At 49.8% G+C, this 140,267-nt stretch overlaps 4 protein-coding genes and 1 pseudogene across 9 annotated transcripts; 3 read left to right on the plus strand and 2 right to left on the minus strand.

Moving 5' to 3' along the window:
* Positions 1 to 4,105: 4,105 nt before the first annotated feature.
* On the plus strand, positions 4,106 to 54,469 carry Bub1b (BUB1 mitotic checkpoint serine/threonine kinase B). Its single transcript, XM_037204442.1, has 24 exons — positions 4,106 to 4,140; positions 5,211 to 5,354; positions 12,185 to 12,244; positions 13,129 to 13,273; positions 17,369 to 17,565; positions 20,096 to 20,265; positions 21,347 to 21,561; positions 21,892 to 21,983; positions 23,964 to 24,193; positions 28,642 to 28,754; positions 29,415 to 29,530; positions 30,498 to 30,547; positions 33,355 to 33,412; positions 34,228 to 34,336; positions 38,323 to 38,597; positions 39,426 to 39,559; positions 40,308 to 40,448; positions 41,964 to 42,064; positions 47,135 to 47,284; positions 48,661 to 48,803; positions 50,583 to 50,754; positions 51,682 to 51,788; positions 53,172 to 53,334; positions 54,035 to 54,469. Exons 1-24 carry the CDS (start codon positions 4,106 to 4,108, stop codon positions 54,077 to 54,079), a joined length of 3,165 nt encoding a protein of 1,054 aa, XP_037060337.1. The 3' UTR covers positions 54,080 to 54,469.
* A 1,943-nt stretch (positions 54,470 to 56,412) lies between these two features.
* On the plus strand, positions 56,413 to 58,538 carry LOC114705925 (annotated as a pseudogene).
* A 13,936-nt stretch (positions 58,539 to 72,474) lies between these two features.
* On the plus strand, positions 72,475 to 106,507 carry Pak6 (p21 (RAC1) activated kinase 6). Of its 6 annotated transcripts, none has more exons than XR_005091377.1 (12): positions 72,475 to 73,348; positions 74,106 to 74,188; positions 86,698 to 86,805; positions 97,293 to 97,501; positions 98,337 to 99,023; positions 102,394 to 102,894; positions 103,056 to 103,189; positions 103,461 to 103,587; positions 103,684 to 103,809; positions 104,396 to 104,530; positions 104,702 to 105,502; positions 105,587 to 105,674. XR_005091377.1 is itself a non-coding variant. In XM_028888076.2 (11 exons), the coding sequence occupies exons 4-11, from the start codon at positions 97,298 to 97,300 to the stop codon at positions 105,752 to 105,754; spliced, it is 2,082 nt and encodes a 693-aa protein (XP_028743909.1). In that variant the 5' UTR covers positions 72,481 to 73,348; positions 74,106 to 74,188; positions 86,698 to 86,805; positions 97,293 to 97,297; the 3' UTR covers positions 105,755 to 106,507. The 6 variants fall into 6 exon arrangements, 1 of the variants encoding a protein (XP_028743909.1); XR_005091381.1 differs by having other exon boundaries at positions 72,478 to 73,348; positions 105,402 to 105,502; XM_028888076.2 differs by lacking the exon at positions 104,702 to 105,502 and having other exon boundaries at positions 72,481 to 73,348; positions 105,587 to 106,507.
* A 1,557-nt stretch (positions 106,508 to 108,064) lies between these two features.
* On the minus strand, positions 108,065 to 113,091 carry Ankrd63 (ankyrin repeat domain 63). Its single transcript, XM_028888085.2, has one exon. It carries the CDS (start codon positions 112,460 to 112,462, stop codon positions 111,290 to 111,292), a length of 1,173 nt encoding a protein of 390 aa, XP_028743918.1. The 5' UTR covers positions 112,463 to 113,091; the 3' UTR covers positions 108,065 to 111,289.
* Positions 113,092 to 117,205: 4,114 nt separating this feature from the next.
* Plcb2 (phospholipase C beta 2) lies at positions 117,206 to 137,672 on the minus strand. The gene is made up of 31 exons (XM_028888082.2): positions 137,276 to 137,672; positions 133,898 to 133,975; positions 133,253 to 133,321; positions 132,490 to 132,630; positions 132,275 to 132,354; positions 132,134 to 132,187; positions 131,956 to 132,031; positions 128,776 to 128,876; positions 128,447 to 128,613; positions 128,193 to 128,339; positions 127,872 to 128,029; positions 127,546 to 127,628; positions 127,184 to 127,268; positions 126,322 to 126,496; positions 126,133 to 126,254; positions 125,924 to 126,020; positions 124,494 to 124,578; positions 124,258 to 124,382; positions 123,617 to 123,771; positions 122,919 to 123,083; positions 122,256 to 122,355; positions 121,483 to 121,587; positions 121,234 to 121,328; positions 121,031 to 121,106; positions 120,423 to 120,633; positions 120,164 to 120,329; positions 120,005 to 120,081; positions 119,821 to 119,916; positions 119,215 to 119,272; positions 118,550 to 118,636; positions 117,206 to 118,198 (listed from the first exon to the last, which is right to left on the minus strand). The coding sequence occupies exons 1-31, from the start codon at positions 137,357 to 137,359 to the stop codon at positions 117,995 to 117,997; spliced, it is 3,522 nt and encodes a 1,173-aa protein (XP_028743915.1). The 5' UTR covers positions 137,360 to 137,672; the 3' UTR covers positions 117,206 to 117,994.
* Positions 137,673 to 140,267: the final 2,595 nt, after the last annotated feature.

Below are 140,267 nucleotides of genomic sequence, written 5' to 3' on the forward strand. Positions count from 1 at the left end.
CAGAAACTCTTAAAGAGCTGTATCCTCTTTTTTTTTTTTTTCCTTTTCAAGCTTTCTCAGGCCTTATGGTAATTTGAGCCTTACATTCATATGCCAAAATGTAGTTGTTGTTGTTGTTGTTGTTTTAATCTTTTGATTTTTTGGGGGGGCCCACCACCCAGCTCCCAAATAAATCATACATTGAGGCTTATTCTTTCTCATGATTGCCCAGTCTTAGCTTAGCTTATTTCTAGCCAGCTTTTCTTACCTTAAATTATCCCATCTTTTGCCTCCGGCCTTTTACCTTTCTCTATTTCTTTTTATTCTGTGTCTGGCTGTGGGGCTGGGTAGCTGACCCCTAGTGTCCTCCTCTCTTCCTTTTCTTGCTCCTTCCTCCTTGATCCTCCTTTTTCTCCTATTTATCCTCTCTGCCTCCCAGCCCGCCCATCCTTTCTCTGCCTCACTGTTGGCTGTTCAGCTCTTTATTAGACTAATCAGGTGTTCTTTTAGACAGGCACAATAACACAGTTTCAAAGAGCTAAACAAACGCAATATAAAAGAATGCAACACATCTTTGCATCATTAAACAAATGTTCCACAGCATAAACAAATGTAACACATCTTACACTATTCCAGAACACCCATCTTTGGACTATCTGCCATGCCAAAGCTGGATTTGGTACAACCCACAAGGCAAGGCAAAACTGGGGCAATCTGCCACTGCACAGTCAAGAACACATACACCCTCACCACACTGCACAAGAGACCATATATAACCACTAAGTCCATCTAGGAGCCCCTCATGCAGGAAGGTAGGACTTTGATGAGAGTAAAGGAAGGAAATGGAGGACCTTGCTAGAACAGTCCCAAACTGCTAAAAGTTGCCATTCTGCCTGAAACCCACCAGTTAAAATTTATTTATTTGAAACAGGGTTTCACTATGCAGCTTGGAACTCTCTGTGTAGACTAGGCTGGTCTCAAACTCACAAACTCTACCTGTCTCTGCTCTCCAGATGCCAGAACTAAAGGCAAACACCATTATGCATGGCCCCATCAGTGAAACGTATTCCTTTATAAATTTTCTTCTCTCAAAACTGTTAGTTAGCCAGGTGGTGGTGGTGTATACCTTTAAGCTCAACACTCAGGAGGCTGAGGCAGGCAGATCTCTGTGAATTAGAGGCAGCCTGGTCTATAGAGCAAGTTCTAGGACAGCCAAGGCTACACAGAGAAACCCTGTCTCAAAACAAACAAACAAACAAAAAACCAAAACAACAACAAAACCTCCCTGTTAAAATATAAAAAGCCCTAAAGAGGGCAGTATATTAAGTAACATATTCCCAAATTTGTCCTGAAAGAAGAGCATGGAAAAGTTTATGATTAAATAATTTTAGAGATACAATGTATTTTTTCAACCAAGGTAGGTAGCATAATGGCCCTTCAAAATGGTTCCTGTGACAATGTCACCTTCTATTGCCAAAGGGACCTGTCAGATGTGCTGATGGCTCAGGATCGGGAGATTCAAAGGACCTCCTGAATTGTCTAGGTGAGCCCCATCTAGTCATGAGCCTTTGAAAACAGAGACTTCCTTGACTATGATCAGAAAAAGGCATATAATGATGAAACCTGGCCAAGGAGAGGCTAGGTCCCTGGCTTTGAGGATGGGAAAAGGGAAGCATAAGCCAGGGGATGCCAGGGAAGCTTCTAGAAAACTGGCACAGAAGAAGCACATTCTCCAACAGCAACTCCAGAAAACAAGACAACTTTGAATGTGGCTGTCAACCCCGAGAACCTCTCATCCATCAGATGGAAGATAACAAGTCTGTGTCGTTTCATGCTGTCGAGTTGTGATGTTCGGTTCAGGAGCAACAGGAATACCAACACCTTAGAGATTCCTGGTGCAATTTGATGGATCAAGGCCTCAAGAGTGCAGTTCACATAACCCAGTATCTCAGAAACAACCGGACACCGAATCTCCAGTTCCCTATAACATTTATTAGTATCTTAAAACACTATCACCGGGCGGCAGTGGTGTGAGTTCGAGGCCAGCCTGGTCTAGTGAGCGAGATCCAGGACAGGCACCAAAACTACACAGAAAAACCCTGTCTGGGGGTTGGGGGGACCTCACTAACTACCAGGAGCATCTCATTACCACTTACCTCCTGCTTTATAGATGATGTTTAGGTAAGAAAATGGAACAAAAGTCAGGCACATTTTGATGAGGCAGCATGAAGGTCCAAAAGGTGAGACCCGAGTGGGAAACCACCTGGACAGCGGCGACTAGGAGAGGAGGTGGGAATCCACCACGGACGCACTTCAGCTGCTACAGAACTTGGTTTGTTCTGATCAGCAGGCTGTACCAACTCATCCTTCCCCTTCAGGTTCACAGGCTTCTGCAGAGAAATTCCCTCAGCTTCTCTCTCTACTCCAGAGCCTCGTTGGAAGCTCCTCTATGCTCCTGTGAGCCCCTGATTTATCTGCTGCTCGCTGGGTACCAATGCACTCACATCGCTCGTTCGTTTGCCCCCCCTAAGGTTCTTAGATAGCAAAACTCTGTCTAGTCCACTGACCTCATCTTCTCTGTCCCAACCATTGCTCGGAACACTGCGACTCTCCAGCTGAGCCTTTGTCCTGGCCTCTTTCCACTAAAAAAGTGTACAATGGTATGGGCTTTTCAAACCTCAAAGCCCACCCCAAGTGACACACCTCCTCCAACAGGGTCACACCTCCTAACCCTTCCCAAACGGTTCCAGTAATTGGGGGCCAGTGTTCAAACATATGAGCCGCTGGGCAGTGGTGGTGCACACCTTTAATTCCAGCACTCAGGAGGCAGAGCCAGGCGGATCTCTGTGAGTTTGAGGCCAGCTTGGTCTACAGAGCAAGTTCCAGGAATGGCGCAAAACTACACAGAGAAGCCCTGTCTCGAAAAACCAAGAAAAAAAAAAAAAAAAACATATGAGCCTATGGGGAGCGTTCTCATTCAAACCACCACGGGTTCTATCCAGCTAGAGTCCCGCCTAACCAGACTTCATGTTCCAAGTAATTCTCACTCCCATCTTCATTCTCTCTCCCTCTTTTCTTCTCTCTCTGTGTGTGTGTGGTCCTGGTACCTCAGGGCCTTGATACAAGACAAGTGCTCTCCACTGAGCTACTCTCTCTCACCCTCCTTAAAAACAAAGGAACAAAAACCCCCAAGTTTTTATTTTGAAATAAGGTCTTCTTTGAACGGTCTTGAACAGTCTCCTGAGTAGCTGAGATACAGGCTTGTCCCACCGAGCCCGACCTTTAGTCCCAGGGAAACAAGGAAGGGACTTAGCCTTGTTGTATTGTTACATCGTAGTTTACAGGACATCTGGCTAGGCTGTATGAAGGAACAAATGGTACACTTCCAAGATGGTTTAAAGGAAGTGGTCGAAGCTGAGAAGATCTAGAGGTGAAAGAGCTTGCTCGGGGACAGGAAGTGCGGGGCTAACCCCGTACTGGTGGAACAGAAAAAATGACAACCATAATCTAACTTTTTAAAAGCCAAGAGTTCGACAGAAAACAGCTCCAGGGCAGACGGCAAGACCTACAGGAGCATAATTACTTGGTCTGAGCAACCTAGAAGAGCCAGGCCAGGCACATGTACTCGAAGACAAGTCATAACACTCAAAACATCAAAGAAACCCTTGTTCTTAAGGTGTCCCTCGCTGGATTCGAATACTTGCCTTAAAACGGAAACTCAGAGCGAACCCGCAGAGAATTCTTGGTGTCTGAACCAGCTGCTGCGCCTGGAAAGCCATTGGTTCCAGTACCTCAACCCCGGAACTACAACTCCCATTATGCACAGCGCAGGCTTAAACCCGGGATAAACTACAATCCCCAGAATGCTTTGGGAGATAGGAGCGGGGGGCGTGGCTACGTCTGCGGCGAGGGACCGTTAAATTTGAAACTTGGCGGCTTAGGCGTGATGGGGCGTGAGGCGGCTGCTTTAGGAAGGCGTTGGGTGCATGCTTTTGTCTAGGAGCACGGGGAGACGGTCTCCGCAACTCCAGGGCCAGCTGCAGGTTGAGGAAGGAAGCTCAGAGACAGTCGGCACCCGGAGGAAAAAGGTCTGCGGACGGGCGAGAGCAAGAATCTGGAATGCAGGATGGCGGCGGCGAGGAAGGAAGGGCTTGCAGCGAGGTGAGGCCGGGGCCAAGCTGCTGCAGCTGGGTGCTGGGTGGGCGAGGGAGCATCGCCGAGGTCGGGAAAGAGCAAGCTCTCCCGAGCCCCCTTCCCGCTGGCATGGAGCCCTGCATCCAGCCGCGGGGCTAAACTGGGAGAGCTTGGAATTTGCCTTGAGATCTGAGCCTGCAACTCACTTCAGCCGGTTTTTCTTTTTCTTTTTTCTTTCTTTTTTTTTTTTTTTTTTTGACCTTGAACGTGCCATACATGGGGGTCATGCAGATAGTAATGCTGCATTATGGAGTTCTGGAAGAATTCAAGTTATTTGTAAAGTAACTGCTTTCAACTAATAGGTGTTTCATTGTGCCATTAGCCAGGGAATCTAAAAATCAGAACATTTGCTGATTTTCCTCATATATAAAAATACAGAACACTTTTTCTAGGTTAGAATTTAATATGCATTTGAATTACGGAATCCATGATAGCTGGGTCATTGCCATGTCATAAGCTTCCATTCATGCGACAGAACTTATTGACCACCACATGAACACTGAAGGTGGACCATAAAAGACACAAAATTCCAACCCTTGTAAAGCTTAAGTTCTGACGTCAACTCACAGAGATTTGCCTGCCTCTGCCTCCCAAGTGCTGGGATTAAGGACGTGACCACCACTGCCCGGCTTATGTCTGTTTGGAATTGAAATGAAAAATGGCATATTAGTCTGACTGAAACTAATTTTGAATTAAATCAGATTGTTCCATGTCCCATGTTAGATATAAAACTGCTATCTTAAAAAAAAAAAAATCTACTTTGCTAAATTTATGATGCTTTTAAAAATTACTTTTTCTGGCTTTAACTTTGTATAATAAATATTGCCAACAACACCCTTGCCAAGTTCTCTTCTGTTGGCATAAACTTGGAAACCAAGCGGTAGGGCTCAGAGGCTTAAGAGAGTAATAATGCTACCAGGGTCCCAACTCTGTATCCCGCCTGGAGTTCGCAAAAGCTCACCTGTCCAAAGACCGTGACACAGTCTGGTACTGTAACCGCGTTGTGTCAGGGTCACCTCTGTTCCTTGTTCACAGTGAAGCCATGTCCTGGAGGGAGATGAGTGGGAGCTGAGTAAAGAGAACGTGCAACCCTTACGGCATGGCCGGATCATGTCCACGCTTCAGGGAGCTCTGGCACAGCAGGAATCAGCCTGTAACACTACCCTTCAGCAACAGAAGCGGTAAGTAGTAGAGCAGTTTGATCCAACTTGTTGGCCCCAGCTGCGGCAGGGAGCATGGGTGTGAAGCAGCAGAAGGCCCTAAGGAATACTGATTGCAAGCTTTTTTTTTTTTTTTTTTAAAAGATTTATTTAGGTTTTCAAGCCCTGGCTGTCTTGGAACTCACTCTGTAGGCCCGGCTGGCCTTGAACTCACAGAGATGCCTGCCTCTGCCTCCGCCTCCCAAGTACTGGGATTAAAGGCATGTGCCATCACCACTGGCAATTGCAAGCTTTTTAATTGTATGAGATAGTGTTTATTTCAGGTTAAAATATGATGTATAACCATACTCATTGCATTAGATCTTTGAAAACGGTGTTTTTATGATTTTTCTGTAGAGACATAGTATTTTGTTCTTGTGGGTTTTTTGTTTTTTTTTGTTTTTGTTTTTGTTTTTGTTTTTTGAGACAGGTTTGGTTACACTGTAGCTGGCCTAGAACTCACTATGTAGTTCCAGGCTGGCTTTGAACTCACAGAGATCTGTCTGCTTTTGCCTCACAAGTCCTGGGATTAGAGCATGTGCCCGGTGATATTTTATTCTCTCTCTCTCTTTTTTAATTTTTGGAGACAAGGTTTCTCTGTGTAGCCTTGGCTGTCCTGGAGCTTACTCTGTAGACCAGGCTGGCCTCAAACTCACAGAAATCTGCCTGCCTCTGCCTCCCAAGTGCTGGAATTAAAGGCGTGCGCCACCACGCCCGGATGGTATTTTTTTTTTTTTTTTTTTTTTTTTTTTTTTTTTTTTTTTTTTTTTTTTTTTTTTTTTTTTTTTTTATTGCGCCCACTGCCCGGATGGTATTTTATTCCTAATGCTCATTCCTGGAACCTGCATCTTGGTCCTGTACTTACTTCTCTCCTTGTCTGAGTTGCGTTGGCTCCCTGATGTGCTTCGCCCCAGGCTCTGCCCTCAGCTGTGCTTTTACAGCTACCGTTGACAACTCTTGCTTCCTCGGTGTCTGTTACCTGTGTACAGCTTGAGAAGATTCAGCTTATGATTTTAGGTGGATGTGGAAATGATACACGACTTGGTAGAAACCATACTTTGAATTTTGATCTTTTCAAGGAAGAGGGATGCATAGTAGGACTGCTTTGAGATGCCTGGCAGTTGTAGAGAAGGGTAGTACCCAGTGATCCTGCATCTCTGAGAGGTTGAGCCATGAGTATGCTGTGTTGCGAAGCTGTGGTGTCTGGCAGGATAGGTGTATTTAATACATTTTTACCTGTGGTATTTTCTTTTTCTTTTCCTTTTGGGTTTTATTTATTTATGTCGGGGACTGCTGCTCCTCAATAATGATACCAAGACTTATTATTAATTATAAAAGATCAGCTATAGCTTAGGCTTGTTACTAACCAGGTCTTTCAACTTTAATCCATTTCTATTAATCTACGTATTGACACATGGCTTGTGGCCGTTGTCTGTCCTCTAGCATGTCTTGTTCCCTCTGCATCTCCTGGTGACTCTGCCTTTCTTCTTCCCAGTGTCCTGTCTGGCTCTCTTGCCTATACTTCCTGCCTAGATAATGACTGTTAAACCAATTTTTTATTAAACCAATAAGAAGGCACCTTGGCAAAGACACATCTTCATAGTGTACAGAAAGATTATTCTACATCTATCTATCTATCTATCTATCTATCTATCTACCTATCTATCTATCTATCTACCTACCTACGTACCTGTCTATTTAGTTTATCTATTTTTAAATAGGATTTCTTTGTGTAGCCCTGGCTGTCCGGGGAACTCACTCTGTAGACCAGGCTGGCCTCAGACTCACAGAGATCCACCTGGCTCTGCCTCCTGAGTTCTGGGATTAAAGGCGTGCACCACCACTACCAGACTACCTAGGTATTTTCAACTATGACAGGTTTATCTGGATGTGATTCTATTGTCTGGATAACAAATCTTCGCTCCCAAATGACCCTCCTTTTTCTACTTCCCCATTTGGCTAATGCTACAGAAACTCTTCTGAAGGATTCTTATTCATTGCTTTCTGATTCCCATTTTGTAAAAAAAAAAAAAAAAAAATATTTTCAATTATGTGTATTTGTGTAAGTATGAGTGTGCGTGCGTGCGTGCGTGCGTGCGTGCGTGCATGTATGTTTGTGCACAAGTTCCCAAGGAGGTCAGAAAGGGCTTTGATCCCTGGGAGCTGGAGTTGTGGGCTGATTTGAGCTGCCCAGCATGGGTGCACTCTGCAAGAACAGTGTGTTCTCTTAACCCCTGAGCCATCTCATCAGCCCTCTCCTCCTTTCTGGGATTGGCTCCAGGGCCTCCTGAGTACCAGGCATACATTTTACCACTGAGCCATTCCCACCGCACTGGAAATCCCTTTTGAGTACAATTTAGAAAAAGTGAATGCTCAGATTTTTAATGTGCTCGTAAAGCAGTGCGGTTCATCATAGTCGCCCCCGACTTTGGGGGAGTTTTCTCTTTCTCCTCCTCTCTCTCTCTTTCTCTCCTCTCCGTGAAGCACCTGCTGATTTGATTTCTATAGAAATAAGCCACTTTGCCTGTTCTGGAGTTTTGTTTGTTTGTGGTAGGGCCTTGCTTTGTAGTCCAGGCTGGCTTTAACTTGTGGTCACCTCCTGCGGTCTCCCTGGTGATGGACTTGCAGGTGTGTGTCAGCCTGCCCAGCTCATTGTAGAATCTTATATAAAAAGAGCTGTAGTTTTTGGTTTTTGTTTCCCCCACTATTTTGGCTCTTTTCTCATTGGGTCAAAATTATCCCGTCTTTAAATTATCCCGTCTATCTTTTGCCTCTGGGCTTTTATCTTTCTCTATTCTCTATACCTTTCTTTACTTCTTACTCCATGACTTGCTGGGTAGCTAGGTGGCTGGCCCCTGATGTCCTCTCTTTATTCTCTCTATTCCTTTATCTTCTCGTCCCAGATTTCTCCTCCTATATATTCTCTCTGCCTGCCAGCCCCACCTATCCTTTCTCCTGCCTCACTATTGGCCGTTCGGCTCTTTGTTAGACCATCAGGTGTTTTAGACAGGCACAGTAACACAGCTTCACAGAGTTAAACAAATGCAACGTAAAAGAATGCAACACATCTTTGCATCATGAAACAAATGTTCCACAGCATAAACACATGTAACACGTCTTCAACTAGTATTCCAAACCATAGACTCATATAGATCTTTAATTTAGTGTAATTTGAGTACTTTTCATGTTGCGTATATCAGTAGGCTGTCCCTTTTGACAGCTGAGTCAGTATTCTGCTTAATATTAATCAGTTGTTGGACATTACATTTCATTCTTTTGTGCTTTGTAAATCAAGCTAGTGTGGATATTTGATATTTTGTGGACCTAATCTTTACCCCAACCCCTTGGAATGGGATTGTTGGATCACAGAGTATTTTAAACTCAGGACCCTAAAGGCAGGTGACCTCCTGGAAAAACTCCTCTTTTCTTTGATATATTATGGTTGCTTTCTAGTTCCTAACCCTATTTTCACTTTTTAAAACCTATACTGGAGCCCAGCCTGGTCGTCTTGAAACAACAAAATCTAACAATTATCCAAATTATTCTAATATTAATAAAAAAATCAGGAGTAGCCCAGCTGACCCTTCTCTCTGCTTTCCAAGATCCAAAAAGGCCCATGAAATTCCTAAGCCCCACCTCCTTCCTCCCTGTGTCTCTCTCTCCCCATCTGAGTCCACTGAAAAACTCTGGTTTATTCTGGTCAGCTTAGCTTGGACTCCGTCCTCTGAATCAAGGTTCAGTTTATTGATAGTGCTGGGGGACAGAAACCAATGTACCACACCTGTTTTGTATTGTTGATTTTTTTCCCACTGGTATACTTTGGCATTTTATTAGGAGTATAGTTATTTTGTGTCAGAAACTGTTTTGTTTGTTCATCTATTGTTTTTAAGCAGGACTTCCCCAAATATCCTAGGCTGTTCTTGAACTCACTATGGTAGCTCAGACTGTCCCTGAACTTGCAGGATTTTGGCCTCAGCCTCTATTGTGCCACAATTACAGACATATGCCACTTTGGCTATTTTATTAGTAGTATTGTTTTGTTTTTGTTTTTGTTTTGTTTTTCAAGATGGCTTCTCTTGTGTAGTTCTGACTGTCTTGGAACTTGCTCTCTAGACCAGGCTGGCCTCAAACTTAGGGATCCTGCCAGCCTCTGCCTCCTAAATACTGGGATTAAAAGCAATGCACCACTTCAAATTTGTGTCTGTGTGGGTATATGCATGTAGTAGTGTAGATGTATCCAACAGTCTTATTAAATAAGAAACACAGAACCAATGTAAAAGAGAAAGCCGAGAGGTCAGAGCTCAGAGCTAAAATCTCACCCTTCCTCCTGCGGTGCTCCTAGCTCCCCGAAAGAGTCCTACTTCCTGTGTGTATGTCTTTAAATAATCTTTCTGTTCTGCCTTCTCATTGGTTGTAAACCCAAACACGTGACTGCCTCGTCACTGTCTGTATGTACAGCCCCCCAGGTCTTAAAGGCATATGTCTCCAATGCTGGCTGTATCCCTGAACACACAGAGATCTATGGGATTAAAGGCATGCGCCACCACTGCCACGCTCTTTCTATGGCTCTAATAGCTCTGACCCCCGGGCAACTTTATTTATTAACATACAATTAAAACCACATTTCAGTACAAATAGAATACCACCATATAGTAGTATAGGTGTCCAAGAAGGAATATGTACGTATCAGCCTTGGTTAGAGAAGCTTGTTTTTCTGGTGGGAGACTCCTAACTGATCCAAGTGCTGAGAACAGTGACTGCTGAGTGCTCAGCCTGCAGAGGATGTCTGCAAGGTGCTCAGTGGGTAAGCGCACTCACTGCTGAGCCCGAGGACGTGAGTTGGGTCTCTAGAACCCACATGGTAGAAGAAAGGAACAGATTCCTGCAGGTTGTTGTCCTCTGACCTCCGACCTCCACACATAATCCTAAAAACACATAAATCCTAAAAAACCAAACCAAACCTAGATGAGGCGCAGTGACATTCAGCCCTGGATGGGGAAGGACTCCTGAGTGTCCGCTCCTCCCTGAGGGGACACTGGCTGGAGAGTCAGTCATTTTCTCAGGGTAGAGTCACCGTTAGGTTACCCACGATCCAGTACCCCACAATTCATCACACACACACACACACACACACACACACACACACACAATTACAACACAACAAAACAAGCAGAGACACAGAAATAGGAACGGTCTTATTGGGAAGAAAAGGGACAGCAAGTCAGAGGGGGGTAAGAGTGTAAAGGGGAAGTGTGAAAAATGACCAAAATATATTCACGTATGATGGCCAATTAATAAAAATATAAACATTAGCCGGGTGGTGGCGCACGCCTTTAATCCCAGCATTCAGGAGGTAGAGGCAGGCGGATTTCTCTGAGTTTGAGGCCAGCCTGGTCTACAGAGTGAGTTCCTGGAAAGGTTCCAAAGTTACATAGAGAAACCCTGTCTCAAGAAACCAAATATATATATTAAACAAACCTAATGGGTAGTATTATGATCCCCATTTTATAAGTGAAGAAGCTGAAAACAGAATTATCCGTTGTCTAAAGAACTATCCATTGTCTAAGGACTGATAGAGCTAGGTTTTGTTTTATTTAATAAGCTCTCGTGTAGCAGCCCTGGATGACCCGGAACTCACTATGTACATCAGGCTAGCCTCAGACTCAAAGAGATCTCCCCGCCTCTGCCTTGAGTGCTGAAACTGGAGGAGGCCCGCAACACCACAGCTGGCTTAGACTATTATTTCTATTCTCCTTATGTGTTTATTTAAGTTTGTTGTTGTTGTTTTGTTTTAACTGAGGTGTATGTGCATGTGCTAAGGCCAGAGGCATCAGATCCCTCTAACCTGGAGTTCAAGATGATTGTGGTACATCCTATTTGGGTGCTCTGCAAGAGCCCTGGGTTTTTTTTTTTTTAAGATTCTATTTTTGGAAGGGTGGGACTGGAGAGGTGGTTCAGTGGTTAAGAGCACTTACTGTTCTTGTAGATTGGGTTCCAGTACTCATGGTGGCTCACAGCCGTCTGTACTTCTCTCCTATTCTCTTCCTGCCTCCTTGGGCACTGCACACATGTAGCACACATATATACATCCAGGCACATACACACTCGACTACATAAAATAAAGCTGTAGACAGTTAAGGGCCACCTGATGTGGGTGCTTGGAAACTTGTGTAGTCTGCAAGAGCAACCAGTACACACTTGGTCTTCAGTTGGTAAAACTGTTTGGGAAGGATTAGGAGGTGTGTCCTTGGAGGAACAGCATCACTGGGGGTGGGCTTTGAGGTTTCAAAAGCCCACACCAGGCCCAGTGTGGTTCTCTCCGCCTGGTGCTGTGGGTCAGCATCATAAGCTCTCAGTTATGCTCTGTGTTAAGCTCTGTGTTATGCCTGCCTGCTGCCATGATGGCTATGGACTCTACTCATCTGAAACTGTTAGCCGCCCAATAAACTCTTTCTTCTGTAAATTTGTTTTGGGGCTTGGTGTTTTCTCACAGCAACAGAAGTAACTGAGCCAGCACTCTTAGCTGCTGAGCCATCCCTCTCCAGCCTCAACAGTGTCCCATAATTGATTTGTGTGATGATGATGATGATGTCTTTTTTTTTTTTTTTAAGCTGGCAACTGAATCTAGGGTCTTGAGCACTCTACCACTGAGCTAAACCCCAGTCTACCCTTTTTCTATTTAACAAATTCTCAAACTCTAGTATAGTTGCTTAGATCAATGACAGACTTGAGGAGGGAATAGAAATTCGTGAGCCCTGCTTCCTGGCTGTTGTCAGAGCTGCGTGTGCTAACATCGTCTGTTTCAATTCCAGGGCATTTGAATCTGAAATTCGCTTTTACTCTGGAAATGACCCTCTGGATGTTTGGGACAGGTGAGTATTTGTCTATGGAAAGAACAACAGAGGCATTCCCTGATGAGTCTCTTGGGCCTCTGTTCTCAAATTGAGGGATATGGAGTGTGAACAGAGCAGAAAGTGTTGTCTTGGTGAAACCGACTTCCGGAACAGTGGTTTTCTGAGGTGTTTGTTTTGCAGGGCTGTGCATAGAGCCCCGGACTTTACACATGCCAAGGAAGGTTTCCCTGAGGTGTTGAAGACTGGAATATGACACAGCTTTGATGTGTGTCTTTCTATCCTTTTCCCAGAGTTTTTGTTGCAAGTGCTTCAAGGAAGTTTGAGAGACAGAGGCTTAGGATATGTCACTGAGGACTTCTAAAGAAACATACTTTGAATATATTAAATATTTTTTTTGTTGAAAAATCAGAATAAAGGGCTAGAAGGATTGATCCTCTGTCGAGAGCACTGGCTGTCCTTCCAGAGGATTAGGTTGGATTCCCAGCTCTGACAGGGCAGCCCACAGCCCTAGGTAACTCTAGTCCCAAGGGATCCGACACCCCCTTCTGGCCTCTGCTGGTACTGCACACATGTGGTATATATATATATATATATATATATACACACACCACACACACACACACACACAGACAAAAACCCATATACATACATAAATAATAAAATAAGTAAATCCATAATGGGTCGCCTTTAATCCCAGCATTCAGGAGGCAGAGGCAGCCGGATCTCTTTGAGTTGAGTGCAGCCTGATCCACATAGTTGAGTACAGGCAGCCAGGGCCTGTCTCAACTAATAAGACTCTGTCTCAAAACAAAAGCAAAACACCCATTCAGAATTAGGCTTAGAACTAGAGCAAAAGTATACATCAGTTCAAAATATATTCTGTCCCTTCTCCTCCTATTCAGGTATATTACCTGGACAGAGCAGAGCTATCCTCAAGGCGGGAAAGAGAGTAACATGTCAACATTACTAGAAAGAGCCGTAGAAGCTCTACAAGGAGAGAAGCGCTACTACAGTGACCCCCGGTTTCTCAGTCTCTGGCTCAAATTGGTAAGTGTCATCTGAATTCAAAATATTAAATTGGCTTTTTCCTGTAGAGGTATTAAGAGTAAACATCTGGAAGCTTCAGTAACCATTTGAGCTGGGCATGGTGATTCTCTGCTTGAGAGGCTGAGGCTGGAGGATCACAGTTTGATGCCATTCTGGGCTACACAGTTAGATCCTGTTTTATAAAATTAAAAGCCTTGAAAAAACAAAGCAGACATTAAGATTGGGAGAACATCTAAATGCACCATCATTTTTTAGTGGCTTCTATGTTTATTTTTTTACAAGATTTTATTTTTATTCTTTGTGTGTGAGTGTTTTCCTGTATGTAAGTGTGTTCTTGGAGGGCATTGGGTCCCCTTGGAACTAGAGTTACAGATGTTTGTGAACCTCCCTGTTGGTACTGGGAACTGAACCTGGGTCCTCTGCAAGAGCAAATCCCCTTAACCACTGAGCCCACTCTCCAGCCCCAATTCTGTGTTCAGTGAATACCCTAAACCCAGACCTGTTAGTATAGGACAGTAATCCAACTACTTGGGAGGCTGAGGCAGGAGGATCACAGAGCAAAGGCCTGCCTGGACAGTATAATAAATGTACTTGAGGCCAGCCCAGGGATGTTAGGAAGACCCTCTCTCAAAATACGGTAAGTAAGCCGGGCGGTGGTGGCTCATGCCTTTAATCCCAGCACTCAGGAGGCAGAGCCAGGGGGATTCCTGTGAGTTCAAGGCCAGCCTGGTCTACAAAGTGAGTTCCAGGAAAGGCACAAAACTACACAGAGAAACCCTGTCTCGGAAAAAAAAAATATATATGGTAAGTAATAGAGGAATGGGGCTCCTTACTGGTGGAGGGCTTTCCTAGTGGTGCAAAGTGCCAGTGTCAAATCCCAGGAGCAGTGAAACACTGTCAGTTCACGGTGAAGTAGAAATCTTCAAACATACACGCACACGCACACTTATGCACACATGCACACAGTTTCCTTCCTCACAGATAATCTGAAGCATTGGTCTAGACAACCACTACACCAGATGCTCAGCTGTCAGATTATCCGCAGTAACTAAACTTTGTAGGTGAGCGACAAAGCACACATGAAACTACTTTGCTTTTTCTCTCTTTGTGAGGGTGGTCAGAAGGTGTAACTGAAGGATCCCTCACACCACACCTTTCTTTTGCATTATGAAAAGATTTTTCTAGTCAGTTATTTTATAAATGATTCCTGTAGTCTATCCAAGGAAAAAATTGTTACTAGAAAATCAATATTTTTAGTTAAAGAGGTAAATTAGTTGAATATTTAGAAGTTGCCATAGAACATTTAACTTTTGAATGTATTTATCTAGCCATATATCTTGTGTTTGTTTTGTGTTTTGGAACTTGCTTGTACACCACACTCCAAGTGAGTTTTCCTAAAGCACCATCATGAGAAAACATTACTGATTTAAAGAAAACATTATTTACTGAATTAAATTATGCAAACTTAAGCTATGCAACAACTGTTTTTGTTAAAAATGTGAACAGAAGCTGGACAGAATAGTGCAAGTCTGTACTTAGACTACTCAAAAGTTTGAGGCTAGAGCGGTCGAATAGGGAGATCCAAGCCAGCCGGGGATACATGGCACAACCCTGTCTCCAAAACCCAAAATAAAATAAGATTAAAAGTTTAGATGTAATGTTTGATTTAGCCCACACTTACAAATAAGAAAATTTTAAGTGGAATATTTCATTTATTCCAGACTAGTCACATAAAACCCTGGCTAGAGACAAGGATCTTTGTAGGTAGCAAAGCTTTCTACCTTTGTGGAGCCTGTTTTATGCAAGTGTTAATATTCTGATCCCGCCCCTTGGCATGACCCTATGCCCTGAAGTAGAAGCCTATTCTTAAGGAAAGCTCCGCCCCTTCCTGTCTCCTCTCCCGCTTTCCTCCCAGGATGTGTGCACCTCTCGACCCTCTCCCTCCCTCTTCCTCTCTCCCTCCTTCCCCCCTCTGCGTCTCTCTCCCTCCCTCCTCTCCCTCTGTCTGTCTTCCCTCTGTCTCCCTCTTTCTGTCCTTTTGCCTCTTCATCTCTTTATTATAATAGACCATTTATTTCCACACGGCTGCAGTGTCTGGGTTGTGAATCTCCACCCACTACCCAGTGGCAATGCCCACATGAACTGGGCCGTCCACCATCCCGCCGCTGCCTCTGGGGGCCCTGCTGGATACAGTTCCTAACACACACCTGTACACCAGCACCCATACAACACCCAGAAAGCAGGGAGACAGACAGACACATGTGGAGGCGCGGTCTCACTCATAGCCCAGGCTGGCCCTGAACTCACTCTTTAGACTAGGCTGGCCTGGAACGAATGGTAATCCTCTTGCTAGCGTTCACAGAGCAGTCACAGAAGCGTGGAAAGTGATGCATGCTTTGTGGCTCCGGGCGCTGTCAGGCTTGTGTGGCAGTCCTTGGCTGTCCCTCTCTACTCGGCCCACTTTTAGCTGTGATAGAACTGGGTGCTGGGCCCAGGGGCTCACCTGACCTTTCAGCACACAGAACCCGCCTCCAGCTGCCTGAAGTGCTGCTGTCTAGGTCCCCGCTGTCGGTGCTCTTTGGGAATTTTCCCCCTTGAAGGGTCCTGACTCCCCCAGGTCATGTCCCCTTCCTGGGGCCTCTAACCTTGGGCTACTTGGTGTGGAGATAGGAAGGCCGGGCCTCCCCGTCTCCCTGGCAAAACCCTTTAGGTCATCCTAGCCGTGAGCTCTCCCGATGGGGTCGTTGCAGCTGCATTAAAGCCTAGTACTTCCTGTCCCCCTGTCCTTCCTAGGTGTTGGTCCCTGTCCCCCTGTCCTTCCTAGGTGTTGGTCCCTGTCCCCCTGTCCTTCCTAGGTGTTGGTCCCTGTCCCCCTGTCCTTCCTAGGTGTTGGTCCCTGTCCCCCTGTCCTTCCTAGGTGTTGGTCCCTGTCCCCCTGTCCTTCCTAGGTGTTGGTCCCTGTCCCCCTGTCCTTCCTAGGTGTTGGTCCCTGTCCCCCTGTCCTTCCTAGGTGTTGGTCCCCACACACCCCTCCTCATCTTCCTGCAGTGCGTTTCAACAGGACGGACTCACAGCAGCATGCTGTAATGCTCTCTAGTGCAGTCTTAAACTCCGATTGGAGTCTTGTCTAGTGGTGGAGTGGCCGGACTGACTGACTGTACTGTGATATCAGTCATGATAATACAAACTGGGGAGGCCTGCTGTTTATTCTGAATGTGAATTAACTATTTGTCCTAACTATTGATTTTATGTGTTAAATGACATTGAATTATTGCTCAATAAAAATCTGAGGCCAGGTGTGGTGACTCGCTCTGTAATGCTAGACTTGAGAGGCAGAAGAGGCAAGAGGATTACCATACGTCCAAGGCCATCCTAGTCTAAATAGTGAGTTCAGGGCCAGCCTGGGCTATGAGTGAGACCCACGCCTACAAAAATAAATACATAGTATATTTATATGAATATATAAAGAGCACAGTGAAATAAAATTTTCTTTTGGCCAGGAAGTATAGAACTATGTCAGAACATTTATAGTGCGGAACTTTTTTCCTCTTTTGCTGTTAAAATTTTCTCCACTATACATGATGACACAGTTCCTTAAGTACAGGCTTGACCAAGTCTTGCCTTTGCTTTGAACTCTCGGCACAGAATGTATTTACCTCAGATAGAAGCAAAATCCATTGTTTGACATGTAAGGCCTGCCAGAGCCTTTTGCTCCAGACTCCCCATCGTGCCCTGCCTGGTAGAGGTTGTCCTGTCTTCCCGTCTCCTGGACATAGGGAACACCTGCTCTTCTTCCCTGTGTATCTGCTGAAGGTCCAGTTCCCGCTCAAGCCCGTCAGTGCGCCTGTGCGAAGCCTTCCCTCCTTCCCTTTCCTTACAAACGATCTCGTACTCTTGTCCCTCTCTTGGGTCCTCTCCCACTATGTGTAATACTGGGCTAAGTACAGAACAGATGTAACGCGATTAGATCGCAGTGTTAGACCCACACTCCTCAAGGCAGGGACGGCAGGTGGTTTCCCGGTGGTTGTTGGCACACAACAGGCTGTTGACGCGTGGGGGGAGACTGGCTGACTGTGTCCCTTTTCTGTGTTACAGGGGCACCTGTGCAACGAGCCCTTGGATTTGTACAGCTATTTACACAGCCAGGGCATTGGCGTCTCTCTTGCCCAGTTCTACATTTCATGGGCAGAAGAATACGAAGCTAGAGAAAACTTCAAGAGAGCAGACGCCGTGTTCCAGGAAGGGATTGAACGCAAGGCTGAGCCCCTGGAGAGACTGCAGTCCCAGCACAGGTAGCTTCCCGGGAGCCTGCCTTAACCCTTGTTTAAATACCCTAAGAAGGCTTTGTGAGTTACAGGTACTTAATTACCGTGGGGCTTTTAAAGACGTCTGTGTTCTACGGTAAAATCCATTGGGTGTGCTTACATGTTTTCACTGTTCTCACGTTTGGAATGATTCCAGACCCTCTGTGAGAATACACTCATGCTGGTCTTTGTAGTTAATACCTGTTCTTTCCCCGACCCTCACAAACACTCCTCTGCCCCTTGGCCCTGTAGTTTCACTTTTCCAGGATGTCACAGAACAGCCACCGTCTGTAACGTTTTGTTTGTTTCGAGACAGAGTTTCTCTGTGTAAGAGCCCTGGCTGTCCTGGAACTCGATTGTTAGACCAGGCTGGCCTTGAACTCACTGAGATCCTCTGCCCCTGGGTGCTTTGATTAAGGGCTAAAATGGCCTTTATTCCAGCCTTTTTTTTTCTTTAATGATTTATTTTTGTAACCTTTTGAGTTTAGTTTCGTTAATTGTGCTTTTAAGAATTCCTTATATGTTCTGCCGGGCGATGGCGGCGCACGCCTTTAATCCCAGCACTCGGGAGGCAGAGCCAGGCGGATCTCTGTGAGTTCGAGGCCAGCCTGGGCTACCAAGTGAGCTCCAGGAAAGGTGCAAAGCTACACAGAGAAACCCTGTCTCGAAAAACCAAAAAAAAAAAGAAAAAAAGAATTCCTTATATGTTCTAAATACAAGGCTTTTGTAATATATGTGATTTGTAAGTAATTTTTCTTAGATTAAGTAGTCCTTTTTTTTTTTTTTTTAATTTATGGCGTTGGGAGATAGAACCCAAGGCCTCACTAATTATTCTTTTAACTATCTTATAGAATAAAAATTTTCTATTTTGAAACGCTCCACCATATGAATTAAGCTTTTTGTGTTCTGTCTGTCTAGTCTGGTTCCTGGTAGCAAGGCAGCTTCTGTTCTCGGGTCGGAGGAACCGACGTCCTCTTCTGGCCTCCACGGGTACCAGGCACATATGTGATGCACAGACAGACACACAGACAAAACACCCCTGCACATAAAATAAAAATTGAATTCAAAAAATTAAATGCTTTTACTTTTATCTCATGGGTCCTAGTTATAATAGTTATTTTAAAATCTGAAAATAATACAGTTTCCTAAAAATAAGTGCTGAAAACATCAACGTTTGGGTAATCTCCATGTCAGCAGTTGCCATTGGTTTTTCCCTTGAGAATTAGTCACCTTTTCCTGTTCGTTCTTTATGTGTCAAGGAATTATGAGTCCCGTGCAGGGCATCCTTCTGATAGTGTGCTGGGTCCTGTTGATCGACAGTCTCTGGAGAGGGAGTGGTCCCAGATGTCACAAATTCCTTCTCAGCTGAGCTCCAAGTCCTCTGTGGTGTTTTGCCGTCTGCTACAGACTGCTGGGCCAGTGTGAGCCTTGGGCAATGGGTTGTGTCATGGTTCGGTTCTCAACGCCTTCTGTTTGTACAGAGCTCAGGAGTGAGCCCAGGGGAGTTAGGAGTTCCCAGTCTTCAGCGCGTTCCTCTCCAGTAGTCTAATCGTTTCCGGCCCTCAGAATCCCATTCCCATTCCTTTGGACAGAAAGGATTTCTCAAGGGGTTGTAGGTTTCCCAAATCACCAGAGAAAACAGGAGAAGCCAAACAGAGAACAGCCTAGTGGAGGATGTCGAAGCGCCATCCCTCCACAGGTCACCTGCTTTTGTTAGCCTCCAGAGCCATGGGCTTCCCTTCTCGTGTGTTCAGAGTTAAACTGGAGCAGTGCGGGAGAGAGAGGCTGCAGCAGTTGTACCGTGCCCTGGTGAGCACCTACAGTCTAGTGACTTGGTTGTTTTTCCAGGATACTTTCAAATTGTAGCAGCAACAGCATACAAGTCATACTTTCAAATTTCTGCCAGCTGTGCTAAAGTAAGATGTCGTGTTGTATGTAAACTCATTTCATATGGGTAAGAGAAAAACTGTGTGTGTGGGGGAGGGGTGTGTCAGGATACTAGTGAAAAAACTGTGGGGGTGTTGGATTTTTTTTGTTTGTTTGTTTGTTTTTGGTTTTTCGAGACGGGGTTTCTCTGTATAGTTTTGTAGCCTGTCCCGGAACTCACTCTGTAGACCAGGCTGGCCTGGAACTCACAGAGATCCTCCTGCCTCTGCCTCCTGAGTGCTGGGATTAAAGTCGTGCGCCGCCGCCGCCGCCACCTGGCCAATTCTGCGGTTTTTATTTTTAATTTTATAATACAAGTTGCTGAGAAACTATGAATTTCATCAATTTTCTAGTCTTAGCTGATGCTCAGATCAACCTGATGATGATTTTTAAAGTGTTTTCAACCGGTCAGAGTTGAACATTTTAACGGATCCTGAGCCATCTCAGCCTGGATGGCCTTATGTCTTGAGCTTGCTCTCCTTATTACTGTGGAACCCTTTCCTGGGGATCGCTGTACGCTGTTTTCTCCGGTCTGTTGGTTGTGTGAGAACTGGTCATTTAATAAAAGCCAATTGTCCCTGTCATGTGTTAGACAATTCCAGGCTCGAGTGTCTCGACAAGCTCTCTTGGCACTTGAGAAGGAGGAGGAGGAGGAGGTCCTGGGCTCTTCTGTACCACAGAGAAGCACGCTTGCTGAGCTGAAGAGCCGAGGGAAGAAGACAGCCAAGGCGCCCATCAGCCGTGTGGGAGGCGCTCTGAAGGGTGAGCTCAGTAAATGCTTTTTGGAGAGCCCGTAGTCTCCTGCGGTGGTAGATTATATAAGTAGACAACACGTGAATACACATGTGGACACTGTCCCAGTTTTCTGAACACTAGGTGGCAAAAAGAAAAGCCAAAAAAAACTAATATCATAGGGTGCAGGAAAGCCAGAAGGGCAGCTCTGTGTCATGACTGAGGAAACCGGAGATATATACGTATGTATGTATGTATGTATGTATGTATGTATGTATATATGTATGTATCTATCTATCTAGATATAGATATAGATATATATTGGTTTTTGGTTTTTCGAGACAGGGTTTCTCTGTGTAGTTTTGGTGCCTGTCCTGGATCTCATTCTGTAGACCAGGCTGGCTTTGAACTCACAGAGATCCACCTGCCTCTGCCTCCCTAGTGCTGGGATTAAAGGCGTGCACCACCACCACCCAGCCTCGAAACCTGATATATGAGATGCCTCATTTTCTAAGCATTGTAGTTGAAAGAATATATGTCGTAATGTATTAGGTATTATGGAAAGCTTAAATGTATTAATGCCTCAGAGAATACTATTAATGTAGTTAAGAATATCATTTTCCGACTAGAGAGATGGCTCAGAGGTTAAGAGCACTGACTGCTCTTCCAGAGGTCCTGAGTTCAATTCCCAGCACCCACAGGGTGGCTCACAACCATCTGATGCCCTCCTCTGGCATAAAGTCATACATGCAGATAGAGCATACATAATACAAAAATAAATAAATCTTTAAAGAAAAAAAAAAGAATCTTACTTTCACCGGGTGGCGGCGGCCAGAGGAGGGTTTCTAGAGTTACAGTTATTACGAGCCATCCCATCTGGGTGCTGGGAACTCAGCTCAGGGCCTCTGCAAGACCAGTATGTGCTCTTAACTGCTGAGATATCTCTTCACCCCAATTTAAGGTTTTATAAGAAAAAAAATCTTATCAGTCTTGTTTTGACTCTGGTAGAGGTAGTATCTATCCCTTAATTTGGAGCAGACTGTGTATGTCTTATATCCGTCTAAGTTGATAATCAAAGCTTTTCCATGACTTGTTCGTATTTTCCTCCTAGCTCCGGGTCAGAGCAGAGGATTCCAAAATATAGTTCCTCAGCAGATGCGCAGTAACCGCAGGATCACTGTTTTTGATGAAAACGCTGATAACACTTCGAGGGCAGAGTTACCTAAGCCTGTCGTCCAACCGTGGATGGCGCCCCCTATCTCTAAGGCCAAAGAGAATGAGCTACAGCCGGGCCCGTGGAACGCAGACAGACCCTTGGATTATAGGGTAAGGGCTCATTTGCCAATCTAATGAAGGTTTCAGATTGGTCTGTCTTGGGTGGTTGTTGTTATTTGTCTGTCTGTCTGTCTGTCTGTTTGACACAGGCACTCTCTTTGTTTAGCTTAGGCTAACCTTGAACTTGCTGTGTAGCCCAGGCTGGCCTTCAGCTTTCTATGCTCCGGCCTCAGTTTTCCGTGTGCTAGCATTACAATCACACCCCATCCTGTGCGGCTGTATTTGAACATACTTCACTTAGTTTCTTGACTATTTAGAGGTTATCTGCGTAAGTTATGACAGAACGTGAACTAGTCATTTCCTTTCTTCCTTCCTTTTCAGCCTCATGGCAGTTCGGCCTCCGTAGTAGCTGCGCCCCCTTCGCTTCCCAGCTTTACGCCCTATGTGGAAGAGAGCGCTCAGCAGACAGTCATGTGAGTGGGTTCAGACGGTCTGCAGGGGGGGTTGCTAAGGCTGGCAGAGGACCTGTTCTCTAGTCCCGATGGCATCTTCTGGAGGGAGTGCAGACCGACCAAGCTCTGTGTCTCCTTTGTGTTCACTGTATGTGCTGGAGCCAAACGACGGAGTGAACTTAATTAGGTTTACAGTTATATTGATGTAACAGCCACAGCCACTGCGGTTCAAGTGAGCCTCGCTGCTTTGATATTGACAATAATTAGAAAGGGGTCTCTTTTCTCCTTTCTAACACTTAACACTTTAAAAAATATCTTCTTTTTTTTAGATTTAAAATTTATTTTAGTGTGTGTGAGTGTTTTGCCTGCATGAATGTATGTGCCCCACATACGTGCCTGGTGTCCACAGAGGTCAGAAGGGGGTTTCCATGTGGGCGCTAGGAATCAAACCTGGGTCCTCTGCAAGAACACGTCTTCTTCACTGCTGAACCAACTCCAGCCCCCTGGTGTTTTTGTTATAAGAAAAATTAGGGTAAATGATAGATAATCAGCTGAAGCTCTGGTCCAACCTTTAAAGATTGTGAGTTCTAATACTGGGTTCAATTCTGTGGTTCAGTGTAAGAGTTTCCTCGTAGCTAATATGTGTATTCATTTTATTTACTTTTTTCTAAAAGACAGTCTCTGTGTAGACCATGCTCACCTTGAACTCATAGAAATCTACCTGTCTGCCTTCTGAGTGCTGAGATTAAAGGCCTACAATACCACGCCTGAGTCTCATGGCTATTTTAGTACTCACACTGTATGATAGGCACCATAGGAATGCAAGACTAATGCGGCTCTGAGCAAAAATTCTTTCCAAGCCAAGCATAAAATAAGGAAAGCCATTGCAACCTTTATAGAATTGATGATATTGAGCTTTATGCCAATTCTATTTTTTAAATTTAATTTGTTTTTTGTTTGTTTGTTTGTTTTTATTTATTTTTGTTTTGTTTTTTGAGACAGGGTTTCTCTGTGTAGCTTTGGCGCCTTTGCCTTTCCTGGAAATCACTCTGTAGCTCAGGCTGGCCTCAAACTCAGAGATAGTCTGGCTCTGCCTCCCAAGTGCTGGGATTAAAGGCGTGTGCCACCACCGTCCCACTCTTCTTCTTCTTCTTCTTTTTTTTTTTTTTAAGACAGATCTCACTATGAACCAAAGCTGTCCTGAAACTTTCTACTTAGATCAGGCTGACCTTGAACTCACAGAGATCCTCCTGCTTCTGCCTCCGCCTCCCTAATGGTAGGATTCTAGGCATGTGTCACTGCTCTGGCTCTTTTTTTAAAATTTATTTTGACTAGGTTGTGTGTGTGTGTGTGTGTGTGTGAGAGAGAGAGAGACAGAGACAGAGACAGAGACAGAGAGACAGACAGGGAGGGAGGGAGGGAGGAGGGAGGAGGAGGGAGCATGCCATCGTGTGCATGTGGAGGTCAGAGGACTACTCAAATGCTGGGATTATACTCCAGCACCCTCAGGCCCAGTCAGGTAGATTTTCTGAATGATTTGTAGTTGCTCTTCCTAAGTTCAGAGAATCATTCTTTGCTGGAATGTCTCCCACCTAACCATGTTAATCAACTTTCTGTCGTTGTTGTAAATACCTGAGATAAGCAGCTTATAGAAAGAAAGGCTTATCTTGCTCATGATGTAAGAGGTTTCAGTGTGTGGTCTCTTGGACTTGATGGCCCAAGTTACTAAGTTTTCTTCAAAGCATAGGTGGTCCTCAGAACTCATACTTCCCCGCCCTAGTGTTGGGCCCAGACTCTGTGCTCTGCCACTGAGCTCTAGAACATAATTACTGGTGATTCTTGAGGGTTATTTTTAGCCCCATTTAAATATCTTACTTGTTTTTGTTTTGGAAATGATCACATATAGTCCCTAGGCTGGCATTGTCTATCTCTTTGGGCAAAATATATAAGAAGTAACTCATTTTGACTTTGGAGTGAATGGTAATTGTTTTGCTTCTTTAGGACACCATGTAAAATTGAACCTAGTATCAACCACGTTCTCAGCACCAGAAAGCCTGGGAAGGAAGAAGGAGACCCTTTGCAAAGGGTTCAGAGTCATCAGCAAGGGTCTGAGGAGAGGAAGGAGAAGATGATGTACTGTAAGGACAAGATTTATGCTGGAGTCGGGGAGTTCTCCTTCGAGGAGATCCGAGCTGAAGTGTTCCGGAAGAAACTGAAGGAGCGAAGGGAAGGTGTGTGTGTGTGTGTGTGTTGTTCTAAGAAATAACTCCTTTCAAGTCCAAGAGAGACTGGCTCCACTCCTTGTACCTTTGTGTGATGTTTCTGTGGGTGGACAGTTGTTCTCTGTGTGCCTATACACACTACACATAGGCTGGACTCTCATTGCCGCCTCCCAGGAAACCTTTGATGGAGAAGACAGTCTGTGCTCCAGAGTAAGAGAGGAGAAGGTGGCCAGACCGCAGGGGCACCCATTTCACAGTGAAGCAGGCGGCTGTGACCCTGGCATGCATATAGGTGCACACCTCCTTTAATACCTTTCTTTTTTTAAAAAATGTATCTTTTTTTATAATTTATTTTTATTTAATGTGTAAATTTATTTATTTTTATTTGCCTAAATGTCTGTCTGTGTGAGGGTGTCAGAAGCCCTGGAACTGGAGTTGCAGACAGGTATGACCTGCCATGTGGGTGCTGGGGATTGAACCTGGGTCCCCTGGATGAGCAGCCAGTGCTCTTAACCACTGAGCCATCTCTCCAGCCCATACCTTACCTTTCTTAATGTTGCCTGAAACACTCAGTCTCAATTTCTTTGGCAGTTTATTTGTATTAACATATTCAGCCACTTATGTAGTTATTTATTTATTTCTTCAAGTCATTATCTCATTCTGAAATTAAGGAGGATTGAAAGTTGAGAGGAACAGAAAGCAGTTCCTGTTCTGGAGCTATCTGTCTGGTTTAGGTGGAGTTCTCGTGTCCCACGGTCACTCTCAAATAAACACTCAGAGGCTCAATAGTAATTACAAACGCTCAGCCGATAGCTCAGGCTTGCTACTAGCTAACTCTTACATTTAAATAACCCATATTTCTTATCTATGCTTTGCCACACGGCTCATGGCTTGTTACCTCATTTTCTACACATCTGCTTCCTCAGTGCCTGGCTGGTGACTCCTGACTCTGCCCCTTCCTCATCCCATCATTCTTACTTTGGCTTTCCTGCCTAACTTTATCCTGTTCAGCTATTGGCCAGTCAGCTTATTTATTAAACTAACCGTAGCATCATGTATTCACACAGTGTACAGAGGGATCACCCCACAGCAGTTTGGGGTGTTGGGAGGGACAGAATGGACTGGTAAATAAGAAAGTGAATACTGGAGACTTTAAGGCTTAGGAACAAAAGGGTAAAATCAATTTCACATGATATATTGAAAAATGGGCCTATGTGCCAACGTGGGAAGGAGCCCTGGCTGCAAAGCGAGGGCCAGGTGAGTGAGGGAGGCTTCTTGTTGTTGTTGTTGTTGTTTTTGAGACAGGTTCTCATCTCACCGTCTAGACCAGGCCGGCCTCAGCCTCCTGGGTGCTGAGATAAAGGTGTGTGCCACTACACCACACCGAGTATGGCCTTTTTGACATCAGAACTGAAGGGCTGGAGTATGCCTCAGCAGCCAAGGGTGTTAGCTGCTCTTACCGAGGCCTGGGATCTCTACCTAGTACAGACAGCAGAACTCACAGCTACCTTAGCTCTAGTGTCTGGGGATCTGATGCCCTCTTCTGGCCTCTGTGGTACCAGGCACACAGGCATACGCAGGCCAAACACCCATACACTTAAAGTGTTAGGGAAAGTAACTAAAAACAGGAACTGGGGTCGGTCCAATGGTGACTGAGTAAAGGAACTTGCTGCACAAGCCTGGTGACCGAGTTTGACCCCTAGGACCTGCATAAAGGTGGAAGGAGGGAACCAGTTCTATAGAGTCTTTCCTGTGGCAGGTGCGTCACACACACCATGCACACACAATAAGAGTACAAAGTTTTTAGAACAGGAATGGAGCTGGAAGCTGAGGCTCAGTGCTGAGTGCTTGTCTCAAGTGTGAAGACCTGGGGTCAGTGACTCGGGCACAGAAAACACCACCAGAACCCCAAAGAGCCTGTCAACAATAAATGAGGAGGAGGTACCTAGATACAAATACTTTTTTTTTTGGTTTTTCGAGACAGGGTTTCTCTGTGTAGCTTTGCACCTCTCCTGGAACTCACTTGGTAGCCCAGGCTGGCCTCGATCTCACAGAGATCCGCCTGGCTCTGCCTCCCAAGTGCTGGATTAAAGGCGTGCGCCGCCGCCGCCGCCGCCGCCGCCGCCGCCGCCGCCGCCGCCGCCGCCGCCGCCCCGGCTACAAATACTTTTCTAAGGAAAATTTGTAGTTTATTCCTACTCTATAGAAGTGTGATGAAATGCACTCTATTCTCAGCTGAAGAAATCCCCGTGCCGAGGTTTAGCGGGATTTGTCTAGATAAATTTAGTCTCCTCTCACATTCTCGAGTCTTAGTCTGCAGCTCTGATCTCCTCCCTGGTTCACTGGGAACTGAAGCGTCTTACCCCTCAGCCCTGTCAAGTCTGCCGTCTGCTTTGCCATCTCTACCCACTCACCCTCCCAGCCGTTCTTCCTGTAAACGCTGTTTACATTTCTCTCTTAGCTTTAGAGTTCATCTTTTGTCATGTCAGGTATTTGGCCCAGACAGTAGTTCTTCCCTCCAGCATTTTCTCTTTCTACTATTTTCATCATGCACATAGATTCCCATTTCTTTTTTTTTTTTTTTTTTTTTTTTTTGGTTTTTCGAGACAGGGTTTCTCTGTGTAGCTTTGCACCTTTCCTGGAACTCACTTGGTAGCCCAGGCTGGCCTCGAACTCACAGAGATCCGCCTGCCTCTGCCTCCCGAGTGCTGGGATTAAAGGCGTGCGCCACCACCGCCCGGCTGATTCCCATTTCTTTTTAAAGTTCTTTATTTCCCTGTGTTCTTCTCAAGCCATTGGCTCATCTTTCTACTTCCCCAAAGCTCAAACTTCTTTCTCTTAAAAAAACAAAACAACAAAAACAAAAACTTGCTCATTATTGAGGCCCTCATGGGGGGCTAGAGAATGACACTCTTCAGTTGTTTCTCTACCTTTAGGTGGGTTCTGGAGACTGAACTCAGGCTGTCAGGATTGCATCTTGGGGTGACAAAGACTTTTACCCGCTGAGCCATCTTCGTGGCCCTCTTTATGTGCATGGGGAAGGTCCAGGGTTTGCATTCTGTCGTAGTCCCTGTTCTATCGCTGTGAAGAGACTCCATGAGCAAGGCACCTCTAAAAAGAAAGCATTCAGTTGGGGCTGGTTTACAGTTTCAGTGGGTTAGTCTGTGGTCATCATGGTGGGAAGGAAGCATGGCTGCATGCAGGCAGACATGGGGCTGGAGAAGTGGCTGAGAGGAGACACACTGGGCCTAGCTTAGGCTTTTGAAACCCCAAAGCCTACCCCCAATGACACACTTCCTCCAACAAGGCCACACCTGCTCCAACAAGGCCATGTTTCCTAATCCTTCATAAGTAGTGCCACTCCCAGCACACATTTATATGTGTGTGTGTATTCACATGTTTGCACATTTGTGTGGAGACCTGAGGTTGACACTGGGCGTTTTCTACGATCACTTTCCACCTCTTTGTTGAAGTGGAGTCTTGATAAACGCCAGAACTCACCTATACACTGGTCTGGCCAGCCAGTTTGCTCTGGGAACTCCCTCTCCCCACCTTCCAAGTATTGGAATTACCAGTGGGCCAGCGCACTCAGCCAGCGTTTATGTGGTGTTCGGAGTGTAAGGTGCAGTCCTTGTATGTCAGGCACTCTAACGCTGAGCCATCTCCCAACCCTGACGTCCTTGGGAGTCTAGTCAGTCTTCTTGCCAGTGTCCTCCCAGGCATTCCTTTATTCCTGTCTAACAGCCCTGGGCATGGCCATCAGAAGCCCTCCTGCCAAACACCAGTGTCTGTTTTCTCACGGCACCACAGTCGTCCGTCCCCGTCCCCCCCCCCTTATTTGGGTGTTTTTGGTATTTTTGCTTGCTTATTTGTTTGAGCAATAGTCTCATATAATTTACTGGCCTTGAACTTACCTGTATTTGAGGATGGTATTGATTTTGGGATCTTTCTTCTACCTCCTAAGTACTGAGATTACAGGCGTGTATCACCATGCCCTGGGGCGTGCAGTCCCAGGATTTCGTGATAGGCAAGCACTTCGCTAACTAAGCCATATTCCCTGCCCTGTGTTAGGTATAGATACTTTTGGTGCTTTTGAGAAAGTCTTGCTTTGTAGCCCAAGCTAGCTTAGAACTCTGAATGATTTTCTTATTTCTTTGTGTTTCTGCCATATTTGAATGTTAGTATCATACAGCCAAGGACTTGGTATCACTGGAACCTATTTTCCATTGGACTTGTGCATGATAGGTATTGCTTTTTTTCCCTGATTACATACATGAAAGAATAGAGGCCCAGACCTCAAACTGAGGACTCATTCCGTTCTCGTTTTTCTCGGAGTTGACCTGAAGCTGTGAGCTGAGCCAGTCTCTGCATTAACTTGACAATGTGACCCCGGAGGCGGTCTTCCCAGGAGGAATTGTGAGGGGGAAAATACCTCAATTAACTCCGCTGTCTTGCAGCTGAACTGCTGACCAGTGCAGAAAAGAGGGCAGAAATGCAGAAACAGATTGAGGAGATGGAGAGAAAACTGAAGGAAATCCAGACTATTCAACAAGAAAGAGCTGGTGACCAGGTAAAAAAAAATGTTGTTGTTGTTTTTGACGATTTTTTTTAATATAGAAAACTCAGGCCTGGCTGGCAAGAGTTCTACCTTTAATCTATATGCCCAACCTAAAAAAGACTTTCTAAAAAACCTAAAAAAGTTTTTCAGTTACTACGAGCACAAAAATAATGTAACAAGTGATTTCTAATGGGGTTTATGACATGAAATAAGTGATGGAACTCACGGACTTCTAGATTACATTCTTATTTTAGTAATTCTGATATTAACTAACTTTCTGGTTTAGTCATGGTCCATTAAAATGGGGTTAATCCCCCCCTCCCTGCCCCGACAGGGTTTCTCTGCTTAGATTTTGGTGCTTGTCATGGGTCTTGCTCTGTAGACCAGGCTGGCCTCGAACTCACAGCGATCTGCCAGGCTCTGCCTCCCAAGTGCTGGGATTAAAGGCATGCGTCACCGCCACCTGCCTAAAATGGGGTTAATTTTTAAAATTCAGTATATACTTGCCACTGCTTAGTTGAGTCCAACGGTACCAATTTGACTAGGAACCTAGATTATCGGAGAGGCCTTTTGTGGTTGCTGACACCTGATGTGGCTTTAAAGCACTGGAGTTTAAAAACAGCATTTTCTGTATGGGAAGGACACTGGTTTTACTTATGTTAATATAAGCAGCAAGAAGAGAAGGTGCCTACAGAGGAGACCGCCAGACTGCAGATTCCTTCGGAGTCCCAGGAAAGGCTGGCAGCATCTCTGTCCCGTTCTGTCTGTCCACCAAGCTCTCACCCCAGGTAAGACCACTTTGGTGGAAGGCGTGGTGCTGACGGGTCAGAGGACAAACTTTTGGCTCTGGTGACTTGAAGTCTCCTTAATGTCCTGGCAGTACTGAGTCATGAGTTTTACAAGTTATTTTAATATAAAGTTCCATACTAATGAGGGAATATGTGATACTGTCTTTTCCTTGGTGAAAATAAAAATAAATGTTTCTAGAGCCTGGTGCATGTACAGTGGTGCATCCTGTAACCCTAGCACTTAGGAGATGAAGGCAGGGGAGTCAGGAATTCAAGGCTAGTAGCCATTGAGATGGGCCTGGGATGGCTCTGTCCCCCCCACAAAAAAATGCAAATGCTAGTATTCAGGTGGCTGAAGCAGAATGATCAAATCACCAAAGCCAGTCCAGCCTACATGGTAAGATCTTATCTCAGAAAAGCAAAATGTGAGACAGGGGATATACTGAAATATATTACATACTTGTATGAAATGTCCATGAAACCCAGTACTGTGTATACTGAATATATACTAATTAAAATCAGAACTCAAAAAAATTACCACACAAGCTAATTGCTGTTCACACTAATTTGTGTCTTCTTTGGTACTGTTATTTTTGTTTTATAAAATTGGTGGCTTACCATTTTATAGTCTGCTTTAACAGCTCTTGTGTTATCAAATGTATTTAGAGCATTTTCAATGTGTTTCCTCTTCAAGAGAATTTGGATTAATAGTGGTAGGATAATACCTTTCTCTAAGGATGAACAAAATTAATGTTTAATGGAAAGTCCGCCAACATTAAAAGCAATATGACGGAGTATGTGGCAGATACTTGTAATCCTAGCTCTTGGGAGGTAGCTGATCACGACCACCCTGCACTCTAGTTAGTAGAAGGCTGCCCTGGACAGTGTGGGATCTGTCTCTAAAACAGAAGGCTCTTCCTGTGGGTATTGAGCACATTTTTTTTTTTTTAAACAAATTTCTTCACAGGGAAACTTCACCAGCTAAAAACATTTTGCAAGAACAGCCTGACTCTAAAGGTAAGTTGTATTTGACAGCATTGGGAGGAACCCCGAGAGCAAATGCAGCATGTAACAGTCTATAGTAAACTAGCTGAAGAGGACACAGTGGGCTTAGAGTCTTGTTTGTCCTTAAATAAAGGAACTCATTATAAACACGTAATTCATTATATGTGATATGAGAGACTATTTTCATAAGATTTTTCACCACTTTGAAATACTTAGTTTAGGGCCAGCAGAATGACAGGTAGACATTTGCTGCCCAACAACCTGAGTTTGATCATCAGAACCTACTGACCTTCATGTAACAGGTCTTTGGACTCTCAGCTCCTGAATAGTGACATGGAGGCTTCTTATTAATTTTGAAAGCTTGGCCTTAGCTTAGACTTTTTCCCAACTAGCTCTTAAAACTTAAATTAACCTGTTTATATTAATCTATGTTCTGCCATGTGGCTCCTAATACCCTCAGTACCGTATGTCCAGCTTCCTCTTGCATCTGGCTGGCAAATCTCCCACCTCGGATTCTTTTCCCGAGTTCCTACCTCTGTCTGGAAGTCCTGCCTAGCCTCTCCTGTTAGCTATTGGTCGTTCAGCTCTTTATTAAACCAATCAGAAGGTGCCTTAGGCAGGTGAGGTTAAATAGACATGTCTTTGCAGTGTACAAAAAGATTATCCCAACACCTTCACAGTCATCAAGACACACGTGACTGCACAGATATGCTGACACACATGTAAAGTAAACAGTTGTGTTTCAAATCCTCCACTTTTATAACTCTGCACTTAGGCAGCATTAGCAGGAGTAGGAGCAGCCAGCCCTGTAAGGAAAGTAGCCCTTGGAGAAGGGGATGCCCTGAACATTCAGACTGGTTTGTTTGTTTGTTTGTTTTTGTTGTTGTTTTGGGGGTTTTTATTTGTTTGTTTTTCAAGGCAGGATTTCTCTGTGTAGTTTTGGAGCCTGTCCTGGAATTTGCTCTGCAGACCAGGCTTGCCTCGAGCTTGGAGAGATTAGCCTGCCTCTGCCTTGAACATGCTGAGATTAAAGGCATGTGCTGCCACCACCTGGCTTTTTTTAAACACACTTTATTTTATTAATTTTTTAATGTGCATTGCTTGTGGTTTTTTTTGCCTGCTTATATGAGAATATCTGAACTGGAGTTACAGAGAGTTGTGAGTTACCACGTGGGTGCTAGGAATTGAACCCGGCTCAACCGCTTTTGGAAGAACAGCCAGTGCTCTTAACCACTGAGCCATCTCTCCAGCTCCAGATTGGTTTCTTTCCTAAGAATGTTAAAAATACTAGGCTTCCCATCTGTTAAGCTTAGTTGAAAAAGATTACACATTTTTCCTCTCAGTTTGTTTTTGTATCAGTGATTATTATTGTATAAAAGCTAGCAAAGAAAAAAATGTAAGCTATGAAAAATATAAGTAAAAAGAGACCTCAGAGCCAGTAAAGGCTCTTGCCACCAAGCCTGGTGAGTTGAGTTCAATCCCAAGACCTGTGTGGTGGACGGGGAAAACTGACTGCCACATGCTTGCCCGCCCTTATACATATAAAAAATAAATATTAACAAAAGGACTTAAGACATACTAAAATGTTTGAAGTGGTAAAAACATGAATATCTCCTTAGAAGTAGTTTTGTAAAACATAAATCTAGTGGGCCTCTGATTCCAGCCAAGATGTAGGGAGCACCAAGCAGAGAGATGCATGTGGAGGAACAGAGGGGAATAACCAGCAAAATCCAGCATGAAGGGACGGAAAAAAAAAAAAGAATAAATAAAAGGTTTAAGAGGTTTTTGTTTTGTTTTTCATATTTATCTATTTGTGTATGTGTGTGCACACGCATGTCCTGGTACATAGGCGGAGGTCAGGATGACATTTAGGAGTCAGTTCTGGGATCAAACTCGGGCCGTCAGCTTTGGTGGTGAGAGCCTTTTGTCCATGGAACCTTCTCACCAGCTCCAGAGGCAAAGCTTTAGAGGCATTTGGATCATCGACAATACACAGATCTCATTATGTATTTCCAGTTCAAACACCTGCAAAAAACATTGTAAACAATTACTAAAATCTAGAATTGGCTAGATATTCAAAAATTATTAGTTATATAGTATTATGTCTTAAATAATAAAAAAGAACCTCTTAACGGGCTTACAAAAACACACTGAAGAGCTGGGCAGTGGTAGCGCATGCCTTTAATCCTAGCACTCAGGAGGCAGAGCCAGGCTGATTTCTGTGAGTTCGAGGCCAGCCTGGGCTACAGAGAGTTCCAGGAAAGGTGCAAAGCTACACAGAGACACCCTGTCTTGAAAAACCAAAACAAAAACAAACTGAAATATTTGCAGATGAAATGAAGTGTTCTGGATCTGCTTCAGGGCTGTGTCAGGTGGATTTGGGAAGCAGTAGCATTGCTGGGGACAGATGAAGTAGGGTCATGCATGTTTAGATAGTTATTCTAAAATGATCTCTACTTAACTTTTTCATTAGAAAAACCAATCGGGCTAGAAAGATGCCTTAGTGGTTAGGATGCAGGCTGCTTGCCGAGGACCTGTTTGGTTCCCAGCGTCCATGTCATGTGGCTTCAGGGGATCGGTGCTCCTTTCTGTCCTCTTCACGTGTGTGTGTGTGTGTGTGTGTGTGTGTGTGTGTGTGTGTGTGTGTGTGTATTCACTCATGTGCATGAAATGTCCCCCACAAGACACACAGTACACACATAATTATAAATAAGATCTGTCTTCGGTTGGGCTTTTTCCTTCAAACAACACCGCCTTAGTCACCTTCTGTAGTTTTCTTGAAGAGTCAAACGCTCCTGAAGCCCTTTCTCTTTCTGTAGGTCCCAGCATGCCTTTCTCCATTTTCGATGAGTTTCTTTCGGACGACAAGGACAAAAGGTTTGCTTTTATTGGTTTTGGGGGTTTTAGGAATAGATCTTCCTATATATGTACATTTTTTTACTTAAAATTTTAGATTTTTTAAAAAAATTAAAATAAAAATATTTTTATTTATATGTGTGTTTTGCCTGCATGTGTATCTCTACACAAGCTGTGTGCCCAAGGTGCCCTGTAAGGGTATTGGATCAAGCAGTTGTGAGCCGCCCTGTGGGTGCTAGCAACCAAGAGCAGTCAGTACTCTTAACCACTGAGTCAATTCTCCAGACCTTTATCTTAAATTCTTTGAAAAATATTGTAAATTGTTTTTATAGGAAAACTTTCATAAATTGAATCTCTCTCTATTTTCTCCCCTGTGGTTTTTCAAGACTGGGTTTCTCTGTGTAGTTTTGGTGCCTGTCCTGGCTCTCGCTCTGTAGCCCAGGCTGGCCTTGAACTCACAGAGATCTGCCTGACTCTGTGTCCGAGTGCTGGGATTAAAGGCGTGCACCACTGCTGCCTGCTTGGTTATCTCTTTCTGTCCCTGGCTGGGTCTCTGGGGTGGAACTGAACTTAGCAGGCTTGGACTACAAAGCATCATTACCCAGCTGAGCCATGTTGTCCCCAGTATTTCAGTCTGTGTGAGGGTAGCTGGACACTGTGGTGTACACAAGGACTGGGAAGAATGAGTTGGGTTAGGAAGATCATGAGTTCAAGGCCAAACTGGGCTACATAATACAACTTCATCTCAACAAACAACCAAAAAGGCACAAGTCAGGGCTACTGTTATTTCTGCATTCAGTAATAGAGCATGCTAACTGGAATATGTCTTTTCCCAGTCTGGCTACAGATCTTCCACAGGTTCCCAAAGCCCAGCGAAGACCCCTTGCTGTTCTCAAAACCACGGAAATGATTGCCTCAAATGAGGAGATGTCTCCCGATGTTTGTGTAAGTTAACAGAAATGAGCGTAGCGAATTATTTCACTCACATCTCTCAGAAGTTTAGCACTTGGCTGGTTAGATGGCTTAGCAGATAAGGGCACTTCCTGCCAAGGCTGACGGCCTGAGATTGATCCCTGGGTCCCACACGGTGAAAGAAAAAACTGACTTCCATGGGTTGTCCCTCTGACACCCCCCCCACCCCCCACAGGCACAAATACAAATAAATGTATTTAAGTTGAAAACAGAAGTTTAGGGTTAAGTGCTGAGCACGCTTGTTGTAATCTCAGTGGGCAGTGGAAGAAGAGGAAACTCTAGAGTTCAGAGTCAGCCTAGGCTGTGTAGTGAGTGTGAGTCCAGCTTGAGTATGTAGCTAGATCTTGTTCAGAAGAGGGTTAGGGTTAAAATTAAAATCACTAATGTGAACTCATCACATGAACAGATTTTCAGAATCATGTCACCAGAAAAATGACAGAACCACAGTGAGGTGCTCCCTTGTACCCCCTGGAGTGTCTGTAAACCAAGAGAGGAGTCGTAACACGTTTGAGGGCAAGGATGTAGGAAGAATGGAACCTTCATACACTGCTGGGACAGCCATTAAAATGTTCAACCTAGGGACAGTTGAGATCACGTGCTCTTGCAGAGGGCCTGGGTTGGATTCCCACAAATGCCTGTAACGCCAGTGATTCGAAGCCCTCCTGTGGCTCCCTGTGGGTACCACACATACTATGACATGCTAAACAGGCAAAACACCCATACACACATAACATAAAAACTTTTTTTTAGTTAAAAATAGTCACTAACCAGGTGGTGGTGGCACACGCCTTTAAATCCCAGCACTTGAGAGGCAGAGGCAGGTGGAGGATCTCAGAGTTTGAGACCAGCCTGGTCTACAGAGAGTCCTAGGATAGCCATGGCTACACAGAGAAACCCTGTCCTGGAAAACCAAAAATAATAAAAAGTAAATAAGTAAATAAACAAATAAACAAAAATAAAGGAACTTACAGTAAATATTTTCCATTTACATGAAGTGTCCAGAATAAAGCAGAGTAGTTGGGAATAAGAGGGTAGTGGAAAGGGGATGTCAGTTAGTATTGTGCTTTCTTTCTGAGGGATGCACATGTTCTCCATAGCATACTGGTATACCCACACTAGAACACTGAGATGCGCACTGTAAAGTGATGAGTTGTATCCCAAAGTTGGAGACAGTGGGGGAGGGTCACGAATTCGACAGCCTTCTCACACTTCCAATTATTTTTTATCCAGCACAGGTGTAAAATGCCTTTTGTGGCATGAAAACATTACGTAGACCAACGTTTTTTCCTTCCTGTTGTAGTTTGTTTATTTACATTAGCTGTGTTGTGTTTGTGTGTGTGTGTGTGTGTGTGTGTGTGTGTGTGTGTTTGTGGGGGAGTGCTGCACGTGTCTGTAGCGGTCGGATGTTCTCTGTACGCTGCGTGAGTCACCAGGCTTGGCTGTAGGCGCCTTACCCGCTGAGCTGAGCGTCTCCTGGCCCCTCCTGTTCTGTGTCAACTGCTGTCATACAGTGTCGGCACCTGACACTGCCCGGCGGTGAAGGGGCGCTGTAGAAGCATTCGGTTCAACAACAACAACACAAGGATTCAAAGATTTTTTTCTGGGCATGTGATGAGTGGTTCCAGTGAAAAAAATGAGCAAAGTCATTTGGAGACATTTTTTAAAATTCTCTTTTCTTCTTATTTACTTTCTTGAGATATATTTTATATCTAGTTAAGTACACAGATTATATACCTAGATAGATTTTTACATGTGCATATTAATGCTGTATGCAATTTTATATCTAAAATATTAATATTTAATATAAAATATTAATTTTATATCCAAAATATAGAAATTTCCAATGACCCAGAAGTGCCATGGGTGACTTTTATGACTGAAGTAAGATACTCAGGCCCCATTCCAAGTTTATGCGATTTAAATTTCTGGAGAAGGACTCTAAGCATTATTTTTCCCTTTGTTTTAAATGTTTTTAAACTACAGAGAAAGTTCCTCTGTAGTTCTGATAGTTAGTTCCCTGGTCGCTATGAAAGCACGCTGACTGAAAAGAGCCACTAAGATAGACTTGGTTCTGAAGCACACCGCCCAGGACCTGGTGGACTGGGGAGGGGAGACTGGGCCTTGATTCCAGGTCAGCTACTCGGTGATAACCTAGGTATTAAAGGGGCTATCCTCCTTCATGTCTCTCCCTCCCTCTCTCCCTTCCTCCCTTTCTTCCCCTTTCTCTTTGTAACTTCTTGCTTGGCTTTTGTTAAGAAGTACTCACTTGAATTTTTAGTGCCCCTCCAGTCATATTTAAAATGTCTAAACTAATAGATAGATCCATAAATAGTAGTTTATTTTACTTTAAATTTTGTTTTTTGGTTTTTGTTTTCTGACATGGTTTCTCTGCAAAGCCCTGGATGTCCTGGAACTGCTTCTGTAGACCAGGCTGGCTACCCAGTTTAAATGTTTTATTATAAATCTAGCATCTACAAGGGTTGAATCAAGTGGGCATTTCCTGTATTGTAGGTGAATATATAAGGTGGTTTACTCTTTCAGGGCAGCTAATCAATACATTTTAAATAAGAAAAAGAAAAAGAAAAAAGAAAAGCTGGGCGGTGCACGCCTTTAATCCCAGCACTTGGGAGGCAGAGCCACGCAGATCTCTGTGAGTTCAAGGCCAGCCTGGTCTATAGAGAGAGAACCAGGACAGGCACCAAAACTACACAGAGAAACCCTGTCTTGAACCCCCCCCCCAAAAAAAAAAAAACCCTTAGTTTTTAACCTTTCAACTACTTAATAATTTTATAAATATTTATCATAGAAATATTTCAGTGTTCATAAAAGTTTATGTCTATTTTAAAATAGCTTTGAGTAGTGAGAAATAAGGAATAACCTGGAAGGCTTGATTGAGTTTTCTTACTTTTTCCTCCTAGTTTTTGGGTTTAGGGTCCATGAATATTTAAATGACTCTGTTCACTGAGTTAAGCCCTAGCCTCTTGGCTAATTTCTAATAAATAGACATTGTGGGGCCCGCAAGATGGCTTGGTGGCCTTTGCTGCCAATTCTGAAACCTCAGTCCCCGGGACCCATATGGTGGAAGGAGAAAAAGATTGATACAAATCATCCTCTGACTTCCACATGCGTGCTGTGGCTCACGCACACTCGCACACAGCTCAAATTAATTAACTAAAAACTACAACCTGTATTCTGACCACCTGCTTTCTAAAGATTTTTTTTTTTTTTTAATTTGATTTTTCAAAACAAGGTCTCACTATGTAGCTCTGGCTATCCTGGAACTCACTTTGTAGACCAGGTTGGCGTTGAACTCAGAGAGCTGCCTGCCTCTGCCTCCTGAGTGCTGGGGTTAAAAGTGTGTGCCATCACATCAGACATTTAAAGAAGTTTTCAAGAGTATTTTTATCTTTGTGTATGTGTATGGTTATGTAAGTGAATGCCTGTGCAGGCGTGTGTGTGTGTGTGTGTGTGTGTGTGTGTGTGTGTGTGTGTGTGTGTGTGTGTGTGTGGTGGGGTACCTGTGGAAGCCAGAAGAGAGTATCAAACCCCTTATAGCCGCATGGCCCTGCATAGGTGCTGGGAACTGAACCCGGGTCCTCTGGAAAGGCATCCAGTACTCCGAGCCATCCTCTGCCAGAATACTTTCTAAGTGAGAAGAACAGTATCAGTGCTTCAGTTTTCAGGTAAGGTTGTCTGGGAGAGGCCGTGAAGCAGTTTTTCCCGGTGTGCAGAGCCCTCGCAGTATAGTTTTTGATGAAGTACAAAATCATTCTCCTCAATGCTGTACTATGCTTTTTAAATTGTCTTTAACTAGACATCCTGGTATGTTATTTCTAAATCTCATGTCAATGATCTGATGTCTAAGTGTGTGTGTGTGTTTATATATATGTGTATGTATATGTTTATATATGCCATTCACGTGTTTGCTGAACAGTTTTTCATTTTGTTTTTAATTTTAGGATGAGCTTACAGGGATTGAACCTTTGAGTGAAGACGCCATCATCACAGGTTTCAGTAATGCGACCATCTGTCCCAACCCCGAGGACACTTGTGACTTTGCTAGAGCAGCTCGTTTTGCATCTACTCCTTTTCCTGAGATACTGAACTTGAAGGGGGTCCCTTCCGGTCCTGAGAGACTGTTGCAGGAAGAGGATCTTGATGGCAAGACCACCGAGGGCTGTCTCACCGCACGGACCACTCTCTATAACCAGACCCTCAGCGTCAAGAAGCTGAGGTGATTGAGGGTTTACTCTCTTGGTCTGTGTGCTTACCTGTTATAGTGAGCAGGCCCCAGGCTCTTACTGTCTTCCAGATGCTTAAAAAGGAAGTCTGTCTGTCTGTCTGTCTGTCTCAGGTATAATGTCGGCGAAGTTGACCTATAAGTTTGGATTTGAGGATTAAAAGAGGTAAATTTTGATGTGATGAGCCTCCAAGGTCCAGAAGGAGATGGTTCAGCAGTTAAGAGCACTTGTTCTTGTAGAGGACCTGGGTTTGATGCCCAACACCCCCATGGGCACTCACAACTCTCATGACTCCAGTTTTAGAGTATCCATTATCTTCTGACCTCTGTAGGTACCAGGCATTCACATTGTGCACAAACGTGAGCAGAACACTTATCTACATACACTAAACAAGTAAACATTTTTTCATCTATTTCTGATTTGGAAAAATGATGTGCTTTAAAAATGAGACTAATAATCATAGCAACTACAAATATTTTAAAAGAAATTTTATTACAAAATGAGTTCAATGTAAAATTTATAAATTAAAAATGTATAAAGTTGGGGGCTAACACGATGGCTCAGTGGTTACAAGCACTTGCTGCTCTTGCAGAGGTCCCAGGTTCAGTTCCCAGCTCCCAGCCTCACAGTCCTCCAACTCCAGTCCTGGGGGTCTGACATCCTCTTCTGCCTCTGCAGGCTCTGCCCTCCCATTGGTACACTTCCACACACGCAGGCAAAACCCTCAGAAAAGGAAATGAATCTCCGTGAAGAAACTCCAAAGTTCTAACGTGAGTTGGTGTGTACTCTCCCTGAGGACAGCTCACTTTTGTCTCTTGCAGCCCGATTATTGAAGACAGTCGTGAAGCCACACACTCCTCCGGCTTCTCTGGATCCTCCGCTTCAGTTACGAGTACCTCCTCCATCAAAGGCCTTCATCTTCCCGAGAAGCTGGAGTTGACTAATGACACCACAGGTAGATCCGTCCAGCCTATGGGCAAGCTTCTGAATCTGCCTAGTGAACATTTATACCCCTCAGCACACTGACCTGTTAACTAGTGAAGTTGCCACAAATTGTGTTAGTTCCCAAATAAACCCGCAGTAACTCAGCATGATTCATAAGTGCGCAAGGCAGATGAATGTGGTCAGATTAGCAGTGTTGATTTTGTAATCTTGTTGGAATCTTCCCCCCACCCCCAGTCTTTGGTTTGTTTGTTTTTCTGAGACAGGGTTTCTCTGTGTCGCACTGGAACTCACTGGAGACCAGGCTGGCTGCAAACTCAGATCCCCCTGCCTCTACCTCCCAAGTGCTGGATTAAGGGCACCACCACCACCCAGTTTTTATTTGTTTGTTTTGGGGGATTGAGACAGTTTCTCTGTGTAGCCTTGGCTATGCTGGAACTTGCTCTGTAGTCCAGTGCTTCTCAACCTTCCTAATGCTGAGACCCTTCAATACAGGTCCTCATGTTGTGGTGACCCGCAACCATAAAATTATTTTGTTGTTACTTCATAACTATAACTTGGCTACTGTTATGAATCATAATGTAAATATCTGATATTGGACTCCTTCTGGTAGAGAACCACTGCTGTAGACCAAGTTGGCCCCAAACTCACAGAGATCCACCTGCCTCTGTCTCCCAATTGCTGGGATTAAAGGCATGCACTGCCACCCATCCGTCCCTAAACAGTTTATATGTGATGCTTATTTCAACTTTTCTCCACAGAAAATGCTATTCAGTCACCCTGGTGCTCACAATATCGGCTACAACTACTGAAGTCCCTACCAGAGTCAAGTGATTCTGCAGAGTTTTCTGTGGAAGATAGACCAATGCCGACCCTGGAGATAGGGGAGGAGATTGAGTTAGGTAAGTATTGTTGAATGCCTGTCCTTTTGCATCCGACAGCATACAAATAAGTGATCTGAACACCGTGAACCCTTGGACACTGTAACTATTCCTAGGTTGTAACAAATAGCATTTTAGAGGTTAACACATTGATCATTTTCATGCCATAGTAACAATAGCACTTTTATTTGCCTCCTTTTGTGTTTTTTTTTATATCTTTTAAGATTTATTTATTCACTTTATGAGTATTTTGCCTGCATGTATGTGATGCCTGTTGGATTCCCTAGAATTGGGGTTCTACATATGATTGTGAGCTACCGTGTGGGTGCTGGGGAACAAACCCAGGTCCTATGTAAGAACTAGTGCTCTTAACTACTGAGCTGTCTGTTCAGCTCCTTTTCAATTTTTAAACAAATGGTTTTGAAAAGTATTCTAGATGCTCCTTACTGGCAAATACACTAGTACCTCTCACCCTTAGCTAGGAGGTAAAGTGTAAGGACCTACATATGTTCACAGTGACTTTTTTTTTTTTACATTGTTTTGAAATTTTTTTAATTACACTCATGATATTCATTAATTACACTCATGATATTAATGACATTTGTGGTATTCATTGATTACATTCACAGTATTCATTCAATAAATATATTTATGATATTCATTAATTGTGTTGATTTATTACATTCATGATATTATGTCCTGATACTACTGTCCATTGGTGGGGTTTTTCCATCACACAAAACAGAGATTTTGTACTTAGGATATCATTGCTCTATATTCATTTCTTCTCCATCTTGAGATAACGTCTAATCTTTCTGTCTCTATGAATTTGTATACTCTATATATTTTGTGTAATACAATTCTATAGTATTTGTCCCTCTTTTTGAATATAAAAACATTTTATGTACAACTGCAGGAGAAATAATATTCAGATAGCCTGAACATAAAAACAGGTTATAATTTAAAAGTCCAGGGTTATTTTAAACAGTAAAATATTTTCTCTGTAGAAAATAGTATAAATGATAACATTTCCCAATAAGCCCTTTTAAGCCAAATTATAGCTGAATTATACATATAAATATTGATTAGATTCTGGGATACAGAAGAAATCTATCTTCATTTGTTCAGAGAGCTATGTTGTACTTAAGTTGTGTAAGTGAGATTCCTATTCATCTTCCCCTTCACTGATCTATGGCAGACATTTTTCTATAGGCTAATCCATAATCTAGAAAGATTTTAGCCTCCCCTCCTGAAAGTATGGCCAGCATTTTCTTTCATTAGCTTGATACGGTACAAATTCTTATTCTAATAGTGAAATGTTTCACTAAAGCTTGCCCGGTGATTGGGTAAAACTTATTATAAGCCACAGTCATCCTAGGGTCCCCCCTGCTAGGTAGCCTCCCTGGAGCTGTGGGTTGCAGTCTGATTGTCCTTTGCTTTATATCTAGTATCCACTTATGTTTGTCCTTCTGAGTCTGGGTTACCTCACTCAGGATCACAGTGAGTTTTTAAAATGGAATCAAACCTTCTCAACAGGCGACGAAGACTACTGCATTAAACAGGAATACCTAGTATGTGAAGAGTACAAGTTATTCTGGGCAAAATCTAGAAACTCTGCAGAGTTAACCATGATAAAGGTGAGACTGCTTCTTTGTCGTGTCATTACCTTGTAAATAAGCAAAGAAGGTAGTTGTGTCCCCATGGTACTGTCACACCTGTCTCCTGGCTTCTTACTGGGAAATCTGTGAGCCATCAAAAAAATCAGTCACCATTCTACGTCAAGATCAGAGATGAGAAGTGAGGGACGATTGTGTAAAGGCTTTGTTGTGCCCAGGCATTCTAAGTATTCTGTCCTGGAGTGTGTGGACTGCTCCTCCAGGACAGCTGTATTCCAGTCTTGACACACATAGGTTGGTAGTTTGATTGGATATAGAATTCTTTGTTACTTTTTTTCTTAGTATTTAAAACCTTCTTTTGTAAACTTGCCTGGTTTTGCTTGTTTATTTTCTGTTGTTGTTTGATTGGTTTTTGGTGTTTGTTTGTTTTTTTTTTCTGCAGCTTTAGAAACTGAATACAGACGTTGTATAGACAAACACCACCCCTGAGCCACATACCTCTAACCTTACTTTGAAGTCTTTTGCCATCCTAATCTTTTTTTTTTTTTTTTTTTCATTTTTTTAAAGATCAGCAAAGCAATTTTGTTTGCAAAAAAGGTGTACTAGAACCCAAACCAAGCACACCTGGGCGTGGACATTGACTTGATTTTTATTCTAACTCATGTGGTGATTTTGTCTTTTCTCTCTTGGCTGGGTTCCAGCCTCACAGTCTTTAGCTTTTGGCTAGTTTTAAAAGAATCAGCACAAAGGGAATGAAGGCAGGGGTCAGCCATTCCAGGCTTTCAAGTTCCAGAAGTGCGGTAGACCTTTTGTGTGAACAAAGTTTTACTCAGTGGGAGTCGTCTTGGGGTTTTAAAATAAGGTCTAGATATGTAGCCCTCAAACCAACAATCCCCGTCTCTGCCTCCTAGATGCTTGGATTGCAGGCATGCACCCCCACACCCAGCTGTCTTTCTTTTCTTTCTTTCTTTCTTTCTTTCTTTCTTTCTTTCTTTCTTTCTTTCTTTCTTTCTTTCTTTCTTTCCTTTCTTTCTTTCTTTCTTTCTTTCTTTCTTTCTTTCTTTCTTTCTTTCTTTCTTTCTTTCTTTCTTTCTTTCTTTCTTTCTTAACTTTTTACTGATTCTCTGTGGATTTCACATCATGTATCCCAATCCCTTTCATTCCCCCATCCCTTGATATCCACCCTCTGCCTTTGCAACCTCCCCCCAAGATAAAAATTTAAAAGAAAAACCAAAGTCTTGGCATGGAAGCTGTAGTGTCACAAGTATGCATACTCTTTAGTCCTTAGTCTTTACTTGTCAGTGTTCATTGCAAGGAGTCATTGGTTCTGGTCGAGACTGCTGACTTCTGCTGGGCCCTCACTGGGGCTCCTCTTGGGTTTCCTGTTGTTGTCTGTGTCCTGGAGATCCTGCAGCTTTGGGTCTTTTTAATTCCAGTAACTGTGAAATCTCTCCATATCTCCAGAGTCTGTAGTCTCGCCTGTCAGGGGAAGGAAGCAGTCGAGCACTTTGATATAAGTATTATCGCCTGTGTGCTGGGCAGAGTGTCAGTGGACATTTCAATCTGGAGACTCTTTCAGTCTTGACATTTTCTTTGAAAAAAAAAAATCGTTTCTTTAAATTTTCTGCTTTCTCAATTTTTAATTTCTCATATTAGGGTATAGGTTTTTCCTGAATAATCATTTCTTTGTTCAGTATTTATTTATTTATTTATTTCTTGGTGTGTGTGTGTGTGTGTGTAGATCCAAGGACAAGTTGTGGGCTTCAGTTCTCACTCATCATATGGTTCTGAGCTTGATGAAAAAAAACACCTTTACCCGCTGAGCCATCTTACCAACCCTTATTTCCTCTACGTTCCCTGCCCCCCCCCCCCCACCCCCTTACCCCATCCCCACGCCATCTCTCATTTATGGGGCTGGAGAGATGGTTCAGAGCCCTTACTGCTGTTAGAGAGAACCCAGCACCTGTGCTGGGCAGCTCACAAGCACCTGTGACCGCCTCCAGGGGTCTGCGGCCCTCTTGGGAGGGCACCTGCACTTGGGTGCCCACCGCACACAGGCAGACAGATTACAAGCAAATGTTTCCATTCCTCTGGCTTCTCCCTTGTCTTACATTCTGCAGTGCAGTCCTCTCTCGGTAGCTGCAGGGGATGGGTTCTAAGACACCTCCCTCCCGTTGGAGAGCCCACCCTGAGGACAGTCAAGTCCTTTACGTGGACTGACACAGGACTTGGGAATAGCCTACACATGCACTCCAATGTGCTTTAAAGCATCACTGGGTTTTTCTATTACCTAACATTATACATACTGTGCTATTTATTGTGTGTTGTCGCCCACACACCTCAAGTATTTTCCCTCCGTGGTTGGTTGACTCCTGCTACATACAACCTGTAGATTCAGAAGACTTTTTTATCAACCATAATTTCAGTCTCTTTATAGGTTTTACATTTCTTTCAAAGGGGGATATTTTTTTTTTTTTTTGAGACAGGGTTTCTCTGTTTAGCTTTGTGCCTTTCCTGGAACTCACACTGTAACCCAGGCTGGCCTCGAACTCACAAAGATCTGCCTGCCTCTGCCTCTCAATTGCTGGGATTAAAGGTGTGTGCCACCACCGCCCAGCAGGGGAATATTCTTTATTTCACTGAGATATCAATGAAGTTTTAAATTGTTTTTCTTTTATAGTTTTTGCTTGTTGTTTTTGTTTTGAGACAGGGTTTCTATGTATAGCCTTGGCTGTCCTGGAACTTACTCTGTAGACCAGGCTGGCCTCAAATAAATTGTTTTTCTTGGGTCAGCAAGATGGCCCCGTGGATAAAGGTGCTTGCCACCAAGCCTGGCAGCCTGAGTTCTAGCTCTGAAACTGGCATGGAGGAACACTGCCAACTCCTGAAGGTTGTCCTGTCCCTTTTACACCCGTGCCACGACACACACACACACACACACACACACACACATACACACACACACACAGAGTTTTGTCAAAGGAGGGAGGAAAAACAGTTTTTTTTTTCTCTCCCCTCCAATCTGTTTTCTTTTTATCTATTTAAAGTTGTTTTTCATATTAGCAACTTGGAGTGTTCTGCTCTCTTCAGGGGTAGGTGTGGGACACTGAAAGCTAGTGTGTATGTAGAGACTTGGAGAGCGTAGGCATCACTGTGGATGATTTAGTTTGGGCATTTGATTGGAAACTCACCAACCGTTACACCTCTTTTCCTCAGCTGATTAGCTCTCTGCAAGAAGGCTTCTCATTTCCTGCCCAGGGAACCTGAGCCTGACCCCTGGAGTGAGAAGTAGGTGTAGAAGAGAAGGACATGGACCTCTGATGTCCCAGCTTCCTCCTAGCCTCCACCCCAGCCATGGTGTCTGGCTCCTTCCAGTCCAGGCCTTTTGCTCTGTACCCCTGGAAATGATCTTCTGGAGAGGGGGACGTGGTTGCTGAGCCTGGCTGTAGGACCAGGGAGAAGACTCTGGGGACTAAGTTCCTCCTAAGTGTGGTCCAGGCACTCCTGTGGCTGCATCCCACCCCCACCCCCACCCCCCTGCCTGCTGCTGCAGGTTTCCTACAGTGGGGTCTGTGTACCAAGGCTGCTCTGCAGTGTCCTTGACTGCTAGAGAGAGCAGCCTTCCTGTCAGTCTCCTGAGTGTGTTAACTCAGTTCTCTGTCCATCTTTCAGAACGGTACTGCTCCTGTGCCTTTCCTATAAGTTATGCTTTGGTTTTTGTTGGTTTGTTTTGGTATTTTAGACAAGGTTTTACTACATGGTCCCGACTGGCCTGGAACTCTCAGTGTAGAGTGCCTGGCCACATTATGCTTTTTTTTAAAAAAAAGATTTATTTATTTATTTTATGAATATGAGTGCTCTATCTGCATGTACGCCTTTATGCCGAAAGAGGCATCAGATCCCCTATAGATGTTTGTGAGCCACCATGTGGTTGCTAGGAATTGAACTCAGGTCCTCTGGAATAGCAGCCAGTGCTCTTAACTGCTTAGCCATCTCTCCAGCCCCAAGATTATGCTGTTTAAAATTTGTGTTTTACTTTATATTTGCTGGAGTATCAGAAGGTCTGTGTAGTGATTTGAGTAAGGATGGCCCCCATAGGTTTACATATTTAAATGCTTACTCACCAGGGAATGTAACTCTGATTGGGTTAGAAGGATTGGTGGGTGTGGTTGGAGGCAATAGATCACTGGGGGTGGACCTTTAGCTTTCAAAACCCATGCCAGACCCAGAGTCAGTCTCTCCTCCCATCCTCCCCACCCAAGCATCAGGATGTAGAACTCTCAGCTGCTTCTCCAGCAGCATGTCTGCCTGCCTTGATTTTAATAGACTACGCCTCTGGAACTGTATGCCACCCCCAATTAAATGTTTTCTTTTTCAAAGTTGCCTCGGTCGTGGCATCTCTTCTCAGCAATAGAACAGGTGCTAAGACAGGCTGGGAGAAATGCAGAGGTTTTGTTGCTTTTGTTTGTTTGTTTGTTTGTTTGTTTGTTTTAGACAGGGTCTCACTCTGAAGCCCAAGCTGATCTGGAACTCAGTATGTAGACCAGGCTAGACTAAATTTATGTTAGTCCTCTGCCTCTTCCTCCTAAGTTCTGCAGTTTTTATTGTTAGTATTGGGTTGGTTGGTTGGTTTTAGTTAGCATACAAAATAATGGGTTTCATTATAACGTGTGTGTATGTGTGTGTGTGTGTGTGTGTGTGTGTGTGTGTGTGTGTAAATACTGTACTTTGCTCATCCTTGCTCTCCTTCTGTCCCCCTCTCCCCACTGCTGTCCCCTCACAGCCCCCTCCTGCTTTCATGCATACATAGTTAAATAGCAAACACAGGGTATTTGTCTTCCTGAGTCTGGCTTATTTACTTAACATAGTCTCCATAGTCTCAATTTCTATCTACTTTCTTACAAGTAATATGATTTTGTTCTTTTTATCATAGCAGGCAGAGGCAGGTGGATCTCTATGAGTTCAAGGCTCACCTGGTCTATGTGAGAGTTCTAGGCCACAGTGAGACCCTGTCCCCAATTGTGTGTTCAGGCTGTCAGCCATCACCACATATTCTGATTGCCTTCACATGTTAAGTGTTCTGTCTTACAGGCATCTTTTCAACCTATCCCATGGGATTTTTATGTCAACCTCAAGTTAAAGGAACGTCTGAATGAGGACTCTGATCAGCTGTGCAGCTACTATCAGTACCAAGACGGCCATATCGTTTCCTACCAATATGTCAAGTGTTGTACCCTTCAGGTTTGTGAGAATACTCAAAACATAGCACTTAGAATGAAATGGGTGAAAGACATTTAACACAGGGCTGGCGAGGTGGCTCAGCAGCCGGGGCCCTTGCTGCCAAGTCCAGTGACCTGAGTGTGATCCCCGAGACCCAAATTGTGATGATGAGAGAATTCAATCCTGTCAATTATTCTCTGGTTTCCACTCACATATCATGGCATGTGCATATACACACACACACAAATAAGTAAATGTAGTTCAATTGTTAAGATATTTAATACAAAATTCCTTTCAATCATCTAGAAATAGACCAGTTTTTCATTTTTATTTTTTTAACTTTTATTGTGTGTGTGCCATGATATCCATGTGGAAGTTTGAGGATAACTACAAGTCAGTGTTCTCCATGGGCTCCAGAGATCAGACATAAGTCAGCAGACTTGGTGGTAAATGCTTAGACCTGACTGGCCTTTAAAAGTATTGGTGACTCTTTTCTCAGGTGGGACTTTATTGGCTGGTTGGGTGGCGGGGGGTGTTTGTCGTTGTTTTTGGTTTGGTTTGGTTTTTGGTTTTTCAAGACAAGTTTTCTCTGTAAAATATCCTTGGCTGTCCCAGAACTCACTCTGTAGACCAGGTTGGCCTCAAACTCACAGAGATCCACCTGCCTCTGCCTCCCAAGTGCTGGGATTAAAGGTGTGTGCCACTACGCCTAGCTTTTTTTGTTTTTCTTTTAAGGGGTTCTGGTTGGTGTTTGGTGCTGGGGATTGACCAGGGTCCATAAGGGTCCATACATCCTAGTCAATCACTCTACCACTGAGCTACCTCCCCAGTCTCCTTTTCCAGTGGAGTACCTATTTGGTATTTTTTAACATTTATCCTTGGTGGAGGGGGCGGGGGATGAATGAGTCCCCTAACTAGAATAATTATCAACTCATTTTAAGCAAAATAAAATTTTTGTCTTGACTGTTCTGCCTCCCCTGCATCCTTTTTAAAATACAGACACAATATGTCATTTTACTCTTTCCTGTGTTCTTGAGGTTTTGCTACCAAAATAAAAATCATTTTCAATGCTTTACTTTATGTGTTAGTGTGTTCACGTGTAGGTGAGCACGCACATGCTTGTGGTCAGAGAACGAGTCCAGGAGTCGGTCCTCTCTGTCCACGTTGTAGATTCCAGGGGTCAAAGGGTCTTCTGGCTTGGCAGCAAGCACCTTTCCCTTTTCTTCATGCTCTTCGTCCAGTCTCCTTAAACCCTTCCAGTCTTCAGGAGACCCCAGTTAAAGTGGGACCAGGGTCCAGCCTGCACTCTAGTGGGGAGCGGAAGGAAACGCAGCGGTCGGCGGGGGATGGTGCTCCCGATGCACCAGCTGGAGAAACAGTTCTGTCTTTGTTTCCAGGATCTTCTCCAGCACAGTGAATCTGTGTCTCATGAAGTAATAGTCTTGATCATTTATAACCTCTTGACAATAGTGGAGAAACTCCACAAAGCTGAAATAGTTCATGGAGACCTGAGTCCAAGGAGTCTGATCCTAAGAAACAGGTGGGTCCTTCTTATTTCCCTACATTGGCTACATTTTTTTTTTGAAAACATGGATAATTGTCATATTAATGCCTAAAAAAATGTGTGTACGTGTTTTCTCTGCTGGTCTGTCTGTGCACCACTTGCATGCCTGGTGTCCACTGGAGTTACAGATGTTTGTAAGCCGCCATGTGGGTGCTGGGAACGGACCCTCTGTCTATGAACATGTAGGTGGTAGGATGCTTGCCTTGCATGCATAAGGCCCTGGACTTCAACTTTATCTCTTATTTAACAAATTTGACAGGAAATATTTTATAGAGTCATAAGATATTAAAAGCAAGAAACAGCCTTTTGTTTTTTATTTTATACATATATGAGTATATATATATTTTTGTTTGTTTGTTTTTTGTTTTTCCAGACAAGGTTTCTCTGTTTAGTCCTGGCTGTCCTGGAACTCACTCTGTAGACCAGGCTGGCCTCAAACTCACAGGGATCCGCCTGCCTCTGCCTACCAAGTGCTAGGATTAAAGGCCTGTGCCACCACCCTCACTATATATTTTATTTTATTTTTTTATATATGAGTGTTTGATTGTGTGGGTGTGCACCACATGCATGCTTGATGCTGTTGGGGGTCAGGAGAGGGCATAGGATCCCTGGAACTGAAGTTATGAATGGTTGTGTACCACCATGTAGATTCTAGAAATTGAGCCATGGTTCTCTGCAAGAGCAACAAGTGCTTTTAACCAATAAGCCATATCCAGTCCCCGAGTAAGAGACTTTAGAAGTCAGTCGGTTTATTGCTTACATACCTTGTGAGAAAGATGAGGTCCAAGGGTGGGAGTCTTGCTGAGCAGTAAAGAGATTGCTAAGCTGGGTTTGATTCCCAGGGATGTAGGAAGGAAGAGAGATTTTGCCCTTGGCCATGTGAGTGGCTGAGTAGAGAAAGAGCTAGAGAGTGGTCATGCTCTTCATTAATCTAGAAACAACCTCTCAAGCTTAGGAAAAATGTTTTAAGTGATCATAATTTCAGAAAACAATTAAGTTGGATCTGTGCCAAGGGAAAGTGGGAGCTGCTGTAAATTCTAAACTTCTGACGCTGCAGAGGCATGTGATTCAGGTCGGGGAAAGCCTGGATTTAAGACTTGCATTTGTACCAGGGAGGAACTGCAGGAGAGAAAAGACACAAGGAAACAAGTGAGAAGAATCATTGTTGTCTTCTCTCAGGCAAATTGTTCCTGGATACTCATAGCAAACCACTCGTCTATGAAATATACTTACTTGATAGGAAGTTTGTGCTCGAAATATTTTCTTAGGAAGTAGGAGATGAGGTTACCAAAAAAAGTAAGGGGAAATATAGTGTTGGTGTAATTGAAACAGGAAATTTTGCAATACAGACAGTAGCTCACTAGAAAAGAACCTTCTAAATTGTTTTCCATTACACTTTAGAGGAAGAGCCTTTGCTACATGGAGAGCCCACCTATTCCAGTAACAAGGGCAATATCACCTGCATGGGACAGAGCCAGCTTCTAATTCCGTTACTTACTACATAGCATAAAAACTTGAGAATGTCCTGGGGTGGCCATGCACTGTGGTTTACATTAGATAGGTTCTATGTAGCCAAGCCAAACCAAACTTAACCCTTTGGGCTGGCATTGCCAACGTGTGCATTTTCATATCTAACCACTGGAGGGTACTGTTGGCAAGGCTAAGACACACCTGCAGTCCTAAAGGGGGGGGGGCAGACCAGCTCTGCAGCTGCTTCACAGCCTGTTTTATATCTCCTCTTGAATCTGGCCTCAGAATCCATGACCCCTATGATTGCAATAAGAAGGATCATGCTGTGAAGATCGTGGACTTCTCCTACAGTGTTGACCTGAGGGTGCAGCTAGATGCTTTTTCCTTCAGTGGCTTTCGGACTGTACAGACCCTGGAAGGACAAAAGATCCTGGAGAACTGTTCTTCACCCTACCAGGTCAGTGGAAGAGAAGCCTGAGCAAACACGAAGAGTATTTCTTGGCCTCTTCCTTGTCTAGATAAGCTGTGAAAGCTGGTATTGACTGCCATTGCCATTGACTTGCCTAGAAAAGGTGGCCTCATTTCCAAATACTGTGTCACCATGCAACTCAGAGAGAACGGTCTTTCTGTCCCAGCACTCAAGAATATAAACACACACGTGCAAATACATAACTCAGGAACTTGAGTGCTCAGGCCATTTCTGTTGCTCACCATCCTTGTCATCTCTTATGCGTAATTCTCTTTGCTTTTCACTCTACAGTAAAGATAATAAACCTCTGTTCTTTATACATCAGACTTGTGAAGATTAAATGCAATGATTTATATGAAAAGAACACTAGAACAAATGTGAAGTGTCTTATATGATTGTATTAGATGCAAACATAGCTTCTGACTTAGCTCTAGACATAAGGTATTTGCTGATTGGATATGTAGCATGTACCTCAAGTGGTCATGTGGGCCACATTGGATCCCAGCTGGAGTCCATGTAGAATGGAGTAGGTGTGCTGATGTGATTTGATAATCCAGTGACACACGCCTTTAATCCCAGTACTTGGCAGGCAGAGGCAGGAGGATCTCTGTGAGTTCGAGGCCATCCTGGTCTGCAGAGTGAGTTTCAGGACAGCCAAGGCCACACAGAGAAACTCTGTCTTGCAAAAAAAAAAAAAAAAAAAAAAAAAAAAAATTAAATAATACTAATAAGTTCCTTGGGTTATATCTGATCATTTCTTTGAGAGGCTTCCCCCCATCCTGTAAAGATTAGAACATCTACTAAAATGTCATAAAATACAGAGTTAGGCTCTTTTGTGCTTTTCAACTCTTATATAAATAAGTTCGTAAGAGAAGCAGAGACAGCTTTAGCTCATGATGCGTTTTGTGATTTCAGGTAGATCTGTTGGGCATAGCAGACCTAGCACACTTACTGTTGTTCAAGGAACACCTGCATGTCTTCTGGGATGGGCTTCTCTGGAGACTCAGCCAGACTACTTCTGAGTAAGTACTGGGTCCTGCAGGCTCCGCCCATTCCCGTAGCTCCCCTCTCCAGCAGTTTCTGCTGTGGAGGTAACCTTAGTTCCCTAACCCAAGTGATTTTTCCCTGCGTTTGCTAGAGTGTCTGCTGAGCACCTAGGACAAGGGGAAGGAATTGCCAACTGAAACCAAGACATAGACTCTTCCGACTTTAGGGCATTCTGAACCTTGCTATATCATATAGAAGTATGGAAGGTTCTTGGTTTAGAAATATTAGAAACATTTAGAAGAATAGTTTTCTAACTGATTGGTATTAGTCTTTTTAACTGCTGGGTTTATCAAAAGTTAATTGTCTTTTGAAGAGAGTTAAATTTCCAAATTATCTACTGATTTCAGACTATTATTTAATTAAGGAGTAGGTAGAACCAAGGCATAGAGAAGTCTCCTGGGGCAGAAATGAAGGGTCTCTCAGAAGCCAGGACTCCTCAGGCCTGCTTGTGCACCTGGTAGACAGCATACGCTGCTTCAAGTTCTCTCTGCCGATGGCTTCCCAGCAGGAGCTCACCAAGGAATGACTTGTGCCCGTCGTCCTTCAGTTTGTCTTCACTTTAAATCAGTGTTGAAGATTTAATGCCCCTTTCCTCTCCAGAACATTAAGTTGTATTTTCTTCTTCATTTGATTTAGAACTTGGCCAATCACATTTGTCTCTTGGGTTTGAGCCTGAGATGGTGGCTCATGCCTTTAATCCTAGCACTTAGGAGGAAGAGGTTCAAGGCCAGCCAGGACTATGCAGTGAGACCTTGTCTCAAACAACAATAAAAATAAATAAATAAATGAAATAGCTTGACACATACGTTGAGCTGTGGAGGATTAATAGGCATCTCCAGTTAGCTAACATAAGCAGAAATGAATGGGGTGAGTTTCCTTTTCTGACACCCCTACCCTCTGCAGCAATGGATGTTTCCAGATAAAAGACAAGGAGAGTAAGTCAGACGTTGGTTTTATCAAGTTGAGGATTCTAAGAACTGTGAGGATGTCAGACCCTGAGGTGGGAGTGAGGAAAGTTACTGTTATGGTTATATATATATATAACCATTATATATATATATATAACCATAACAGTAACTTTATATATATATAATGTGTAAAGTTACTACAGAAGGGGTCTGCAGGCTCGGGGGAGAGAATGGCTTTCCGGTCATGTGCCTTCCCCACCGCCAAGGTAGACTTATTTTTGTAGTTCTTTCCTGTGCTCTCAAAAGGGTGTTTGAATGATCTCCAGCCTTAGGTTTCTAGGTATTATCTACATCACTCTGGCACAGGAATGTACTGCCAAGTTCAGCTGAGAAAGAATTCTAATCTTCATATGCCTGATCTTGATAGATATGATTTTTATATTTTATTAGGCTAAAGAATGGTGAATTATGGAATAAATTCTTTGTGCGGATTCTGAATGCCAGCGATGAGCCCACAGTATCGGTTCTGCGGGAACTTGCAGCGGAAGTGAACGGGGTTTTTGACACCACATTCCACAGTCACCTGGACAAAGCCTTGTGGAAGGTGGGGAAGGTATTTAGTCCTGGAGCTTTGCTCCTTCGCAAGACAGGCATCACGTCCCTCACAGATCTCTGCCCAAGCTGTGCTGTACTGTGGGAAGCTGGCCTGTAGCTGCTGTCATTTAATTTGGGCACACTTAGACATACCACCAGTCCTTTTCTGCCAGAGTTTACCCTAAGTGGCACAGTTCTTAGCAGAACACTGCGCCCTGACTGCCTCACCTGTTTTATTCAAAATGGATTCCATACAAATGGGTGCTTTTGAACCCTTTGTTTCTGCTTTCCCTCTGCGTCTCTTGTAATTTTATAACGTGGACTCTTGCACTTACCATAGATTTTATAATAAAATAGTTTTTGTTAAAGTTGTGCTTCTGGCATTTCCTCTACATTTGCATACTAAGATGAATGGTTTAATTCTGGAGAGGAATTGTTTTACCATGGAAACTTATCTGTCCTAGATTTAGAACAGCTGCCATTGGGCTATAGCAAGCCAGCTGGCTGGCCATTTCTTCAGGTGTCTCTGGCCTTTAGCAGGTGTCCGGATGGAAAGCAGGTCAAATGATGCGCATAAGACCAACTTTTCTTAAGTTTCGAAGTTGTGTTTCGTACATGGCTTACTTACATCTGAGTGTTTGCAGTTTTCTTCTGTAGTGGCTGAAAGCCTTTACCAACCTTTTGGAATGAAATACTCACCTCTCTGTCATTTTGTGCAGAAGGAAGTGAGGACTGCTGAGGGGCTAGAAGACGGTTTGGCTTGACTTGAGGAAGCAGGAGTCAGAACAGAGAGGACTCTGAAATGCGGACTGATCGGGAAGAGAGGAAGTCCGAAGACACCGGCCCCAGAGAGGAGCACAAGCTGTCCTTGGCCTTGAGGGCTTGTTCTTTCAGTGAGGGTAATGCAGATCATCTAGTTGTTTGTTCGTGTTAAAACATCAGCGTTGTCTCTTGTCCCTCCATCTGCACCTGATTTCCCCACGCTTGTTCACTGTCACTGCTCTGAGTGCTACAGAGCAGAAAGTCCTCAGTGAGTGTCTCAGTTCAGAACTCAGCAATCTGTACAGCTAAAGCCGTGAAACATGATTTGGATCTGAATGAGAATTAAGAAATATTTTCTCTCACCCAAAATACAGCTCTTCAAACATGGTTAATTTGCTTCTGTTACTGAAGATATAAAATGATAACACTGTGTCTCTCTGTAATCAACCCCTCTCCTCTGCTCTCCTTAGTCCTCAGTTTCCTACGTTGACCCAGGAAATTTAGCGCCTTTAACATAAACTTCCACTAGGAATTCTTCAGCAGGCTAGGCAGCCAAGCTGCTATATGGATGGGCCTTTGTTTCCAAAAGTATAAGTAATTCGTTTCCAGCTCTGTGGGTGACTATTGACTTCCTCCATCGGGCGCCTTCTAAATCTCTGGACTCCGCGTCCTCTCTGACCGCCTCATGCAGCGTAGCGCCCCACAGGTTCACTGTTACTTCCTGCTCTTGGGCCCAGTGTATTTTTCATTGCACCTTTCACCATCTTGTGCACACAGAAGTGATCCTCGTGTGTGCTTGTATATACCAACTCCTTTTCCATACCCCACTACTATAATTTAAACTCTTTAAGACAGGAATTTACCTTAGTTCTCAACTCTAATACCTAGAATAGTATCTAAATAAATAAAACCTTTTACCAAAGTTGAAAAAAGAAGAAAAACAGAACAGAGACAGGAAATGAACATCCTATTAAGACATATAAGTGAGAAATTCAGTGTCCACTAATGAAATACATTGAAACTATATCATCATGAATGGAAATTGTGTCGGGGAGGGGCTGGAGACATGACTCAGGTTAAGAGCACTTGTTGCTCTTCCAGAGGTCCTAAATTTGGTCCCAGGGCCCACATGGTGGCCCACAACCATCTGTTACTCCAATTCCAGGGGATCCAGCACCCTCTTTTGACCTCCGAGGGCACCAGGCACACGTGTGGTGTGCATATATATATATATGTATATATACACGTGCAGGCACAACACTCATAAAGCCTAATATGTATACTTTAAACATGTAGATTATATACATTAAAGAAAAATACACTGGTGAGATAAGGAAGCAACCACTCATTAGCAGGTTCATTCTTAGAAGCCAATTTGGCAGTCTTTTCTGAATTTAAATATCTCTAGCTGAGAAGCTTCTCTTAAGAATGTATATTACCCAGACATTGCTATCGTGTGCTCACACTGCCTTCCTCGCTTCAAGACTCATGGTCCCCAGTGGAGTGACCCAAGTGACACCCAGATATCTTAGAGATGACAGGACCTGAGGCAAGCAGTCACTTCAGCTTGTGTTTTAAAAACACTTAAGGTGGGGCTGGAGAGATGGCTCAGTGGTTAAGAGCACTGACTTCCAGAGGTCCTGAGTTCAATTCCCAGCACCCACATGGCAGTTCATACCCATGGCAAAACACCAATTCACATAAAAACAACAACAATTAAAATAAACTCGTTTGGCCGGGTGGTGGCGGCAGCACACACCTTTAATCAGCACTCCGGAGGCAGAGGCAGGTGGATCTCTGAGTTCAAGGCCAGCCTGGTCTACAGAGTGAGTTCCAGGACAGCCAGAGCTACAGAGAAACCCTTTCTCAAAAAACAAAACAAAAAAGTTAGGGTGCCAGGCATGGTGCCGCAGACCTTTAATCCCGACACTGGAGCAGAGACAGGTGGGCCTCTGTGAGTCCAAGGCCAGCCTGGTCTACAGAGTCAGTTCTGGGACAGCCAGGATCCTGCCTCAGAAATAAATAAATGCCTGAGAAATTTAGGAAGTTTTATCTTTTTTGTTTGTTTATTCTTAAAGATTTGTTTCTTTTATGTTTATGGGCATTTTGCCTGCTAGTCATTCGCTGCCATGTGGGTGCCAGGAATCAAACCCAGGTCCTCATTTTTACACTTTTTTAAAGATTGATTTATTTATTTTATGTGTTTGAGTGTTTTGCCTGCATGTCTGTGTATTGCATGCATTCCTGGTGCCCATGGAAGTCAGAAGAGGGTCTTGGATCCCCTGGAACTGGAGTTAATGGATGGTGTGAGCCACTACATGGGTGGGTGCTGGAAACTCAAGTTCTCTGCAAGAGCAGCAAGTGCTCTTAACCTCTGAGCAGCCCTCAGTTCTTCATTTTAAAATCGTTAAAGAGAATGTAGCTGAACTTGTACTTGTAGTATGCTGAAAATTCATTTGCGTCTAAATGCTTTGTGATCTGTTATGTTAGATACACACTTCTAAAACCACCATTTGTCACTATTACACTCTGTTGTGTCTGGAAACAAGGGAGTGAACGACGCACAGTCCGGCTTTTTAAAAATAAAATATTTAGGTGGGGCGAAGGCGCTTACTCCAAGCTTAACAGCCGGAGTTTGATCCCTGGAACCCACATGGTGGATACGAGGACCAGCCCCTGAAGGTTGTTCTCTGACCTCCACACATGTGCTAATGGCGTGTGCATTTGTGCATGAGTGAGTATGTAGAGGTAGTTCAGCAGGTGCAAGGCCTGGCCACTGAGCCTGATGACTTGGGTAGATCCTTGGGGCCCCCATGGCGGAAGGATGAGCCACCTCTTGCAAGTTGTCTTCATGCACAGCACATACACAAATAAATAAAACTAGATCCTGATGACTGGAGGCGTCTGAGGGGCTGACGGCGGCATGGGACTGGACCCGACCAGCCTCGCCGACTTCTGCCCGCAAGCTGGGAGCGCAACGACCGGGTCGACCAGGCGGCGGCGTGGGCACCAGACTGGGCGAGGGCGAGACGTGGGCTACTGTACCTTGTTTATGTGGTGTTGTGGACTGAATCAAGCAGTTTGTGCATACTGGACAACCACTATTCTGAGATAGACTTACATGTGTGGGAAAACAGACCAGAAACACTTCTGAATTAAGAGCTTGGATTCTGAAGTGTGGAAAGCACTGAGACCTGAAGATGAGTGAACTTGACCAGCTGCGGCAGGAGGCTGAGCAACTGAAGAACCAGATTAGAGATGCACGTAAAGCATGTGCAGATGCGACTCTTTCTCAGATCACAACACTGATCCAGTGGGAAGAATCCAAATTCGAACCAGAAGAACACTGAGGGGCATCTGGCCAAGATTTATGCCATGCATTGGGGCACAGACTCAAGGCTCCTTGTCAGCGCCTCTCAGGATGGAAAACTCATCATCTGGGACAGCTATACCACAAACAAGGTTCATGCCATCCCTCTGCGCTCTTCTTGGGTCATGACTTGTGCAAACGATCTTTCTGGGAATTATGTGGCCTGTGGTGGCCTGGATACCATCTGCTCCATTTACAATCTGAAAACCCGTGAAGGGAATGTGCGTGTGAGTCGTGAGCTGGCAGGACATACAGGTTATCTGTCCTGTTGCTGGTTCCTGGATGACAATCTGATAGTCAGCAGCTCTGGAGACACCACATGTGCCCTGTGGGACATTGAGACCCGCCAGCAGACAACGACACTTACTGGACACACTGGAGATGTCATGAGCCTGTCTCTCGCTCCTGACACCAGACTGTTTGTCTCTGGTGCTTGTGATGCTTCAGCCAAGCTCTGGGATGTCCGAGAAGGGATGTGCCGGCAGACCTTTACAGGACATAAGTCTGACATCAATGCCATATGTTTCTTCCCCAATGGCAATGCCTTTGCCACTGGCTCAGACGATGCTACGTGCAGGCTGTTTGACCTCCGTGCAGACCAGGAGCTCATGACCTATTCTCATGACAACATTATCTGCGGGATCACATCTGTTTCCTTCTCCAAGAGTGGTCGACTCCTCCTTGCTGGGTACGACGATGACGACGACTTCAACTGCAATGTCTGGGATGCACTCAAAGCTGACAGAGCAGGTGTTTTAGCTGGACATGACAACCGCGCCAGCTGCTTGGGGGTAACTGATGATGGCATGGCTGTGGCAACAGGGTCCTGGGACAGCTTCCTCAAGATCTGGAACTAAGGCCAGTAGGTGGATACCATGGTGACTGGAAGACCATTCCAACCTTGAAGCGTTACAGTGATAGCATATCCTATCCAACCATACTAACGTGGACATCCACACCTCTCCTCAGAACTTCAAAAGGGCAAGAGCTTTTTTCCTTCACTTATTGCTGAAACCAAGAGCACAACTCCCATTAAGAGAAGGATCTCTGTGCTGTAAACTAAAACAAATTGTGCATTGCATTCCTTTCGGGGCCATTGTCTTTGTTTTCTTTTTCTTTTTTGTCTTGGGTAAATTTTAAAAGGAAATACTACAATAAAAATGTTAACCAGAAGGTAAATAAATAAATAAATAAATAAATAAATAAATAAATAAATAAATAAATAAATAAAACTAATTTAAAAATACTGCTTCTGAATAAGATCTTGAGTTGTCACAAGCCGATTCTGTTGGTAGTGAAAGGATGGTTGATAGGCGTGCGGTGAACATCGGCAAATGGGCTGTTGCCCCACTGGAACATCGGCTTCTGCCGTTGCTCCTGGGAGGCCCCCGGGTCAGCCTCTCCCTGACACTGAGGGTGGCCCTGCGGTCAGCCTCTCCCTGACACTGAGGAGGCCCCCGGGTCAGCCTCTCCCTGACACTGAGGAGGCCCCCGGGTCAGCCTCTCCCTGACACTGAGGAGGCCCGTCAGCTTTGACACTGAGGGGCCGGGTCAGCCTCTCCCTGACACTGAGGAGGCCCCGGGTCAGCCTCTCCCTGACACTGAGGTGGCCCCCGGGTCAGCCTCTCCCTGACACTGAGGTGGCCCCCGGGTCAGCCTCTCCCTGACACTGAGGTGGCCCCCGGGTCAGCCTCTCCCTGACACTGAGGTGGCCTAGACGGCTAGTTTGCGAACCCCTTGCTCACAAGGGGCTTCGTGTCTGCTGCCCTGTATCCAGCAACATCTATAATTCTCAAAGGTGAAAATACTGGGGGTGGGGGGTGGCTACAGATTCAGAGACCGATTATATTGGTTCTGAGGTTAATGTCTGTCCTTAGCTCTTGATCTCACTGATTTATGCCATTTTATTATGCTGCTTGGCATGCTAACTGACTATTAAATTCACACTGTGATATATTTCACTGTCTAGGTTATACCTTCAGATTAAAGTTAGGCCAGGTGTGGTCTGCAGGCCTGTAATCCAGAGACTGAGCAGGACCTCGAGGTTGAGGTCAGCCTGGGCTACTTATAGAGACTATCTCTGAAAGCATGGTTTCAGAAGTGTACTCTTTATTTCTGTGAATACTAAATTTGGGTTCAGGCTCAGCAGAAACAGTGGGAGGCCACTGTGGGCTGCAGATACAGAGCCCTTTTGTTTGTTTGTTTGTTTGGTTGGTTGGTTGTTTTTCGAGACAGGGTTTCTCTGTGTAGTTTTGTACCTTTCCTGGATCTCACTCTGTAGACCAGGCTAGCCTCGAACTCACAGAGATCCGCCTGGCTCTGCCTCCCGAGTGCTGGAATTAAAGGCGTGCGCCACCACCGCCAGGCGAGCCCTTTCAACTTACCTGCTTATGTGATGTTTTTTGTCTAATTGCTGCCGTTTTAAGATTTGCAAAGTGAGATTGGACTTCATGGAAACAAATACTGGAGTAGGGATTCACCTCACTTGGTCGAGTGCTTTCCCTGGCAAGCTCCACATCCTCCTTTGATTCCCAGCACTTGGGAGGTGGAGGCAGGAGGGCCAGACACTAATTTTCCTCAGCCACAGAGTGAGTTTGTAGCCTGGACTGAAAGTCACAAGATAAATAGAGCCTTGCTTGGTGGCATACACCTTTAATCCAGCACTGCTGATAGAGGCAGGCGGAGCTCTGTGAGTTCCAGGCCAGCCTGGAACATAGTGAGACCCTGTCTATAAATAAATAAAACCACTTAAAATCTGTAAAGAAGAGATGAATATGTACTTGTTAGCTTTTATATTTTAAAATTGAAAACTGTTAATGCTAAAATAAGTGCTAATAAAGGTGGGAAAGATGTACATATGAACTTTCACCAAGGCTGGCTGAGAGGAAATGAAAGCTAAGGGTGAGTGAATGTGGTACAATGAATGAGAAGTTGTGTGAAGTACAGACTCAGAGAGATGAGCGAGGCAGAGAGAACAAGGTAACTGTTGGGTGGTTCTTCCATGTCAAGGGCATGCCATCACTGCATGGACAAGAAAGCCGTTGCTCAGGATTCGAGACAGGCCTGTCCCCTCCGCCAATGCATGGGCCGGTGGCCAGCAGCCTATGATTAGGCCCATGGCTGTGGCCACCCAGAGCTCTCTGCTTTCTTCCCTTTAAAGTATGCTGTAGCATTCATTTGCCTTGTATTGACTTTGCATTTCTAGTTCAGGTGAGCCGTATGTGGAAGTGGGGGTAGGTTCTCTTATCTACCCAGTTAGGATTTACATTACAGGGGTCAACTGTGCAAGTCTGGACCTGCTTGTTCCTCAGTGTGATTCCCTGCCAGGCAAGACAAAGTGTGGTGGTCAGAACGCTGCCTTTTTTGGTTGTTTTTAAGATGGCCTCACTGTATAGTGCTGGTGGCCTAGAACTCACTGTGAAGATCAGACTGGCCTTATGGCAGTCCTCCTGCTTCTGCCTCCCAAGGCTGCAGTTATAAGTGCATTCCACCACACCAGGCCTAGACATGCTGCCTTTGAAGCCAGAATGATTGGACTTGAATCTTAGCTGGGTACCTTATCTTCTCTGAGCCAATGTCATTTTCTAAAATGCTGATACCCTAGAGCCTGCTTCCACGGAGTGTTAAAAACTGATGATCTCAGCATATGTGTTTGTGTTGATTTAGTTCTAATGTTTAATGGTCTGAGGTTCCAGGAAGACCTTGATCCTGGCTAGTTGATTGGAGCCTTGCTATCACACATGTGCATACAAGTGGCCTTCTGCACTTTCCTATATAACCTTTACATCAAGATCCACCACAATGCCAGCAGGTTTCTGGGGGGGAGGTGCGCTGGGATTAATCACCACACCCTTTCCCACCCTCTTTTACATCATATTTTTCACAAACCTGTTTCATGAGGTGCTGAGCATTGAACTCGGGGCTTTGTGTGCTCCCCAGCTCACAGCACACTTTTCAAAAGCAGTTGTAACTTGGTGGTCCTATATTCCTAGGTACAGAATCTATTACAGATGGAAAAATAAAACCACTGGCTTTTATGTATCCTAGCTGTGCCCAGGCTTCAAATAACTTGGGTTCTCCCCTTGGCAGAATAACACAATTTAAAAGAAGCTCTACTATATACCATGTTTCCACGTCGTAAAAAGTGAGTGGCTTGTTGTAAGATGGGTTACAAAGGAAGGGCAGAGGTGATGGACAGTGGTTGTTGCAGGGCGGTAAGCTCTCTCACTGGCCTTTCTCAGGCCTGCTCGGGCTCGGGGCTGTCTTGCTTAGGACGTGTTTGTGAGGCTGGGGGCTGGGTTAACACCTCCACTCCTTACCCCGGGCAATGGAGGTGACAGGTTCAGTCCCCAGTGCTTTGAAAGAGCTGGAGCTTGATTGGCACCAAATTCTACAACCCCAACCCTTCCTTCCACTTCCTTGAAGTATGTTGAAAACCGTTTGGGAGCTGGAGATGTAGCTCAGTGGCGGAGTGCTAGCCTAGCTTGCGAGGCCCTAGGATCCATCTCCAGCATCATGAAAATAGATGATTAATTTTTAATGAAAAGCGTGTTGGGACCAGGGCGTGGCGCAACAGTACATGAGTAAGGCTCTGATTTCAAACCCAGCAGCACAAAAGCAAAATACAACGGCCTGGGGAATTGTTCCTCCAGCCATGTGGTGGCAGGATAGTCATCAAGGCAGCCGCCTTCCAGGTCACTGGGATTCCTGATGGTTAGAACAAAGGCTGTTGCCAATAGCAAGATAGGGAGAACACCCGGGGAGGCTTGGAACTGTGTGGCAGGCACATCTTCCCGGAACTAAGTACTCAGAGGCCAGCACCAGCCTTAGAGAGCTCCCAGCCATGAGGACAAAACCTTCTGTGAGAGTAGGTCTCAGGAATGCACCTGCCCTGGTCTGCCAGTCCTTCAGCGTGGCAAAGAGGGGCCATGAGAAAGCAGAGACGCCCCGACACTGATGAGGGATAGATCAGCCTGAGCTGTGGGGAACAGGGGCAGCAAGAGCCAAGGGACAAAGTGCCCTGTGGGTAGTAGAACACCCATAAATAGTCCAGAGAAAGCCTAAGAGACTGAATGGGAATAGATGGTATGGAAGAGCCAGGAGAAACTGAGGCAGAGCACTGTACCCCAAACATCCCCAAACTGCCTTGTGCAGTGGAGCTGTGCAGGACCAGGCCTGAGCATGCTCAAGGTCCCTAGAATGAGGAGCACCATAGACCCTGCAGATGGGTCCAGGTGTTGGCAGTTTTAGTGTGGGGGTGTGGACAATGTCCTTGAGGTCACCTGAAAGGAAGATGGCTTAGTCAGCACTCTACAGGGACAGAACCAAGATGAATAAATGTGTTAGGTGACCTGTAAAATAGTGACAGCGACTGAAATCATACCTGAGGGTCTGAGAACCTGGCAGTTACTCAGTCCTTGAAGGTGGTGCCTCCACAGTTGGGTAGTCCCACCATAGCTGTCTCTCACCACTGGGGTGGGGAGGCGACAATCCACAGTTACAGGGTGCCTCGGTAGTGTGGCTACTGGGAGCCTAGAAGAATCCTAGAGAGCCCCTGCTTCCTAGTCCATGAGGGAAACTTGGAAACTTTTGCCGTCTGTGAAGGATTTAGTAACAGGGAGAATCAAGTCGGCGTTTTGTGTGTGTGTGTGTGTGTGTATGTGTGTGTGTGTGTATGTGTGTGTGTGTGTATGTGTGTGTGTGTGTGCGCGCGCGTGCATGCGCGCACAAAAAGTGAAACAAACATCCTTCTGAAAGGCATTTTGAAATGCCTATGAAAACCATTTTTCACATGACCTGCTACCTGAAGGTGCCACCCACAATCAGGGTGTGCCTCCCATATCAGTCAAGGCAATCAGGACAATCTTCCGGTGAGGCTCCTTACTCGAGTGATTCTAATTTGTGGCAAGTTGACATTAAAACCAATCATAATAGAGGGCCTAAGAGGTCTGTGACCAAGCGAAGCACATGGTAAGCCCTGCAGTGTCTCTCCAGACATGCCAAGCTCCCTAGTCCACTGGGCCAGTTTCCCTGGTACTGGCAAAAGCCCCTGTTGCCCTGTAGGGACACTGGGCCAGGAACCTCCATATCCCTTACCTTCAGCTTGTAGAGTCAGCCCCAGAGGACAGAAGTCTCTGTGGGTAGATGGGCAGAATGGCGGTCTCTGTTGGGGGAGGGGGGTCATATTCCTTCTCAGCACCAGAGGCAGCCTGTGGCCAAGTGGCCTGGGTTGTCAGTGTCCTCTTTATGCTGGCCAGTCAGTCTGTACATTTTGGGGTGCTGGGGATGGAACCCAGGGCCTTCTGTGTCCTAGACACATCCTCGGGCCACTTACTGTCTTGCCTTAATTCAGAGTACTCAGTGTACCTAAACTTGGACCGTAATAAAGACAGGTCAAGAAACTGTTCTGGCCGGGCAGTGGTGGCGCACACCTTTAATCCTAGCACTCAGGAGGCAGAAGCAGGTGAATTTCTGGGAGTTCAAGGCCAGCCTGGTCTACAAAGCAAGTTCCAGAACAGCCAGGGCTACACAAACCCTGTCTAGAGAAAACAAAAATAACAACAAAATTGTTCTGAAATCTAAAGGTTGGGAGTAATATCAAAAGAAACAAAAACCGGATAATCAGGAGGGTGTATCTGCTTCTCTGTTTTGGTCCATAAGGCTCTTTGGACCCCCAAAGTCACTGGCTTGCCATTGCGTGCCCTATTTACCCTCATCCACCAGCTAGTGCTGCCCATGGCCCCCCACAGACATGGTGCCTCCTTCCTCTCCCCTCCTTTCCCTACAGGGGAAATCTCTGGCTGACTTAGGGATCTGGGCCCACTGACATCACACAAAGCAAAATCCTTGGCCTCTTCCTGTTTGCGCTCAGGCTTTTGACCCTTTTCTATTTTGTGCTCTGCTGTATCCCTTTCTGAATGCAAGGCAATCAGTGGCTTAACAGAAAAAATTCAGGGGAAAATAGGAAGTTCCCTGAGCTTGACTCAGGAACTGGGAAAGTAGCCCTGCCAGTGACCAGCTGCGGATCAGAGCAGGCCAGCCTGCCATTGCTCTGCCTCTACACAGGCCGGTGCTTCCTACCTCAGGGCTGAGAGAGAGGAGCAGGACCTTTCTTGAGCGCACAGCAAGCCACAGACTCATCTGCCTGCCCGGTGTCCAGCTCTGAGAAGAGCATGGCTGGAGCCGCCCCATCGCTGAATCCAAGCCATGAGCAAGCGAGATCCCGCCTCCTACGCCTCCTCCCCGAGGCCTCCGGCTGCAGGCATTGACTCCTGCTTCACTGCTTGATGAAACCAGTTCACGGACTTCCTCCAAGGTAGCACATGAGATCTTGGAATGTGGTTTTTTTAAAAAGCCAGTAAATATTTATTAAGCTCCATAGATGTGGCCCCTTATCTATGATAGGATTTAAAGAAATGGAAGGCCTCCTTATTCCCTGGAAGGAGTTTATAATTTAGAGTTAATGGGATATAACAACAGAAAGTACGAGAGAAATCAGAGTCATCGTAGGCAGCAAAATGGCTCATGGGTATAAAGGTGCTTGCCACACAAGCCTGGCAACCTAGTTCAGTCCTTAACCCTTTGTGTGGTCGGAGAGAACTGGCCCACAAAGTTGTCCTCTGACCTCCATATATCTCCAGATAGCCATGGCATACGTGTTCCTCAACCCCCCCCCATCACGCACACACAGTAACAATAAAGAAAACATGGTAAAGGGCATTCTTATGTGTATGTATACGTGCCACAGTAAGTGTATGTTCACCACGGGCATGCAGGAGCCAGCAGAGGTCAAAAGAGGGTGTTGGATCCCCTGGAATTAGAGTCATGGGTGATTGTGAGTCTCCGTGTGCATGCTGGGGACCGAACTCAAGCCTTCGGCAAGAGCAGCAAAGCTCTTGCCTGCTGAGCTGGGGGGTAGAGGTGGGGAGACTTTTTAGAGAGACATCTCAAGGAAGCAGGAGCCAAGGATGTAGAACCCATCGTCCATGTTAGTACACCCAGAAAGTGAAAACCAGTGGAGGGGGCAGCCAGGAGCCACCACAGCTGGGCAGCAGTTGGAGCTGCCTTGAATTAAGTAGTCTGGAACTGGGGTGGGGCGTGGGGGACGGACACACAACAGCAACAAAACCAGCAAGGCATGGCTACCTCACTTAACGAAGCCTGGAGCTCAGCAGACAAGTGATCAAATGTTGGCTTTTACCTCAGGCTGGTCCCCTTGTGAGAGCGGTTGGCTAGCACAGTTTGGGCAACTTGAAGCTGGAAAAAGAAAAAAAAACAACAAAAAACCTTGCAGAAACCCTCCCAGCCAGTCTCCCCAAGTATCTCTTGGCCAGAATGTCACATATTTGGGGCCTACGACAATCCGTGCCCAAGGGAAGAAAAAGAAGTTACCAAGACGGTTTGGTCCAAGCCACATTCATCCCCAGGGCTGGGAAGGGACTCCTCCCTGGGCACACGGTAGAAGGTGTACATACAGATAAATGGGCTTCATCCACAAGGAAGGGGGGTGAACCTGGTTTAGAAGGGCAATCAACAATGTCTGCTACATGAAGAGTGCTAGGAAAAAGGCGGGGAGAAAGGATCGCTTCTCAGATATGCTCTGTCACGGCCTGAGTGAGTTAGCCTTAGGAAGCCTCAGTTGCCCCATCTCTAAAATGGGATAATAGCTTTTGCCCAGGCTGCAAATTTTAGTGCAAATGGGCACTTGTTGGCTGAGTTATCTCCAGCAGTTAGCAGGCGCTCGGGTGTTTGTTGGAAGGGTGGATCAATTCACTGAGGTGCTGTGAGGTTTGGAAGAGCCAATGCTTAACAAGGCCTTAGCACACCGAGGAACCTGCAGGATGTGTGGGGAGAAAATCCCCTTTAGCTAAGGCTCAGGAGCCGCCCCGCCCTCCACAGGCCTGCTGCTGCCCCTGCTCTCCCCGAAGCTGGGATGGACATTTTCAGAAAGCTCGGCATCGGTGCATGGTGCTGAGCCACAAAGACCCATCACTCCCTACACTGGTGGGGGGCCCTGCTCGTCAGTGTCTGTGGCCCCCTGGCTTCCGGCCAGTTGCTACTTGGCACTTCAGTTTGTGACTGTCCTCTGACTGGCTTCTGAGCAGCTCCCCACACTGCCCTGAACCCCTCAGCGTTAACCCCGCCCCTCCCTGGACCAGCCTCACGCACTTCCAAGGCCACCTAGCCGGGATCTGGATGGGTGCCCATCACCGACAAAAGGCTTTTCTTTTTCATCCTTTTCCCACTGAAATGCCAGCCGGTTTTCATTTCCCTCCCTGCTCTGGCAGCGGTGGGCAGCCCCTCCTGGAGGCACTGCTCCCCGCAGAGGGTCCTCTGTAAGGGACGAAACACTTAGCCCTCAATCAGCCAGGCTGCTGCTGGGCCTGATGCCAGCCGGGGAACAACGACGGACTGAAAGACGCTCCCACCTGACCCCTGAGCTCCTGGCTTTCCTGTCCCACGGGCGGGAGCCCTCCAGCCACAGAGGCAGGCAGTTCCTTGTAAATGACCCACCACTGTGCTGTGTCATCTAAAAAAAAAAAAAAAAAAAAAAAAAGCAAACCTCCTCAGTAAGTCTTGCCTGTGCCCTGAATTGCCCCTGTAAAAGCCAGACAGAGCCCAGATCCTGAGCCTAGCAGTCCCTCTCTGACTTGGGACAGGCTCTTCAGACGCTGAGCTGTGGGCTTCTCTCTGCCATCTAGGGTAATTGCACTCGCCTTGGGATGCTTCGAGGAGGGAGTCGGCACAGAAATAAGGCAGAGAGAGCCTGGCCTTCCCATGGCTGACTGGGAGATGTCCCCCAGTGGGAGCGTTTCTCTGTACAGCCTCCGTCACATGAAGCGTCTGTTTTGCAGTTCCAAAGAATCCCATCCTCTATTTACCTCCTTGAAAAGTCGTGTTCCAAGCAAAAGCTCCTCTGGAGGAGAGTCCCTTAGCAAGGTCACTCCTGACCCTGTGACATTCTGACTCAGGATCCCTCACTCATCTCCCCCACAGCACTGTGACTAAAAAGTGGGCAGGAAGGGAGGTCATAAGACGGTGCGCTCCTGCTGTGTGAGCCCTGGGTCTGTGCTTAGAACTGTGTCCTTACACCGCCCAAGCTCCCTGAAACAAGGGTGCTGTCGATGTGGAAGCTTCCCAGGGAATAGTCCTCGCCTTCCTTCAGGTCCCTCACAGTTCCTCCCACCTGTTCTGCCCATCAGCAGCCAGGATTGTAGCCCAGCCCTGACACTGGAAGGCTCCTCTTCCTCCTCTTTACTTCCAGGAAGAGAAGCAACCTCACCCCAGGTCAAGGCTGCGGGGTGGGGATGGCCCACAGTACCCTCTGCCACGTGGTCATTAATGGCCCCTCCTGGCACCGCTGGCCTCAGTTGTCTTTGCAGAAGAGGAGGAGTTCCTGGCCACATTCCCTCAGCTGCTGCCCTGGCACCCACATCTAGAGACTGGGGAGACAGGCCTGTCAGCAAACTACAGGGAACCGGGAGCAGAGCCAGGAAAAGGCACACAGGGGACCTAGAGCATCCCCATTGACGGGACCCTGGAGTCCCCTTCCCTCTAGGAACACCTTGAATGGATCTAGTGATTCTCCCCTTTGTGGCCATCCCCCTAGAGTGGGTGCAGTGACCTGGGATGCCTGATGACCTCTGTCTCTGGTCTAGCCTTCCCCACTTGAAGGCCAGGGGTAGATCAGCTCTGAGGTGCACGGGCCTCCAGGGACAACCCCTGCTCATGTGCCCAAGCTGTTCCTCTCAGGCTTGCCCTGGCCTGGGCTGGGCTGGGGTGGGTGTGGCAGGAAGTCTGTTAGTCTCTTCCAGGCACTGACAGTGGAGGCAGGTGGAGACAGGCCCAGCTCAGTCAGCAAAAAGGCCATTGTAGAAGGCGGGTAGGGAGTGTGGGGAAGCACCGCAAGATCTAGACATTTGGGGCCGTAAAGAGGAGAGTTTTGGACACACCAGAAGCCGGAAGTTTGTGTGTAACGTTTTGCCACGTAGGGAGAAACTTTGGAATTATTGGTTTATGAAAACGTTAGATTTCCTTATTGACCTGGCTTTTCCAAACGCATCCACACATGGCAGTCTAAAACCATGCAGTGGGACAAAGCAAGTGCAAGCCATTGTTCCTGCCGAGCCGACTCTGTGAAGTAAGGGAGGTTCTACCGCCTCGCTCGTAAGGCTGTGTTCATTCACAAAAACAGAAGCGAGCAAAGTGAAAGACTTTGTTTTGAAGTTGTAAGGACACTGGCTTGGCTGAGTCACACTGCGGCACATCCCTGGGGGCCAAAATGTAAAGGCCAAAATGTCCACGGGGACAGGGCTGCTGCTGCTGCCTTGACAGAGTTACTGAAAGATCACACTCGGGGCTACCGGCTATCATGGGCTTGTGTCCGCGGTCAGGGGAACCCCCAAACCTGTGAGGGGGAGAATTAAGTTCTAGTCCCACTGCCTCTAATTTCCTCCGCGTTTTTGCTGAATCACCTCATCTTCCAGGGCTGCAGTCAGCATCTTAGAAGGAGGGGTGGGGCTTCCTCGAATCCATTTGAGCTCTGAATCATGTGTTCTAAGTAAGGGTGGCTAGAGCATACAGCCTCTTCAGATGTTCGCTCATCCATTCCACTAAATGACCCAAGCAGCTGCTATATCCTGTCCTAGAGAGCTCAGAGGCTACTGGAGTGAGAGGTGATTCAGAAGGATAAGGAGGGCACGGGCACTCCACTGGCCAGGACTTGGGATACCTGAGACCTCTCACTCACAGCAGGCAGCCGAGCCTTTTCAGGAATTCTTCCTATGGCTGGCAGCTCTTCCCTTCGTGTGGGCTGTGCGTGTGTGCACATGTGTACAGACCCGAGTTTACAAATATCTCACCCCAGCCATGCGACACGACAGAGGAGTCTCAGTCTGTGCAGGCCATCAGCTTTGAGAAGTCCCTAAAGGTACAAGGGATCTAAGAGACAGCATCCGCTGACCCTCATACTCAGGAAGTGACCTTAATTAGAAAAAGTGGTGGAGATGTTGCGACGCCCCCTGGCTGCTGTGTTTGTGGTTGGCGAGGGCAATTTTTGGTAGCCTGGCACCCAGTTCCCATTCCTTGAGTGGTAGCACACTCATTTTCCAGTTCATACGTGTGAAAGCAGAAGCACTGTCTCCAGAATCTCCCGCCCCCTGGTCAGAATGAGAGGTGGGCACATGACCTAAGCCAGCCAATCAGAATCCCCTTGGTCCCAGGGCAGGGTTGCAATAGGTGCTTGGAAGCACCTTTTGTCCAGGTGTGAGCGTCTGTGAAGACTGGGGTCAGTGCTGTTGCTTAGAGGCCCCGAGGCTGCCCTGATTTCTCTGTTCTATTCTCGATCTCCGGGCTGGTATTGGGAGAACGTGGCTGATCCAGAGTGGGAGGGAGGCGGCTTGTTTTGTTCTGTCCACCCGCTCCCGGTTATCTGTGACTGCTGGTTACTGTAGCAGAAGGGAGATGTGTCTTCACTGGGGATGCTGACAGTTTCTTCAACATTTCTGCTACTACTTATAAACCGACAGGAACCTAGAAATGTTACAGTTCCTAAAGAGAGTGGCTGTAATTGTTATTTCAATCAATTATTCTTTCAAAATTAGTATAATAAACAACCCACCTCTTAACCCCTTCAATCTTTATGTTGTCCTTCCTTCTAAAATTTGAAAGAATTTCTGGAAATTTGAAAGAAGAAAACCCGTTTTTTCATATGCCCACACTGCCTTAGAATGGAATTGGAGGATGTTCAAATATATGTATTTTAATTATTCTTCATAACTTGTGGGTTTCCATGCTAGCTTTGTATTCTGTATTTGAAATTTTAAACTCTTGCTTATTTATTTAGAGCTTTTATTTTATGTATATAGGTGTTTGCCTGCATGATTTTTTGTGCACCGTGTGTGTGGTGCCCACAGAGGCCAGAAGAGGACATCAGATCCAGTGGTTCCAGCTGCCATGTGGGTGCTGGGAATCAAACCTGGGTCCGCTGGAAGAGCAGACAATGCCCTGAACCACTGAGCTATTTCTCCAGCCCTTCTTGCTTATCTTTAACTTTATAATTTTAAAACTAGAAAAATATACTCAGTGAAAATTTCAAATAATGCAAAAGCTATTTTTTTTTTAAGTAAAAGATTCACTAGGTCCCATCTCGGGGGCAAGAGCATGAGCGTTTATTGTTCAACACAGATGCAGAAATATCTTTTACTTTTCAACAGACATGAAGTGCTGTTTTCTCGTTGTCTTGCAGCAAATTGGTGTCTTCTCTTTTCTCTTAGCTGTCGCTACCATCCTTCCCCCGACAAACAGATACAATTTTCAAATTTTATTTTATTAATATTAGTGTGTGTGTGTACATGCATAAATGCCAGGGCACACATGTGGAGGTCAGAGGATAATCTCGCTCCTTCCCCCATGGGATCTGGCACTCCAATTAGATTGTCAGGTTTGTGTGGCTATAACTTTTACCCACTGAGCCATCTTGCTGGCCAGCTCCATCTTCCTTAAGGATCCAGGTACTTGGTTGCATTAGGAAGGACCATCCTATATTAGTCAACCCCCTATTTGTGAACCTTATTATAGCTTCCATTTTTTTTCTAATCACAAACAATACTAATATATGTGTGGGGTGGCAAGAGAGAGACATCAGATTCTGGCAGGCCTAGAACTCTTTATGTAGCCTAGGCTAGCCTCAAACTAACAGTAATCCTCCTGCCGTAGTCTTCGAATTGCTGGAATTACAAGTATGAACCATGATAGATTTGCTTCTGACAAAATTTGCATCTGTCTGGGTTTTAGATCCTGTGTAGATAGCTATTTCCTCACAATGTCATGTTGAAGGATAAAAAGGAAACAGAGTTCTCCAAAAAGAACTGCCTACCTAGTTAAAGGGGAAATGTTTCCCGTTGGCCCCTGAATGACGTTCGGATTTTGATTCCGTGATGTGGGGCACTGAAATCGTCTATGTGTGCAGCCTGAGACCTTTGCACAACAGTGCCTGAGACTCACGACTGTAGAGGATTAACTTGCTGACCGGGTAAATAAGAAAGAGCAATAAAGAACATAGACCAGCCAGGAAGAAAGCAGATGTTCATTGATCTTCCCGACGAACAGTCCCCGCGCCAGGAGCTTTGTTCGCTGAAGCCCCACAATCCTGGGAGGCAGGTGAAATTGTCTCCATTTTACAGATGGTGACATTGAGGTTCAGTTGGTTAAGCAGTATGCCAAAGTCACTCAACTAATGAACTGTGGAGCTCAGATCTGACCTCGAGACTGAAAATTCAGAGCTTAGGGTGTTAGCCACGTTTTAGGAAAAATTAAAGAACGAATATTCAAAAATAGTATGAACACCTTAGTGCCATCTTGGACATCAGGTGGTTAGAATCAACAACTCCAGCTTCCTCCTGTCAGTACTCGTGGGCCTAGGAACAGGTGTTGGCCAGTGTGGGGTGGGCTGCCCGCAATGGGACAGCCGCTGCATAGGTTAGAGGCCAGCCTTCACCAGATTTTAGTGGAAGCCACAGAGAGGAGGTGTTTCAATGGCGGGTTGGGTGGGAACAGGGAAAAGACAAACAACTGGCCAGCACTGAACTTGGGCACTTCACAGATGGACGGGGAAGGGGTGACCAGGCTCACCCAGTGCTAGCCAGGGAACCAGCAGGTGGGTATCATGAAAGCCCAGGTCTCCTTTCCAGCCAGTGCAACTGTTTCTAGTCATAGGAGGGGCATGCAGGGGCAGGGGAGAGCGGGAAGGCTGGGACCCACGGGACCGAGTACCCCACCCTGCATCCTCACCCTTTCTGCCCTTTAGGACAAAACCAGATGAGAGCCAGTAAGGGGTGTGCCTCCCCGGCTGTGGCCACGCCTGCCTGCCATGGCCGAGACCCACAGCCGCAAACCTGGGGCAGAGGCAGGAGAGGGGGTGAGGCTTGGCGGTGAGCCAAGAAGGTCTGACTTCTAGGGAGCAACGGTGGCTACAGTAGGCTCCCGTGAGCCCCACCCTCCGTCCTTGCTCGCCCTCCCCCTCAGCGAAGGAAAGCAGTGAGAAACGTGTTTTTTATAAATAGCTCCAACCCCAGCTGATTTGTAAATTCAGTGGGGTTTTGTGTGTGTGTGTGTGTGTGTGTCAATGACATCACCCTCCTCCCCATGGCAACCCCCGACGATATCAAAATTGCCAGGCAACGTTGGAGCTGCTCGCGCCCTAAAGGAGCAGGTCGCTGCCTGAGGAGCTGATGGAGAAATCCCAAAGTGAGCTGGGGTGCACGGTGGAGGAGGGGCGCGCCGCGGCCGGGGCTGCCGGGCCCTGATCGATCCATCGGCCAGAGGAAGGCGGGAGTGGCTGCGGCTTGCTCGGCCAGCTCCTCTTGACAGCAGCCGCGGACCCCATCAGGTGGGGGGAGGGCACTGCTCGGCTCCTGACGTACCGGGGAGCAGCCAGCAGCCATCCAGGTGACTAAGCCGGCCCACCGCCACTGAGTCACCCACCCGCCTTGGCTTCTCTTCCTTCCCCCTTTGCATCTGATTATTTGGGGAGCTAAAAACTTGGAGGTGTACCTGAGGCCCGCCCCTTCTAACTCTCCCCTCCCTACCTCGGCTTGGAGGAAGATGGAACTCGCTGGGAAGCTGCCACTACCCCCTAAGGACATGGAAGGCACGGAGGGAGCCAGAGGTGCCCAGGGAGAGACCGCAGCTGGCAGAGTACAATAGCAGACATGGTGATCAGGCTGCCCATGTGTCCTCTGAAGGTGCTGGAAGAGACGGGGAGTCTGGTCCATACCGACTGGAGTCCTCCTGTGCCGGCTTTAAGCTCACCTCTCAAGGGGATCTGTCTGTAAACGTGTGGCTTCCAGGGCCATTGGTATTCGGAGAGCAAGGCTGGATTGGCATAGGCAGGCCTGTGCAGGTAGGTGGCTCTGTACTGGGTGTGGACCCACGTGTGTGTGAGAGGGTGAGGGTGTGTCACGGTGTGTGCGCCCAGCCAGATCTGAGGACAGCGGCTGGTCAGCGGAGAGCTGGGGATGGGGACTTGACAGCGGTTGATTCTGACGGATGCTGGGCGGGTCCAGTCTTGAATGCATGCTAGGGAGAAGGGACAGCGAACACATGGCCTGAGCAGACTGAAGAACAGCTGCCTGCTCAGGCAGGCCCAAAAACCCTTGCTGGGTCCACCGGACAGAGACATGGCCAGATGCCAAGATGGGAGGTGGTCCTGAGGCCTGGCCAAGTGTGAGAACTAAATTCAGAAGGCTTGGGTCTGCAGGTCCATCGCTCCACCTTCCTGACAGCCCTGGGCACTCGGGAACGCCTTCCACCCAAGACCGGGTCACTCCCCCATGCAGAGCAGGTCAGCACCGATGTGGGTGCCCTGCTGAGCTCATGGACACATTCAGTGAGCAGGCGACTGTCCGGGGCTCAGCTGGGGGCCTCTTCCAGTCATGCCCCAGTGTGTGTCAGGCAGAGGGGTGTGGACCCCTGCCTCCCCCACACCACTGGCAGGTTTTCAGGCACACCAGTGAGTAAGCTGCCGCAGGGAGGGAGGTTGTGCCCACAGAGACTGGATGACACCAATCAGGAACCTTCCGGAGAAAGGAGGCTGAAAGAGAAAAATCACTGAGGTTTTTCTTTTTCTTTCTTTCTTTTTTTTTCTTTTTTGCCTAAAGGTAGAGCAGCTTTCTGGGCTCCAGACAAGCATCAGCCTGCAGTGGGAGAGGGTGAGGCCCAGCTGCCCTGAAGGAGAGTCAAGGTAAGGTCTTCACTGTGGCGGCAGACTGAACTCTTGAGCTGGGGACAGGGTGTCCATATATTGAGTGAGGCTACTCCTCACCTAGGACCTAGAAGCTAACTCCAAGTTGACAGAACAGCTGTGAGGAGGTCCTGGACTAAGGATTCCCAGGGCTGCTTGCCTGCTTGCTACCACTCTCCAGGCAGATTTTGAAACAGCTCTGTGGGAACTGGCTTCGGCCTCTGGGCTTGTTTCTGCAGTCCCTGAATTTGCTTCCTGCTCCAGCCGGATCAAGCCAGGGCCACCAGGACGCCTTTCAAGAAGCCCTTCTCGCCTGCCCCTCATGTAGTCATTCCACAAATATTTATGGCGAGTCCTCTGCCTACTGGATTCCTGCTCTCTCTTGGTGCCCTCTTCCTGAACTTGACCTGTCAGACTGACTCTGAAAGTCCGCATGAGGCCAGGGCCAGGGACCTGCCTGGGGGCATACTAGTGTTCCCCTTAATCTTGGGCTCCCAGCCTCTGCTCAGGGTTCTTGGCTGGTAGGCTCCATGGGGCCCCAGGAACTCAGGTTCATAAGGCACAGGGAGAGCTCCGGGCAGCAAGGCTAATGCATTTCAGCCTCTGGTGTGGAAAGCCAAGGTCAGAGAACTCTGCATCTGTGCTAGGAGTCGGGGCGTAGGGTCTTTGCCAAAGTTGGTTCTGATGGAAACTGAGTTGGGGGGGGGGGACTTGGGAGCTCACCTAGATAAGATTGAGGATTGGCCTTTGGGCCAAGAAGGGTCTCCCTCTGTGGGTAGATATACCCACGTTTTTTCTGGTGGTAAGTCTGGGAACTCTAATGACGAGGGCACCAGGGGAGTCGGCACCAAGAGCAAGCCCTTCTAGAAGTATTTGATTTGGGTGGAAACTGAGTCCCGGCAGGCAGGGCATATAGGAACTGCATAACCTTTCCCCCCACATACACACTGAGTGCATTTGGGACTTGCCGAGCACAGGGACGGTGCAGGCCAGTGGGGTCCCAGCATACTCTGTACCATTCTCCAGGATGACCAACACTGTCCCTGTCCTGGGTGAGCACATAGGACCTCAGTCAGGAGGAGCCTATGGTATGTTTGACACCTGGCTCCGGGATGAGGAAAATAACCCAGCTCTGGAAGTGCTTCTCGCTTCCTCCCAGAAGATGACTCTTAACCTTGGGAGCCTCCAGGTCTGCAGAGCTGAGCAGAAGCCAGTGCCCTGCTGGGGCCAGAGTGGCAGAGCTAGCGAGTACCTGAGCAAACAGTGGGCCATCAGGGAGGCAGCGGGCTTGGCCAGGAGGAAGCCTCGGGTAGAAGCCAGGGCATGGGCAGATGGAGGAAAGGCTGCCGGGTGCTTACGAGGGTTCAATGAAGGCTCTAGGCTGGTTTCTGACCATGCCCGTCTCTGTGAGAGATTCTCTGCACCTAGGGCCGACTGAGTCAGTCAAGAGGTAGGCCAAGATCCTCCAAAATGCCACTCCTCACCCACATGGCCCAGAGGCTCCTCCTATGAGCTGTGCCTCCCTTGCAGAGGCAGAAAGGGCTCCTGGGAGACCTGTGGCTGGAAGCAGAGAGCTCTTCCCAGTGGCTGCCATCCAGACTGTCAGTGGAACGACCCAGCAGTGGAGCAGACGGCCAGACTTGGGCAGTGCTGGGGTCTTGCAAATCTTATTATCAGGCATTTTGTAGCCATCCTTGAGACAAGAGCTCATTTCTGTGAGTCTTCTGGTATAAACGAGCTGGCTAGCAGCTTGGGGCAGAGCATAGGAAATGGAAACTCCTTAGCCAAGGTTGGCCTTCCTGTATGTATAAGCTATGTGCATGACCTGGGAAGCTGTCAGCCTCCCTGCTGCCCCCCCCCCACACACACAGAAACACTCCACCTCCATCATAACTTGGACTCTGGGTCCAGGAAGGGATAAGCAGAGAACTGGGACCAATGAGATGAAGGAGACCTTGTCTTTTCTGGTGTCTCATCTGTTATTACAGCATAATCTATACAGCTAAGTAATCCACACAAAATGGAGCTTTATTGGCACCCCAGTTCTAGAGGCTGGGAAGTCCACAGTGGCAGGGCCCACGTTTAGCAAAAGCCTTGGTGCTAACTGCACCATCGCATGGCAGGAGGCAGAAAGGCAAGAGAGTTCCACACATTAATCCACTCCTAAGGGTGGTACCCCAGTGACGCGAACACCTCTCAACCCTCTTGCATTGGGGGTGGCCCGTAGACCGTGGTACCCAGCAGGCTGCGAGGTACAGACAGTGCTTATCCCTGCTCACTGGTTTGCATCTCGTGATTGCCTGGCTACTAAGTACCAAGTCCAGATGGCTGGACGAGGGAGTGGGAAAGAGATACACAGGACAGAGCTCTGGGCCTGGGCAAGTTTGCATGCAGTAGAGGGATGAAGAGAGAAGCTTGGGGTCAAGGCCACCAGAAACCAGCTGAGCCACAGAGCCAGGTTACAACTGGATGGTTTTGTCCTTACGCCTCTGCTGGACCCCAGGCTCATCCCTGAAATTGTCACCCATGACTCATCCATTCCAAATATTTCATGAATTCAAGACAGCTCTGAACTAGAACTTCATAAAGTACCCCCTACCAAAAAAATCCCTATGTTATGAGTGAAATTATAGATGGGAGCAGCTCTCACCTCCAGGCCCAGGCAAAGAGTGCTCAGGGATAAGTCGGCCAGACCTCGGACAGTGTCACCGTGGACAGTGTCACCGGGCGCAGTCAGGAGCGAGTGTCAGGCCTGCATTGCTGCTTCTGCTAACGAGGATGGATTATTTCCTGTCTCTCCATTTCAGTTTCCTCTCCTGACCCGCGAAGATAATTAGGGCTGTTGAGAGGGTAACCATGATGCTTTCTGCTGAGACATCAGAGAGGCAAGGTGCTGCCAGGAAGAGACCCATCTTATTTAGGGCACTCAGGAGAGGCTTGCTGGGTGACTGTGGAAGACCCTCCTCTGGGAAAAGCCAAGGCATCACAATGCTGATGGATGATGGATCAGGCCCAAGAAAACCAGGGAGAATAGCAATGCCAGATCCATTTGCCCCAGAGAGCAAACCGTGTGCTCAAGGTCTTTAAAGATCCCCAGGCTACTGAAAACAGTTCCTTCTGAGGTCCAGACCTGAGGGTCCTGAGGATTGGGAGTGGGTTGTACCCATGGAAGGGAGGGAGAGACAGAGTTGCCTAGGACCACTCCTCTCTGGCCTGACATCTTTTCTCACAGTGGTGGCTGCAGTTCTTGAAGAGCTGTGGACTCACCACCCCCACCTGAATCACAAAGCTTGGAAGGCGGCACGCAGAGAGGACCACTCTGATGAGTGGCTTGGGGACACTCAATCCCAGAGCCTTTATAAACTTTTCTTACCAAATGGTAATTCATCATAGTAATTTAGAAAATATAGGCTGCTGTTCTGATTTCACCTAGAAATGAAGGCAAATCCAGAACATGACAGGCTTCTGTAAGCTGGGAGAAATCATGTAAGTTCCCTCTCTGGACAAGAGGCTGCAGGACCTCAACCCCAGCAAAGGAGCTCTCATAGTGGCCAGCAATATGTATAAAAGCTCTTTATGGCACTATTGCGGTACAGAGACCCAAGTATTCACAGAGGGATGCCGAGGACCATTTTTGAACAATTGAGACTTCTCTGGGGCATGGATTCTGCTAAAGTCCCGTTTAATCAGCAAGTCAGACATCCCTGTCCTAGGATGCTCTGCTTATGTGTGCATTTGTGTCTGTATCCTAGGGTCCCTGACCTCTGGCTAAGGAAGAAGCTTCATGGCTAGGTCTTTCCTCCTCACTTCAGGCTGCCCAGAGCTTGGAAAGGGCTTCCCTGCATGCTCAGAAGAGGAAAGTGCAGACACCCCAAGTCAGCTCTGCACTGTTCTGGCCTCTGATCTCAGTGCAGCAGGAGCCCAGCCTACTCTACCCTAGGGCAAATAGCAACAAACCGGTCACCTTGCTCAAGGCTGCCGCCTGGCACCAGGACTCCCAGAGCCAAGGCAACAGCAGAGTTGAAACCGGGAAGACTGGTTCTGTAGTTTAGTTTCCTGGCCTGGAGCATCTCCAGCTCCATGGCTTTCTTTCAGCCTCAAATGAGGCGTCATATGGAATTGTACAAGAAAGTACCGAGGAGGAAGGAGCTAGGGGACCAGTTACCTCACAGCTGCACGGCCAGGGGAGGAGAGGACTGTCCGCAAATGAGCTGGCCCTCTTAGATGCTGCAGCACCTTTAAGACAAAGGGGGGTCTCTGACAGTGTTCAGTCCAACTCTCATTGATTTATAGAAGGTGGCTCCTGAGGCCACCCAGCCAACTAGAAGCCCCAGCTCTCTTGACCAGGGCAGGCAAGAATGGCCCATAGCTTGATGATCTTGAGAGAGGTGGTTTGGTCTGACAGTGTGAGGCTGGACAGGTCCCTGTGCCTCTTCTGGGCATGCTGTTCTTTCTCACAGGGGCCCGAGCTCTGCCACCCCACCCACCCTGCATTCTGCTCAACGTGGGGCCTCAGTCTGACCTGTGCTTATTGAGCAAGTAGTCCCCAAGGACAGACATCATTCCTGGCACTAGGCCGCTGGCCAGTGAGCAGATCTAACTAATTTGTGAATGGATTGACTCAAGTTCTGTGTGTCCCAGGTAGTAGCACAGGCCGAGAAGGCCCTGGACCAGAATTTGGGCAGAGGGAAGAGAGGGCATAGGGGGAGAGGTATCTCAGATCATCTTTCCACCAGTATATATTTTCCTTTCCAGCGAGGAGTGTGTGTGTGTGGTGTGTGTGTGTGTGTGTGTGTGTGTGTGTGTGTGTGTGTTATATGCTGGTGTGTTCAACAGTATGGACCCATGCGGAAGCCAGAGGTTGATATTAGTGTCTTCATCAATTACTTCTCTACCTTACTATTTTTTTTTTTGGAGATTTAGTTTTATATGTGTGTGTCTGTGTCTGTGGATGCATGTGTGTGTGTGTGTGTGTGTGTGTACATGCCAATGGTGGCCAGAAGAGAGCGGTGGATCCTCTGGACCTGGACGTACAGGCCGTTGTGAGCCACGTGATGTGAGTGCTGGAACCGAACTTGGGTTCTCTGGAAGTGCCAAAGGGCCCTTCTTGGCTGAGTCATCTCTCCAGCCCCTTCCACCTTATCTTTGGAGACAGGGTATCTCACTGACCTGGGGGTTCATTATTTCAGCTGGATTGCCTGGCCAGTGAGCCTGAGGACTCTGTCTCCCGCTTACCCCAAGAGTTGGGGATATGCTCTGTGTTTGCTGTAGCTCGCTTTTTCATGTGGCTCCTGGTGGGGGAGAGGGTATGAATCCAGGCTCTCATGCTCGCACAGCAGGTTCCTTGCTCACTGAGCCATCTCTTTCCCCTTGAGGGAGGGCTATAAATGTGTAGCTGTCACCATTAGAGGTCAGTTCCCAGGAGGAGGAGGGCAGTTCCGTGTCAGCAGATCTGAGACAGGCAAGGAGACTTTAGAATAGAACTTGTTGGAAGAAGATGGTGTGTCCCACGTCCAGAAAGGAGGGGTGAGGTAGAAATGTTAGCCCATGTGAGGGATGGAGCCAGACTCACAGCAGGTGGGGCAGGAAAAGCAGATATTCAGGACCCTACGGAAGCATGTAAGAGCAATGTCAGGGACACCCACCATCACCACCAGCTAAGCAGGGGCACGGGTATGGGTGTGACAATGGTGTGATAAGGAGCCACCCTGTCTGTGTTCACAGGAATGTTCCAGTAAGCAAACGGGAGCTTTGCCCAGTATGTGCCAGAGAGCAGGGAAAGGAAATACCCAGAGAACAGACAGTTAAGCCCAGCCCAGCCAAGTGGCAGTTCAAGAAGCCATACCTTCAAACATCAACCCAGTGGTCAGAGCTCCACAGAGGCCACACAGCCCAGACCCTGGGGCCTTCATGCAATTACATCTAAGTGTGGTCTTCTATTCAAAGAGTTAGGGTGGTACTCCAGGGGCCAACATCACACTCCCTCAGAAGCTTTGGTCCTCATCTGGCCAGGCACAGGTCTCCCCCACCCCCATACCATCACCATCTGTCCTTCCCCTGAAAGTCAGACCCAAGGATGCCACAGTCATAACCCTGCCCCAGCCTCAGACCTGGGGCCGCAGTTGCGGGTCCAGCAGAGAGAAAGAGGGATAATTAAGGGGTCCTCTTCAAGGGGGCTTCCAGCTGTTAGTTTGGCCAGTAGCCATGGCAGCCAGAGTGCTGTAGTGACAGCGAGAGGCGTTTGGGCGGAACTTTGGGGGCCATTAAGAGTAGAGCCTGCAAAGCAATTGTAGCAGGAAGATATTAAATGAATCCATCATGTCTCTAAAGCGAGTGTCCTTACTGTAGAGATGGCTTTGTTCTCCAAGCCTTGCCAGGTTGGCTCAGCTTAAAGTCCATGCACCCGGGAAGGATGCCATGGTCTGCAGTTAGGCCTCTGCTCCTGAATGGCTCGTCTCAGGTTATCAGGCCCCCTTGGGAACGTCCGGCTCGTGGAACCCCCAGTGCCGGTTTTTATTTGGAGGGCAGTCTAGAAAGGGTCAGAACTTGAGAAAAAGGAGCCAGAAAGAGACTGTTATAGATGAGGCTGTCTCCTTCTACTGAGGCCAGTATGGGCCCGAGCTCCTGTCCCATCAGCAAATGGATGGGTGGTCCCACCAGGTGGGCACCCATGGGCTTTCCCAACACCAACTGGACCCTAAACAGGGCTGGGTTGTTTATTTATTTATTTATTTATTTATTTATTTATTTATTTATTTATTTTCTGGGCTATGAATCGGTTGAATAGCAGGCAGTAACTTTATCTTCTGGAAGAATCCTGGGATTTTGCTCTGTAGCATACCACAATGGGCTTGGCTGCTCTTTATGGAAGTGTGTGTACATACTGTGTGTGTGTGTGTGTGTGTGTGTGTGTGTGTGTGTAGTCTCTTTCCTTTATCAGCTTCATTCACTCTGTTTGGAGGTATTTTTTGTTGTTGTTTGTTTTTTGTTTTTGTTTTTGTTTTCGAGACAGGGTTTCTCTGTGTAGTTTTGGTGCCTCTCCTGGATCTCACTCTGTAGACCAGGCTGACCTCGAACTCACAGAGATCCATCTGGTTCTGCCTCCCGAGTGCTGGGATTAAAGGTGTGTGCTACCACCGCCAGGCCTGTTCGGAGGTATTGGTCCTAAGGACTCCTAAACACTAATGCTTAGACCTCGTCACTTCACCTTCCCAAGGGAAGGGAGCAAGGTTTCCCCATTATCCACAGCAAGAAACCAAAACTGAGATCACGATGAACAAATAGACAGGCCAAGGGGCTCCAGTCCTGCAGGAGTCCATGGTTCCTGCAGCCAGACTCTGCCTGCCTCGTCCTGCAGGAGGACCCAAGGGTCTGGCAAAGGAAGCTTCCCTAACTCACGCTGCCTGGCTCTTAGAGGTATGCACTTGCTCTTGCCCCATCAGCAAATAGTGGATGGGCTGGCATGGAAAGGCGCTGGTAGGACCAATCCCAGAACAGAAAGAGACAGGTGTGGAACATCTTAGAAGAGAGGCATCTTCTGGGGCTGGGAGTTCCGGGGAGCAGGCCCACTGCCCCTCCTAGATCCCAGTCCCCACAGCCTCCTCCTCCTGCCTGGAGTATGTAGGTGTGTTGGCTGCCTACTCCCCAGTAGTCTCTGAATGTGAGACTCATGCTGTCAAGCCCAGTTTTGGTCTGTGATGGTCAGACAGCTTGAGGAGGATCGGCAGGCAGGGGGTTGACTCATGACCAGTGAAACCTAGTACTTGGTCCTAACAGGGGACTCCAGGACCACCCTTACCCTGCACATATGGCAGTCCTCATGTCCTACTCAGATTTTGGGTGGAGATATCCCATGCACCAGACTGCCAACTGTTCAGACTGTCCTTGGCCTCAGGGACTTCTGAGCATCAGGGTTAGGAGAACAAACTTGGAGTCATGTGATGTGGCTTCTCCACTCAGGAACTGGCTTAGGCCACTGGCTGATGTGCAGGATACCACTGACCATGCGCCTTATACGCAGTGCCATTTCTCACGGTTCTGCGAGCTCAGACGTCCAAGGTTAGGATGCTGGAAAACTTGGTGTTCAGGGAAGGTCCATTTCCTGGTTTATAAGTGGTTATCTTTTCATAATAACATCTGGTGGCTAGAGACTGGGGCCCATTCTGAGGCCACTTGTGTAGGGCATTAATTTGGTTCATGAGGTGTTACAGTTTTTGTTTGTTTGTTTGTTTGCTTGTTTGTTTGTTTGTTTTTTAGAGTAAAAGCCTGTCCTCTGGCAACCCCAACGAGCTAGGCTCAGTCACCTCACTGATAATGTCAATTAAAGAAAGAAGTAATGGGGATTGGGAGTGGAGCAAAAAATATTCATTCAATAAGGCCACACTGGAAAGAGGAACAAAGAGAAGGATTCAGTGGCCCCCACCAAGTCCATCTTCAAGAGTACCAACAGGTTTAGTTGTAAATAGAGGGCACTGTGGAGTGTATGACTCCATAGTCCTTGTCAAGGTGTGGTTCTGCCCTTAGTCGCCCATCTTGTCTCAGCAACATCCTGTGAGGTGGGTGGATAGGGTGTCAGAAGTGTACGAAGTCCCTTCCTGGGAGGCAAGTTCTGGCTGGCTCCAGAGCTTCAGCTTACCCTTCCTTAGAAAGGAATTCAAGCAGAAAATCGTCATTCTGTGTGGTCCACTATCTCATAGATTGGATGCCTCTAAGGGAGGGGCACAAGTGTTTCTCTTGAGACTATGTCCCTGCTAACCTGGAGAGCTATTTTGTTGGTGGTGAGTGCTTGCTTGTTTTTGGAGACAGAGTTTTCCTGTGTAGCCCTGGCTGTCCTGGAACTTGCTATGCAGACCAGGCTGGCCTCACACTCACAGAGATCCACCTGCCTCTGCCTCCTGGGTGCTGCCTGGCTGGGGTTAACCACCAGAGTAGTTAAAAGGGGTCTTCAGGTGCTAATCACCTCTAAGACCTTGCCTCCTAATAACTTTCTCACATTGGGGATTAGATCTCAACATATGAATGGGTAAGCATGTTGTGGGTGGGAAGGATCCATACATACGCTTACAGCAGGAATTATGGGTCCTTTCTTAGCTACTCTGTGCCTCAGTTTCATCACCTGTAAAGTAAGAATAATAGTACGGTGCTTCCATCAGGGTTATTGTGCAGATAGAGTGAGGCAGCGTAAGCTAAGAGCTTACCTCAGGGCTCCGCCCACAGGAACCATTCAGTAATTGGCAGGTGTGATTACTACTGTTGTTAGGAGAGCAGAGGCATCCAGAGATAGGAAGCGAACAGAGAGCTAGGGAGCTTGTTAGCAAGCTCCTGGTTCCTAGGAAGCTTTTCAAGTTCTGAGCAGAAAAGCGCAGGGAAGGATAATGTGTTTGTATTTCTAAACCACAAGTTGATCCATATCTTTCCTCTTTGGCCCTAACCTGGGCTCTCAGCCCTGGCGGCACCAGTCAGATGTTACAACAGGCCCGACAGCCACTGGCTGAGAAAGAATTGGGAAGTGCTCACCCCACCCTGTGTGCCACCCCGAGGCCCTTGAAGACTGTGCTGGCTGGCTGGCCAATACTCCAAGAGCCTTTCCTCAAGGTCTTATCTGTGCTTTCTCCAAGGCTCCTGCCTGATGTGTGAATGGCAGCATATGACTCCCTTGGCATCAGACGTGTGCCAGAGACCGAGTCTCCTCAGGGGACTGTTTGCCTGGTGTCCCATAGCCTTGGCACCGCAGTGGAGGAAACAGGCCCAGAGTGAGGTGTGAGCACACTGGAGGGAACACTGTCCTTCAGACTGTGGCTAGGACTTTCCACGCCGTTGTCCTGCGCTCTCCTCTGAGGCAGGGCTGAGCTGCGCATGGATGAGAGGAGCAAGGAGGGAGAGACACAAACAGGAATCAACCATTCAATCTACCCTTTATATTCCAGTCATCCCAGCCAGCAGGGCATCATCCAACCCACTGAGTTGAGCCTTGTGTAGAAGCAGCGGGAATATAGAAACAGGACTTGATGTGTGTGGCTCATGAGCCTGAGAGGTCCGCTAGTGTAGTCCTGTACTGAGGATGGACGCGTCTCTAGCGAATCTTACTGAAAGCTGATTTGGTTAGCTTCATCAACGGAGGAGTCATTACCTGCTCGGTCCATCTTGTTTGCGAGCCCCTGCCTTTCTTGAGGCCCCAGGCCCCAGTTCAGCTTCCAAGGGTGGAGGAGAGACCAGTGTTTCCTAAACCTATTCCCTCTAAGGAAAGGATGAGACTTGACTAATAGCTATTCTGGGACATGTCAACCTTGATTCAAATCAAATTAGGTACCAGTTGATTTCCGATAATATTCTAACATTCATATTTTATTGCAGTTCAGCAATTCAAATTAATGCGTAGAGCCATGGTTTTGACATATAAAGGTATTTTATTAAAAGACGGTAATTCACATGTACACTTGTGGATGCGTCAAAAAGTAATTTAGGGTGTTGATTCTAGAGTCAATGCTACACTCCATTCCAGCTTCGGTTTGCAGTTTATTTCAAATCCACAGCAACCAATCTCCTCCCACCCTCCACACAGCACAGCCTCCTTCCTATAACCAACACCAGGCAAGTACCTAGGCCCAGGGTGACTGATCTATGGGGAAGCCATATTGGTGTCACTTCAAGGGACTTAGGCAGCTTCCTAACTGGTCACAGGAGATCAGGGCTTTGCTTATAATGTCCAGAGGAAATAGAATCCACTCAGGAAAGACAGAGAGGAGAAAGGGGAGACGGAGGCAGGAGTGAACAGACATGAAATGCATATATGTGTGGGGCTGGGAGAACCTGTGCTCAGCTGCTGAAGCTCCCATACCACCCTTCTCCAGTACAATGAGGGTACAGAGGTCCCAGGTGCCACCACACAAGGCTCAGAGCTTCATGGGGCTGGCAAGTTCCCATGGCTCACCCTTATGCAGGTTGGTGGGAGCCCTGGAGGAAACTCCAGAGAAGCAAGCGAGCCCACGGTGCAGATGACTTATTTAGAAACAGCACCCAGACAGCCAAGAAATCAGCGATCAAAAATACGTGGCAAACAAGATGTCCATTAAAAACCAAAGTTTGAGATGCCTAGCAACGGTGACAGAAGAAACAGTCCTGTACTGTCCGGGGTCTTGTGTCCCCTACCTGTGACTGGCACCACAGTCACCTAGCCGCCATAGGAAGCAGCCATTTGGGTTCCAGATGACACACATTTCTAAGCCAGAATCCTCTCAGCACTCAGCGAGTCAAGTTCTCTCCGAGGGCCCAAGTAGAGGACAGCAAAGGTTTTTTCCTTAGTTGGGGAGGAGACAGAGAGGTGGCCCCTGCCCCTCCCTCAAACCAGGTAGAGGGCTCCTGCTGGGACGTCACCGTCCAGTTTGTGGGTGGCATGCTGCTGGAAGCGGTCTCTCCCCTCAGCGCCCCTTTTCTGTAATCTTAAAACCACAGAAAGTTCTCAGGACTAAGCCAGGGTGACAAGGAAATCGGGATCCCTTTCTACCCTGCTCTCCTGCCTGCACCAGGAGGCCACCCCGGGACAGTCGCAGGGCGGGGGAACTTGTCCAGACTTGGCAAGCAAGCTAACGTGCCCAGTTTCAGGACTCCGGATCGGGCTCTGAGAGATGTGCAAGTGGACACAGGTTGTGGAGAGTGGGCCCGGGGCTCCAATCAGGTATCTGCGAGCAAATTAACGAGCTGATTGCACAACAACCGCTCAGTAGATAATCCAGGTCCTGGCTTTGGTGCCGCGGGGAGGTCGCGGCAGGAGGGCTGTGGTCGGCAGGGCTGGGACAGAGATGCTGGAGGGAAGGCGTGGGGCGTGGGGGGGGGCACGCAGTCGCCCCTTAGGCCGAGCCCGGAGCCCCCGCGCCCCTAGCGATCTCCCCGGAGCTCGGGCGCTCGCGGCGTCCCACCTGAAGCCACACCCTGCAGTCCAACTCCGCGCCAGGTGAAGCGGGCGGGCGCCGCACCGACGTGCCGCGGCCCCTCCTTGCCGTGCCCGCGCCCAGGTCCCTCCCGCGGAGGGCGGGCCCGGCTCCCACGGCCTCTCGGGGCTCTCCGCGGCTTCCCGCTTGGCAGGTGGGTGCCCCGGGCGCCGCGGCGGCTCGGGGATCCCGGGACCCGAGCGGGGATCAGGACTCCCTAGGGGACAGGCTGGCCTCGCCCCTGCTCCTGCCCGGGGGGGCTCTCAGTTCCCAAAGTTTGGGACTGGCCCGCCGCGGGACCTAGAGGCCCTTGGGCGCCCGCATAGCAGCTCGGCGCCCCACCTCGGCGTGAGCGCCGCGCGGGACCGAGCGTGGGAGGGGGGGGGGACGGGACACTGGCGACCTCGGAAGCCGCGCTGCGCCTCCCCTCCCCCACCCTCTCCAGCCCCACGGTCCGCAGCCCAGCAGGCACCCGAGTTCGTTCCGGGAGGGATGCGGTTCCCAACGTCCTGGACCCCAGCCAGTCGCAGAATCCGCAGGGACACTTCATTACATTGATCACAGTGTGCTTCTTCTCCCTAGGCCGGCGGAGGACTGGCTCTGGAAGGTCCTGGGATCTTCCCTCCCCTTCGTGCTCTAGAGAGCTGAACGAAGAATAGTGAAAAAGGAGAGGAGAGAAGGCCACAGGAGGTGAGTGAGGGGCCTCCTGCTCCAGACCTTCCCGGGAGGTGGGTTGGGAGGGACAGGGGGAGGGCGGGAGGCCCTCCCGGAGCTGGCTCCTCTAGGCACGGTTGTTCAGTGGCGGGGTGGAGGTGCCATTTCTCATTCCGTGGAGAGTGCCCGGTAAGTCATTTGCAACCTCTTCCAGCACATGGTAGGCCAGCAGGGCTTCAAATGGACCGCCCAGTCTCTGGCCCAGCCTCTGATGTCATTAGGTTTGATAACCTGCTGAACGAGGCAGAGTTCTCAGAACGCATGCTTAGGGGAGAGGCCCCAGAGCAGGAGGACGTAGCTAACCTGAGTTTGTGCTGATCAGTGCAGGAAACTCTGCTAACATACTCCAGCTCTTCCCACACTCAGGGAGCAGCGTTCGATGTGGGGTTGGCTCCTGGGATCATCAGGGGCTAAGGCACAGAGTTCCTGGGATGCGAGCTATATTCTCTGTGTTTTGCCATATTCTAGTGCTTTTGAGGGTCTTCTGACTTGTTTTTCTAGGCGGAGCTGGGGAGGGGTTCCCAGCCCATGTCTGCTTTTTTTTTTTTTTTTTTTTTTTTTTTTTTTTGCGCTGCTTTATGTATATAGGACTGAGAACACTGCATTTGAAACCAAATGGAGGTGGGGTCAGACCTCCACTTGGCTGTTGACTCCTTAGGCAAGTTGTTTTGCCTCCTCTCTAAAAATTTTAACGTCTGTAAAGTGGGGTTCAGTGCAAAGTGGTGGTGATAATGCCGCCCTCATAGGTTAGTTGAAATGTGCAACTGGAATGGTTTACATCCAACAGCCCAAGGAGGCCACGTCACCAGGCTCCGGCTAGAAGAGTTTAAGCTATCTTGAACTGGGGACTTTTGAGAACAGAGTGGTCCACTTGGCAAGATTATTATTGAGGGCGTTAGAGACAAGCGATAGGCGTAAAACCAAGGCAGAGCGTCTACGGAAGTAATGTGAGACTCTGACTTGCCATCTCTAGCATGGAGGAAGGGACCGTTTCTGGAAGGAGACCCACTTCACAGACAGGAACAGAAGGAACATCAGAGTAGTGGTGTGTGATAGGACAGACTGGGGACTCCTTGTGGTGGAGCTTAGATTCAGAGAGACTGAGTATCCCACATCTCCACGTGCCATCGAGGAGAGAAGGTTTTCTCTAAGCCTCAGTTTCCCCATCTGTAAAATGGAGCCGGAATAACTGTACCATCCATTAGCTGCAAGGATCAAAAGCGCCTGGGACAGCATCCAGCACATGGCAGGCATCATACATGTGTCATCTCTTTCTTCCTCTTCCCTGATGCCCACCATCTTTAAAATGGGCCTAGTAGTGGGACATGGTGGCACATGACTTTAATCCCAGGTATTGAGGGGCTGAGGCAGGGAGACCCCTGTGAGTTCAATTTAATGAGCTCCAGGACAGTTTAAAAAAAAAAAAAAAAAGGCCCATCTCATGGTGGTTTTGAGCATAAAGCAAGGAGGTGAACAAAACAGAGCTCTGGAAAGTTGGGGGCTATAGAAACGTAAAGCCATCTTGTGGTTGAGGGCCTCTGAAGTTCTTCTGGAAAGGTCCTGAGGACCAGGGCTTCTCCACGAAGTCAGTTGACAGTAAGAAGGGCCCTGGCCTGTAGCGCTCTTAAGGAACGGCATTCTTCAGCCTTCTTAGAGCCTCGTGCCCAGGCCAGAAAAAGACTGGGATTCTAGGTCCAGCACACAGCGGTCAGAGGGCTGGGCTGGTGTGACAGCTGCTGATCCACAGCACTGTTAGAATGGGCTGGAACTGGGCCCAGACAAGGCCCAAGTCAATATTGACTGTCGGCCTACTCTTCGGCCTCTCACTCGGGGAGTGTTGGCATAAGCTACTGAATGAGCTTCATCGTGGTGTTCTTTTAATCTCTCCCCTGGGATTCTCTGAGGTCTGTGGTGTGGGAATGGTATAAGGGTCTAGACCCACCTCGTCGCCCTGGTTCACACAAGTCGGCTAATAGAACCTCTGTGTCCTGCTCAGTTTTCTGGGGCCTTCTACACCTCAGCACCGTGACCCTAGGCAGCTTCTCAAAGCCAGCGGACCACAGAGCAGAGGGTTATGGCTTGAGCCTAAGGTCTCAGCCCTGAAGGTAGCAACAGCAAAAAAACAGGCGAAACTCTTCCTCGGGTGTGGTTTGGGAAGTCAGCACAGGGCGCTGGGACGCCACTTCATCTGACTCTCAGAGCGGGTGAAGAGAAGGAACTGGAAGGCCTGGACCCTCCCTCGTGGGGGCTGAACAGTGAGGGGACCAGACAGGCCTTGGGAGGAGACAGAAGGCCCCATTGCTGACCATGTTTAAGCAGAGTGCAGCCAGACCCCTCTTGGAAGTGCCATGGGGATGGACAGAGGCAGAGGAACAGGTCAGAGGGCCCATGGAGTGGACATCACTTCCTCTGGGGCAGGGTAGCCCATACCAGCATCTCAGTGGAAGGAGCAAGCTTACCTTTCCCAAAAATGAAGTCTTGTTTGCCATGGTGTGCAGAGCCAGGTGTGGGGTCGATGCATAATAAATGATATAATTTGATATTTAGGCAAACTCCAGAGAGTAAAGGCTGAGAAAAATCTTCCTGGCCAATGAGACTTTTGAGACCATCTTCTGTTCACAGAAACTTCCAATCTGGGGGTTGATGAGGCCCACCGTTCTTCCTAGGGGAGTGGGGTGATGGGCCTAAGGTGAGGTACAAGGAAGCCACACAGGCCTGCTGCAGATGAGTGTTGGGGCCCAGCTCTGTAGGAAACAGGGTCCACATCGCGCCCAATCGTGGCAATAATGAGTATATTTCTAAGCTCTGTAGAACCCAGGAAAGCTGCCTCTGTCTTGTAGTACGATTTTTAAAGTAGGCCCTTCCTCAAGAAATCTTGGGAAACACCACTTCGTTGGGATGGGGTCCTGATGACTGAGTGAAGCCAAGTTTGCCTCAGGGTCTAGAAGAGACCCTTTCTCTCCTTGCCGCGGTACTTAGGCAGGCAATTTGGTTTCGGTGGTCATGCCATTCCTCACCTCCGTAAGAGTGAACACTGCTCCTCACAGACCTGTGCGTAGGGATCGTGTACGGGACACACTCAGCCCACAGCCTGGTACTGCAACTGGACTCTCCCTGAGGGAGCCTTACGAAAATCGCCCCCACAGCTCCCAGAGAAAGGACCGTGACTCTCCTTGCCGTGCCGAGGGAAATGAATTCCTTCTCTTATCCGCAACAGATACAAAGGCTGAGACCTAATACTAGGTCAAGGCCACAGGCCCCAAGGTCCCTGCTGAGCCGTAGGCCCCAGACATGAGCTGATAAGCAAGCATGCCCTGAGCCTTTCTGTGGGGGAGCTGGGACATTGCTCCCCACCATGTCACTGGCCCTGAGCTAGGGCTCCTTCACTGTTCTGTGACCAGATTCCCAGAAATGGCAGGGACCCCACCAGCCTCATTCCAGTGTCCCAGAACTTACTTGTGAAATAATCGAATCGAATCCGGTCTTCTCCCCAGGAGCAGCACACCCCTTGCCATCCACTTTTTCTCGGCCTGTGGTCCACTCTCTGAATCCCTTTAGCGAGCTAAGCATGTTTCCCAACCTTGAAAGGCATTCAAGGTGTGGAAGCCACAAGCCATCCACAGCCAGGGGTGGAAGCCACAAGCCATCCACAGCCAGGGGTGGCAGGGTAAGGTGGGCGGCTACATTGGATACTCGCTCCTGGTGAGAAGCAGGGCCGACAGGTTCGAACAACTGACATTGATTCAAGACAGGGTCCAAACGTGGTCTCAGAGCCCAGGAAACAGATGTACGCCCCAAGGGCCCTGCTCTAAGGGTTGTGTCAGTCTTGGCCCTGCCTCTACAGTTCGGTCCTGGGTCTGTGAGGAGCCGTCAGGGCAGACTGGCTGCCTTCTCCTCCAGGGGCAGCAGTTTCAGAGCTACCCTCTCATCCTCCAAGTGGACACTTGACCTGTTTTCCTTTGTCCCTATGGAATGGTGGCATCAAACATGGAACCCTGCCCACTGCCCTGGGAGCCAAATCTACGGTTACCCCCCTCCTTCCCCAGGGGATTGTTTCTCATACGTGCCAGACCCTGGTCATCAAAGCCCATAGTGCAACCTTTTTCAAACATCTTGCCCACTCCTTACGGAGTATGAGACATACTGGTTCCATATTAGGTAGGGTCAGCCTAGGTCAGGATGGCCCTGCTTACCTGGGCTGACTCAGGCCAGCAGCAGGTCAGGTGGAGGGAGAAGGCGCTGTCCCTCTCACTGTAGACTTCCAGGAGTCTTTACTAGGCTATTAGCGGGGCCCTGCCCCTGCTGGTGAAGACCTCCAAGGAGGAGATCATTAGCAGAGCACTGCTCACAGTGCGTAGTGGACACACGGACAGACAGACTGCTCTCAATGCATAGGTGGACACACGGACAGACTGCTCACAGTGTGTAGGTGGACACACGGACGGACAGACTGCTCACAGCATGGGTGGACACACGGACGGACAGACTGCTCACAGCATGGGTGGACACACGGACGGACTACTCACAGTGCATAGGTGGACAACGACGACAGACTGCTACAGCATAGTGGACAACGACGACAGATACTCACAGTACGTAGGTGGACACACAGACAGACTACTCACAGTGCGTAGGTGGACACAGAGACAGAGCAGGCCCATGGAATCTGATCTGGGTTTAGTCCCCATTCCCACCCCACACACATACATAGTCATTTCCTGTCTCTGTGATCTGCTCCTCTTGAGCCTCATCTAGATGGTGAATAATGATGATTCCTTCCTTGAAGAGCTGCAGCCCCCAGAAGGGACCTAACAGGAACTCACAAACAGCTCCTGCCTTTTCCGATTCTGAGTCTCCAAACCCACTACAGTCCCTGCCTGTGACCCCAGGCCTGTGGCTCCCTGAATCACAGCAGCTCCCCTCCTCCTGAGTTTACTGGGTAGGGCAGCACTTCATCCATAAAGGCTCTGCCAGGGACTGCCATACTCCTGTCTGCCAGGCTCCCTGCCAGGGGAGCTTCCTTCTCTAACTGGTTTTGGCTGGAGTCATCCCTCCTAGCACTGGGCATCCCGCTCTGATCCGGTCATGGGTCAGAGAGCTGGAAGGTAGTATTGAAAGTACTCCATAAACACCATAGTGCATTCCTAGCCTGAGGTCTGATCCTCAGCCAGCCTCCCTGTCCTGGGTTCAAGCTAGTGCCTGGCAGAACTGGAGAGGCCACCTCATGCCTGTCTGTTTCTACGTCAGGTCTGAGGCTACAGCCTTCCTCAGGCTGGGCAGAAGAAAGTGTGGTCTGTGAGGAAACTCCTCCCTTGCTCCTCTTTAGATGAACAGAGGAGGATGCAGAGGTGGGGTGACAGACAGTTAAAGACAGTTAAAGGTGGAGCGTGGCCTGATTGGATTGAACACTGCGGCCTGGCGGTAATTGCAGCAACTGCTCTCTCAAGGCTCTTGGAAATATGTGGGAAGGAGGCCCTAGAAATGGCAAGTCTCAGCAGCCCTTCTTCGCAGGGGACGTTGGTGTCCCACGTGGTTCATGGAGACCGGGCAACACTGCTCTCATGGATCCCTCTTAGGTTTAAAACTATTTTGGGGGCTGGAGAGACAGCTCAGTGGTTAAGAGCATGGACTGCTCTTGCAGTTTGGTGCCTGGTACCCGGATCAGATGGCACACAACTGGATACGCCTCGACTTCCAGGAGATCCACCTCCTTCTTCTGGCCTCTGAGGGTACCTGCAGTCACATGCATGTACCTACACACAAGTCCCACACATGCACATACATAAAAATAAAACAAACCATTATAAAATAGATAAAATATTCTGATCCACTCCTATAATTCCAGCACTTGGGAGTCTGAAGCAGGAGGACCAGTACGGAGGCCAGCCTGGGCTACATCCTCAAACTCTGTCTAAAAATCCAGGTTGTTTTTCCAAGACGAATGGACAGGTGGCATAGGAGAAAATCCCCGCAGTCCCACCAGTTAAACTTTGGTGTTTTCTTTTGGTATTTTTTTTTCCTTCTACACTGCCAAGTGGCAGAGGTGAAATTTTAAGTTGACCCCTTATTCCTCCTGTTTCAACAAGAAAACCTTGATGGTTTAGCTTCTCTCTGGGATCCATGAATGCAGACAGGTTTGGCCCCAGCATGTCAGCAATTCCAGAAGCCATCGAACTGGGCCCAATATAGTCATCACATGAGACTGGGGAGGGGACAGCCAGATTGTACCCTCCACCCCAGCACCTACCACCAGCGTTATGATTTTACCTTTCTCATGTAGGCTATGATCTGTATCTAATTAATTTGAGGGTATGCTATGAGCTCATTTCTTCAGGTTCATTTTTTCCCCACATGGATATTTAATTGCTCTGGCTATATTTATTGAAAAGATCATCCATTCCCACCATATTGCAATGTCACCTCTGCCATAAATCAAGTGACCTCATCTGAGTGGCTCTATTTCTGGATTCCTGCTTCTGTCTGTGCCTTGCTCTGTTTGTCAACCCTTGTGCTGTTTCTACGGCATATTAATTACTGTAGCTTTATGATAAATCCCAATATATATTTAGTGTAGTCCTCCAACTTTGTTCTCTCAGGCTGCTGAGGCTATTCCTGGTTCTCTGTTTCCTGCACATTTTAGAATCAGTGTGTCAGTTTCTGCCACAAGAAATATGCTGAGCCTGAAATAAGTCTGTAGGTTGATCTGGGAGTAACTGACATCTTCACAGTGTGAAATCTTCAAAATATGAACAGTCTTTAATATCTCTAATGTTTTATGGCTTTCAATGAGAAAAAGATTTATCCCTGGATGCTTGCTATTTTTAATGTGAAATGATAAATAGTGTCATTTCCTTTCTCTCTTTAAAAAACGTATCTTTATCCTATTTTGCATGTGTATGTGTGCTGCACAGATGTAAGTGCACCACGTACATGCAGGAGGCTGCAGAGGTCAAATGAGGGTGTCAGATCCCCTGGAACTAGAGCTCCAGGTGGCTGTGGGCTGCCATGTGGGTGCTGAGAACCAAACCCAGGTCCAGGTCCTCTGCAAGAGCAGCAATTTTTGTTTTGTTTTTCAAGACAGGGTTTCTTTGTGCAGCCCTGGCTGTCCTGGAATTCACTCTATAGACCAAGCTGGCCTTGAACTCACAGAGATCCACAGAGATCCGACTGCCTCTTCCTCCCGAGTGCTGGAATTAAAGGCATGCGCCACCATTACCCAGCTCAGTAATCACTCTTAACCATTGAGTCATCTCTCCAGAACCACCACCACCACCACCTCTTCCTCTTCCTCCTCCTCCTCCACCACCACTACCACCACCACCACCTCCTCCTCCTCAAGACAGGCTATCTAGCCCAGGCTGGCCTCAAACTCACTATGTAGTGCATGCTAGCCTTGAATTCCTGATCCTCTGGTCTCATCTGGGATTATAGGTGTGAGCTGCTACGCCCAGCTCTGTTTCATTTTATATTGAAATTCAATGAACTTTTATTTATGTTGACCTTGAGTTGAGGACTTTCTAAATTGATTTGGTTGTGGCAGATTCTTCTGGTTTTTCTACTTTCACAAACACCCTGTCCCAAGCACAGCTGGCCTGACCACATTTCGGAGGAGTCCTAGTGGCCTTCCTTTAGGTCCCAGGTTTCTCAGTGTTTAAATGATTAGCTGATCGGAATCTCTATTTCCTACCCAAAGGTCCATTGACTGCTCCTGCCAGCCTCCAACCTCCACCATCCCTTGGGTGCTGGTCTTTCTCCTCATGTCTTCCGCTGATCTAGAGAGATCTTGTTAAGGAATGGCTGGTAGGGTGAACACCGCCACCTTCCCTCCTGATGAATCCTATTGGAGAGCCAAGAGCTGATCTATTGGTTGGCATGGGGGAGTTGCAGGAATCAGAGTTCTTGGAAGAAGGCCTCAGCCAGTTCCTTTGTGGCTCTGGATGGTATTTTCACCTCTAGAAAATTTCACAGCCATGGAGGAAGCAAGTGGGTCTGTGTCTTAGTTAGGGGTTGTATTGTTGTAGTGAAACACCATGACCAAAAGCAAGTTGGGGAGGAAAGGGTTTATTCAATAGTTTACACTTCCAGGTAACGGTCTGTCACTGAGGGAAGTCAGGACAAGAACTCAAACATCTGGAACCTGGAGGCAGGCGCTGATGCAGAGGCCATGGAGGGGTGCTCCTCATGGCTTGCCCAGGCTGCTTTCTTATAGAACCCAGGACCACCAGCCCAGGGATGGCGCCACCCACCATGGGCTGGGCCCTCCCCCATCAATCACTGATTAAGAAAATGCCCTACTGCCAGATCTTATGGAGATCCTTGTCTCAGTCGAGGATCCCTCCTTTCAGATGGCTCTAGCTTGTGTCACGTTTACATAAAACTAGCCTGAAGAGTCCAGGAGAGAGGGTCTGCTGAGGGGCTGTGGGGATTGGCTTGTTGATCGAAGCAAGAGGCAGGGGCCGAAGCAGTCCAAAGCGGCTGCACAGTGGAGACGTGAGGTACAGTGTCTGGGTCCCAGAACCCAGAGCTTTAGTCATGACTCCTTGAGAAGTCGATGAGAGAGGAAAGGAGTTTGACATCACTCCCAGACCCAAATCTACCCAAGTGCCAGTGTCTGAAGACCCCAAGTTCAGGGACGGGGGAGAGAAAACACAGCTAGACAGATGGCCAGCATCTCTGGGAGTCTGTTACTCTGCACTCCCTAGCCTTGTGAGCCGTCTTCACAGACACACCGCTGGACAGATAGGAACACAGAGGCTCAAGTTGCTTGGGTAACTTGTTCCAAGTCACTCCTATTTAGGGAAGAGATTCTCTATAACTGCAACTCAACGCTGCATTTCAGTGTGAAGTCCTCGGTCTGTAAGAGTCCTGGATACTGACTCTGCCCTTAAGGAGGGTTAGAGGGACTGATCTTCTAAGGGTATGCCATGGACTCCACTGTCTTACACATGGCGAGTTCCTGCTGAGGAGACGGTGGCCCTACCACCTTTTCCAGTGGTGCCTATTGCATGGACATCCTCTCCAGAATCTACCAAAGTGGTGGGGAAATTCTGTTTCTGGAGCAAGAGCAGTCAGAGACCACCGCAATGACCCTGCATGCCAACTCTTCGGCTGGATGAGGGATCCAGGCATTCACGTGGACAAACAAGAGAGGCTGTGTAAGACAGTGTATTTGCAGTCCTAGCTACTGCAGAGATGGAGGCAGAGGGATACCCCTCTGGGAAACACAGAGACAGAGGCACACTGATTCATTTCCTTTCTGAAATGTTTTGAGCTACTTCATATTCAAAGACTCAAGTGTCGTTCATCAATATACTGATACTGTCTAGGACTGACTAGACACCTTTGGAAACCCCTCTGCCCTCCAGGTTCCCAGTTTCCCCATCTCAGGTCTAGTCATATTATCCTTTCCAAGCCCACATCATTCCCATTGCCAGAGCTCAGTAAAGCCTCATGCAAGATCAGCAAGGTGTGGGTTGCAGGCTAGACCACAAGAGACATTTTGTGCAGTGTCCCAGAATAGGATTAAAATCCACAGGAAATGGGTAAGTGGGACTCTGTCTTTTCTGGAGAACTTGACCCTACCCAAGGCTGACCTTTTGGCTCCACCCTTCCCAGAATTAGGACAAAGTGCATGTTCATGAGGAGGGCCCTTCTGGAGTGGCCAAGTGGTATGATACCCTCTCAGCCTGGGCAACAGTACTGCAGACTGACTGGTTGGCTCCTTGTTAATGTATGTCGCTTTAACAGGCTTCCTGTTCATCAGGCATCAACAAACACGAGTTGAGTGTGACAACATGTTTAACATATCATTTGCTTCCGTTTGCTAGTTTTTTCACATTTACGGAGTCGGGAGGGGCAGTTTAGACAAGGTCTTATTATGTAGTCCAAGCTAGCCTCAAACTCACAGCAATCCCCCTGCCGTAGCTTCCCAAGAGCCGGGATTACAACCATGTAACACCAGTGCCCAGCTCACGTTTATGTTCTTCAGTGAGACTGGTTGAGATTCTCCTTTTCTTGTATTCTTAGTTGGCTGAGAGTCAAGGTCACACTTGCTTCACAGAATAAGTCTGCCCGCCTCCTACCCATCTGCCCTCCTTTTTGTAGTTCTTTGACATGGATTGATGTTTGTAATGGGCTTTGGGTTTTAAAAAACACTCCTTGGCAGGCGACTCGGCACAAACAAGAAGGCAGACACCTCTTTTCCTTGCTTGTAGTCTGTGTTGGCTTATTTATTTATTTATGTATTTATTTATTTAATTTTGTATTTGCGGTACTTCTGTCGTTTTCTAAAACTGTTCTGCTGGGAGCCAGTCATTCCCCTGAGGACGTCTGGAAGACAGTGGGGGCTCTCCAGGGACAGAGAAGTTACACTGAGGGAGAGACACAGGCCTGAGCCTATACCCAGCGCCCACTGAGCCATCCCAGGGTCCCTGGGACCAGCTCAACTGACCCTCCTCTTACAGGCGCCATGTTCCGCAAGAAAAAGAAGAAACGCCCCGAGATATCTGCCCCACAGAACTTCCAGCACCGTGTCCACACCTCCTTTGACCCCAAGGAAGGCAAGTTCGTGGGCCTCCCCCCACAATGGCAGAACATCCTGGACACCTTGAGGCGGCCCAAGCCCGTGGTGGATCCTTCTCGAATCACGAGGGTGCAGTTGCAGCCCATGAAGGTAAGGGGACAGGCTTATCGCCATGTTCGGGGCCTCTCCCACTCCACAGGAAGAGAAACCCCAGAGGCACCTGGAGGGGCCACTTGGGTATCAGAATCAAGTCTGCCAGCTCAGTCCTCTGCTAGTCAGCTTTTCTACCTGGGGAGAATTTTAAGCCAGGTGTGGAGGCTTTTGATTATAAATAAGCCCAGCGCTTGACACACTGAGGCAGTCGTGTGGCAATGAGTTGGAGGCCAGCCTGAGCTACAGGGTGAGGCCCTGTCTTGAAAAAACACCCTCAAGCCCACCAAAACTAATTAATTCGAATTTCAGTTAACAACAACAACCTTTAAGAATGTCTCATCCACCATTTAGACCTGTGACCCCAGAGGAGCTGCAGCTGTCCCAGACCAGAGGTCACATGGGAGATTTAAGAGTTGGGGTAGGAGTTGGGATCAGGAGCCCGGTCGTAAGGTGGGATGTGGGGGTGGGGGAGGCCCCTGAACCGGTGTTCTCAGACATCTCTCTGGAGACCATGGGAAGAGCTCGAGCCTGAAGCGCCTCTCCTGAGTTCTCCAGCTTCCTAGACTCGCCTGGCCACCCACTTTTCCTTCTGGTCCGACCCATAGCTACCTACCCGTCTGTCCTGCTGACAAGGGCTTTCTCCCTGCATCCTTATAGGCTGCACCGCATGGGCTCACCCACTGTGAACAAGTGTCTGGAAACCTAATGGATGGGTGGGGTGATAACGGAGGTGTGTGGGTACCAGGTATTCCTCCCCAAGGCCCTCAGGGAGGCTCTGAGCTACCCTCTGCCATGAAGGGGCTGCCTCCCCACACCTTTGTGTCTTCCGCAGACAGTGGTACGCGGCAGCTCAGTGCCCACGGAGGGCTACATCTCAGGGCTGCTCAACGACATCCAGAAGTTGTCAGCCATCAGCTCCAATACCCTGCGTGGACGCAGCCCCACCAGCCGGCGGCGGGCACAGTCCCTGGGCCTGCTGGGCGATGAGCAGTGGGCTGCCGACCCAGATATGTACCTCCAAAGTCCTCCGTCGGAGCGCACTGATCCCCACGGCCTCTACCTCAGCTGCAATGGGGGCACACCAGCAGGCCACAGGCAGATGCCCTGGCCGGAGCCGCAGAGCCCACAGGCCCTGCCCAATGGGCTGGCTGCCAAGGCCCAGTCCCTGGGCCCTGCGGAGTTCCAGGGGGGCTCGCAGCGCTGCCTGCAGCTGGGGGCCTGCCTGCAGAGCTCCCCACCTGGCACCTCACCCCCTGTGGCCACAGGGAGGCGTGGAGTGAAGGCTGCCAAGCACAGCTCCTCGGAGGAGGCCCGGCCACAGTCCTGCCTGGTGGGCTCAGCCGGCGTCGGCAGGCCGGGTGGAGAAGGCAGCCCCAGCCCTAAGACCCAGGAGAGCGGCCTCAAGCACCGGCTCTTCCGAAGCATGTTCCTGTCCACCCCCGCCGCCGCCGCCGCCGCCGCCGCCGCCGCCGCAGGCTCTGCAAGCAGCAACAAGCCGGTCCCTCTGCCACAGAACAAGGTATGTCCCCTGGGTCTTCCTCCTGGGGTCACTCCAAGGAGGACAAGGAAGCATGCCTAGCAGACTGCTACAGGGCACTAAGTACCAGAGATGCCAAGCCTGCCTGGCCCTCCCCAATACTGGGTCAGGAGAAGAACGTGAGAAATCAAAATGGCCATCTAACCAGCGTGGCCTCGGCTAACTACTGTAGCCTGACTTCACCATCCGAGTCCGTGTCTTCCAAAGGCTTAGCACGTGTGAGTCCAGGCTGTACGCCCAGTCATTTCAGGGGGAGCGGAAACCTGTGACTGACATTCCTATCCTCTGAGGCCCGGCAGTCCCCTGGGAGGATCCTTCTTGAAAAGCATTTTTAGCCAAAAGCTCGGACCAGCACCTCAAGACCACAGCAGGGATGTGTGCACCCTGGCCTGGGGAGGGCAGGGTCTCTCTGCCTCCCTGTTTTGGGAGCACTGTGGAGCCCCCTGCTTCCCTGAGGACTGCAGGGGGATTCTGGATAGAGCTGCCTACAGCGACCACCCCTTCACCCTCCCTGTTCCCCCCATAGCTCTTTCTTCTCCAGTGTCTTACAGAAAGACCAAAGGGTCAAAGAAGAAGCCGGCTCCAGTTCCCACTTCCACAGTGGTGAATCCGGCTCCGGTTCCCACTTCCACAGTGGTGAATCCGGCTCCAGTTCCCACTTCCACAGTGGTGAATCAGGCTCCGGTTCCCACCTCCACAGTGGTGAATCAGGCTCCGGTTCCCACCTCCACAGTGGTGAATCAGGCTCCGGTTCCCACTTCCACAGTGGTGAATCCGGCTCCGGCTCCCACTTCCACAGTGGTGAATCCGGCTCCGGTTCCCACTTCCACAGTGGTGAATCCGGCTCCGGTTCCCACTTCCACAGTGGTGAACCGCTCCAGTTCCCACTTCCACAGTGGTGAATCCAGCTCCAGTTCCCACTTCCACAGTGGTGAATCAGGCTCCGGTTCCCACTTCCACAGTGGTGAATCAGGCTCCGGTTCCCACTTCCACAGTGGTGATCCACTCCATTCCACTTCCACAGTGGTGAATCAGCTCCGTCCCACTTCCACAGTGGTGAATCCGGCTCCGGTTCCCACTTCCACAGTGGTGAATCCAGCTCCAGTTCCCACTTCCACAGTGGTGAATCCGGCTCCAGTTCCCACTTCCACAGTGGTGAATCCAGCTCCGGCTCCCACTTCCACAGTGGTGAATCAGGCTCCAGTTCCCACTTCCACAGTGGTGAATCAGGCTCCGGTTCCCACCTCCACAGTGGTGAATCAGGCTCCGGTTCCCACTTCCACAGTGGTGAATCAGGCTCCGGTTCCCACTTCCACAGTGGTGAATCCAGCTCCAGCTCCCACTTCCACAGTGGTGTGTGCTGTTCTGCCCCTCCTTAGTTTTTCAGTGTCCCTGGAGGGGCACAACTTGCCAGAGAGTGTGTGCTATGCGGATCCATGGGACTGACTTTGCCCCAGAACTTGGAGTAGCAGGACGGGGAAAGAGGGGAGGGTGTCTTGGTGGTGGCATTCCTTGGCAGGCAGATTAGCATGTTTCCACTCCTCACCTGGCCTGCACCTCCTGTCTGCAGTGACCCTCCAGCAGGTGATGGCCTACCTGAACTCGCACTGGGAGCTCCAGGGAGGCAGAGGAACAAGCAGGCCACGCACTCACTCAGAGCCGGCATCCTGCCTCGGGCCTTCTGGGCTCCTGGATCTTGTGTACACGGAGCTTTGCAATCATGGTGGATAGTTATCATCTAACTCTTGAAAGTCAGGCTGAGCATGAGGATTTTAAGCCAGGCCTAAGAGGCGGCTGCCGACAGTGAAGAGGGAGGGCTTTGAGAGCAAGCCGGATCCTCTGCTGTGGTGACCTGAACTTACTGGAGGGTGACCTGAACTTACAAAGTCACTGCCAGCTGAGGCACCGAGGAAGCTTCGTGGCTTCATACATCCGTGCCCCTCGTGTGTCTGTGAGCTTAGGGGTCTCTGGAAGGGAGGCTGTGACCTGGGAGACATCCTCCACTGAATTAAGGTGCGGCAGGGCAGGACATAGCACCAGGGAGGCTAGGGTCACCTGATCCCCCATGTCTGCTTGGGTGGGCTGCAGGGGTCTGGAGGAAAGGGGTCCGAACACTGAGCTGGGCACTGACATCATCTGCTTGAACTTGCCAGTCACCACACTGGCCCTCCCCACTCACTCCTGAGAACCCCTGTGGGCTGCTGTGTGTGCCAGGGCACTCCCACAGCAGAAGCAGTTTGTGGTTGTCATAGGCCCAGAGACAGCAGGGTTCCAATTTCAGGGGAGTAGTTTCCTCGAGGTATCTCAGCAGACTTTCCGGATAAATGTCCTCTCACTGGGGCTCTTCAGCCATCACCGTGTACCTGCTAGATTCCCTGCCAGGCTAGGGCCCATGCTGGGGAGTGGATCCCCAAAGCCTGAGAGTGGGAATCGAGAGCTAGAAAGCCTTTGGCAGGACCTAGATTTGAGTGAGTTCAGTGTTGAGGCCATGCGCAAAGCCAGTGAGTGTTAAGACATCTGTCTGCCTCTGTGATGGACTTAGGGACACCCTAGGCAGCCCTCTGTGGAGCCCCTAGCCAGTCCCTCTCCACATGTTTAAAAACACGAGATCCTGGAGGGGCTGGGGAGGGGAGGGCTCCTTTCACTGCTGTGCTAGCTGGGAGGCTTGAGCTCAGAAGGGAGAGGTTTCCCTGGCTTTCGGGATGGGCTGCCCCTCCTCTGCCTCACCCCCCCCCCCCCCACCCCCCCCCCACCCCCCCGCACCGAGGCTGTGAGACTAGCTCCGGGATTCCTTCTCCAAGGGTCCCTTAGCCAAGAGCCTCTTGGTGGGTTTAACCCCCTAGATACACAGCCTCCCTGTTCTGTGCACAAGCAGGCCTGCCATACCCCAGCCAGGGCTGCCACACCCCAGCCAGGCTGCCACACCCCAGCCAGGCTGCCACACCCCAGCCAGGGCCTCCTCCCTGTCTTGGTTCTGGGAGCCGGTCACAGCTACCCACCACCTCTTCCTTGCTCAGGGCCTCTTCCACTCACATCAGGAGTCTCACAATGGCCTCAGGCCTGCCCGTCAGTGGCCCAGGAAGAAATACCCAGCTAGAGGCCACCCCAGGACCCCCTGCCTTTGTCTTCTCTGGAGCAGTAGAGTGGATGTAAAGAGATGCTCTTGGGCCTGTCGCCTGGGAGCTTGGGGGTCTGGTTAGACTCAGCTTCAGTTTTGATTTCGTCCATTTAACCGGAAGCCCTGGGTGCTCCTGCTAGTGTCCAGGCCACAGTGGCCAACCCTGCCTGTGGGAAGCTTGCGTGGAATATTCCCTGGCCACACTGGTGATTGTGTCTTTCCTTGTCTTCACAGCTCAGCTCTGCTTTCCGACCACCGCAAAAAGATTCCTCCTCAAACCTGGTCGCCAAGGCCCAGTCCTTGCCCTCGGACCAGCCCATGGGGACTTTCAGCCCTCTGACCACCTCGGACACCAGCAGCCCCCAGAAGTCCCTCCTCCGCACAGGCCCAGCCGCTGGCCCGCTTCCAGGCCGGTCTTCTCCAGTCGGCTCCCCCCGCACCCGGCACGCTCAGATCAGCACCAGCAATCTATACCTGCCCCAGGACCCCACAGTGGCCAAGGGGGCCCTGGCTGGCGAGGACACGGGCATTGTGACCCATGAGCAGTTCAAGGCTGCGCTCAGGATGGTGGTGGACCAGGGCGACCCCCGGATGCTGCTGGACAGCTATGTGAAGATTGGGGAGGGCTCCACGGGCATTGTGTGTCTGGCCCGGGAGAAGCATTCGGGTCGCCAGGTGGCGGTCAAGATGATGGACCTCAGAAAGCAACAGCGCAGGGAGCTGCTCTTTAATGAGGTGGGAGCCAGGTGGGAACGTCAGCCAGCGGGGGCAGTGAGTGTGCGGTGAAGCCGGGCGCCTGGGGGCGATGGCAGGACGGCGGGGGGGGGGGCGAGGGGCGGGGGCGGGCCTGGCCATGGGATACTGTGCCAGGCACTCAGGCCTCTCTCTACCCTCAGGTGGTGATCATGCGTGACTACCAGCACCTCAACGTGGTGGAAATGTACAAGAGTTACTTGGTAGGCGAGGAGCTGTGGGTGCTGATGGAGTTCCTGCAGGGCGGGGCCCTCACGGACATCATCTCCCAAGTCAGGTGGGCAGCCGAGAGGGCTGAGCTGAGGGAGGACCACCCCGCCACTGCCTTGGCATGGGGATCAGCTGCCTCTGGCCCATAAGGCTAGTCACCTTAGACTCCCTGCCTATTTGGGGGTAACTGTGACTCAGTGGTCTTAGAAAAATGGTTACAGCCTGCTTAAATCGGCTGCTTGGGAATTGTAGGCCCCTTTGCCTGGGTCTCCTCTCTCCTCGGCCCAGCCACCCTGATAACTCGGCTCTCCCATGGGTGGCCTATCTTCTCTGTCCAGGCTGAATGAGGAGCAGATTGCTACTGTGTGTGAAGCTGTACTCCAGGCCCTGGCTTACCTGCACGCCCAGGGTGTCATCCACCGGGACATCAAGAGTGATTCCATCCTGCTGACCCTTGATGGCAGGGTAGGTCCTCCCTTTTCATGGCTCAGCTATTCCCCCGGATCCTCTCTGGCACCCCCTTTCCTCCTGGTCTCTACCCACTTTCTTCTCCACCCCCAGGTGAAGCTCTCAGACTTTGGATTCTGTGCTCAGATCAGCAAAGATGTCCCCAAGAGAAAGTCCCTGGTGGGAACCCCATACTGGATGGCTCCTGAAGTGATCTCCAGATCTCTGTATGCTACTGAGGTAACTATTTCCTCCACCTCCAGGCCTCCCTGGAGAAACTTAGAAACATGTAGCTCCTCTGTCTTGTCCCTCTTAATGGTTCCCGCCACTAATAACCCCAGTTCTGAAGTATCCATTTAACCAGCATCTGCTGTCCTTTGCCCCCCCCTTTTGAGGTGGGGTCTCTCTATGTAGCCCTTGATTTCCTGGGACTCATCATGTAGACCAGACTGGCCTTGAACTCACAGAGATGCCCCTGCCCCTTCCTTGCAAATGCTGGGATTAGAGGCCCTCGCCACCACGGCCAGTCCCACCTCCCCTTTTCGATGGAGGCACTCTTGCGTGGACCCCTCACCGCCAGGAGCAGGCCCTGCCACACACTGCTCTCTTCAGTTCAAGGGCCACAGTGGCATATGGCCAGCGTTCTCCATGAGGGATGGCTCCTATGGTCTCTGGCCACTCAGACAGAGAGGGGTCTGACCTTAGGCTAGCTGGCCGGGGGATGGAGGAGGCAGACTCACTAAGGAGACTTGGAAGGAGACAAGATGCTCCATCCAGCACACTGCCACCAGACCCCAGCAACAGAGTCAGGGCTCTTCCCCTGCAGGTGGACATCTGGTCTCTGGGCATCATGGTGATTGAGATGGTGGATGGAGAGCCTCCCTATTTCAGCGACTCCCCCGTTCAAGCCATGAAGAGGCTCCGGGACAGCCCCCCTCCCAAGTTAAAGAACTCTTACAAGGTTGGTTGTTGTGCAAGCTGTGAACTCCCCGACCTCATACCCTGAGCCCCTCTCTCCTGAGATAAGAGGATGGGAACATAGGCTTCACGAAAGCAGAGGGTATATCCCTTGGTCTTCTTCCACCAACATCTGTGCTGGGTACAAAGTCACATTTTATGTACAAACTCCCAGGTTCACGCCAACAAAGTCCCACCTGTAGCTGCAGCAGGAGAATCACTTCTTGGCAGGCTCTCGGCAGGAAACCCACCCATACTGATGAGGAGGAAGAGTGAGGAAGGACCCTGGGAAGGAATCCAGAGTACAGCTCCTTCCACCCTACTTGTCCGGGGCCCCATACCAACACAGTGCCATCACGTGAATGGGCTTGTCCGCTTGTATGACACATCCTGACCACAGCTGAACCAAATACCACTACAGCTTCCCCCCTCCCCCAGAACCAGTATATATACTTACTATAATTAACTCTCTCCTGCCAAATCAATCCCCTGCTGGCAGATTGGCACGGGACAGCTAAGTGGTACTGCCACCTGGTGGCCAAAGCCAAGAAAATGTCCTAGAGGATTGAAGCGCAGTCTCTAAATGGCTCCAAGACAGCCTGATCCTTGGAGACTGCTGTGCTAAGCCTGAGATGAGCAGGTCCAGAGGAGCGCTCATCGGTGAACTGCCCCAAGGAGGCAGCCTTCTATAGCATCCTAAGACAGCCTTTTAGATCTGGAACTGGATCGCGGGTGCCAGTTCCATGCCCCTTTCACAGAGCTGCAGAGCCTGAATGCCAAAAGCCGCCCCCCCCCGGAAGCAGGCAGGGGTAATGGGCCGTGTATGGAACCCAGCTCCCCAGAGTTGCAGACATCCTCATTCTGTTGCTCTGCAGCTCCCATGACAGGTGAACTGGCCTCCTTTTCCTACCTCATAATCCAACAGTCAGTGAGCCTGGGAGGAACCAGGAAGTAAGAAACCAGAGAAAAAAATGAGGTATAAAACAGTGGGTGCCCCACAGTCAAGCCGCAGGGAAGCGACTGTGAGCCAAGGCTTCCTGTCACTGTTCTGCTCCACCAGGTCTCCCCAGTGCTGCGAGACTTCCTGGACCGGATGCTGGTCCGGGAACCCCACGAGAGAGCCACGGCCCAGGAGCTCCTGGATCACCCCTTCCTGCTGCAGACAGGGCTGCCTGAGTGTCTGGTGCCTCTGATTCAGCGCTACCGCAAGCAGACTTCCACCTGCTGAGTCCACACCCAGGGTGCCCCTGCCGCCTGTGCCCGCAGGCAAAGGACACTGGGCAGCCAGTCCACGGGCAGGGCCTGCCTGCCTTGTTCTCTCAGTATTCTCTCCAAAGATTGAATGTGAAGTTCCAGCCCTTCCCTCCTGCCCTTCTGCCCGCTGGGCCAGGCCGGACCTGCCCCCTCAGTCTCACCCCCCAGCGTCCCAGTTGCCTTTGGGACGACAATGACCCCCTTCTGCAGGTTTGGCCCTTTGCTATTTGCACAGGGATGTTTCTAAGAAACACAGAGAGTGGTGCTCCTGGCCACCAGCCAGCAAAGCCGACAGGCTGCTGAAGGTGTCTAAAGGCAGTGTCCACTAGTGTCCTGGCCACCAAGAGGGTGCATGGCCCATCTTCACACGGACACTTGCTGTTCTCAGCTATGGCTTCAAACCCTGGAGGCCCCAGAGGGCCGTGGGGAAGGATTTACTGCCTGGATCCTTCTTCCTCCCTTGGGCTGACTTCTGGAAGCCTCACTTGTACCTGTTCCCCATCTGTCCCCTGGCATAGCCTCTCCCCAGCAAGCCTCCACAGAACTGTGAATTGCCTGTGTGTAGGCCATGGGAGCAGCAAGGGGCAATCTTCTGAGAGAGAGTGTGTAGTTGATGGTAAAAGTGACTCCATTTTTCAGGATGGAGAGAACATATTCTCATTCTCTCTCTCTCTCTCTCTCTTTCTCTCCCTCTCTCCCTCCTCTCCCTCCTTCCCTTTCCTCTCTCTGTCTGTCTCTCTCTGTGTGTCTCTCTTCTCTCTCTCTCTCTCTCTCTCTCTCTCTCTCTCTCTCTCTCTCTGTGTGTCTCTCTTCTCTCTCTCTCTCTCTCTCTCTCTCTCTGTGTGTGTGTGTGTGTGTGTGTGTGTGTGTATGTGTTGTGTGTGTAAAGTCCCCCAAAGGCCCAGGCCTTTCCAGTTACCCCCAGAGAGCTTCAGAAGAGCTCCCCGCCCCCCACAATCTTCTTTTCTACCAAGGTCTGCTCTGAAGGGACCTGCTTTGGGGGCCTGGTTTTCTGCCTCTCAAGTCTCATGTTATTACCTAAACAGTGAAGGGATGTGTGTATGTCAAGTCTAACACATGCTGGGGGGCCTTGATATGTCTGAGTTTCTCCCCTACTGAGACAGGAGCCAGATCATCAGGGGCCCATCCTCTTTAGAACCCTGGGCTGGGACAGGAAGGTGAACCACCTCCTGTGGGAGGAGGTCCTTCATGCCAAGGGATGGGTCCTCCTCGTGTGAACCAGCTGCCCCTGCAGATCTTTACCTGCCCCTTGTCCTCCCTCCCTCCCTCTCCACCTTCCTGGCTGTTGTGAGACAGGGAATGCCAAGGAAGAACTCCAGTATCTGGACCCTATCCAGATAATATTTTTAGATCCCTCTGCTCCCTGGTGACCTGCATTAGGGCAAAAAAAAATGGCAAGGTCTTTTTTTAAGGGTCAGAGTTTTAAAAACAAAAGCATCTTCCCTAGAAATTTTTGTGAATTGTTTGCACTTGTGCCTGTTTTAAATTAAACTGAATGTTCGAACCTCTGGGTTTTCCCTTCTCTGGGCCTGAAGCCAGGCTTTTTTGGAGCCGGATGCCCTTGGAGTGGGTGCGTGGTGGGTTCCTCCGTGGTCACTTGAGTCCACAGAACGCCCGCTTCTCTGGTGACCTGTACACCTAGAACGAGGGCAGAGGAGGGAGGAAATGGAGTGAAAGGCCCTAGGAACAGACGCAAAGGGGTGAGGGGGCTCTGGCCAGGGCTGAGCTCCTGAGCCACGGGCCTGACTGACCCCTCAACTTTGGCTTCTCCCCTTGCCTGGTCCTCAGGCTGCCCGTAGAAAACTCCCTGAAACGTCTGCTTGAGAGAAAGCAGACCCTGTTCATTTCTTAAAACTGAAGGATGCCGGGCAGTGTTGGCTCACGCCTTTGATCCCAGCACTCGGGAGGCAGAGGCAGGTGGATCTCTGTGAGTTCGAGGCCAGCCTGGTCTACAGAGTGAGTTCCAGGAAGGCGCAAAGCTAGCTACACAGAGAAATCCTGTCTTGGCAAAAAAAAAAAAAAAAAAACTGAAGGAGTAATTTCAAAATTTCAAAAGAGCACGAAAGTGACCAGAAACCGAGAAACTTGGTTCTAGGCCCAGGGTTGGAGGTGGGTAAAATTACCTTCTAACGTCTTAGCTCTGACAGGATTCCAGTCTCCCTTTTCTGAGCTCTACACCCAAGGCACTGCTCATCCAAGCCACTTAACTAGGCCCGAGGAGCCACACCCAGCCCCCAGCCCCCGCCATTCAGCAAGAAGCAGACCCCTGCAGCCCTCTACCTTCAGGCTCTAGCTGTAGGATGGCCAGCCGAGGCCAGGGGCCGATGAGGGGAGGAAGCCCCTCCAAATGAAGTGCGTGCTTCCATCTTCTCAAAGGAAGCCAAGAGGCAGGCGTGAGCAGGAAGGCACAGAGAGGCCGGTTCTCCAGATGGAACACTGGGTTTATTAGCTGCTCTTCCTCTCACTTGTCCTTTTCACGGCTCATTCCAAAGGCACGTGCCAATGCCCTTCTGCCTTCCACACAAATCAGTCCTGGGCGCCGCCAGTGGCCCGGGTGACTCTTCACGATGAGAACAATAATATGAAAAGCAAAATACACAGCAAAATCTTTTCTACAGCAGGAGGGGACAAGGGGGGGGGGACCACAGCCTCAATGTACTGAGAGCCGACAGAGAAAGTTTGGGGAGAGTGAAGTGTACTGGGGTTCTCCACGGAGCCTGCTAATGGAGTCTGTGCGGACAGCAAGGCCCCCAGCTCAGTTCAGACCGGAAAGATTTGCTATGGTGTTCCAAAAACATCATTTGCCACCACCCCCCTCCCCCGGCTTCCAGCCACTCCACAGACCACAGACAGAGATGCACTAAGGTGACGTTCCCCCAGAATACCACACCAGAACTGAAAAGAGGACAGCACCCCTGACACACAACGTGTGAGCCAAATTTCATGGTGCTTGAAGCCAAAATATTTGTATTCTTACACCATTAAGAATGTCATTAAAATTAAACACAGTTGAAAATGGAATGTGAGCAAGGAAGGGTCAGAGAAAAAGCAGTATTCACTTGGAGTGTCCCTGCCCTGCCCTCCTCTGGCTTTTCAGACACTGTGGTATTGTTTATCTCAGGGGACTGAGGAGAGGCAGGGGTGTGTGTGTGTGTGTGTGTGTGTGTGTGTGTGTGTGTGTGTGATAGAGTGGGGTGGCGGATCTATCACCACAGAATGGGAAGCAGCTGCCGTGAGAAAACAACGCACGTGGTCAGGTCAAGACTCAGAAACCATAGGGGTTGGCATCTCTAAAGAGAGCAGGAACTCTTCAACAGTGGCCTTGGCTTGGAAAACGGCTTGGGGTTCTTGGTAAAGGGGTTCGGGGCACTGTTTACCCCCAACGCTGACTTCTTGTACACTGTTCCTCACTTCACTGAAGTGAAGCGACTTCAAGTATCCGGATGTAATATTCTGCCAGAGGAACATGCTTCATGGGTAAAATGCACACAGCGGGAGAAGTTCCACATCGATGATCTCCCATAAAAGCCGAGTCTGAGTTCCCTGGGCGCAGCGAGGAGAGAGCAGAGGTTGCCACCAGGGGGCAGCAAGGATCACCGGGCTGGCGCGCGGCCTCGGAGCCTAGCCAGCCAAGGAACTGGGGAGGTGTCGGGGGCTCTGCAAAAGCTGACTTCCTACCCCGCAGCAGCCGCAGGCCCAGTTTCTCAGCACCAGCATTCTCTCTCTGGGCAGTTCCCTCGGAGCTACTGGTGAGACACCCTCCCACAAAGACAGCAGATCAACGTCTTAAAAAGACCTTATCGCCGGCAAGTGAGGAGCCACGTGCTCACCCTTCGGGGTTCACAAACAGCAACCCGAGGTACGGCCAGAAAATATGCACTGCCTTGAAGCAGGAGTTTTCACCACCCCCCGCTGGCATAGATCTCCCACCAGGAGCTAACGCTGACACTGGGTCGTAGAGCATGCGACCTGCCAAGCCCCTTTCTTCGCAGCTTGTCGCCTGTCGAGGCGGTACAGAGTTGGAGGGCAGGGGCGGGGAAAGAGAGAGAGAGGACAAAAGACGTGTCGGGGAGGGGGCCGAACTACCTCTCCACGGTTGCTTCTGACTCACTAATCTGCCCAGTAATAAAAGCTGAAAGCTGGGCTGGGACTGCATCCCACGCGGTGGGGCCCAGGCAGGGGTCCTGGGTCTCGCTCTAGCATCCATCATCTGCCCTGCCCTCCATTAACAGCCCAGCAAGAAGCAGGAGACGTTTAGCAGCCCCCTCCAATGCTCTCTCCGGAGTTTGATGTAATTTAGATCCGGACCTGCGGTTCGTGTGGGCTCCCGACTCCCGCGCGCCGCCGGTTAACGTTGCAAACACTCCAGTCAATTATCCCCCTCGCGGAGGTGCTATTTAAAGAGACATTGTCAGGTTCTTAAGCCTCGGATCAGACCTGCTGCTTTCTGCTTCATACACAAAGGCTCAAAACACGAGTTCTTTTGAGGGATGGAAGAAATACAATTAAGCAAATCCTTCCTAACTGTTCTACCCTCCTGGAGCACCCACGTGCAGAATGGGGGAGCTGGGAGGAGGAGGAGGAGGAGGTGGGACGCTAAGTCCTTTCCATTTCAGGCCTCTGGGACTAAGTGGAAATGTAAGTAAAGCTGGGCCAGGATGAGTGAGGGATTGAACCTCACAGATGAAATTCGAATGCAATCATGCTGCGGGTCAAGCTGGCCCAGGAGCCAAGAGTCAATAGGGGCTCGGGGGAACAGTGACCCTATAATATCAATGATGTTGAATCCTGGGTCTGACTGAGACAGTCAGAGGAAGCTCATTCTCCAGAAGCAACAACTGGTGAACAACACGGTACAAAGTCTCCAAAATATCCTCATCGTCTCGAAGAAGGAGTTTCTACCTCAGAAAACCTTAACCAATGGATTCCTTCATAATCAGCCCTCTGGTCCAAAAAGCGAATGGGGCCGTTTCAACCCTCCCTTTCTCCAACGCTTACAGGGAGGGGAACGGGTAGTTATCAGCATCAGCAGGCGGCAGGCTGGGCCTTTGTTCTCCAAAGCCAGCTCTACTGGTGCCGGGCTGCCGAGCTGATGGGAAAGTTAGAAATAAGCAGGGAGTCTTACAGGAACCGAAGCAGAACCTAGGCGGCTGGGCCTCAGGGTCCACTTTTCTGGCTAGAAAGCTGAAGCCCACATAAGTCTTTCGCGCCTCTTTTTTTTCCCCCCAAAACAAGAGAGTCGGGCTGTAGAAAGGTGAGGTCTCTACACAGGAAATACCAAAGAGCACAAAAAGATGAGATCTCTTTCTCCAATCTGGTGGAGGACTGGTGGAGGTCTTCCTTTAGCAGTAAAGGACAAAGTGTGTGTGTGTGTGTGTGTCGGGGGCAGGGCGCAAACCGCAGAGAAAGGGAAGGACTTGGAGGAAAGGGACATCTCAGTGACCAGAGACAAGAGGGCGGACTTTGCAGGGCTCGACCTTCATGCCCCTTACCGCTGAGCCTGCAGTACCACAGCCTCTGTGCCCGCCTGCCAAGGCTTTGGCTCAGGCACTGAGAAAGGCAGAGCGTTGGTCTCTAATTCCGGGCCACTCTCTGGCCCTGAAGCCTCCCCGACCAGGCTGGGGATGTCTGGGGCTGTGGAACGTCGCCGCAAACCCAGGCGGCCAGAGCCTGGACCACCCTCGGGATGAGGACTAAGGCCGATAGGGGCTTGCACTAGGGTTGGGGGCACTCCCTCCAGCACCTCCTGGGAGCGCCACCGCCCACTCCCCGAAGACTGGGGTGAGTTTGATCGGGCCATCAGAGCGCCTGCCCTAAGGCGTGCTGTCTCCTCCTCCGTCATGGTACCCAGCGCTAGGCTCATGCTCCGGCCCAGCTCTGGCCTCTCGCTGCCTGGCGCCCTGTGCCGGCCCGAGCCCTTGCCAGCAGAGGCAAGCTCACCTCCGTGGCCGTGGCCGTGGCCGTGACCATGGCCGTGGCCGCCGGCAGCTCGCGCAAACCGTGCCAAAAGGGGCCGCGGTAGACGACGGGGGCTGGGTCGTCGACGCTCGGGGCTGGGCGCCGGGGCAGGGCGTCCAGGGGGACTGTCGGAATTGGAGCCCCGGGCCGCGGCCGCGGCGGCTGCCCGACCCCAAGGCCCGGTGAGGGCCTGCACACAGGTCCCGTGACCGCGGGAGGCGGCCAGCTGCAGCGCCGTGAGGCCCGCGCGGTTGGTGCGGTCAAGGCGCAAGCCCAGGCGGCGGAAAGAGCGCACCAGGAACTCCAGCACCGCCCCGTGGCCGCACGCCGCCGCCCACATCACCGGGCTGTTGCCGGCCGAGTCCGCTGCCTCCGGGTCGCCGCTGAACTGCACCAGCAGCTGCACGGCGTCCAGGTGGCCTCGCTCGCAGGCCAGGCTGAGTGCAGTGCGGCCGCGCTCGTCCCGCAGGTTCACGGCCGCACCCTGCTCCAGCAGCAGTCGCACGAAGCGCGAGCGCATGGCGGGGTCCGGCAGCCCCACGGCCACCATGAGCGGCGTACGGCCCTGCTCTGCGCGGCAGTCGATGATGCTGCGGTCCAGCGCGTCCAGCACGAAACGGGCCAAGTGGACTTTGCCCGCCTGCATGGCCTCAAGGAAGGTGCGCGTACCCGCCCGGGGGCATAGGTCCTTGGGCTTGAGCATGGCTCCGGCGACCGTGCTCGGGAAGTCCGACAGCTCCGCACGGGGGCGCCCCTGTTCCCTCACCCCAAGGGGCTACGGCCCCGGCCCGGACACCGGTACCGCTCTTTCCGCGCGCGTAGGTGGCAGCAGCCGAGGGTCCTGCGGTTCCCGCTCAGGTCTCCCTGCTGCTCCGGGTTCTTCTTGCGCTCCTCCCTGGGCCTCCCGCCTGGAGGTGTGGGCTGCCTGCTCCTCCCGGCTCCCGCTCAAGCTCGACCTCCTCAACTCTTGGGCCGTTTCCCCCGTGTCCGACGCCCCTCCGGTCCCTCGTGGCTTGGAGCAGCGCCACTCACCGGCACCCCGGGCAGCCCCGGCTCCCCTGCTGAGCGGGTGGCTCCCGCCTGGCGCGCTTGCCTCCTGCCTCGGCGGGGAGCGCCGCTCCTCCAGCTCTCGAAGCCTCTTCCCCGCCTCCTCCCCTCTTGCGGGGGCCGGGACGCTTGCTTTTTTACTTGGGGGGGCTCAGCGGCTCGTGAGGTGCCCGACGCCTAGATACCTGGCTTTATAGCTTCGGGGGTCTCCATGGCAATGGCTGCCCTGGAAGCGGGCTCCGCCGTCAGGGACAGAGACGGACAGGGCGAGGGAGACCGCCCCTGACCCCCACATGCACCCGGCGTGGCCAATCCTAAAGTCGCAGTCTTCTTTCCCCGCCCCCCCGCCTCCGCCCGAGTCGGTACCCTCCGCTGCTTAGAAACTGGCGGGAGCTCCTGCCATCGGTTCTAGGTTAAAGGGACTGGGACCCCAAGAGGATAGAACTGGACAATCCACGGGCTTAACTGGGGTGGGGCCGGGGCCAGAGACAGGAGTAATTTGGGGTTTGAGGCATTGGCGCTCCGGACTGAGGGCGCTCAGTCTGGCTGATAACTGCCATCCAAAGTGCAGCGAATCAGTCACACACAATTGTGCCTCCCGCACACGCTCACTCAGAGCAGGGCGGGGGTGCGTTCTCCAATCTCAGACGTCTCAAACCTGACAGCGCGCCCGCATGCTAGTTCCACGGTCGCTGTGAAGCAGGCTGACTAGACACCGGCCGCTGTGACCCAGGGCAGGTGCCTTAGGAAGGACCTGAGAGTGTGCAGGCATTAGGACTATCCGAGCACTACTCCCTAGCCCCTCCAGGACAGGCTATGGTCCAGGAAAGGGCAAAAGACAAAAGCAAAAATTCTCCCACAGGGCTGGGTTCTCTTGAACATAAAATCCTCTCTAGGCCACAGGGTTCTAGACCTGACCCCTAAAGAAAGGGGAGAGCCTGATCCATTTTCAATCAGATGTGTAGAAAAGCCACCGGAGAGCCTCCTCCTTTGGGAGAACCAGCTGCTTGGCTCTGGGAGAGGGGCATACTGAAGGCCTCAGCTGAGATGAGTTACAATGAGTGCCTCACAACTTCCCAGGTCCAGAGGGCATGAGAATAGTTGGAATGGAATTCATTTGTAGAGTAAGTGAAGGGCTAGGGATTTTTTTGCAGTTGGTAGAGTACTTGTCCAATATACACAGAACCATTGGTTCAATTCCCAGCACTGCATGGAACCAGGTGTGGCGCTGCACACCTCTAACCCCAGCACTTGAGAGGTAGGGGCAGGAGGATCAGAAGTCCAAGATCATCCTTGGCTGCACGAGACCCCTGTCTCAAAAAAAGAAAACGTGAACTTACTGAGTCAACTACTGGATGTCTACGATGTCCTGAGCCCAGCGTTGCGTTTCTAGCAACGGGAAATACAGATGCACCAACTAGATCCTGAATGGATGAGATTTGCCTTCTCAGTCAGGAAGACAAACCCAGGATATGAGGAGGGGAGGCAGTCGCCCAAGGATTGACTATATCTGCTAAATCCAAAACTCAGCCAGCCAGTGGAAGGACGGACAGAATGATGGCCAAGAGATGGGTCAGGGGTGTCCTGAAGACAGCAGCTGAGGTGGCTGGCCCTTCAGGGACGAGTGACGTTGGGCTGCTAAGCAATAAGACGGTCCAGACAGAGGGGTTAGAGAGACAAGGGCACCTAACAGGGACAACTTGAGGGTTGTGTTCAGGGGTCCTACGCTGTAAGAGACAGGAAACCCAGTGAAGAATCAAGGGGTCCTCAGCCTCAGCAGGGCAGGAATATGCCTTGCAGGAGACTCCTGAGGCCCAGGATTCTGTGAGGAGGGCTCTTGCTCCTGGAGAAAGGATAAAAGGCCTGAGAGACCCCTGTGCCCTCTGGAACTCCGGGGCTCCAGGGATGCCCACCGTGGATTTGGTCTAGACCGTGTAGCAGGGACTCACACTCTCCTTTGTCCCCTGAGGAGCAGGTTCTAACTGCACACCCTGTGAAGTGAGCCCCCACGCATTTCCTGGCACGAGAGCTAGGTCTCAGCCTGTGTCATGTACTGGCAGCGTCATTCCAGACCTGCATGATCCCATCTGTGAGAGGAAGTGGAGACATCTCAGCTGGCTCCCCAGACCAGGGAGCCAGTGTTCGAGACAGCGCCGCTACCACATCATTTTTTAGAGGATAGTCTGCCCTACCTATGACCAGGTGACGACACTCTCCACTCCCAGGAAGGGAACAGGAATGTTCTCTTTACCCAGCAGAAGAAAGGCTTTTGTCCCTTTTGGACTCAGTTTTCCCTGTCTGCATCATGAGAGGAATCACGTTCTTCCTGTGTGCCTGCCTTTAGGAGATAGGTTAGGCTGGGTACCTCTGGGAGGAGAAAAGTAGCAGGAGCCCAGACGAGGGCCTTGGCCAAGCCCTTCCTCCCAGGGGACCAGCCCAGCTTTGTTCATGCCCCTTGCCTGTGGGGGAGGGAGACAATGGGGTGGGGAGTTGGTCAAGTCCCCTTCAGAGCCCCGCTCTGTCTGTGCCGAGTTCCTAGACGGACGGTGATCCCAGGTCTCAGGCCCTCCGGCCTTTGCTCTGACTTTCTTCCCTGGGCTCACCGTGTTCTGAACAGCAAAGAAACTGGCAGAGCAGGAGAAGAAAGCTGAGCCTTCACCGTGGAGCGCAGAGGCACCAACAGCCTGAATTAGAAGCTGTCACCGCCGCCGCCGAGGGAGCTGAAGGCTGCCGGAGAAGGGACCGTGCTGGCAGGGGGCAGGCAGGCTCTTCACCCTCCTCCCCTCCCACCTGCCCAGCTTCCCCTCCTGCAGGCCCCAGGCTGGCACAAGGGCTTCCTCCCAGAGGTGCCTCCGACTGCAAATCTGTCTGTAACTGCCCTTCCCCGCCCCCTCCTTCCCTCCTCAAGTGTCACCAGCCCCCTCAGCCTGTCACATTGCACCAGCTCGCTCCTCGGGGTTGAGTCTAGTGGCACGTGCCTGGGAGCTGCAGGGAGCTGGGGAGGTGGGGTGAGTCAGCAGAGGATCTGCTACTGAGTCAGCCGCGGGACTGCGAAGGGGTGAGGACCCTTCCCCATGCGGAAGGTAAATGGAAATCATGAGTGAAACGGGAGCCTGGTCCTGGCCCTGGCCCTGGCGCACAACAGGCAGGGGACCCAGGTGTCTTTCACCTGTCCAGTGCCCCGTGCCCAGTGCCCCAGGGAGAGCATCAACTCTTCCTCTGTCCTTCCCCAGTGGTCAGAGATTAATGTCTCTCTGGGGCCTAGAGACAGCATTTGCCCAGGGGGAGATCAGCCCTTTTGGCATCAGACTGAAAGCAGGCAAGTTGAATATCAGGACTGCTTAAGAAGCCGTTCAGAGGCCCCTTCAGGAGGGAGGGTCACACCCCCTTCCCGCTCCTGGGCTGCTCCGTTCAATCCTGGCCTGGCAAGAGGAGATGTGAAAGCAGCTTCTCCTTGCCCTGTGGGTTCATGGGTATTGATCGTGGCTATTGCCCAGTGCGCTGTGCTGACTCTGATGGATGCCGATGTACCTGGCTCACTGAGGTCCCCTCAGTCTGGATCCTCATCGCTACAGAGTTCTAGCCCCAGGAGGTGGGAGGAAAGGGGAAAATAGGACTTCTGGCAATGGGTCGAGGTCAGAGCATTGCTCTGGGGTGTAGATGTCCCTCCTCGGTGGTACCCAGTGGGGTAGGACGGGAGGCTGGCTGACAGATGCTAGGCTTTAGTTGTATGACTGAATAGGCCTTAGCTTTACCCTGTGGTCAGGGACCGGTAGGGACCCCTGAGGTCAGGCCCTGAGAGGTACAGGGGAGGGTGTCTCTGTTCATTTTCCAAAGGCACAGGTGCTCATAGTTAATGGCATCTGTTGTAACTCTCCCATAAGAAAACAACCTCTTCCCAGAATCACCCCACCCTGCTAGCCACATTTGGGATTTGGGACAGAGCTGTAGGTGTGGTGAATGGCTGCCCACAAGGCCTGCCTCCAGCAAGAGCAGCAATCAACCACAGCAGCGGCGGGTCCCCGATCATGTGGTCACTGCAGGTCTTCCTAAAAGAGGCCCAGATAACCTAAGGTTTGGGAGTTCCTAAGAGGGTGGGGTGCACTTTTGTACTGGAGTCTTTTGCTCCAGCCCTGAGGGTGGAGACAAGGAAGGGCCCCATCTGTGTGGGAGTGGAGAAGGGGAATGACATCATCCTCCAGTGGTTCCGGCATCAGGACCAGCAGATGGGGAAGCAGCCCCTGTTCAAGGCCAGAGGCAGGGCCATGTTACAGAGAGCCCCAGACGACTCCCCAGGGGACCCACCCCATCCCCATACAAGCAGCTTCCTTTCAGAGACATTCCACTCCTCTCCTGTCTTCTCCTAACCAGAGAACAGAGGCCAGCCTAAGGCAGGAAATTCCAGGTAAGGGTTCTTTGGTAGGCATGGGAAGAAAATAAATAAACCACCTAAATCCAGGAAAGAAAATGATGACGAACTCCTTCCTCAAGCAACCCACTCGATAGGGGTGGGTGCCTGATAGGAAGTGCCAGACCGAGACCCAGAAAAAAGGGTGAACCCGAGAAGCTACAGTCCCCCCTCACCACTCCAGTGTTGGAGCAGTCAAGGAATCTTGTCCACGCAGCCGCCCGTCCCCACAGGCAGGAGGTGAGGGCAGGGGCCTTTTGCTGCCATATTCTGGAAGTCACCATCCCCAGAGAGCTTTGGGGCAGTTCCAGGGTCTGCCTTAAGGAGATGGCAACAACGCTCTGTACTCAAGGCAGGCCTGAGGTGTGGCCTAGAAGCCCCTACATCAAGGCAGGAGGGCTTGGAATTGGTTCTGCTGGGGCCACACGTACAAGCATAAAGGTTCTGGGGAGCAAAGGCAGGCCCCCAGGAAAGGGAGCTCCAGGTGAAGAGCTGTTAGTTAGCCAAGGCAGAGGGAAGACCAGAACCCAATTTCCACTCTCTTGGTCCGTACTCCTTTGCCTTCGATGACAGAAGAAGCCAGCTTAGGAAAAGACGTGGGTTCCAAGTGGGTCCTTCACCCTGGTGGTCTCTTCTTCCTGCCTTTTCCTGGAGCATCCAGGGAGACACAGGCTCCCACAGCCCCCGAGTAGTAGGGTTCTTTTCCTCTAGGGAACAGAACCACGTTCCAGAGAAGGGTGTGACTGTCCTTGCTAAGATGCCTGAGTGAGGATGGTGGCGTCAGAGGCGGCTCTCCTGGGTGTCTGCTTTGTTCATGAGTGGTTCCTGTGGACACGACTCTTTGGAGGCCTCGCAGGCCCCCTCAGGCCTGTCCTCTGTTTCAGACGGGAAGCAGGCCTTGAAGCAAGCCTTCACTGATTCCTTCACTTCGGTCTCCAGGCCCTTCATCCTGGCCTCATACTCAGCCAGCGCCTTCTCCTGGAACTGTGGGGACAGAGGGGGGTCACTACCTGGGTTAGGAAGGAGCCCTGCCCACCCCCCTCCAGCTCTGGACTATGGAAAACTAAGATGCCCAGTCCAGTCAGAGCTCCCAGGAGACTGGAGTAGATGGGGGCAGTGAAGCCCATCAGAGAACCTCCCAGGAGAAAGGTCAAGCAAAGAAATCTACAGAGATGTCTCATTTGAAAGTGCCTCGGGACACCATGAGACCCTGCCTATGACCCCTGGTCGGATGCGATGGTCCCCTTCCCTGACCTCTTGCCCAGAGTTGCGGGGGTTGGTCCCCTTCCCACACTCCAGCTCATTTGGCTCCACTGGGGCCAGAGATCTTCTCACCTGCTTCTCCAGCTCCCGGATCTGCTCCAGGCAGGCGGTCTGCTTCCCTTCCAGCTTCTCCTGGTGCCTCTCCAGGGTCTCGGTCATCTGGGGGAGGGGCGAGAGGCCGAGAATCTGAACAGGGCAGGCTAGCTTGGGATCCCACTCTCATCTCAGCCAGCCAGCAGTGAGACTTGGGGCCAATTCCTTAACCTCTGGGCAGTTCTTCTGCAATTTGTAAGATGAGGTAACAGGACTTGGCTCAAGGGACTGGGAAGGATTCCATGTGACAGCTCACAGGAAGCACGCGGGCAGGCGTCCTGCCTGATACAAGGCCAGGCCACAGCAGGTGCCAGGCCTGCTGCTGTGGTCAGCAAGGCCCAGGGAAGGAGCTTTAGGGCCATTCTCGGTGGGGCTTCTTCCCTTCCCCTTTCCATTCCATGGCACCGCGGGGAGCCTTCCTCACCCACCCCGTCCCATCCCCTTCTTCCATGACCGGCTAACTCATGTTTCCCAGACAGTTCCCTTCACACCGGCCCAAGTACTTCCTTCCACTCCCGGCCGGCCGCATATATGGGCACTTCTGGACAGCGTGCCGTAAGGGCTGAAAGGAAGGACATCCACACACCCACGCATGCACGCCTGCCTGTCTAGAGAGTGTCTGGGAAGGACACAGCCCCGCATACCTGCTTGACAGCCTGTACCACTTCCTGGATGTGGGAGTTGTTGATCTCTCTCTTGAGCCTGTAGATATAACTGGGGTTTTACAAAGGGACTTGGCGGTGGGGGTGGGGTGGGGGAGCAGAGTCCTAAGGGCTCCACAAATAAGAACTTGTTGAAGCAGCAATGAGCAGAGAGACCAACTTGGAAGATAGAGAAGGGGCTCTGGGAGCCCTGGGGCCTACCTGCTTCCTCACTAAAACACACTGACATAAAGGCAGCCAGGGTGGGCCCAGGTGGGGAGCACAGACCTCTAGGTGGACAGGCTGCCAGCCCCAGGTTTCTCCCCTCCCTCCCTCCCTCCCTCCCTCCCTCCCTCCCTCCCTCCCTCTCTCTCTCTCTCTCTCTCTCTCTCTCTCTCTCTCTCCATAGTTTCCCTCCATTTCTCCTCTCTGCTTAAGCAGGGTTGGCAACTGTGTTTTGCTCAAGGAAGACTCGGAGAGATACAGCCGTGGGACCGAGTAACTGGTTAGGGCCAAGAGCTGTGGGAGGCGAGTTAGGATCCCTTGTGGGGAGACCCTCTTCCAGCTGGAGTAGGGCCTGCTCAGCTGGGCCTCCCCTTCAGGGTTTACCTCTCCTGGGCCACCTTGTCTGTGGTGACTTTGGTCATGGCTTGGATCCGTTCCAGCCTCTTGGCCTCCAGTCTTTTCTTCATCTCTTTGGTGTCCCTGACGGGAGGCAAGGAGAAGGAGACACTCTGTGAGCTGCGGCCTTTGCCCGGAGGTAGGAACAGGCAGACAAGGGAGGCCCTCTCACGTTTCTGAGGTCTCCTTGAAGGTCTTGAGTTCAGCAGCCTGTCTCTCTCTGGCCAGCTCCATCATCTTGGCGATGTGCTGCGAAGGAGGAAGGGCGGGCTTAGCCAGCAGCCTTTGGCCGCGCAGGAGGGGTGGGATTGGCGGCGGCCCTGTCCCAGACCTCGGTCACGTGCTGCTCCTTGCGCTTGAGGACAGAGAGGTACTGCTCCTGGCCCTGCTGCTTCAGCTCCTGCTCCAGCCTGCTCTTCAGCTCCTGCACGCGCGGGTCTGCACCCTCGGGCAGCTCGCTAGGCGCCACCCCGACCGTCTCCTCACAGGGCAGGGTCCTGCGGAGGAAGCCACGTGGGGACAGGCCCTGAGCCCGGCGCCAACACTCGGGGGTGCGGGTGGGGGGTGCAGGACACCGCTGACTCCTTTACCTCTTCTTGCGGGAGCCCTTCCCCGGGCGAGGCTTGCAGCCCGCCGCTGGAGCCCCGAGTTCTGCCAGCTGTGCGGTGCCACGCTGCAGCAGCTCTTCCCAGCGCCTGGCTCCACGCCGCTCCAACTCGCGAAGCTCCTTCTCGTGTCTCCGCTGCAGCTTCACCACGCCCTTCAGCTCCTGCAGCTCCTCCAAGCTGGTGGTCTGTGGCTCTGAAGAGGCATGGCTAAGGCGTCAAGCCGTCCAGACCCAGAGCGCCTTTCCTGCCCTGCTGGCTCCCCATAGTTCCAGGCCCTCTCCCCAGATCCTGTCCCCAGACCACAGGGCTCAGCAGACCTTATCTGCCACTTCTTTCCTCGCTTCCTCCTTGGCCTTGGCCCCAGGTGCTGTAAGAGCACAGGACTGGACTGCCAGGTGCCTTGGAGGCACCTCAGTTTGGTTCTCTGCAGGGTGGCAGTTTGAACCCTCTGCAACTCACCCTTTCTCGTGCTGAGGCTTCAGACCCAGATCTTCCCTCCCCAGATGAAAATGTTAGTCTTTGGGGGACTGTGGGTGTGGTGGGAGAGGTGGAGAGCTATACACTAGGCAGGTGGGCCCAGGACGACCTACCTGTTGACCCGTTGCCTGCCGGGACTGATGCTCCATTGGACTGGCTGGCAATAGGAATCCCGGATGAGAAGGGCTTCTGTGTGAGGACAGCCCGTTAAGAAAGGTGGCTCTAACACCCCTTTTCCCCGAGCAGGGAACTCTGCCCCTCCCCACTCATTCCACAGCCCTTGGAGGTTTTGGGCAGTAGTCCAGGTGACACCGACCTCAGGCAGACTTCCTGTCACCTCCTTGAGCTTCATAGACTTCTTATCATGGGCATTGAAGTACTTGATGGGGTTGGCGAGTGCCACCGTAAGATCTGGGAAGCACAAGACGTGACCAGCCTGGTATGTGTGAAGTTGGGCCTGGAAGGGTCCACCTACCACCCTTTTCTGGTTCCACTTCAGGTACTGGCTCAGTGAAGGAAAGGGAACGGGCAGTCTGGGGCCCCTGGCACGCCTCAGGTCTCCTACCTGCCCATGTGTCGGGTACATAGTCCTTCATCTCCAGGAAGACAAAGAGGGCGGGCATGGTAAGAGGCATGTTGCTCTCACTGCGCAGGCACAAGTGGTGGTACCCTGTTGAACACGATGAGGCAGATGGACACAGTAAGCCAGAGCCCATTCCTGCCCAGGTCGGCACACACACAGCACTTCAGATGTCTGCCTTTAGAGTCACCGGCCAGGGTCTTCAGTCCAATGCTCTGCTTCCTTACTAGATGACTTTGGGCAGGTTAGGTTAACTCTCCAAGTCTCTCCTCATCTATCTGCCTCATGTGTTTGTTACGAGACTGTGTTTTAAGCTCCTCCCACATTCTTATTACATTTTTATGTATTTGCTTCGTGTGAGCAGGCGTGTACGTGTGCATGCAGGGGTCGAGGACAGCTTGTGGGGACATGTTCTCTCCTTCCACCATGTGGGGCCCAGGGTCAAACTCAGATCATCGGGCTTAGCGGCAAGTGTCTCTGCCCGCTGAGCCATCTCCCCAGCTCCTCTCACACATCCCGAGTACCCATGGATGCCAGCTGCTCGGGAATCTGTAACAGCGAGTCCAGAAAATCACGGGCATTCTGTTCGGTGGGCAGAGTTCCCACAGGTCAGGCTCCCGGAGAAAGTCTATTCCTGTCCCATTCCTTAGATAAGCTGGTGAGGCCTCAAAGACCCTGTCCGAAGTTCCCCCACCTCCAGGCAGGATGCTGGTCTCGGGCTCTCTGCAGGTGGTTAAGAAGCCCGCTCCGCTCCTTACCAGAATGTAAGGCGTTGATGGGGATGATTCGGTGCCCAAGAAATTTGTTGCCTTCTTCCATCACAGCGATCCTGAGGGAGGCCAGCTCAGGCATCAAGATCTGGAGGGAGGTTAGCACAGGAAAGGCTGAAGAGTGGACATGGGGGAGCCACGCTGCCCCTCCCCTGTCTCCAGAAGTCTCCATGCCAGAGTAAGAGCCCAGCAGACTTACCAGATTTGGTGAGGCTAGGCAGAAGGCATGCCCTATGGCACATACAAGCATCTTACAGTTTGTGCCAGGCTCACATGGGGAAAAGGGCTAGATGTGCGCCCAGGACAGTGAGTCCCATGCAAACGGCCCTTGGCAGCTTTCCAACCAGTGTCCAAGGAGACAAAAGAATTCCACCATCCCCTGACCCTGAGCAGGGAGTTCGTGTTTCCATCCCTAATCCTAATGTGTACACACTCTCCCCTACACACACACACACACACACACACACACACACACACACACACACCCCTAATGAACTTCGGTTTGGGACCTCTGGAAGTCAGAAAGTAATAGATGAGGGGCAGAGGGAGGAAGTGGTAGGTCTAGGAACCCCTCTCCCTTTGTTCCCCCTTATCTGTAAGCAGAGGTCAAGAAGCAGGGACAGACCCCAATGCCAGCCCCATCCCTAGCACCTTCTCAAAGACAAAGGGCTCCTCTTTCCAGACAGGATTGATGGAGTTGGTCGTAGGTGACAGCTTGGTGCGATAGCGCCTCTTGGGGTCCCCTGGGAGGCCGAAGAGTTCCACTTCCACATAGGTGCGAACACTGCGTTCTGACAGGAACTGCCCAGAGATCACCTAAGGGTGAGGACGGGGGGTGGGGGGGGGCAGCATTAGATATCCCACTTAGGCTGGTTCCTAAGCCCCTAGGGCCTTTGTCTCCACAGGGCTAAGTATCTATCATGGGTATTAAGAAAATCCCTTTCAACACTAGCCATCAAATAGAGGCTGTGTGGCTCAAGATTTACAGCCAAGCTCTAAGGACCTGGGTGCTTCCGGCACTCAGGGGAGAGGCGGGTCACCCACATTTCTCCTCCGACAAGAAGGGAGCAACAACTGGAGCCTGGGCTCCCGCTGCCCAGCATGGACTAGTCCCTCTCCCCTCCCCCACCGGAGCCTCAGCCCTTCCCCTTGGTTTCCATGGGGACTAAGAGGCAGACTCCTGTGCTGAGGAGGAGGCAGTTTCCAAGGCAACTTGCTACTGCACGAACTGGCTGGGGCTGAAGTCTTCAGGATATCAGGGAAGGGGGGTTGGGGCGGAGGGGTGGACTTCTCGGCCTTCCTTCTCAAGAGCCCAGCCCTCCCAGCCACTTGTCGGCCCTGGGCCTTGCCGTGATGGAGAGGGTGGTGGCTACCACCACGTCAATGCGGTCCACCGAGAAGGGGTTGAACTGCTTGTCCAGCCTGCGCATGAACTCATGCTTCAGGAGGTATCCACTCTGCCCGTTGAACTCAAACAGTGCCATGTTCTGCTGCATTGGCAGGTCTGGGGGTGTGAGAGGATGCAGTGAGCGTGACGGCGCCTAAATCCATCCTCAGTCTCTTTTCAATACTTTCAAGCCTCTCTTGCCTTGGGGATGGGGAGATTTGGGTAGATCATGAGGGCGAGAGTTTCTCATGCCCCATCCCAGGTCCTTGGGGTGTCTAGCCTCTCAGGAAAGGTCCTCAGCCTCGAGTCAGCAAGGAACAGTGGTATGGCTGGGCCGCAAACTCACGGTGGATCTGGGATGGCTGGTACAGGTGTTTCCAAAAACACAACCAAACAGAGCAGCCAGAACCCAGGCCAGCCTTGGTGTCTTATGTGTGTTCTGATATATGAACAGCTGAACAGGCATGAGGAAATGCTCCCCTCCCCAAAGGGTTCACACACCAAGACATGCTCCCAGAGCCTACACAAATAGCTACTGTGCACCAAAGATCCCCCAGGGAGGGGTAAAGACGGGCTAGGCAGGGCCCAGGGGAGGGTTCTTACCCATTGTTTGGAAATTGAGGGCAACCATCTGGCAGCCAGCATTCCAGAACATCTGGGGCATGTAGTTGGAAGAGTCCATGCGTGTGCCCTTGGGGTACACTCGGCTCATCTGGCGTTTATTGTAGCTGTTGCTGAGTATAGGATCTGGCCAAGGCCGCTTGCACCAGCAGGACCCCGGGCCCTCCTCCCAAGCCCCATCCCACCGGGGGCCTTGGCTAGTGAAGCCTCAAGGATACTCCACAAACTGCATGGAGGCCTTAGAGAGCAGCTCGTAGGCCTTGAGCTCCGTGAAGGAGGAGATGACGTAACTTCTATTCTTCTCTGAGCAAGGGAGAAAGGGAGATTCGGTACTCCACATCAGGCTGCCCTCTGTCTCAGCCCTGCCCTCCTTTTGTGGCACCTTCCTCCAGAGAGCAATGCCTCCAATCCAGGATTCTGTTGCGGTCTCGGGTTTTAATAGTCAGACTTGAGAGGAATATGTGTGCTGGGGCAAAGGGACTTCAAAGTGGACATGCAGAGGGAGAGAGCCTGCACCACGGTCCTAAAGAGTGAGGCCTATGTGCCATGGATGGACACGGAGGGTGTGAGGGACATATGAGTCCGGGGTACCAGGAACATGTGGTACATACGCCTAGTGAAAGAATAGCTGGGGTGTATAGTGAAAGAGTCCATGCACATGCCCGTGGGACACACAAAGTCGTACGCTGTTTGTTATTGAGTATAAGTGCTGGCCAAGGCCATTTTCATCAGAAGGACTCCAGGCCTTCCTGCAAGCCCCCGACGAGGGGACTCTGGCTGGTGAAGCCTCCAGGATCCCAGGCAGTGACATTTACAGGGAATGAAATGTGTAAGAAATTAGCTAGTGCACAGAGGGACGGCAGTATGCTAAGGGCAGTACCCCATGCCCTCCAAAGCACATTCTGGGCGTGCCCAGGTAGCAGAACAGGTTGTGAGGTCAGGTATTGTCGGTCAGTGTTGCAGAGATCAACTGCGCAAGAGTGTTCAGAAAGGGACTGCACTGCTCATGTTGGGGAGACACACAGAGAGTGGGGAACGCACTTGAGTGCACCCTGAAAAGATCAGGGCAAATAGCAGGAAGGATCCAATGGGGTAAGTAAGCTTCCACCCCCTCCTGGAACCCCCCCCCCTTCTCTTTGGACAAGGTTTCTCTCTATGTAGAGTCCTGGCTGTTCTGAAACTCACTCTGTAGTTCCTATTTCAGACGCCCACTCTCTTCCTCACCAGTGCTAGAGTTAAAGGCATGATCTCCCAGGAACTCTTACCTCCAGGACCAGGGCTCCTAGACTGGGGGCAGCACTTAATATAATTCAGGCCAGGGAGCTGCAAAAACTTTAGGAAACTCCAGAAGCCCCAGACAGGCCTGGATGAGGTGGCCTGTCATAACGACCTGCCTGTCACTGACACACTCCAGAACATTCCATTTGCTGCCAAGTTCTCCAGTCCAGTGCTGGGAGCCACTGCCACTTAAACAAGTCGTTTGCCTGACTCCTCGACTGAGTATTTATAGACAAGGACCTTAGTGCGAGGAGGGGACAGGTCTCCCTCCCTCTCATCCCGCTCACCAGGCCACTCTTGAATGAGGGCGGCTTTCTCCTGAGCCCAGCCTGCCTTCTCTTCCCCCACCTCCCTCTGCGAACATACATACGTGCAGAGAACTCGAAGGAGATGAACTTGGTAGGCTGGATGTAATTGACAAGGCTGGACATTTCCTCATAAGCGGTCACCTCCAAGCCTGCTGTACCCTAGAGATTGAATGGGAGAGTGAAGAAAGGAACAGGACAGAGCCCAGACTGTAGTCCACGCCCACCCAGACGGTACCAGGATGGAGACAGCAGAGGGACTGTCCCCACACACCTCATCCGACTGCATCTTCTTTATCTCTTCTTCATCCAGGTTCCCTGACTCCTCCTCTTCCTCCTCCTCCACCTCCTCCACCTCCTCCTCCTCCACCTCAGTCCGGTCCTCCGCAGTCCACACTGCCACGCAGAGTTTGGTCAGCACTGACTCTCCCCCAACCCCATCCCATTCTTGTTCCTCGCTCACCTGTGTCCTCCTCAGTGGGGACGCTAGATGGGCAGCTGCCCTCGGCCTCCCCACCAGGTTTTTGCCCACCAGGGGAGCAGGGGGATGCTGGCCCAGAAAACTGGTTCTTCTTATTCTTAATGAGGATCTTGCCCCGGAGGTCCTCCGGGCTGGGCAGAGGGATGCCAGGTTTCAGCTGCAGAAAGGGGAAAGGTGGGCACCACTGCTTCTTCTGCGGTGTGTGCTCCCTACCCCAAGCTGTGCCCCTCTGGTGTGGGCCTACGTCTGTTGCCTCACTTCCCGCCATTGCTCCTTGTGTCTTGAATTCCCACTTGACCGAAATTACCTGATCCTGGGCAGTAATGTCTCTTTCACCTGTTCCTTCTGACTAGAAGGTGCTTTTCCCGTGCTCACTGAGTCTTTGTCATCTTCCAGATTTCACCTTAACCACCGCATCCCTCCAGGAAGCCTTCCCTGAGCCTCTAACTCCCGAGCATTGTTTCCCATAGCAACCGCTGGCTGTAATTGGCCTGGATGCTTGTCCATCTCCTCATGAAGAGGGTCAGAAACCTGGGACGGCAACTGTGGAATTTAGGTTTGTTTTGGTTTTGCTTGTTTGTTTGCTTGGTCGTTTTAGATGGGGTCTCACTATGCAGCTCTGGTTGGCATGAAACTTGAGGTCTTCCTGCCTCAGCCTCTCAAGTGCTGGGATTACAGATAAATTCCATCACTAGGAGACCCCTAATTCTAGCATACTCTCTGACACGTGGTAGGTGACAGGAGCCCAGACTCACAAACCAACCAAAGGAACTCAAGTGTCTCTGCCCTTCTAACCTGGTTCCACCTTTCCCCAGGTCTAGATGCCCCACAAGACTGCACTCACAGGGAATTTTTCCAGGGGTTCTGTGAGCAGGGTTTCTCCAAACATAGTCCTGCAGTACTCGGCCATCTTAGCCTGTTGGCGGGGTCTGGTAGCAGCGAACAAAAGAAAAGGAAGGGGTTAATTGCTTAGCACCAATTCTCCTGCCCATCTTTTGTGCCCTGATGGCCCAGATCAGAGGTCGGGGAAGTGGGGGAGGTAGGAACACAGGAAGGAGAAGCTGAGGTCCCAGGGAGGCTGTATTGAGACCAGAGACCTCAATGAAGGACTAGAGGCCAGGGGCAGTGCGTGTGTGTGTGAGTGGGGTTCAGGCCAGAGGCTGGGGTGCAGGTGGAGAAGGAGGCTGGGTAGTCCTGGATACACACGAGTCCACGTGGTTTTCAAATGACAAGATGACAGGATAGGGGGAGGTCTTGAAGGCACTTTCTGCAATGGCTTCGATTGCTTCCTAGAGGAGAAAGGAACTCTGTAAAGAGGGTAGCCCCTCCCCAAGGGGCCCCTCCCTGCGGTGGCCCTCCCCACTACTTAGCTTCAGCATAGGCGTGAAACTAGATAGCCACAGCAGCCTCGAAGCAGCTTGAGGCATTCCAGAAATTTCTCCCCTACAGCTTCACTCCCACAACTTCAGAAAGCCTCTCCTCAGCCCCTTTCTGGTGAGCACGGTAATCAGTCTCCATACCCCAAGACCCACCTTGAACAAGATATCGGTGGTCATGGTGAAGCCATGGGTGATAATGGGCTCCTCGTCGGGGGGCTTCCCCTTCCAACAGTCCAACTCCACACAACGGCAGCCAGACAGAAGCACCTGGCGGTACATCTCAGCCGAGGAAAGGCCTGAAAACTGGCCGGCTGGGCCGGTGGAGAGAAGTGGGAGGTGTCACTCACAGCCAGGCTCGTCCCCTCACAACCTCATAGCCTGTCCTGTGAGCAGGGCACGCAGTCGCTGAGAAGCACCTACAGAGAATCCGGGGCCCAGGAGCGGACGGACGGCCACGGGGTTTCCGGGACCCACCTGTCAGGTAGGTGTTGTGTGAGGAGTTGATGAAGTAGTGATTCAGCGGCTGGGTCATGTCGTGGTGGAGCAGCAGGTTATTGTGGGCTAGCGCACTGTTCTCTGGTCCGCAGAGAAACCAGACCATGCCCTCTGGTGACAGCTGGCCTGCGAGAGACAGCAGATCGCAGGCAGGTCATGGCTGCACCTCGGCTCCCAGGGAGGGACGAGACTACGGGACGGACGGACAGGACGCGGGGCTCCGCGGTTCTCACCCCTCTGCACATTGATGCCGCTGGGTTCGTACTTGTCGATGAGCGTCTGCACCTGCTCGGGCCGGGCTGGCGGGAACAGCAGGGAGTTGAGCCGAGAGTCTCGCTGCTTCTGATTGATGAATTTGGTCAGGTGCTCCTTGGTCATGTAGGGTTTAGCTTTAGCATGGCTGCAGGCCGGGGGAGGGGGGCGCACAGATGCAGTCTGTGAACCTGAAGGTTTGGACTGCCCTCTTCTCTTGTACAACCTTGTGATTCCCAAAAGGCTGGGTGGAAGGAAGGAACTGCCTTCCTTACCACCAACCACTCCATGCCCAGCCCGAGGAACTCACTAAGAAGTGAAGATCTCGTCAATTTCTGGCCGAGGACAGAGATTCATGAGGAAGCTCTTGTACACAGACTCTGGGAAGTCCTCAGGATTGATGGCATCGTTCTGGAAGAACCATCACCTTGTTACCCTTTCTCTCTGCTCTGAGCTAAGACTCAGCACAACCTGTCCGCAGCTCTGGGGAAGGTGGCCTGACCAGAGAGAGTCCTTAAGGCAGACAGGCACGTGGGCACACTGCAGCACCCGCTAGCGGGCTTGCTTTGACGAGGATTTTGGATAGTAGCTAGTTCTGTAGCTGGAACAGGATTGGGACAGCATGAGCTTAAAGAGGGGAAAATGTCAGAAGTAAGGGGCGCTGCTTTCCGGCCTGAGTACTGGACTCTCATTTCTTTTGTTCCTTCTAAGTGAAGAACAAATTATCCAAAGAAACTGTTTGAATGTGAACAACTATGCACCTGACAGCAGAGCCCTGAAATATGAGAGGTAAAACCTGGCTCAGAGGTTTGGAGAGAGAAAAAAAACAGTTCAACAGTAACAGAGTAACACACACACACACACACACACACACACCCCAAACAAACAAACAAACGAGCAAACACACAAACAAAACACAAATAATTTGGAAAAAACAAAAGAGACACACATACACAAAGAGATAAAAATCAGACTTCATCAAAATCTAAAGTATGTATGCTTATAAGGACACCATCAAGAAACTGAAGGGTAACCTGAGCTAAGGAATAAAGGAAGGGAGGGGGGGAAGGAGGAAGAGAGAGAGAAGGATAGATAATCCACAGAATGAGATAATATTTACAAATGAATTGTCTGTTAAGTGGTAATTCAACAACCAAAAGATAACCCAAAGGATAGGGCATGGCTTGGCTGTTCAAGCCCCTGCTGAGCGAGCATGAGGACCCGAGTTCAGATTCCAGCCCCCACATAAATGCTGATCTCAGTGCTGTGTGTGTTTGTGGCCCCAGGGTCGGGAGTGGACAGATCCCTGAAGCTCATTGCCAGCCAGCCAAACATGAGCTCCAGGGTCAATGAATGCTCTTCAAAAAATAAGATGGAAGTTGGAGAGACAGCTCAGTGGATAAGGGCCAATATTGATCTTACAGAGGACCTGAGTTCGATTCCAGGCACCCACACCAGACAGCTCCAGATGCCTGAAATCCAACTCTAGGGAGATCTGATGCCTCTGGCCCCTGCGGGCACCTACACTCCCAGGCATATATCCTCACACAGACACAGACACATAATTTAAAAGATAAACAAACCTTTAAAAAGTAAGATGGAGAGTGATTTAGAGGGACATCTGACATTGACCTCAGTCTCCACACATGTACAAACTCACACACACACACACACACATACACACACACACACACACACACACAAAAAAAAAAAAATTCAAATGAGAGATAGACAATGAATTTGAATTGATGTGTCTGCAAAGGAGATGTAGAAACAATCAATAAGTACATGAAAAGATGCTCACACATTATTGGTTATTAAGTCAATACAATTTAAAATCACAATTTCATTCCCATTAGGATAGCATCAGCAAAAGGCGGGCAGTAGTGGTGCTGGTGGGGAGCAGGAACATTGAAACCCTTCTGCCATGCTAGTGGGAGAGTCAAATGATGCAGCCCCTCTAGATAAGAGTTTGTCCGTCCCTCAAAAATGGTAAATATAGTCACCAATTTCACCTGAATGTATATATCCAAGAAGGCTGAAAGCAGAATCATGACAAATAGCTTATAGAGGCATTATTCATAACAGTCAAAAAGTGGAGAGAAGCCAAGAATCTGTCAACATAGACTATGATACTGCAATATTAAAAAAAATGAAGTGCTGATGCTACCACGTGGATGAATCTTGAAAACCCTATGTTGAGTGAATAAAGCCCAACGTCAAGACCACAGACTGTATAAGTCCCTTTACGTAAAATGTCCAGAGTAACCTGAGCTAAGGAATAAAAGAAGAAAGAGAGAGAGAGAATGTATAGAACTAGAAGAAGAAAGTAGATGGATAGTATGCAGGATCCTGTGCTTTTCACTGTGTTCCCCCGGAAAACAAAACAAACTTTAAATACCACTCGGGATCGCACTGGGAAATCAACCTGGGTTTTAACTGGAGGTGAGGGTCTCCCCAGCCCAGCTCTGCCTCCGAAGCTGGTCAGTGGCCTCTCTCGGGATACAAGGGAAACAGACCAATAAGGAGGACGCAGCTAGGGTTAGGAGCTCAGGAGAGAAGGTGGCTGGGTGTTACCCGAAGCAGACAAGCGGACAAACCGTAAGGACCACCTCAGGACCCCAGCCCACCTTCTCCTTTGCCTCGGCCTTGCAGCCACGTGGGGTCACCAGCGCTGTAGAAGCTGGGCCCCTAAGGGAGCATTCCTCACATGGCTCAGAAGGATAGATGCTCGCAGTCTGTTTTACTCATTTCTACTGTTCTGGATTCTTACCAGGAGAAACGTTTCGCGGGGTGAGGGTTGTAACTACACAAGGACACTGGCCGAGCTGGACAAGGGCTTTAGGACTAACACCACTCCCCAGCCAGGCTTGAACCTTGGCTGTGGGCCGTATCTACCCAGAGAGATCTTTTTTTGGTAAATCGCATAAGACGTCTCATGGGGTGACCCTCCTTCTGACTTGTAATTAAAAATTAATTGCTTAATTAAAAAGAAGTGGAAAATGTGCTTCCCAATCGAGCCGGAGTCTGTGCCCTGGCAGCTTCCACCCTTGGCCCTGCTCTTCTCCCTAACACCCAGGAGAACTGGTGCCTTCCTGGGACTGTCAGAGCCCATGGCCTGTCTCCTGTCCCCGCTGACCCTGTCTTGCTCTCCGACAATGAAAACGTCCCACGCCGCCCATCCCCAAGGCTAGGATAGGAAGGCTTGCCTCATCTGCTGTTTTCCTCCCCAACACTGCCCCAGCACTATTGGGGGCAGGCCTTAAGGCTCCAACTCCAGCACTGCACCCCCTTGCCCTGGTCCCACGCTTTATGCCTAGTGTAACCAGAGGTTCTGGGTTAATTGGCTTTGGGAGCTATTGGTGGGCTAGTGATGTCATTTCGGCTCGCCCCATCCATCGCTATCCCCGGCCATGTTTTTGTTTTTGTTTTTGTTTTTCTGGTGGGAGTGAGACTTAGTAGAGTTGACTGGGCGAGGAGAACGACTCACCTTGCCTTTTGCAAGGTGACAAGCACTGAGGGCAGCTTCTACTCGTTTGCGATCAGCCGGAAACATCTGGAAAAAACTGAGGGAGCAAAGAAAAGGACCAGGCAGCAGAGGAGTCATGCCTAGGGAGGGAAGGCTTGGGGAGCTAGGAGGCAGCTAAGAGGAAACTCAAGAGACTCACTTCTTCACAGGAATCTTCCCTTCAGGGTTGAGCTGCATCTTAAGCTTCACCAGGCTGAGGGGATGGACAGTAAGTAGCCCATCAGGCTGTGTGGGCTGGCAAGCAAACCCCTTGAGCTCAGGCGGGGTGGGGGGTACTTACATCTTGTCTAGGAAAGTGCTTCGGGGAGCATTGGCTGTCATGGGGTGTTTGGTGAGAGCCAGTATATCCTCGGCCCAGTCCTGCAGAACACAGAGCCTAGAAGTCATGCTCCTGACCACAAGCGCCCCTGAGGCGCTCGGCCCAGGCCTATGACTCTCGCAGGAAGGTCAGGCTGCCCCAAGAGCCAACACTCTACCCGGGTGTTGCCAATGCACCTTGCCCACATTCTCCTTGTAAGAGACGAAGTTGTGGAAGGTGAGGTCCACCATGTCAGGGCCGGACACCACTGTGAGTGCTTTCAGCAGGAAGTGGTTGTCTGGAAAGTCCATGTTGAAGACCTCCCGGAGTTTCTGGCTCTGTAAGAAGCGGTGGTACCGTGAGGTATGCTGACCCTCAGTCTTGCCCAACATGACTTCCTATATCTCCTTGTCAGCCACTTGAACTGCAGGTCACTGGAACCTAGGAACCACAGGCCTCAGTATCCCCTTGCCTCTGGTTCCAGCAACTGCCATCGGAAGGGGAGGCCCATAGCTTGGCTAAGGCAATGGAACCTGGGAATCCTGGGAATTTCGTTTGAAGGAAGATTCTTAGGCCCCGAACTCTGGGGCCTAAGATTCCTACTGTCAATCACTTTAATCTTTTTACCAGCTTTAGGTAAATGTAGGCAAAGCAGTCACCAAGCAATGGGGAGCAAGGGGTGGAGGAAACACTTCCCAGACAGTCTGGTATGCTTAGGGGCAGGGATTGGCTCCTCCTCCTCCATTCCTGCCCTCTTGGCTCACTGTGACCAGTTCCCATGCTCAGAACCCAGGCGAGCTGGGCAGCCGCTGCCACACCACTCTTCCGTGGCCTGAGCTAGAATCCTTGCTGTCTAGCAGCCCAGGACCCAGTCATCGGGTCCCACAGATGGGATCCCCACCCCAGCAGAGACTTGTTCCTTGCTCTTTGTAACTGGTGGCTGCTTCGGGGCCCACCTACCTTGGGCGTCTTGGCAAACTTGCCAAAGCGAGTGTCTCGGATGCTCGTGATGTCCAGAAACTCCATCTCCTGGTACCAGTTTCCAGTAGGAGCAAAGACGGTGGGGACACAATGATCAGAGTCGGGAGAGCGTCCACACCCCTTCCGACCCCAGCTGCTGCCTTCTCTGGATGCCAAGACTGCCTGGACCCCTCCCTTCACGTTCCACTCCTCAGTTTCTATTAATGGGCATCCTCTTCGCTCCTTGGCCCATTCCTTCTCTGGAATAAGAGCTGCAACCTGCACCCTGTCTTCCATCCTGGAAGCCCCCAGGCCTTCTTCTGTTGTTCTGTCTGGCTGCTGAGCCTGTCCTCTGAGTGCTGAGCTCTGATGTGACCTGGAGCCACCGGTACATCATTGCCCTTCAGCTCAGCCGACTTGTCTTTTCCCACTGTCTCCAAGGGATACACACTCAGGACTGAGCAGGCCCAAGCAGTCATGGAGGGAGGTGACTGTAGCTTCCCTCCCCGGCCCATGAGAGTCCCAGGAGCTTCTCTCCCAGGCCAGTCTCTACTCTGCATCCACGACTCCATCCTATACCACCAGGGGTCTAGCACAGTTCATTGGTTCAGTTGGAGCTAAGGGCCGTGTTGAGTAGCGTCTTACCTTACTCTGATATGTCCAGTATAAGTAATAGCCCTTGGGGTCCACACGGAGGATAACTGGAGAGGCAATTGAAGTTTCCTGCAGAGAGAAAGGGTCATCTCTCTGCTCTGAGATCTCAGACCAACTTCCCCAGCCCAGGCCAAGGACTCAGACAGAGACCATGTCCTTCCTAAAAATTAGAAGACATTACCCTTTGTTCTCTGAGCTAACAGGGGAGGCCTTGAGGACAGGAGATGGAATTGCTGGAGGAGAGGTGGTATACTTTCTCGACCCCAGCAATGCCTCTTTCCCTCTCCATGTTCTCAAGGGTCATGGCTCCATCAAAAGACGGAATCTCTCTCCAAGATTCCTTGCTACCATCCTGGAAAGCTTGGCCAGTGAGAGCAGAGAGCCTGGGCTCTCATCTGCACAGTCAAGGCCCTGCACACACAGCAAGCAGCGGATCTGCTCCTCAGAAGCCCTGACATCCAACCATGCGCACAGCCTACCCCTCCCGTCCAAATAACCCAGAGAGACACCAAGTTCCCTCCCACCTCCAAAGTGAAGTACTCAAACCTCCTCAGCCTGAACTGTCTCCAAAGACCAGCCCACACCTCACCCCTTCAGAAAAGGCTTTCCTGAAATGTGGTGTTATTAATATGTGAGGGGTGTGGTCAGGAACCAGTTCCCAGATGTAGAAACACATCCAGGAAATCCCAGTGAGCTCAAGGACCCCAGGACAGTAAGCCTTGAACTTGGTTGGAGTTTGCAGAATAAGTACATGAATGAATGAGTGAGCTGGCCTTCGAAATCCCTATTCTCCTCACAGAGTATAGGCCATTTTTTATTTTAATAGTCTTTGCATACGTAAACAAGATATTGCAACTGAAGTTTCCAACAAGACATGATTATTGCTGCTGACACACCAGACCAAATATGGGATCTACCAAGAAAATGATATAAGAAAGGTTCCCATGTTAGAGGTCATTAGAGCATGGGGGGGGGGGGAGTTTTGTAAAAAAAAAAAAAAAAAAAAGAAAAAAAAAAAAAAAAAAAAAAAAAAAAAAAAAAAAAAAAAAAAAAAAGAAAGAAATAAAGAAAAAGAAAAAAAGAGAAAAAAAAACTGATTTTGGGCAAAGCTGTGTAGTGAGCTCTGGGCTTTTTCCTCCCCAGGGGAATTCAGCCTCAGAAATCCAGCAGGTGCCAGGTGGGCTGCCTCTGAGTGCATAGTTGTGGCTGTATGGGATGAGCCTGCATCCTCAGAACTTGCTGGGACAGCAAACAGTGTGAGGACTTGCTGGACCCAAAGTGGACTCAAGGGTGAGGGATGATGGGCGAAGGGCCCAATGCTTCAGGAAGAAGAAACTGGGAGTAACAGGGAGCTGAAGAAGTAATTGTGAGTGACCCCCTGAATAGAGGCATTGGAGATTTCAAACAAGTGAGCCCCAAGACAGGGAGGAGGGTGTCCCCCAAAATCATCAAAAAGACCACCAGAGGAAGAATAAGCTTTAAGGTCTGTCAGACTTAGAAATTCCAAGCCAGCTGTTGACAGCACGTATTCAAGAATGAACTGCCACACCCCCCTGTGCCCCACTTAGAAGGACCTAGAAAAGAAATAGCTGAGAACGCCACCATCGGCCCTTCCTCGGGAGCCTGCACCTGCCCTCACCTAGGCCTGGGAGGACAGCAAAGCACAATGCTGAAGCAAGGCTGGAGTTTCACTTCTAACTTGTTTCTGGAACAGGACTGGGTTTTGTGGGGACCGTGCGACCATTGTCCAAGGGTGAAGGTCATGTCTGATAGCCTGCGGAGTTTCTTCCCATCGCTAGGAGAGGTTTTCCCTCTAAGTATGTTTTAAAGGGGCTGTGGGAGACTCAACGGAGTCAGCTTTGGTTGCATCCTTTGCACTGCAGTTATTAGTATAGTGGGGTACATCCCTGTCACCCCCTAACCCGACCCAAAGCAGCCCAAGAGCAGAACCTGGCTCATAGATCACGTGTCCTGTGACCAGGCTTGGGACATTCCTGCTCATGCGAGTCAGGATCCAGGGATCACACAGTGCTCTGGCTTGGGGAAGTGAATGGGTCAACCACAGGTTGGAGAGAGAGCCACACAGCGTATCTACCTCTGGTGACCCACTGCCCACTCAGGTTATGCACACTGCCCAGAGGAACTGAGAGCAGCCACTTCAGTTTTCACTGTGAGTCATTTCTCTCCTTCCAGGGGCTCCTAAGACGTGACCCATCATCACCTCCATGCCACCACCATGCCCATCACCTCCATGCCACCACCATGCTAGCACCATGCCACACCAACCAAAACAGAAAGCATCTCATCCCAGGGCCTCACCCCCACAGTCTGGGCAGCCAGATGCGTTGACCTAGCATAGCCCCAAAGGGTCTAGACTCAGACTCCCCTCGTTGCCCAGAGAAACGAGACAAGCCAATTCAGGGAGCTGAAGTAATACTTGTAGGTAACCTCCTGAATGCCATGTGCTATTGGAAACCCCAAGCCTTCCTAAGGCCAGTCTAGAGCTCTCATAGCCTCTCTCTTAAGTCCTAGCCTCCCTGAAGGACAATCCTCATTTTATTCTTCCTAGACCAAGAGATTCTGTGGTTAAGGGCAGTGTTTTCAGGGCCCAGAAGGACCAGAGACCGTCTAGGAAGGAGCAGACTCCGCGGACTGGGGTGCAATGCTGTTCTTCCTTGCAGACAGGCTGGCAGGTAGAAGACAGCTGAGCTGAGCTGAACCACCAAGGGGAAGCAGAAGTCAGCAGGTTCCTTCCCAGGCCCCAGAAGCTTGAGCCTCCCTCCAGTTTTCAGCTGGATCCCCAGCCCTTTGGTGCCTGCCCCCACAGTCATAGCTCGAGGGAGAACGTGGCTTCCCGGGGACAGGACACGTCTTGTTCTGTGGACTGCGGTGGTCCAGCTGGTTATGGGTCTCCTGCCAGAGCAAACTTGGGATGTCTGTGCTGGGAAGGGGGCCTGGCTGACCTCTTCTGTTTGTTTGCCCTATCTCAGCTGGGGGGCGGGGTATGCATTTCCCCTGCCAACACTGAAATTACTAGAAACAATCCTTTGTCATCTTCAGGGATTTGAAAAAGGGCAAATCAGGTCCAAAGAGATTACCTTTTCTGATACTGCGCCCCCCCCTACACACACACACACACACACACACACACACACACACACGCAGCCCACCTCCTCATTCCCAGACGCACCGGCTTCCTTGCAGCAGCCAGGGACAAGCACCCTTACCCCAGACTTGTTTATCTATCTGTGTGCCAGCTGCCTAGCCAAGCCACATAGGCGCCTGGGTGCTGGGAGACATAAACCAACCCGCCCGCCCAAGCACCGAGCTACCCAGCACCGGCCACTCCCAGGGCCTGTCCCTACTCACATCGTCCCACTTGATGAAGCGCTCTCCTTGACTCAGATACGCCTTCACGTTAGGGGGCAACAGGACAGGGTTGAGCAGAGACATGATGTCAAGTGTCCCTCTTTGGAGAGGTTGGGCAGACACCAGCAGACAGGAGGAGGGAAGGAAGGCGGGTGAACAGGAGGGGAAGCTAGACTGGGCTCACATGGCACCCGCCCAGCCCTGGTCCGGAAGTTGGGGTGCTCTTATAGCCTACGGGCTGGACGCAGGACTCATAGCCTCAGGCAGGGGTCCAGTCGATCTGCCTTGTAAATCAGCCTCCTCCTCTGTCTGAAGTGGGGGGCTACAATAGCTGTTTCTGCCCCGGGGGGCTGGGCTCCTCTCCTGGGAGTCCCTCCCCACCCTCTGCTTCAGCACTTCCTATTCTGGGCTTCCTTCTCTGGGCTGCCGTGAACTGAGGGGCGGGCCATGAGGTCTAGAAGTCCCGAGGCCAGGGCCTCTGTTACAAGGATAGTCTACTTAGATTTGACCCTGAAGGGTGGATGGAAGGGAGTGGATGTGAGGTGTTGGACAGTAGAAGATGCCATTACAGAGCCTTGGGATGAGGGGGGGGACGACACAAAGAGACTCTCTAGAAAAAGGGTCCTCCACAGAGCAGGGGTTCTGTCCTCAGAGGGTGGGTCCACTCCGGAGATGGGCGTCAGGGACAGGCCAAGCCCCAGCTGGCACTGAGTGTTTTGAATAAGCAAAGTTCCCCCGAGCACCCGGCTCATCTTTCTCAATGCTTCCTCCCAATGAAAATGAGGGTCAGGTGAAGCAATATGGTCCTCAGCGGCGACACTTCTCGGGGCCTCCGAGCCTTTCGGTGAAGTCCTAAAAATCATTACAGCCTGGAGAAGCCCTTGGCCACCAGCCTCCCTTGAGTGCTCCGCTTCACACAGGGACCCCGGGGGCAAGAGGTTCTGAACGGCAGAGGCAGCCCTGCTCTAGCCCCTGCTCAGAGTGTTGTGGTAATTACAGTGTCGCTATCTTATCCCAGAGGTTCAGTTCCAGCCCGGCTTAGCCCCAGCCACTTCCTCTTACCTAATCCACGCTTATCGAATTTCTTAGTCCAGCTGGGGAGGCTAGAATCTCTACCCATGGTTTCCTTCCCCTCTGAGGCCGCAGCTTTCTGCAAGAGGTCTCGTCAGGGGTCTTTGTGCCACTCCTGACAACTGTGAGGCCTTCCCCCTGCCCTGGAATTACTCACCTCCGCAGGTGAGAGCCCACGCAGGAGAGTGGGGGTGGGCACAGGGGAACGGGTTAGATGGACAAGTTAGTTAGCATGAGTGAGAAGTCAAGGTAAAACTCTGGGGCTGTGGCACATGCCAGTTGTCCCAGCACTTGGAGGTGGAAGGGGGCAATCAGGAGTTCAAGCCGGCCTGAGCCACAAGAGAGCCTGTCTCAAAAACAAACCAACAAACAAAAGGTAGTGAGCACTTCAGTGGAAGCTAGCTCAGAAATGGTCCCAGAAAAGCAATTCTCAGACCAGAGGGGCAGGAGCCTAGAGCAAGACCTAAATGAGCCACCAGGACACAGCTCCCACACCCCTACAGGTGACGGCTGCTCCCACCCACCCCTCCCTCAATGTCTCTCCTACCCACTCCCTCTAGCGCTGGACCTTCCTGGGGGCCTCCTGGGAGCCCCTGCACATCTGCCTGTCTCCCTGGGATCAGGATCCCTGTCTGTTTGAATGAATTTTGCAAGGGAAATCCCTGTCCCTTCCCAAAGCCCTACACCTGTCACCTGTGACGGATCTGGCCCCCACGTCCAAGTTCCTCCTTCCTGTCTTGCCTGCAGCCATGGGCCTAGAAGAGAGTCTGCAAGGGAGGAGGGGTGTTTCTGTTCCTCCTTCAAAGATTTCTGGACTCTGCTCCTTCAATCTCAGGCCCTAAGCCCGCAGAACAACGGTTTTTATATCCTTACCCATCGATGGTCCTGGGATTCCCAACTATAACTTCAATGGAGGCCTGTAGGCTCCTACCAAATCCTGATGCCAGCCCTAAGAATGGCAAGCCACTCGAAAGACCTTTATTGAACAGGGGGGTTCCTCGCTTAAAAATACACATAGGCTGCCCAGCATGGTGGCGCATGCCTATAGTCACAGTTCGTTGGAAGGCTGAGGCCAGAGGATGGCTAGAGCTCTGGCTGGAGCTCCAGGCCAACCTAGAGACCGGACAATGTAGCGAGACTCGACCAAAACAGCAGTAAAGCTTTTAAAAATGTTGAGTTGGCAAAGGGGGAAAAAAAACCAATGTAAATAATAGTACAGTAGCTGTGGCAGAAGGAAGTCACAGGACTACATTTGGGGAGTTGGCCTCGGGCTGACTCTTGGGCATTGCTGATTGGAAGGCACTGCTGGCAGCAGGCCAAGCCGGCCCCCAGGGTGGACAGTGGAAGGACAAGGATGCCCCCTGCTGGGTGCACTGGAAAGCCGAGCCGCCGGGGAAAGGGGCGGATCCTCAGGCACTCCAGGAAGCCGCTGGGAGATCGGTGTCATTTGTGATGCTGAGTGGGGTAGCTGTGGGCTGCAGACCGGGAAGGAGCTCATATCCAACAGCTGTCGCGGGGAGGGGTGCGGGGTGGGGGTGGGGGCTAGTAGGTCCCAACTTCCCGTGTTCACTTGTCAGTGTGGCTCGGGACTCACGGGGTGACGGGATTTCCAATCTGCTCACCAGAGAAGTTCAGTAGTGAGCTTCTGCACTGAACTCATCTCTAGGCGCGGAGAGCTACCTGCCAAGTAGATCATTTCCTACCTGATGCAGCAGGATTCGGGAACGGGGAGGCACCCTGTGTGCTGTGGGCCAATGGCTATCTTGTTCCTGAGACAGAGATGCATCAGTTGGTACATCCTCTGGAATGTGTTTCTCACACACTACTCTATGAACCCAGCCAGCTACCAAGTAGGTTTGTCTTGTGATACTTACCTTCTTCTGCACCTCATCTTTCTCATCTGTAAAGTGGGAATAATCCC

The sequence above is a fragment of the Peromyscus leucopus genome, chromosome 4, assembly GCF_004664715.2.
Source record: "Peromyscus leucopus breed LL Stock chromosome 4, UCI_PerLeu_2.1, whole genome shotgun sequence".
NCBI lineage: Eukaryota > Metazoa > Chordata > Mammalia > Rodentia > Cricetidae > Peromyscus > Peromyscus leucopus.

Bases quoted from the DNA above. Each gene is read 5' to 3' on its own strand.
- Bub1b (XM_037204442.1), top strand. From the start codon at position 4,106: ATGGCGGCGGCGAGGAAGGAAGGGCTTGCAGCGAG. The intron at 12,245-13,128 runs GTGAGTATTTGT...CCTCCTATTCAG, and splicing joins CCTCTGGATGTTTGGGACAG to GTATATTACCTGGACAGAGC. The intron at 34,337-38,322 runs GTAAGTTAACAG...TTTTAATTTTAG, and splicing joins AGATGTCTCCCGATGTTTGT to GATGAGCTTACAGGGATTGA.
- Pak6 (XM_028888076.2), top strand. From the start codon at position 97,298: ATGTTCCGCAAGAAAAAGAAGAAACGCCCCGAGATATCTGCCCCACAG. The intron at 103,588-103,683 runs GTAGGTCCTCCC...CTCCACCCCCAG, and splicing joins TGCTGACCCTTGATGGCAGG to GTGAAGCTCTCAGACTTTGG. The intron at 104,531-105,586 runs GTTGGTTGTTGT...CTGCTCCACCAG, and splicing joins AGTTAAAGAACTCTTACAAG to GTCTCCCCAGTGCTGCGAGA.
- Ankrd63 (XM_028888085.2), bottom strand. From the start codon at position 112,462: ATGCTCAAGCCCAAGGACCTATGCCCCCGGGCGGGTACGCGCACCTTC.
- Plcb2 (XM_028888082.2), bottom strand. From the start codon at position 137,359: ATGTCTCTGCTCAACCCTGTCCTGTTGCCCCCTAACGTGAAGGCGTAT. The intron at 127,629-127,871 runs GTGGGTCTTGGG...TTTCTCCTCTAG, and splicing joins CCACCGATATCTTGTTCAAG to GAAGCAATCGAAGCCATTGC. The intron at 126,497-127,183 runs GTGAGTGCAGTC...CCCTTTCTGCAG, and splicing joins AACCCCTGGAAAAATTCCCT to CTGAAACCTGGCATCCCTCT.